Consider the following 124,112-nt stretch of genomic DNA (forward strand, 5'->3'; position numbering starts at 1 on the left):
CCAATGAGCTCCTGTCCTGTCCTGGCTGCACTGACACACTTTAAATACAAATTGTCCATACAATAAATTGGCCTTTTTTCCCCAAAGAGCTCCGTGTGTGTTGCTGTCCCTGCTCTCTCTCTGCAGCTCAGTGACCACACCTCCTCCCCCATTTCGGTGCTCAGTGCCCACCTTTCCTGGCTCGGGGCTGTGATTGCAGCCAGGTAAGACCCAGCCCCCTCACCCTGCACAGTTATCAGCTGGCATGAGAGAAATGCCCAGCCCTGGTTCTCACCTGGTCACACGAGCCCAGCTGCCTCCGTGCTGGGCTGAGTCAAGCTCAGAGCTCAGTGGGAATTGTGTTTAACAAACCTATCCAATACATTTTATTAAATAAGTGTTATTAAGCAAATTTTATTCAATAAATTTTCTTAAGAAAATTCTTTTCTACACCTGCTTGCAGGCTCCAAAACACACTTTATCCTATTTGTAAGTGAAGAGCATAAATTCCAGGTCTTCCCCCAAAAGAGAGGATTCTCTTTTCCTGAAGCATTGCTGGCAGCCTACACAAGCATTCATCAGGCTTGTTGTCCAAGGCTGCTCTTTCCTCTCTCTCCACTACTGAAAAAAAGATATATTATTAAGAGATTTCATTTTTTCTTAGTATTTAACGTGATCAGTTTCTGTGTCTGGATGGTTTGAAATATGTTCTCCATTGGACAGATAAGTCTTGGGCAAATGACTGACCTTTTGAAATAATATTTATAATTTTAGAAATGTAAAACTTAACATTCTTTAGTAATCCAATATTAAAATACATTTAAGTTGATCTATTAAATGCTACGATTCAAACTTTAAAAAAAATGTGCAATAGAAAAACATTAACAACATGTGTGGTTTGGAAAAATTCATTTATACAGCAGTTTGCAATGTCATGATGTATTTTAAATAAAAGAGCTACAGACAAAGGTATTGATTTTAGAGACTTAACTAAATAAACAGTATGTAAATTCTGTCTTTTTCTATAAAATTGGATCAGGACGCACATATTACAGTGTCTTTTTCTGAGGGAATGACAGCGATTGAATTTGGCAGACATTGGAATTTGGTTAAAGAGTTAAAGACCTTTGCTCTTTGGTTTGCAGCGCAGGGAAAGGACAGCGGCGTGGGGGGCACGGCCACGGCTGGGGGGCACGGCCACGGGAGGTGTCACTGTCACTGCCACTGCCACTGCCACTGCTGGGGTCCCCAACAGCCCGGCCCGGCCGTGCTCACCGCCCTGGGGTCACCTCGGGGGTCACACCCAGCACAGGAGCCACCCCAGGGACCCTTCCTGGCCCTTCCTGCTGCTCTGGGGGTCCCAGGCAGGACCTGCTCGGGGTCATTCTGGGGAAAAGTCTCCCAATAGAAAAGTCAGCTTTGGGCTGGGTTGGTGTCCAAGCCTCACGTGGAGCACCCAGAGGGTCCTGCTCCCTCCCCAGCCCCAGTCCAAAACTTACAGACCACCATGCTCTTAAAAAAAAAAAAAAAAAAAGAAGAGGAAGATTTATTGATAACCTTTCTAACAAAGGGAAGATCATTCCCCAAGTTCCTTATTAATTTATGCTCCTCTATAATTATCACTTAGAGCAACCACTGGAGCGCTAATAAATATATAATGAAAGCAAAAACACAGCACGCTGCGGTGCTTAATCTGAGATTACATATTGATAACAACAAAATACGCAATTCAAGCCTAGTTCAGGGCTCTCTATCCCTGCCCACCCTCTCTGAGGGCCGGTTTTTTCTTTTCCCCCCCCTTCTTTGTTATGTCATTCTGCAGACAGATCCCAGGCTGTTCCCTGTCACCCACCGGAGCAAGCGGCTCAACAGCAGCACAGTTGGACAGCCCTTAATTAGTGCAGCTCGGGATGGTGAGGATGAGAGCGGTGTCAGCATCTCACTCACATCCCATCCCATCCCATCCCATCCCGGGGGTGCCCTGGGTGCTGCCAGAGCCCTGGGCAGGGTGGGCTCAGCTCCAGCCCTGGGCAGGGAGCACCCAGAGCCAGGTGAAACTGGAAAAGGAGGACACTGGGTCACAGGAACACAGAGCTGGGGGGATGGCACGGCGAGGAGAAAGAGGAAATCATGTACTTTTAATTAAGTGGCCTCAAATTATTCTATCCCATTACACAAAGTATTTATTTCTTTAAGATTGAACCATGCAGGGTCATGGGCTCTGCCAAAACGGTGCCACAGAGGTAAGAACAAACAGACAAATACCAAAGTCACTCTTCAGAGCCTGAAAAACTCAGCATGGAAATCCAAATGCCGCTATTCAGATATTTGGATATAAAATCCTGATTTCTTATTCAAAAAGAACGAAGAGTGATATTAAAATTTTACGTTTTTATGGGGATTAACAGCAGACTGCTCCATAGGATAGAACCCATTCTTTGCATTGCCTTGCACCTAGAGATATCCCCATGGAACCGTGTGAAGGCATCCCAAATCTCACAGTTTGATTTTTTCCATTTGAACAATTGGCCTTTCACTTTGAATCAGGTGGGAATGTCAGCTGGTTGTCCAGATCATGTCATACCCAAAGCATCATTCCCCTGTTCCTGCCCCAAGAAATTGTGTTTTCATTTGATTCTGATCAACACTAGACACAAAGTGGGGGTGACAGCATTTTCCAGTGCAAATTTGTCATTGTTTATGAAAGATTCATAAACTGAGTGTGGCATCAGCTAATGTCTCCATAATCAGTGAGGGAACCTGGGCAGTGCAGAGCATTTTCAGCTCAGCATCTCTTCAGGATGATTTTGCTCTGAAGGTTCAGTGCTCAGACATGAGCAGCAGTCACCTGAGTCTGTTCTGCTCCCAAATTGGAGGGATCCACTTTTTAAAGGGGAGCAGCTCCGGATGCCTGAGGGGGTGGTGCAGAATTCACATTTTGGGGGTGAAACTGGGGGTAAAGTGACGAGACCCACGAGCACCTCTCAGATCTCCACCCTGGAACAATTAAGGCCATGATCCAGAGAGAACAAACGAAAACAAATGGGGGCTCGGTGTGTGTGTCATCCTTCTCTCTAATGCTCCAGCAGCCCCGCTCAGAGTTCAGGCAGTAAACAGGATGATTGATGGTCTTCCATGCACAAGTAGGAAAAACTGGAGATTCAGCTCCTTCTCCTGCTCCATTTTTCTTTTGCTGCTGCACCATTAGAGCTGGATGCCATCAATTTAAGCAGGTACAGGATCATACCCTAAAAATAACTCTCCTGATCTCTCCATTTCTTGCTGGAGGGGCCGGGGGCCCGCTGTGAGGGGCCCCTTGCCCATCCCTATCTATTGCCAGCACCAGCAGCTCTGGGAACTCCTTGTGCACCAAGCACCGATGTCACAGGGCACGACACGAGTTTAGCGGGCACAGAGCTGCCCTGATCCAGCAGGGATCGCCCCCATTCCCACAGGAACCGTCCCCATTCCTACAGGAATTGTACCCAATGCCACAAGAACCTCCCCAATCCCACAAGAATCATCCCAATCCCACAGGAATCATACCAATCCCACAGAAATCCCCCTCAATCCCACAGAAATCCCCCCCATTCCCACAGAAATCCCCCCATTCCCACAGAAATCCCCCCCATTCCCACAGAAATCCCCCCCAATCCCACAGAAATCCCCCCCATTCCCACAGAAATCCCCCCATTCCCACAGAAATCCCCCCCATTCCCACAGAAATCCCCCCATTCCCACAGAAATCCCCCCCATTCCCACAGAAATCCCCCCCATTCCCACAGAAATCCCCCCCAATCCCACAGAAATCCCCCCCATTCCCACAGCAATCCCCCCATTCCCACAGAAATCCCCCCCATTCCCACAGAAATCCCCCCCAATCCCACAGAAATCCCCCCCATTCCCACAGAAATCCCCCCATTCCCACAGAAATCCCCCCCATTCCCACAGAAATCCCCCCCATTCCCACAGAATTCCCCCCATTCCCGCAGGAGCCGCCCCCGTTGCCGTTGCCGGGCCCGGGCGCGTTGCCGGCTCCGCGGGCCGCGGGCAGCCCAGGCCGCTTTATGAGGATGAATGAAGATGAAACGCAAGACAAATAGAAGTGAATGAGGCGCTGCCGGCCGTGATTCATGGGAGGCTGCAGCCAGCCCGTTAGCCTGAGCCCGGCTCCCTTCGCCGGGAATAATGGATGGTTACAGTGCGCATGGTGACACTGTCAAACCATCAGGAATTGCTGATTACGGTGCTAAATATTGATCTCTGCTTCACATGTGTCAAAATTCTTTCTTCCCTTAATTAGAACTTCCCTAAGCACCCTCCAAGAACAAACCGAATAGATCAGATCTCCGTGAAAGGGAGTGTGATACCGGAATATAATTGTGACCTCTTGTCTTCCTCCTCTCTCTGGAGTTTTGAGATGACTTCAGCTGTCTATCCTGCCCTTCCCAGCACATGTGATAATCATACTCATTTTTCCCAATCTAACCATAGGAAGATTTTTTCCAAGGCTGTGCTTTTCATCATTTCAACCCACCGGGGCTGCAGTCAGATGGCAGCGAAACTTAAAGTGCCAGAAGGTGCCTTTTTCTATTTGTTTGTTTCATAGTACACTGCACCAGGCAATGACCTGTGGCAGGAGTGTCACACAACACGGAGACAGGTTCACCCAATCAAAGGGAGCCTGAAAATTAACACAGATCCCTTCATTTCTTCATGCGGGATCGGGGAAGGGCAATTTAATGGATGTCAGAGTCCTCTGATTATCACCCCGCAATCACGGGCGATAAAAAATTAACTTTTGTTATCATGATTACTCCGCATTATTTGTATTAAAAGCACATTTCCTCATCAAGGGAGTCATGACAATTAGTACTAATTTTGTATTACTGTTCAATCATCTTTCCTACTCTTTACAGTATTTATAATATAAAATAATGAAAGCCTGTGATGTATGGTTTCAATTTACTCCACAAACTGAGCACTTAAGTCATTTATCTTAGTTTATCTGTAATATACTGGGGCTCGGGGTTTTTTGTATTGTTTTTCTTAAACATGACACGGTGGTACATTTACCTTTAGTTTGATGTGCTTGATAAAAATCAATACTTCATTAAAAGATTCCCCCAAAATTGTTCAGAGCAATTTCAGCAGAGGAGAGGGAATGAGGAAGGGGCTCATCTGTAACCCACTAACATTTATATAAGCACGCAGGGCTGTGCTGCCCAGGGCCAGCTTCTGCAGGAGCAGGGATAAAGACGTGCAATTTGTGGGATTGTGAGCAGGGCAAAAGGAGGAGAAGGGGCCCCCTTCTCTCCCCGCTCCCTGGGAAGCCAAAGAAATAACCACAAATGACAGAAGAACGGGAGGCACCCCCCAGGACGGGACTTCAGGGGCAGTGCTGCGACAAGTGCTCGCTGTCACCCCTTCCCCTTCCTCCCCACGCCAGGGCACAGCAGCCAAAAATGACCAATACGTTTAATTTTCAGTGGCTCTCTCTGAACCTGCCTGATGGAGGCTCCCTGTGCAGCCCAGCACCACCCTGTGCTGAGTGGAACATGAATCTTGCCCAGCAGAGTGGCAACAAGCACAGAACCGGGGAATTGGGAAGGTTGGAAAAGCCCTTTAAGATCACCAAGTGCAACCACCAACCCTGTGTTCACCAGCAGCCCCTGCCCTCACATTCCCAGCTTTGGAGCACTTCCAGAGATGGTGACTCCCCCACTGCCCTGGGATCCTGGTCCCAGTCTGAGAGCCCTTTCCATTAAAAACATTTCCTAACATCCCATCTCGAGCTGCCCTGGCTCTGCTTGGAGCACTTTCCTCCCAGCACTGGTGTGACACGGGCAGGGCTGCTGCTCTGTGCCGAGCAGGGCAGGCACAAAGAGCCTCCCTGGTCCAGGGCAGGCAGGAATTCCCTGCCAGGAGTCACATCTGGAGGGTCCCAGCTCCTCCTCCTGCTCCGGCCAGCAGCCTGTGCTGAGCCATAGGACAAGCCCAGGGGGACCCTGAAGCCACAGCGCAGCCCAGAGCCAGCCCTGCCCCAGGAGCCCTCCCGAGCCCAAGGAGCTGTCACCAAGGTGCACCCGGAGCCTGCGGTGTCCTCAGGAAAGGATCATGGAAACATCTGTCACCCACCAGCTGCTGAGCACCCAGCGAGGCTGGGAGTTAACTCACATTCATCCTTAGCAATTGTCATTCCTGCAGAATGCCTTCTGGCCATCAGCAGTGACCCCAGGCTGGGTCTGCTCTGCCCTGGTCCCAGCTCTGTGGGACACTGACTGGGACAGTGACACAGAGCTCTGCCAGGTCCCAGTGCTGTGGGACAGTGACACAGAGCTCTGCCCTGGTCCCAATCCTGTGGGACACTGACTGGGACAGTGACACAGAGCTCTGCCAGGTCCCAGTGCTGTGAGACAGTGACTGAGACACTGACACAGAGCTCTGCCAGGTCCCAGTGCTGTGGGACACTGACACAGCTCTGCCCATCCCCTGCCCCACTGGGATCCCCTGCCACCCACAGGATCTCCACAAAGGGGATCTCACACTCCTGAGGTGTCAAAACAGAAATATGTAAAAGCTTTATGGAGTCATGCTCGCTGTGTGATTTGAGCTCATTCTGAGAGGCAGTGACGCTTCCAAAGCAGCAGAAATCACTTTGAGCAGGGAGCTGGTGTCAGAGCTTTGCTCACCTAAAGATCACTGACCTGGCTCCGGGGCCAAGGGCCCCTCCAGCCCAGGAGGGGAACTCTGCTGATGAGGCAGAACCACGCACAGGGCTTAAGCTTTTAAAAATATTGCACCTGCAGATCAGCAGGAGCGGGAGGAAAACACATCATTGCTTTATCCACGGCGTGGATTTCCGGTAATTCAGGGGAGGCAAACACGGAGCGATCAATAAAGCAGCTCCGTGCCTTCCACACTCACGGCCTCCTCATGAATCTTAACCAAGAGAAATAATAATAAGTGACAGAGAAGGTTTCTGGTACTTTAAATAAGCAAGTGAGCCTTCTAAAGCTACGAGCAACATTCTCTGGATATCAAAAATAATAACTGGTTGTGCAGCAGTGCAGCATGGAAACACAAGGGTATAAGATATACTGTACTTTAAGCTCTGTTTGATGAATCTGAGCACAGTTCCTGGGGGATAGATTACTTTAAACCATGCTCTTTTACTTTCTAATCCTGACTTGATTTGATTTGTACTTTAATACAGCTGCCTGGCAATTCAACAGCAAATAGAGACTATTTATGTAATCATATTGTAAGTAGTGGGACAAGAAGAAACTCTCTAGAACCTTTTTGGAAAATAGTTTGTTGTACTTTTTTATTTATTGAACAGCAGGGCTTCAGGCTTTTCAGTGCTCATTATAATTGGTTTTCTGCTTGAACTTTCAAAAACTGTCATGTCAATACTCAAACAGAATTTTTTTGCTTACTATATGGCTGTGGGCTCTATTTTCTCATGTGCTACTTGGCAAAGTTCTTGTAATATCTTAGAGGCAAGTTCTAGACTTGGAGCTGCTATTTCAGGGACTGGAAGGCAGGGTTATTTTATCTCCCCCATTGTTCTTATTCGCCTTCCCAGCATTCTGCAGAGCATTTGCTGGGGTTCAGTGCGCCGGGGAGGAGGCTGCTCCAGGCTCAGATCTGCTCAGGAAGCTCTGCTGGGCTGGCACCTGCTCCTAAAATTGGGTGTGGGGCTCCCCTCTGACCCTGCCGCTGTGAGGAACAAACATTCCCAGTGCCAGCAGGGACAGAATTCAGTAAATGACACAAACAAAATCCACAGGGCAGCGATTTCACCCACTGGCTGATTTCAGGCATCTCCTCGTGCCCAGGTTCTGGGCTGGAGTTCTGCCCAGTTCCCTGCACCAGCATGGGGCTGGATCCCAGTGCAGGTGTTGGTTCTGTCCAGTCATCCAGGACTGGAGCTCTTCCACTCCTCAGCACCCATCCCTGTCCCTCAGCATCAAATCTTAAACATTAGCATCAATTCTTAACCCTCAGAATTAATTCTTTACCCTCAGCACTCATCTCTGCTTCTCAGCACCAATTTTTAACCCTCAACATCAATTCCTAATGCTCAGCACCAATTTTTAACCCTCAGCACCCATCTCTGCTCCTCAGCATCAATTTTGAACCCCCAGCACCCATCTCTGCTCCTCAGCACCCAACCCTAACCCATCCCTGTCCCAAAACACTTCCCACAAACACAAAGATTTCTGTTCCTGAAGAACTTTCCCTCAGCTACTCAGTTTGTTCCTTTGCAAACACCCTGTAAAATTGCTGTCATCATTTTCTATCGTGTTATGAACACCGGAGAATAAAAAATAATAATAATAATTTTTTTTAAAAAATCAAATTAAGAGTTCAGTGCCTTGTACAAAAAAAAACCCCAGTTTGCCTGCAGTGGGGAAGGGTGTTCTCTGCTGTGCTTTACTGGGAAAATAAAACTGGTCTAAGTGGGAAATATAACCAGTCTATTTTAGTACTTAAAGAAAAAATACCTCTCTAATTGTGATTACTTACTGGATTAAAAAAAATAATAATTAAAAAAAAAACTTGGTCCAGCTACTGTATACAAAATTAAATTAAAATAGAAACCCAGCCCAAAAGCCCTGCTTCTTTTGGTACAGATCTGGCAAACTAAGCAGCAGGGAAAGGAGGTGGGATCTGTCACTTGAGACCCTGCCAGTGGCCAAGGCTCACTGCAGGATGTGGATTTTAGGTGCTGGAAGGTGAATGTCAGATCATTGCCACTGCCAAGGTGTGGCAGGGATGAAAGGACGTGAGCCTGGCTTAGCTGAGCTGGACTGCACAGGACTGAAAATCTGCTGCTGCACCGGCACTGGGGCTCAGTAAAAAATAAAACACTGCAGGCAGAACTTTGCCTTTAACTTCCCCCGGTACAAGAGGGAAAATTCTGATTTTTGTTCTAAATTCAGATTAGATTACAAATGAATGATAAATTCTCTGCTTAGAATGCCAGGATTTTTTTCCCGGTGTTTACCAGTGCTGACAGAAGAAAGCAGGCAATGAACTATTTTAAGTACATGTCGCTAATTCCAAGGAAATTCAGCGAGTGGAGGGGGGGAAAAAAGCCTCATCTAACAGCAAATGCTCTTTGAAACAATAATGCAACATGCAGCACTTATTAAAATCTATTTTTTCTGTCAAATATTGAGCCAGCAGGGGTGTGCACACACAGGCACAGGGGTGGCTGTGTGTTAACTGGGGTTGAACCTGGCACACTGTGCTGGGCTCTGCAAGCACCAGGGGAAAATTCCACACAGCAGAATTTCAGCGGCCCAAAATTCACACAGAATTAATATTTCAACTTAAAGCAAACATGCACGGGAATGCTGGTAATAACAGGCTCAAAGCTTCCTCCTTCAAAAAATTATTGTGCATTTCATATTAAAATACATTCAATGGAGGGTTCTCACTACTGAATTTTTATTTGCTTTTTCATTCTCTTATTAACTCCTGTATTTTCTGCGCTTGACTTATGAAATACTAACACTGCAACTATTTTTTTTTTTTTATCCCTTAAAAACAAAAAAAAAGCTGTAGAGTTGATTTTAAAAATATCTAAAAAACCAATTTGTCATTTTCCAGAGACAATGGAGGGTCAATAGTTGGGCAGGATCAGGACAGGGGAAGGTTTATCCAGCGGGGAAGGGAAAGCAGAGACGAAATTGCAGGTTTGCTTCCTAAAACTATATCAAGGCTACTCTTTTAGTCAACTTGGAAATTTATATACTATACACTAACCCTCCTTTAATATCCTCTCTCTCTTTCCTCTGGGCATTTATTGCTGTTCTTTCTAGTTCAGTAACCAGTGAGCAGAAGGTTCATTAAAACTAATTGAATTGGAAACTTGTCTGCCCTGGGAAATGTTAACTCTTTGTTGTTATCTCTGGGAAATTCCTTTTGTTATTTCCCTTTGAATGATGTGGTTAACAGCAAACAGCACCTGGGGAAGGTTGGGAAGGTTTTCCTTCTGCAGCCTGGCTGGGCAGCACCTCTGGGATGGTTTTGTCCCCCTGGGGTCCCTGGGGCTCCCCCAGCCAGGGAAGGGATGCCAGGGTCACCAGGCTCCATCCCAAGGGGTGTCAGGGTCACCAGGCTCCTTCCCAAGGGCTCCAGGGAGCACCAGGCTCCATCCCAAGAGATGCCAGGAGCACCAGGCTCCTTCCCAAGGGCTCCAGGGAGCACCAGGCTCCATCCCAAGGGATGCCAGGGTCACCAGGGTCCATCCCAAGGGCTCCAGGGTCACCAGGCTCCTTCCCAAAGCCCCAGCACAGCTCCAGCCTCGGGCACCCGGCTGAGGGTGGCACAGAGACCCCGGGAGGACACGGGGTGACATCCCAGGGATTAAATGTCACAGGGAGATGCCCAGGGGGAGAATTTTAGCTCCCCTCTGTTAACCCTTTGGGAGCAGCACTCAGGAAAGCTCAGGAAAGGGGCTCAGGACAGGGGCTGGTCCAGCTCCTCACAGCTCCAAAATATCGATGAAATAAAACACTTGATAATAGTCACAGTGGTGGATTTCTGACAGCTTTAAAAATCAATTGAAAATAACAGGCTACCCACTGTTGCTAATAAAAGTAAATATTTATGACTGATTTGACTGAGCTTCAATACCAGTCAATCACTTTCCAAAGGATCTTTGCAATTCATTAACCTCTTTTTACTGGTCTTGTCCCTGTTGGTATTAGCCATTAAAAGGGAATAAGGGAGGGGGGCTTGATTTTTCTCTTCTCATCATTCATAGCTTATTTGTTCATTCCCTCCATTCCCATACGTTGCTGTTAAATTGATTGTCTGTTTAGTCATATGAATGATAAAGTAGCTCTGCCAGGAAGAATGAAAGCCTCCATTAATTCCTGAGGAGGGTGGGCTGCTCTGGTTCAGCCTCAGCCTAAACCCAAACTACTCCCATAGTTTCCTGCCACATCAGTAACTAAATTTAGCCCTTAACATATTGCTGATAATAAGAGCCATAATTCTCCTCACAAACTTTTCCACGTCAAAACTTCAGGGAAAATTATGTTTATGAATATCTCTTAAAGACTGTTGTTATCAGCCTGGTGTCCCTAACCCAGAACGTGATGCAGCAGGAATGGAGACAGCTGTCTTCATTGCAGAATTCAAACGGCACTTCTGAAAAATAATGGTGCCATGCCACAGGGGAAGAAGAATTACATCAGCAGGAATTTCCCTGTGGAGAGGGGGGTCTGGGGTGGGAAGTGCCCAGGGAGGTTTGGAGCTCCCTTGGAGGTGTCCAAGGAATTCCTGGTGGTGGCACTCAGAGCTCTGGGCTGGGGATGAGGGGGGGATCAGTCCCAGCTTGGACTCCATGGGCTGGGAGGGCTTTTCCAGCCTCAGTGATCCTGGGATTCTTTAAAAATAGACACAATCACTCCTTTAAATAATCAAGGTTAGGAAGGCAGGTGTGACTTTTCAACCTATATAAATCCCTGTATTTGAAAGTGATGAGCTAAAGCACTGTCTAAACACAGCATTAAACCAAAATCTGCATCCAGAACCTTGTCCCTCTAAAATACCCCAGAGGGACATGGGAGATATCTTCAAGTGATGGCCTCGGTGGTGCAGCCAAAGCACAACGAGGACCACGAGCTCATTGACACAGTTTGCTTCACTGCAGGAACCTCTGCAAACACAATCTGTGGGACCTAAATTGGAGCAGGACCTCTACGACCTAAATTAAAGGTGGCAACATTGCGTTTTACATCCCCTCCAAGAAACGCTTCCTGGTTGTCTCAGAGCCCCTAATGAGGGTGTGAGGAGGAAGGAAGCCTGTCCCCCCCTGGCGATTCCCAGCACATCGCATTTCTGCACCTGCAGACCCCCCCAGGGTCCCCTGGTGCTGCACACCCCAGCTGAGCCGTGCTAAAGCCACACCTGGGAGGCCACTGATGCCAGGGCCAGCTTTAAAGCCAGGCTCAGCACGGGGCTGGGGCAGGGAAGGTCCTCGCAGGGGTCCCTGGTGCTGCTGTCACCTCGGGATGGCACTGGCCAGGCAGGGGAGTGTTCGAAGGCAGCAGCTGGGGACAGCACATCTTCATAGCACAGTAATCCCTCCCTCGGCACCGGGAGCAGCTCAGGGCTGCTCGGAGGAACAGATGAATTCTTTGCAGTGGAAGTTTCTTTGATAAACACCGAGTCCCTTTTCCGTGTGTGAGTCACCCCCACACAAACTTCTGTTGATGCTAATTTAGCACTTTCATTTGTGAGTTCCTCTGATCTATTCAGCAGCTCATTTCCAATAGCAGGGATAACCACAGATTGCCCACGGACTGTTCTCGAGTCTGTTGGCTCCAGCATTTATTTTTCTGTCTGATTAGTCACTTCAGCCCCACGCTGCTGTCTCTGGTCCTTGTAGCCACCCCACAACTCCAAGTCTCGTGTCCCCAGCCGAGGGAACTCAGCCCAGATGTAAATGCTTTCAAACTGTGGCAGGGAATTCTCAATTAAAGGACTTCACGTCTGTATTTTTTTTTTTTTTTTTGCCTTGACAGTCCAGCCCAGGCTGAGTTTCAGACTGAGGCACAGCTTCATGTCTGAGAGTTTTCAGACAGTGCAGAGCTGAGAATCTGCTTTCAGCTGCTCATTAAGGTTCTCTCTTAATGAGAGAAATCCTCACCTCTCTTGGTGAGGATTTCATTGTTTCAGGTCACTCTCCCCTTCACTCCAAGACTCACCCCAGGTTCTGCTAAGAAGGGCAAGGTTTGTGAACAGCAAAACAACGGCTGCTTGTTAAACTGCCACGGAAAATGTTCAGCTTAGTTTAAACTAAACCTTACAAGACAAGTTCTTCAGCTCTCCCTCTGGGATGTCACACCTGCACCCTGTGGGGCTGAGTCCAGTGCCACAGCAGGAGCCCCGAGCAGCTCCCTGCACCCCCGAGCAGCTCCCTGCACCCCTGGCACCCTGGGGTCACACCTGCAGGGCCCTGAGCAGGTCCCTGCACCCCTGGCACCCTGGGGTCACACCTGCAGGGCCCTGAGCAGGTTCCTGCACCCCTGGCACCCTGGGGTCACACCTGCAGGGCCCTGGGTTGAGGGAGCAGCTCCAAAGCCACCAGCCCAGCTCCTCTGCAGAGTTCACAGGGAAAGACAGGACCTAAGTGGGGTTAGGCAATGTAAATTCTATTTAGATGGCAACTCAGACAATGAGATAAAGCTCATAAACTCCGTTTTATCATCCTCTTTCTTTGAGGATGAGTGAAATCCTCTTTCCTTGTTTGCAGAGCGTGAGAAAGCCGTCGGGGAGTGAGGCAGAGTGCACACAGCCGGGATGGGAGGGCTCAGCCCCGCAGACCTGCCCTGCTCACTTCATCCCGCCTCTGCTCAGCTCCAGCAGGCACAAAGGAACCCAGGAACGGGCAGGGGCAGCGCACAGGGGGCTCCGAGGGGCACAATCCCACCCCCCCCAGTGCCCCAGGCTCTGCCACCACCCAGCCCTGGCGCATCCCTAAATCCAGCATCCTCATCCTCATCCTCATCTCCCTGCAAAACTGCGTTTGCAACTCCCCTCGGTGACACCAGTGCCTGGGGGGGCGCGTTGAAAATAGCCCTAATAGTGACTCAGATTGGTTCCTAAATTAACAATCCGTCTGTTTAACCTATTCCAGGACAGCCCTGGCCGAGGCAGAGCCAGGCAGCCCGAGCCCCCTTCCCTCCACTGGAAGTTCTGCAGCCTGCAAGGGGCTCCGAGCTCGAGTTCTTGTAGATAAATACAGAACATGCTTACAGCTGCCAATGACAGATGTTCAGTGTAAATATTATTCCAGCAGATTTTTTAATCAGATGGTGTAATGCATGATAGTGTCATTTAAAAGAAAAAAAAATGGGTGAATACAGTGAAAAAATTACCATTTGAAAGGCAGAACTATTTTTGGCAGAATTCGTAATGAACTAATTTTTCTCGTCAGCAAAATGATGCTGAAAGAGACACAAAACTTATTTCTTAGTTGTAAGAGAGCGAATAATTAAAAATTATATACATGTTCACCTTTATGTTCAGGTGCAGAGGAGTCCCACACACCATGACCTGTATTTGTTCAGCACCATGGAAACCATTTCACTCCATTATCCAAACATTATTTACATAAAACCGAGGGGGAAAAGGTAAGAGAAAATAAAAGTGGCACAGGCAGAAATAATGACAGCGATCGGATTCATGGTGGAGAAGTGGGCAGGGAACCAGGAGGGCTTTAATGAGATTTACATTCGCCGGGAGGAGCGGGCTCCGAGCAGCTGATTGCATCCAAACGGGAGGAAAAGGCAAAGCCGAGCTGAGCGGGGCCGGGCTGCTCCTGCATGGCACGGATAAACCCCGCCTAAAGCCAGCCTGAGAGCGGGGACAGGGACAGGGACAGCAGGGACAGGGACGGGGACAGCAGGGACAGGGATGGGGACAGGGACAGCAGGGACAGGGACGGAAACAGGGACAGCAACGGGTATGGGAAGAGGGACAGGGATGGGAACAGGGATGGGTATGGGAATCGGGACAGGGATGGGGACAGGGACAAGGATGGGGACAGGGACGGGAACAAGTAATGGGAACAGAGACAGGGATGGAAACAATTATGGGAACAGGGACGGGAACAGGGACAGGTATGGGAACACGGGTGGGAACAGGGACAGGAACAGGTACAGGTATGGGAACAAGGTCAGGAACAGGGACAGGAACGGGAACACGGGTGGGAACAGGAGCTCAGTCCCACGCTGTGTTTGGGAAGGACAGTGCACACCAGCCCAGGTGTGTCACTCTGCAGGGAGGGACCCTTTCCCACAGCAGCTCCTGAGCAGGGCTGCCCACGGGGTTTTAATGTCCCTGCCCCAAACCTGCCCCTGGCATTCCCCAAATGCTGCTGGCAGTGACAGCCCTGGCACTAGGCACCCCAAACACCCCACACTCGTTAAAATGCATCTCCTTCACCCCCTGCTGAAGTTTTCCAAACGTTGTTCCCTCTCTGCCTGGATAAAACATCCCTGGGACAATCAGCAAACCCAGGGGATACCAGAAAAGCTGAGTTTGGAGCAGACACTTCCCTGCCTGCACAGAGCAGGAACTCCAGGACCCATCCCTGGGCAGGGGAGCAGCTCCGGGACCCATCCCTGGGCATGGGAGCAGCTCCAGAACCCATCCCTGGGCAGAGCAGCTCCAGGACCCATCCCTGGGCAGGGGATTGGCTCAGGGACCCATCCCTGGGCAGGGGAGCAGCTCCAGAACCCATCCCTGGGCAGGGAATGAGCTCAGGGACCCATCCCTGGGCAGAGCAGCAGCAGCTCCCCAGCCAAGGGCTTCCAAAACAATTTACAGCTGAGTGCTGCAGCATGGAATGCTTATTGTCACTTAATTAAAAGAATTTCATTTTAATGTCTTTTGCCCATTTAGAGCCAATTAATGCAAGGTGCTAAGTACTCTTAAATCACATTGCAGCCAAGGCGAGCTAAGGCTGATCAGCCATTCACAAGAAGAACCTTTTCTGATTTGATTCTCAGCTGAGATCTTGAAGTGCCCTTCCAAGTGCCTTCTTTGGGATGGGAAGTTGGAGAGAAGCAGAATTGGAGCCTTCCTGTGTCAACAGCACCTGCAGAACGTGGCAGTGCAGCTGCTGCTACCCCAAAACACAGGAGAAAACCTTCAGTGCCACAGGCAGGGACCCCTCCCACTGTCCCAGGTGCTCCAGCCCCAGTGTCCAGCCTGGCCTTGGGCACTGCCAGGGATCCAGGGGCAGCCACAGCTTCCATGGGCACCCTGTGCCAGGGGCTCACCTCCCTCACAGGGAACAATTCCTTCCTGAGGAATTTCTTCCTAATCTCTGAATAGTACAACCAGGGTTTTCAACAGCAAAGGTGAACCCAAAACACCTGATCAGCTTCAGAATTCCACCACTGGAAGGTGTTTAAATTATTTTCAACCAAATGCCAGGGTTGGTGGTCTGGAGGCCACTGGACATTAAAGAAGGCAGAGTGAAGGACAGGAGTCATCAAATAACTGCAAAAACTGGAAGTTAGAATTCACCAGCAGCTGCCTGAACGCTGGAAAGGAGACCAAACACATCACAAACTGCTTATCACTGAATATACAGAAGCACAGCAGGATTTTTCAAGTCCTAGAACTCGATATTTTATCATGAAGAACCCTTCCTAATTGCAGAAGGATGCAGAGAGCACGAAGGAAGTGAGCAGTTATTGAAATGCTCCCAAGGCCAGTGTGTCCCTGCCCTGGGCTGCCCCAGCTCTCCCAGGGAGTGCTCTGGCTGAGTCCCTGCAGGTGCCACGGCCCAGCTGAGCTCTGATCTGCTGCAATATTTCCTTTGTGGCTGCTGCAGCATCGTCCCCTTCCTTTGGAGCAGCTCTGCCTTTGATCTCTCCTCCACAGCTTTGCTTTTCATGTGCCAGTTGGTACGAGGAGTTTGTGTCCCACCAGGAAAAGCTCCCCACACGTCCCAGAACTGCAGGCATCCTAAATGGCCTGATGATCACCACCTTGAGCTACAAGAACTGGGCTGACCAAACCACACTGCTGCCTGCAATAATGGATAACCATAAACTAAAACACACCATAAAGCTGGGGGTTCCACGTTTTGTAGCTTCGATTTAATTTTTATTTTAAAAGAGATGTTTGCCTTGACAAGGCTTTTTTTTTTTTTTTTTTTTTAAATTCCCTTTCTCAGTCTTAAGTTGAGGTGCAAGGCTGGTGTTTTCAGCAAGACTCTACCTGGCTGGTTATTTGCCTTTTAGGAGTGAAAAAGGGAAGTTCAGGGTGGGCACAGGTCTCTAAAAGTGGGGTTTCAGGGGCAGGGTAGCAGAGCAGGGCCTTTCACTGCCCACAGGGGTGGAGCTCCGTGTGTCCCCAGGGGGATCTGAGCAAACTCTGCCCCTGCAGCTGCTCCTGTTCCAGGTCCCAGGGAAAGCTCCCACATCCCTCTGAGTCCCAATCAATGCACACAATGAGGCTCACTTGGTAAACACGGCGATCACATCAATTGCTATTGTATTTGTAATTACGTTCATTTATCAAATGTGCTGCTGGGCTGATCATAATCATCTCAACATATCCATAAAAAGCATGCAGGCAGCGTTGTCCCGAGGTGTGCACACGGGAATTCACCACCAGGAATCCACCTCACAACTTCCAGGCAAGGACCCGAGGAGCACAAACTGCTCTTGGAGATATTCACACACCTGATTTTCACAAAATGTCATCTTCCCATGCTCGTTAGGCCTCCATAAAAAATCATCTCAGGCAAAACCTTTGAAACTCTCCAACCTGTGCTACCAATGGGTAAAGGAGAAAAAAAAATGATGGAAGGAAAAATTAGTCAAACCCCTTAGTTTTGCCTTTGTAAGTGCAGATTTTATTCCTGAAACCTTGGTTCCACTGACCAGAGAGTAGAGAACAGAGTAGAGCAATTAAACACACCTCAAAAACATCCCGGAATCCCAGGATCCCTGAGGCTGGGAAATCCCTCCAGGATCATCCAATCCCAGCCGTGCCCAAATCCCACCCTGTCCCCAGAGCTCTGGGTGTCACCTCCAGGAATTCCTGGGACACTCCAGGGATGGGGATCCAAACCCCCCTGGGCACTTCCAATCCCTGAGCCCCCTTTCCATGGGGAAATTCCTGCTCTGCCCACCCTGAGCTCCCCTGGCCCAGCCCGAGGCTGATTTGGTCTCCCACCCAAATTGTACCTGGAGCCACACGAAGCTGTGGCACACAGACATTAACAGCACATTACACAAACATTTTAGGTGCTAATTGATAGCAATCCACTAAGGAAGGATTGGCAGTATAATCTGAGCTGTTAGGATCGATTTGTGAGTTAAAACTGGGATCAATTCCCCTCCAGACAAGCGGGTGCTGCAGCCTGGGGGTGCATTCCAGCACTGCTGGGAGCTCTGCCCCTCTTTGCTTACAAACCACCTCACACAGAGGCATCAACACACCTGAGGCAGGTAAACAGAACAGGAATACAGAATATGAACCACTCCTATAAAATGTGTTTAATTACAAGATGTGCCTGGGGATGGATTGGCTGCACAGAAAGAATTGCAGCCCCTGGGCTCTGTAGGAGCAGCTCTGAAGGACGAGCCCTGTGCCATGGAGAAGGTTCTGAGGGAGAAATCAGCTCTGGAGGGGGTCAGGGCAGCACAGAGCCCAGGCTGTGACCAAGACTTCTCTGTTTTCCCTGTCCAGAGCCCCTCTGCTGCTCTCTTCAATTCTCTGTTTGGGTTAAAAGAGTTTTTCAGTAATTCCAATTACCTGGTCTCTTCTCCTCATGGATGAGTCCCCTCAAGGGGACAATGCACAACTGCTCTGCAGCTCCACTGCTGAGCTCCTGAGACCAGGGAGAGCCAAACAAACATCCCACAGCACCAGGCTGCTCCAAGCCCCAGTGTCCAACCTGGCCTGGGGCACTGCCAGGGATCCAGGGACAGCAACAGCTTCTCTGGGAACTCCAGCCCAGCCAGGAATTCCCAATATCCCATCCATCCCTGCCCTCTGGCACTGGGAGCCATTCCCTGTGTCCTGTCCCTCCATCCCTTGTCCCCAGTCTCTCTCCAGCTCTCCTGGAGCCCCTTCAGGCCCTGGAATGTGCTGGAAGCTCTCCCTGGATCCTTCCCTTCTCCAGGGGAACATTCCCAGCTCTCCCAGCCTGGTTCCAGCCCTGCTCTCCTCTGGACTTGCTCCATGGTCCCACATCCTCCCTGTGCTCAGGGAATGACCTGGGCAAGGTCACCCAGTCCCCTCTGCTGCCCATTCCCTGCACCCCAGCTCTGCAGGGGCAGTTTGGGGAGGATCATTCCCATCCCTACTCCATCCCCATCCCCATCGGGACCTGCCGGGCACAGGGACCCCGGGCACGACCCTGCCCCAGCCTGGCCAGCACCCATTGGGGAACCCCCGAACCCCCCTGAGGGAGGGCACAAACTGCCCAGGAGCCCTCGGGCACAGTGGGGCTCACCCCAGGCAGAATTCAGGTCCAAGCCCATGGTTAGTGCCCTTTGGGGGTCAATTTTCACTGCCATTGCACTGCAAGAAGATGCTTCCCCCAGTGCTGCCGGGCAGAGCTGCCCCCTCCTCTATGGGAGGGTTTTGGGGAGCTGGAGCAGCAGAGAGGCTGCTGCAGAGGACGAATAAATGGAAAAATAAATGTATAGACAAATAAATAGAAATATAAGTGGATAAACAAATAAATAAACGAACAAATAAATAAACGAACTCTTCCCGGGAGGGGCAGCGGCGGCGCAGTCCCGGCAGTGTCCGGCAGAGGGCGGCAGAGAGCGGGGACGGGAGCCGGGACCCCCGGGATGGGACCGGGACTGGGGAACCCCCGGGATTGGGGGAAACCCCCCGGGATTGGGGGAAACCCCCCGGGATTGGGGGAAACCCCCCGGGATTGGGGGAAACCCCCCGGGATTGGGGGAAACCCCCCGGGATTGGGGGAAAAACCCACCAGGGATTGGGATCTGGGAACTCCCCGGGACTGGGGAACCCCCCGGGATGGGATCTGGGAACCCCCCCGGTCTCCAGGGAGAGCTCAGAGCTCCTGGCAGGACCTGAAGGGGCTCCAGGAGAGCTGGAGAGGGACTGGGGACAAGGGATGGAGGGACAGGACACAGGGAATGGCTCCCAGTGCCAGAGGGCAGGGATGGATGGGATATTGGGAATTGGGAATTCCCAGATTTGCTGTGGCTGCCGCTGGATCCCTGGCAGTGCCCAAGGCCAGGCTGGATGGGGTTGGAGCACCCTGGGACAGTGGGATGTGTCCCTTTTAAGTTCCTTCCAACCCAAACCATTTTCTGATTCCATGACCTTACAAACACGAGCACCACCACACACCAACCTGCTCCTCTGCCAACCCCACCTGAGCTCACCTGCCTGGCCAGAGCATCCCAGTGCCCCCCTCCATCCCTCATCACTGCACACCTTCGCCTTTAAATAAGGAAATCAAGCCCAAGCCCACGCACACCCACGAAATTCAGACACTCCAGGCTCAAGATTTATGGCTAAACACCTGTAAATTCTCCTGAAACAACACAAGTAGTTGTTCCCCAGAGAGCCTGATCGTCTCCTCATAGACGAGCACGTTGTTTGCCACTTCAAGAACACTCAATGACTTCACAAAGACTCCAGAGTGAAGTTTGGAATAGATGCAGATTGTGAGACAGAGGGATAGCAATAATGAAATATCTGTCGTGTCCATCTGCCTTAAACCTGACACAAACCCCCCAGCCCTGTGGCACAGCTCAGTCAGATATGGCCGGGGTTTAAAACCCTCTGAATTCTTTGATAACCCTCGCAGGAAACAGCGCCTTGCCAGGGAACACAGCTCATCGAATATCCACGGGAGGGGAGCTCCAAGGAGCAATGCCAGGCTCACCAACACAGGTACAGGTGCTCCCATCCAAGAGAAAAGGAAAGAAAAAAATCATAATTTGAATATACCTATTTTTTTTGCTGTGAGATAGGATTAGGAGTAAAAGGAAGGCAGGCCTAAAACTTAAAGGGTGTAAAGAAAAATTTCATTAACAACATAAAGGAATAATAAATCTAGAATAAAACTTTCAGACTACATTTCTTCTTTTCTTTCACACCTTTTTTTTAACAACATACAGGAACACTTCAGTCAGTAATTAACTTAAATAATTTTTTTAAAATTACTTTAGGGAGAGGAGGTTTTTTGTATCTGCTTATAAGGATTTTTTCTACAAGAAGAAAAAAAGCCTTCAATGGGTCCCATCAACCCACAGAGGAAGTTCTTAAGGAGAAACTTCCGTGGCTGTTTTTTAAAATGCCAATTAATGCAAAAGCAGCACAATCCCATTCTCGGGGATCCCTGGAGCTCCTTTTCCCTGGGCACAGCTCCTGAGCAGGGCGTTTAAAAACAAGGGCAAATCAAAACATCCAGGTCCTGCAGCTCAGAGATCATCTCTGAATTCTCTGCCTCCAAATCCCTCCCTGAGCCCTGGGGATGGGGACAGCCCTGGGAGGGATGGGGACAGCCCTGGGAGGGATGGGGACAGCCCTGGGAGGGATGGGGACAGACACCTGCAGAGCTGCTGACCCCACAGAGGTGGCTCCCAGATCCCAAATTGTCAGAGGGAATTGTCCCTCTCACACGGTCCTGGTTGTTCTCAGGAATTTTAGTCAGCTGAAGGAAATCCAGCAAGGGAACTTTCACTGCAGGAAAATAAAGCCTGGATTGCTCCAAAATCAATCCTGGAGCCACCAGGTTTAGGGACTCACCCCCATCCTGTAATTGTGCCTCTCATACCCCCTGCTTCCAGCTGGTTTTTTTCCTTAATTGATTACAATCAAATTTCTTCCATTGATCCCCCATCCCTCAAAGTCTGCTGGCCTAAAGACTAATCCTTCTGAGCTGCTACCTTTCACACAAACCTCGGGTGGGTTTCCAATCTGATCTGATTACCAGACCCTTGATATTCACCAGTTCCCATCATATTTATCATACTTGCTTCATTTCCTAGGAGAAAGGGTCTGATTCATTAAAAATTATATGCTCCATTTAAGCAGGTTTTCTGCATACTTTACCCGGGAAAAAATGCTGAATGCATTTCTTTTTTTCCACATAAAAGTATGTCCTTTTTTTTTTTTTTTTTTTTGTGATTTATCAACCTTTTATGCCCTGCCTATCAACAGCTGCCTCCCAGCCAGGGACCCCAGTGGTACAGAACTCCTGGAAAGGGGGATAACAGGCATTTCCAGCTCCCAGCTCAGGAACCACGAGGATTTCACACAGAACAAATGCCACGTGCTCTCCCCCTTTATGATATTTTTGTGGTTTTTATTCAAGCACCGCCATCCACGGCTCGAATTCCCTGGAATGGTTTAATTCACACCCAACTCCAGCTCAGTTTTGAGGGAGTGTTTGTGGGTCAGGTGCAATGCAAATATAATGGGGGCTGGTGTGGGTTTTTCTGCAGGAGCAGAGATTTCCACATTACTGTAATTCCTCTCTCTTTATTACTTTGGAGATTTAAGCCATCATTTGCTGGGAGCCATGCCACAGTTAAGGATGGGAACTTTTAATAACATCCAGGATGGAATTCACTCCTGGGCACCGAGCTCAAACAAGGCTCAGCTCCACCTGAAGCCCTCAGGATGGAGTTTACATAGTCAGGCACCTTTTCACAACCTCTCCATAATTTGACAAATTTCAGAGCTGAGAGGAAAAAAAAGCTTTTTGAGCACTCACCTGCTGGAAAGGCCTCTTCCTTTTGGCTCCCTGTCCATGTGGGGGGAGGTTATGAAGGGGAGTTAGGAAGGGGTAAAAGAAGGAGCAGGAGGTTGATGATCACAAGGAAAAAGCAAAGGCTGGTCTCTTTTCCCAGGATTATTTTGGTTGGAAAAGCCCTCCCAGCCCATGGAGTCCCAGCTGTGCCCAATCCCCACCCTGTCCCCAGCCCAGAGCTCCAGGAATTCCCTGGACACCTCTGGGGATGGACACTCCAAACCTCCCTGGGCAGAGAGGCTCACCTGGAGGTCACACCAGAAATGTCCAGGATGTCCCCAGAACTCTGGAGCACTGCCTGTCACGTGTTTGAAAGGAAAAGAAAAGAAATTCCATGGGAAAGGAATTCCTGCTAATGGAATTGCAGGAGGATGAGGCACAGAGAACAAAGGACAGTTTTAGCATCGCTCTCCACACAAATCCCAGCAGATATTCCTCATTCCTGGGCTGCTGGAGGTGTCCTTGCCCATGGCAGGGGCTGGAACTAAAGGAGGTTTAAGGTCCCTCCAACCCAGGCCAGGCTGGGATTCTGCTCCTGTGACATTTAGACAGGGCTTCAAACCAGGGCAGCTAAACCAAACCTTTCCTTCGTCATTACCCAGCACAGGAGTGTGCCTCGAGCTCCTTTAAAGAGAAAAATTGTCCTTTGGCTGCAATTTCAAGCCAGCTTCCAGCAGCAAAGCCCACCAGGACCAGGCTGTTTGCCGGGGGCAGCCATTCCAGCACCCCTCTTGTGCTCCCTCCATGTGTCACCCCAAGAACCCTGGCAGGGGACAGGGGGGATCCCAGGGGATCCCGGGGAGCAGCAGGCAGCGCCCAGGGGGGCTCAGAGCAGGGAAATGTCTCCGGGGAGCAGAGGAGGAATTGTCAGGAGCGCGCCGGGGCCGCCGAACGCGGACTGAACACCAGGGCAGGGGCTCGAGCTGTTCTTGAGCTCTCAGCTCCCGAGCTCTCAACTGGGCAATTACACAGCACGAGGAGCTGGCAGCTCACACGCAGAACAGACTTAGCTGCTGACAAAACGCCACTCTTCACCCAAAAAACGCCGCTGTTCACCCCAAAAAACGCCACTCTTCACCCCAAAAAACGCCACTCTTCACCCCAAAAAACGCCACTCTTCACCCCAAAAAACGCCACTCTTCACCCCAAAAAACGCCACTCTTCACCCCAAAAAACGCCACTCTTCACCCCAAAAAACGCCACTCTTCACCCCAAAAAACGCCACTCTTCACCCAAAAAAGCGCCACTGTTCACCCAAAAACACGCCACTGCTGTTCACCAAAGTTCAGCAGTCAGAGCTGCAGTCATCCTCCAGGGCACAGCACAGCCCAGGGAGGGGCCGTGGGGAATGGGGTACAGGGATGGGATACAGGGATGATGGGATGGGATACAGGGATAATGGGATACTGGGATGGGATGCAGGGATAATGGGATGGGATACAGGGATAATGGGATACAGGGATGGGATCCATGGGACCAATGGAATGGAATCCATGGAGTGGGATACTGGGATAATGGGATTGGATGCAGGGATGGGATCAATGAGATCCATGGCATGGAATCCATGAGATCAATGGAATGGAATGGAATTCATGGGATCAATGAGATCCATAGGATGGAATGGGTTCCATGGCATTGATGGGATGGGATAGGATGGATCCATGGGTTGAGATCCTTGAGATCCATGGGAATGGGATGGGACACAGGGATGTCCCTTCCAACCCTAAACATGCTGGGATTCTGCTCCTCAGGGCAGGGAAGCACAGCACAGCCACGACAAACGATGTGAAACTTTCCCCTCTACCAAACAGAGCTGTAAAAATGACCAATTCCAATTCTCTGTGGAATAAACAGGGAAAACCCACACTGCAGCCCAGGATGGACTCACCTGTGATCAGTCTGCCCCTAAATCAGAGCTAGAGCAAAGCTATAGATAAACACACAGAAATATTTTCCCTGTTTTGCTAAAACTCACAGCTTCACCTCAAAATGCCTTTTGATACCGACTACACAGTTCCTCCTAATTATTTATTGTTTGTTATTTATTATCTGACTCACTCTGGGTTTGGGAGGCCACACTTCTGACCCCACATACTCACAGAATCCCAGAGTGGGTCAGAGCCCATCCATCCCACCCCTGCCATGGCAGGGACATTTCCCCTGTCCCAGCGACCCTGCCAGGACAATTCCCAGGGCTGGACACAGCAAGCCCTGGTGTTGCAGCCTCGGCCTGAAATCCATGAAACAGTTCCAGCAATGCCAGCACAGACACCAACACCTCACCTGGGAGCATTTAACAGGTTCTTCCTCATTTTGTGAAAAGTTGCATTTTGTTAAAACTACAAATTCAACTTGCAGAGTTTCCCTCCCCTCAACTTCAAACGCCCCCTTTGTGGATGTTTTCCCCTTATTTTGCTCTCCAGAGCATTAACATCCCCACAGGAGCAGTTCAGGACTTTGTAAGGGTTCCCAGTGTCCCTACAATTCCATTTGACCCATTTTGCCAAGGACCTCACTCTGGGAAACCTCTTCATGCTGACACCATTTCAGGCACATTTGCTCCTGGTCCGTGCTGCTCTGCACACCCAGCTTGGTGCTTTCAGACATTTGGTGTAAAACCATTGATAGAGAACATTTGGATATCCTTAAATGAGAGAAAGAAGCCCCTGCAATATTCCCTGTGGGTTCCCCTGGTGCAGGGCAGCACCCCTCCCATGGAAGCAGCATTAAATTATCCAGTGTTTTCTGGGAGAAGTGCCTCCAAGAAGGAATAGAGCTCTGGGTGGGAGCAACACGAGGAGATTCAGAGATTAGGAGGCCTAATGGAGTTTGGAGGGGCTGCATTCTGAATCTATCAAACCCTGACATTTGAGGGAGCTTTATATTTTCCTTTAAGAGTAGTGCAGACCCCAGTGAATTATATAATGGAATATGTCTCCCCAATGTAATCAAAGTTGACCTAACAGATTTGTCTTCCTGGTGATACAATCCACTGAAAATCTTTAAGGAAATCAGAACTGGATTCGAACAACAAAGAGGGGGGAAAAAAAAAATCACTTTTTAAATATAAAACAGGCCTAGAGAAAGCAGCTCCCACCAATTAGAAATAGTGCAATGGTGGAATGGTTGGGGTTGGAATGCACTGCTCAGGAGCCCCCAATAATCCTTGGGATGGGACACCCAAGGGCAGCCAGCAGCACTCTTGGAAAACAGCAGCACTGGCCTGAATTTCCAGGGGAGGCTGAAGAAATCCAGTTTAAAACACAAAAATTGTGTTGATCAGGATTGAGGAGAGGACTCCTTTCTCATCCAGAGGAACAAAAGCCAAGGATTTCGGGCTTGCCTCATAAATGCATTTCAAGAAACATTTTCCCACATCTATGCCTAAAGAAACTGCTCTGAATTGGCACAATGTTAAATTGATTTTAGTAAATCCCTCGATATAAAAACATGCAAATGATTCTCCTCTAAATCACACCCAAAGTCAAATTCACCTGTAGCAAAAGATCTCCATTTTAGGATTGCTGTTAACTGAGGAATGTAATGCTGATTTCTATAAAGTCAAGAGCAAAATTCTAAAAATCCAAATTTCTCTTGCCAAGCGTCTGAGCAGAGGACCCCGAGTCAGAAGGCAGAGCCACTGCTGCTCTCTGAACACACACAATAAAACCAGTCAGATTCCATTTGTTAAAACATGTGATTCAATTAATTTTGCCATCTTTACTGAATAATTCACTTGATGAATCAATTCTTCTGGTAAATAAGCACTTCTACATCCCATTGACCTCTGTGTGGGCAAAACTGATTTTCCTCTTGGCATTGATGATCTTTGGGGCCAGGAGGAGGTGGCTGGGTCAGGAGGGAAGCCCAGGGGAGCCACTGCAGAGCCCCTGGCACTGCTGCACCCACCCCTGCCCGGGGGGAAGGGGACAGGAGAAGGCTCGGGCCAAGCCCAGCAGGTGAAGATTTCCAGGGAATAACCCCTGGGAGCTCAGCAAGCCCCAGGAATAACCCCAGGAATAAACTCCACACCACTCCAGTGAGGGGGGATGGAGCATTTGGAGACTTTTCCCCTCCTTTGGTCACCTCCAGAGAGCCCCTTGGCCACGAAACAGGACATGGGAACTCCTAAGGACAATTTTTAATTTAGCTGGTTCCATGACTAGTGAAAAATGCTATAACATTTTTAAAAGCCAGGCTTTCCAGTAAGCACCTCCAATTTCCTTAAAACGTTTGCCATGGAACCTTTATCTCGGAGAAAAGCTAAACATAAGGACACAGAGACAGAGAGGAGATATTCCTGCATCTATTTGAAGAAATCTCATCCATAGAGAACCAAATTGCCATGGTAATTATCACTGCCTTGCTTGCAATGGTAGCAATAACCGTGCATGGGTTATACATATGGGCCATGTGTGTTAATTCTCCCTGCAAAGAAATGATCTTTTATGGAGCAGAAGTATTAAATGTGTGCTGGCACTGCTCCTGGGCCACTGCAGGGAGGCTTCACCCCACACCAAACCCCGAGGAGCCCCAATTCCACATTCCCAGCCAGCCTGGGGATCCCCTGGGAATGATCCCCTGGTTATGATCCCATGGGTGGGATCCCCTGGGAATGATCCCCTGGGTATGATCCCATGGGTGGGATCCCCTGGGAATGATCCCCTGGGTATGATCCCATGGGTGGGATCCCATGGGTGGGATCCCCTGGGAGTGCCCCAGCACAGCCCTGGCACACACACAGGCAGAACCTGCCCTGGGGCACTGCCAGGTCCCACCAGGCTTCCTCCCAAATCCCCCAAGCAAGCAGGGGCTGCCCCGTGGGCACCAGGAGTTGTTTCAGTGCCCAGGGCTGTGGAGTTGGGTCCAGCTGGGCCAGAGCACCACGGAAATCCAAGCCCCAGATTTGCATCCCAAAGCCGGGCATGCATTAATACTGAGCTCCTCCATCCCTGCAGAGAACCTGCTCTGAAAGGCCAAGGAGCTGGAGCACTCCTAATCCTGCTCCTATTAGCCACTGGGAATAAATCACCAGATCCTGCTCAGCAGTGGCCAGGGACCTTTTGGGAATAACAACTCTCTGCCCACCCACCTGGATTTCACACCCAGCAGGAAAAACACAAGAGCAGAGCTCCAGGATGGCCCTGGCAGTGCCCAGGCCAGGCTGGACAGGGCTTGGAGCACCCTGGGATAGTGGAAGGTGGCCCTGCCCATAAAAACCAGCAAAAAATAAATTAAAAAAATTCAAATAGCCTCATTTTTAAATTATTTCTGTCCTTTTCCGCTGAGATTGAGGAGCTGGCCAGGCCATACCTTTGTTGGCCCAAGCAGTGCAGGAATATTTCAACTCACTGCTCCCACCACTGAAATGTTCCACAGGAACCTCCCTCCTCCCCAAACCCCATCCCTGGCTGTGCAGGGAGCCTTTCCTGCCTCCTCAGCCCCAAAATTCAACTCCTCACAAGAGTTTGCTGTGATTTGCATTTAACTGGTTTGGACTCTGGGATGTTTCCAGCAATTGCCCTTTGGAAAGCTGGAACTGGAATCTCTCATTAGTCAGATTTTCTGTGCCTTCTGCAGGGAGCAGCAACTGCTGCTGTGAAATTGTTTATGAACAGTGAAAAAGAGACAGGGATTTCACATATGGCATCATAAAAAAAAAAAAAAAGGAGGATTTTTATCACGAGGACAGCAAATAAATGCAGGGTTGGGGAGCAGTGCTGCACCTGCAGCAGGAGTGTGCTGGGGGTTTTTTTGGCCAGCCCTGAGTGCTCTCCATGTGCAAGGAACAGAGGAATTGGAGACATCCTACGCTGTGCACCCATCCTGCCTTTTACTCCCAGTGCTTGGACATGTGTGACGACAACACAAACTTTTTTTTTAGAAGTTTTTTTTCCTCGGATTTTTGGCCTCAAGTTTACATTTTTTATAAAAAAGTTAAAAAAAAAAAAGAGCCCCTATTCCTATTAATAAACGCAATTAAACTGCAAGCTAGAAAGTTAATTCTGGCTCTAAGTGCTTCCTAATTTGGTTTTTTTTTTCCCCCTCCAGGATGAAGCTCTGTCCTTTTGGAGCAGGGGTCTTAAATCCCACAGGTTCCAGCAGAAATGTCCTTTATCCCCACAGCCCCTGAGAGCATCACACACATCCCTGGGTGCTGCCACTCCCCAGGGCCCAACAGGAAAATTATCACAGAACCGGGAAAAAAAATAATCACAGAACCGGGGGAAAAAAAAATAAAAATCACAGAATCGGGAAAATCATGGAATCTGGAAAAAAAAAAAACACGGAACCCGAAAAATCACAGAACCACAGGGTTGGAAGAGACCTCCAAGATCATCGAGTCCAACCCATCCCAACACCTCAGCGAACCCATGGCACATCCAGGTTTATTTTAAACACACCCAGGGATGGTGACTCCACCTCCCCAGGCAAAGCATTCCAATATTTTATTATTCTTCCCGTGAAAAACTTCTCCCTAATATCCAACCTGTGTCTCCCTTGGCAGTAACAGCTCGTTAACAGAGAGCCCTAATTGCGGTTCGGGTGTGATTTATGCGGGAGGGAAGCAGGCAAAGGGGAGGGACCCATTCCCGGTGCCCTCCTGGGACACAAATCCCTTTTCCCGGCCGTGCTCAGGAGCTGCCCGGGCCCCGCACTCCTCGGGGCACGTTTCAGAAATTGTTTTCAGAGCTCCTCGGAGCCCGGGGAGGCGGCTCAGATCCGATGTGCTGTGACAGGTAAAGGGCACCGAGAGCTCCCTGCGACGGGGGGGAATGTGGAGCACCCTTTGTGTGCCGGGCACAGCCCTCCCGAGCAGGGAAAACACCCTCGGTGGGGGGAAAACTGCTCTTTATGGGGTGGGTAAAGCTCCCCCGTTGTGGGGTCGGATAAAGCATCGCCTTTATGGGGTAAAGCTCCCCCCTTTGTGGGGTCCGGGTAAAACTCCCCTTCCCCTTTCTGGGCTTTCTTCCAAGTCAGGAATGGCAAACCAGGGAACAGGGGCAGGGCAGCACCACAGATTTCCTTTAGTAGGGGAAATAATGCACTTTAAAAACAAACCCCTCTGTATAAAAATCCGAGCACTTCACAGCAGCTACAGCAAAGCTTAAATTGTGTGGACACTTTAAAAAAAAAAAAAAAAAAAAAAAAAAAAAAAAACGTCTGTTTTTTCATTGATCCTGCCAGGAGGAAAAGTTTACATTTTCACAATCCACAAGCATCATTATGCACGAGACTTCAGAGTGCCTCAATGGCAGAGGGCTCCGTGTGCCACGGAAAGGTTTGGGTGGGACCATAAAGCTGCTCCTCTGCTCCCAAAACCTCCCCCAGAGCAGGGACATCCCCTCCTGGAACCCAGGCACCCACACCTCTGCTCGCCTCTGAAAGAAAAGGTTTCATCAGCTCGCTTTAAAAGTTGCATTTTGATCTCTCTAGCGGGCTTTGTATTTAATATAAAACTCCCAGACCACTCCACGAGGCTGCTCCCCAGCAGACAATGGCCCGGGGCTCAGCAGGGCTCCCGCAGTCACAAACGCTGTAAATAGGGCGTTACAGGCGTCTATTTCGAGATGCATGAGGTTGGAAAGTACAAAAAAACTCCTGCAGCAATGATTTCTCCTTCTCCCATTCCATCTAGAAATCTCAGAGCTCTCTGCTCGGCCTTTGCAAGGCTCCTGTTTGTGTTCCAATTTTTCCCACATATTTGATGACGACTGTTTTCGCCAGCAGAGCGGCCAGACTCCCTCACAGAGCACTTACACAAGGAATTAATTATAGGAGAAGCAGATGAGAGCAGCACTGAAAATAGCTCAGGGTCAGATTTATGCCGTGTACCAACTTTATGTAACCAAACTGGGTTCGGGGTGAGCTGTACCCCGAAAAGAACCTTCAAGGGGACCCAGCCCTTCCTCCAGTGTCCCCTGGCAGGGCAGGACAGGTTTTGCTCACAATTCTGCCACTGCAGAATTTGAAGGAGCAGAGGAAGTTTTTCAGCCCTGAAGAATTGCACTTTGTCCTGGGGGAAACCTTCTCCAGCTTTTAATTACAGCACACCGGGTCCACAAAACCTATCCCCCCCCTTTAATTGCAGCCTTTTAAATCCCTTCCTGCTCCCGTTTTCCCAAATATTTCCCAAGCTGTGGGATGGATGCTCTGCTGTCCCGGTGCTGTGCAGAGTTCTGACAGAGCAGCCCCACGCTGGGTTTTACATCAGTCCATGGACACAGCAGACGCAAAAACCTTTCATCCACCCCTCTCGAACTCCTCAAACAGCCACAGCTGGCAGGTCCAGCCCCAGCTCAGGTGTCCCTCCCACCTCCAGCCTCCTCCAAACCCCCCAGCACCCACGGAAAGGCAGGGAAGGGCTGATGGGCACAGCAGGAGTGGGGCAGGGCAGGGCCACCTGCACAGGAGCCCTGCTGGTCCCTCCCCACAGCCACGTCAAAGTTCAATTAAAAATCGGAAATTGGCCCTGCTGGAGTGAGACCAGAGGAGCCACGGAGCTGCTCCAGGGCTGGGAGAGCTGGGAATGTTCCCCTGGAGAAGGGAAGGATCCAGGGAGAGCTGGGAATGTTCCCCTGGAGAAGGGAAGGATCCAGGGAGAGCTGGGAATGTTCCCCTGGAGAAGGGAAGGATCCAGGGAGAGCTGGGAATGTTCCCCTGGAGAAGGGAAGGATCCAGGGAGAGCTTCCAGCACATTCCAGGGCCTGAAGGGGCTCCAGGAGAGCTGGAGAGGGACTGGGGACAAGGGATGGAGGGACAGGACACAGGGAATGGCTCCCAGTGCCAGAGGGCAGGGATGGATGGGATTTTGGGAATTGGGAATTCCCAGATTTGCTGTGGCTGCCGCTGGATCCCTGGCAGTGTCCAAGGCCAGTCATTAAGGATGGGCTCTGCATTTTTTGGGATTTTGTTGGGGTTTTTTATTTTTTTTTTTTTAGTCTCCTTTACCATTTTGAGTTCACTCCTGCCCAAATCCAGAGGCCTTTGGAGCTCAGCTCAACCCCAAAGCCAGAGCAGCTGGGATTCACAAACATTTGCTGCAGACACTTATGTTGATGAGGATTTTCTCCCTCTACAGTTTTATTTTCCCTAAAAAATTGATATAATTTGCACTGCTCTAACTCAGGAAAATTTAAGGGCTTTTTTAGAGATATTTGGCAGATTTTATTTCCCCCCCCCCCCCCCCCCAGCACTCTCTGGTGGGAATCTCCAATTTTCCCTTTGGAAATCAGGCACATCTATAGGCAAGGCAGGGAAATGGCACATGGTAACCTGGAACACAGGTGTGCTCTCCCAACACCCGGAATTAAGCCATTGTTATTGCACCATTCAGGACTCCAATGACTCCTAACCATCATTTAGCCAAGATCAAGTGTAAAATCTGTTTAATAATACCCGAAACATCCTCTCTCCTGGAGATTATATCCTGCGTTTGCAGGGCATTGACTCCATAATCTAACAGGTCTTTTCCATCTCTGACTTCTATTAGCCTATGAATTATAACAAAAGGACCATTAGACAAACCATAATTGTGGAAACAGCCTCTGACACGTGAGATAACTCAGGGAAAACTAAAATTAAAACACAGACAACTGAAGGGAAAGCATTCCCTTTATCCAAGTGTGAACTCACTCGATTAAAATCAGGAAACAAAACTCAGTCACAGAAAAGGGTTCGGGTTTTTTTCCTCCTCATGTCTTTAGAGAAAACACTTTGTTTGAGCAGCACAGCAGGTGCTGGTTTGTCCCTGCAGGAGGGCTGGGACTGGGGGTTTATTTGGGATATTTTCCTTTTCTGCCGCCTCTGCCCAACCCAACTCATCCTGCGCCCCGGAGCCACTTCTGCCAAGAAAAGTCACATCTTCCAAGGAGCTGCACCTGGGGAAGCAAAAAACAACAAAGCAGCCCGGGAGGCTGAGGGGAGGAGGAGGAGAGCATCCAGCCGAGGCTGCCCGGGCAGGGCTGGGGAGCTGCAGCAGCCCTGGCTGGCACACGCTCCTGCAAAGGTCAGCGGCTCTGCAAACACCTCCGAGGGAGAGCAGAGTCACACAGCCGGCACACGCACAGCAAGGCGGAGTGCAGAGCCCAGCCGGGCCAGCCCCCCCTGCCCCCTGCCCGGGCCAGGGCTCCCCCAGCCCCCCCTGCCTGCCCTGGCACTGCCCAGCCCGGGGACAGCAGGACGGGACAGCAGGACGGGACATTGCTGCCCGGCATCCTCATCATCCTCATCGTCACCACCACCAAGAGCCCGGCATCCTCATCATCCTCATCCTCACCACCACCCAGAGAGCCCGGCATCCTCATCATCCTCATCCTCACCACCACCCAGAGAGCCCGGCATCCTCATCACCCTCAGCACAGCCATGGCACCTGCCGGGCACAGCAGGGACCACAGTGGTGGTGGCCAGCGAGCGCTGAGCAGAGGCCCGGGGCTGTGAAGGGCTGCAGGAATTGCAGCCCCGAGCACCTGAGCCTGGAGCCCCGGGCAGCTGTGCTGCTCCCCAGGTAAGGCCAGGGGTACCTGTGAGGTCACCTGGGTGCCATCCCAGCAGGATGTCACTGATCCCCGAGCTCAGAGCAGGGGCTGGAGGAGCACCCCTGGCTCTGGAGTGAGCCATTCCCAACAAAATCCCGGCTCCCAGCACTCCCTAACCTTCCTCCAGCTTAATTAAGAAACACTTTTCACATGACCAACTGCTCCTTTTCCCCATTACTTCCAACACAACTGTTCATGCAAAGCACACTCATTAGAGACACTTCTGCAGCCTCATCTCCTCGCAGGGGCTGATCCCTTACTTTGCACTCCCTGCTGCTCTCCAGGAGCGGGGCTGGATCCAGCCCGTGGATCCATGGGCTGCAGAGCTCTCCCAGCTCTGCTCTGCTCCACCGAGCAGCTCCCAGCACATCTGCTCGCCCTGGCAGCCCTGCTGCCAGCCCTGCCTCGCCAGTTGTGCCAGAGCGGGGGGCAGAGAGGGCTGATGGTGATTTATGGACAGAGGGGTATCCAGCAGGGATCAGGAGGGCTCTCAGGATCACTTCTGTTCACAACTTGAGGGGGTTTGAAAAGGGGTCATTTCGAACAGCAGCGAGTGAAATGTCTGTGCCACAACGTGCCTGGAGCCACGTTAACACTTTCATTTAAATATCGGCGTTACAGGGGGCTCAGGAGCTGGCAGCAAGTGCTACCCATGAGCTGCAAGCGGCCACACCTGAATTGTTTTTCTCGTTAGAATCAGATCCTGAGGAACCTCCACGGGAAGAGCCTGTTGGCCAAACAGGATCCATGGAAAAGCCGAGGCCACTGGGGTTCAGCAGGGCAGTGTCACCCCTGCCAGCTGTGACATCCTCACTGCCAAAACCGCTGCACTTCAGAGCCCCTGGAGGGGGCAGACGGGCAGGGAACGATCCCGAACACCAGGAGTGACACCAGGAGTGAGCATTGCCCCTCTCCCAAACACCCAGAACTGCCCAGCCTCACCTCAGAGCACATCCCCACTCCTCATCTCACACAGCCAGGGAGGCTGCAAAGACTCTGGGATTTGGAAGAGCACCCCCAGCCTGACTCCTCTCAGCTCTTCTTTCCCACAGGATTTGGTGGGACACTGCCTCGGAATTTCCAGCTGCATTCCAGCCTGGAGCAGGGGGTGCCATGCACCAGAAGAAACAACTCCTGATTTATTTTTCCTTTTCCCACAGTATTAATCCCTATTAAATATTAAATTCCTATTAAACATTATTAATAAACTCGGGAAGGAGCTGGGGCCAGATGCACAAAGCCAGGATTCCTTCCTGGAAGCACAGACTCCAGCACAAAGACGAGGGAATGTTCCCGTGGCTTCCTCAGCCTCTGATCCCCACAGAAAAGAAACCTGCTCCAGTTTTCCACGGCTCAGGCATTCCTGGGATTGCAACACCAAGGGTTTCTCTTCAGCCCCTGGTTTACTGAACCTGCAGCTTTCTGCCCCAAGATGTGTCCAAAGGCAGAGAGCAGAGGGTTGGAATTCACTTGAGCACCACCTCACTAAGAGCAGGGACTTCTTCCTGGTAACTTGGTCATTAAATCATCTTTTGTTTGCAAATCTGTTAAAAATACAGCTCTAAATGTGTTTTATGGAACATGCATTTCTCACCGTGGCCCTGCTGCTCGCTTAGAGATGAGGAAAGCACTGAGAACACGTGAAATGTATTTGTTTGTGTCAGGAAATGCAATGGAATAAAAGTGCAACAATTATTTCAGCTCTATACATTTCATCCTCAGGAGTTAGCACAAGGAATCATTCTTACAGATGTTTTCAAGAGCAAAGACATCAGGATGTGACTTGAAATTAATTTGTAATAGGCCCAAGTGTGTTTTACTGTCCTTCTTTGTGCTCTGTTACACAGGAGATGATTCATGACATAAAATATGAATATATGAATTTGGGGTGCTCTTCTTCAGGACCCTCAATCACTAACATTTTATAAATATTTCTATAAAATACTGGGATGCTGTACTGACCAGCCCTCAGTTTCAGCAGTTTGGTGATGCCATGGGCTCCCATGCCTAAGGTTGTAAAATTCATGATCAGATACTGGAAGTCACATCACTCAAAAATCACGTCCATTCTCTTCAGACACATCCAGGGAAATACACAATTTAACAGGAAAAACCATCCAATGAGAGTCACTTAATGGCAGCTTTAGGAAATGCTGTGTTCTGAAAATACAAGAGTCCTGAACCTTCACTAAGTAACTGCAGAGACAAACCCAGAAACGCCCCGAGGGCAGGAGCAGCCAGTCCTGATTCCACGGACCCAGCAGATTGCTGCTCTTCCACTCCTGCCTTTGCCATTTCTAACAACAGCCGAGTCAAATTGTCACAGCCAAGGAGCCCAAACTCCTTAAATGGCTCTGAAAGACAATTACCCAGCCCTGGAACAGCAGCACAGCCCCACAGAAAGGATTTCCAGCACCGCGGCATCACAAAATCCCAGAGTGGTTTGGGTTGGAAGGGACCTCACCCCATCCCAGATGGCTCCGAGCCGTGCCCAGCCTGGCCTGGAGCCCCTCCAGGGCTGGGGCAGCCACAGCCTCTGTGCAGAGCGGCAGGGAGGGAGGGAGGGGAAACGGGAGCAGCTTTTGGGAGCTGCCAGGACGGTCAGGAGAGAGCGAGGCTCAGAGCAATCCTGCTGGAATGGTGTGGGAGGAGCAGGCACCAAACCCCTGCCCAGCCCTGACCAGAGGAGTGTCCCTGCTCAGGTGCAGCACAGGGAGCCACACTGGCCAGGCCAGACCCTTCCTGGGGTGCAGCCCCCCTGCCCTGGCTCCCCCAGAGCTGTCACTGCCCTGCTCTGCCCAGCCAGAGTGAGCACGGCCAGGTGGGCGCTCAGGTGAGCTCTGGGTGTGAGCAGTGAGCAGCACACCCAGGTGAGCTCTGGGTGTGAGCAGTGAGCAGCACACCCAGGTGAGCAGCACACCCATCCCCATGAGCCTCTGGCCGTGCTCCCCTGGCTGACCTGAGCCCATCCCTGGCTGCCAGGGACGTTTCCTCCTCAGAGCAGGAACATTTCCAGAGGGGCTGGCGGCCAACGCTGCTCCCTGAGCTCAGCTCCCCTGCCTTGGCCTTTCCAGCTCAGCTCCAGAGCTTGTCTCTTCCCTTTACTTCTCTGTGAGGCAGCTGCAGGGGCTGGGGCTCAGGCTGAGCCTGTCCCCCCCAAACCCACAGAGGGTCACCAACAGCACCCAGGGCCAGCACAGCACAGGCTGCTCTGGAGGATGGGAACACACAGAAAAGACATTTTGCTGTTGGTTTTATCCCTGTGTCACAGCTCTGTGTCATTGCCATTCTGGCTGGGGTGCTGCAGCTCACCGAGTCATTTGTATGGAACATTGAAATCAAGTAATAATTAAAAATTTTAGAATTTTCTTTGTAGCAAACCGAATGAGTCAAGAAAAATGAGCTAAGTCATGTCATTTAGTGTTTATTAACACATGCAGGTCTCTGTGCTTTCAGTAAGACACCCAAGAAGCTTTCAAAGCTGGCTTTGCCAGTGCTGTAGAACAGAGCCATTAATTCAGGCAGATCATCAGCCCAGCACACACAGCAGCAACCAGGGCCTGCCAAAAACCCCCCAATGCCCTCCACAGCTGGGCAGGGGCACCAGGCTCCAACCCCCACGGGGGTTACACAAAACCTGATCCAACATCAACAGAAACATTCATCTGAATTCAACTCTTCCACCACACAGAAGCAGCTCAGTTGTAAAGGAGGAAAAGCTGAAGTGACCAAAGCACCTGAGAAATCCCCATCTTAATGATGGTCCCCAAGTTACAAATGAGATTTGTTATCTTACAGAGAATTATAAAGATTGGAATAAATATTAGCAATCGCCTGACTAGATAAGGAGCCTGTTCGATGCAATGTGCTGTTCACACCGGTCCAAAAAGCAGATTTCTCCCGAGCCCCCCAGCCTGGAACCTTCCCCGAGGTGCAGCAAACAGCAGGAGGGAGCTGGAGCCAGCCCAAACCTCCTCCCGTTCCACCAAACCAAAATCCCTGCTGCACCTGCAGGAAGCTCCAGCCGTGCAGGCATCCCTCGGATCCTCAGGGATCTGCAGGATGGACAGGCTGCTTTGGAAGGAGAGCACAAATCACCTGGTTTGTCTAAAGGAGCTCTCCTGGCCATCCCTGCACTCCGTTAAACGCAATAACCCCATGAAAACCCAGTAATGCCGCTATTCTGATAGACACGTGCTATGAAATAAGATAAATTTAACAAACAAACCCACGAAGCTCGAGTTTCCTACATCGTGCCTCCAGCCCACAATGCTGGAGAAGGAAACTCTTCACTGCTAAACCAGGGGAGCAGAGAGAGGAGGAAATCAGGAAAAACAGAGAAAGCACACCATATAGGAAATGTCAAATATGTCAAAACATTCATGAATACCAACATCTCCCTCTGCACCATCCCCAGCTGCAGAGGTTACTCAGGGCTAACGCTTCAGCAAGTGCAGATTATGCAGCGCGGGGTTTACTTATACATAAAAAATCAGCTACAGGTGCATCCAAGGTGCTTTTTGCATGCAGCCAGTCCGGGGATTTCTCCCACTCAAGAGAAACCAGGAGGGTAAAAATCACATAAAACATGAATTTGCCAGCTCTGACCACCCGAGCCGTGAATTCCTGCTGGCTGCTCGCGGTGACACACGCCATGAGGATAATTAGGACAAGCACCCAAAGCAACCGGTGCCGATTGCGTTCCCAAAGCTGCAAAGGTTCGCAATCCCACACGGGGCTCCTGCCCGAGGCAATTCATCTGCAGGAAAAACACAAAAGCGCGGCACCTCCTGGTCCCCGAGGCACCGGCGTTTGGTGGCACTCGGGGCTCAACACAGCCAGGACAGCATCACACCGCCCAGACCTTTCCAAAAACACAGCTGGAATTCAATGTCACCACGGGCAGGGGAAGCAGCAAACACCCGGCCTGAATCCACCCTCGGGCTGGAAATCTTGGCCTGTTTGGGGAAATTGTGCCTTGGTGTAACCTCCCCATCCACCCACGCCGGAGGAGGAGGAAGGCGCCCAGCTCTGAGAGGAGCAGAGACCCTGCCCTGCTTCCCTGGGAACACCAGGGTGACTTCCAGACAAAGCACACACACTCCATGCCCACACCTCGGTGCAGCACAGGAGTAACTCCACGGAAAACAGCGCAATTGCATGAGCAAAACAAAAAGTTGGGTTCAAATCAGCCCAGCGGGTTGGTAAGGAACTACAAAACCTGAAATTGCCAGGGAACAAACCAGGATGGGTCTGGCTGCTCCTCACATGAGCCCAGCAGAACGAGCAGTAACAAATTCCAGCAGCAGCACACAGCTAAAATAATTAAGATAGCTATTGATCTGGAATATTGCAAGCCTGGAGAAGTGAAATCTTTTAATAAATCCTCCCATTGATACCACCAGTTAAAAATTATTCCTTCAGCTCCACATTCTGCCTTGAGCTCCCACTCTGAACATTTTTCTCAATGTCTCTATAGAGAGCTCAGCATTTCCTCCCCGCTCCCTCGCTCTCCTGCCTTGCTGGAGCGCGCAGAACGCGGCCAGCAGGAGCCCGGGGAGCGCAGAGGCTCCGGCAGCGCTGCCCTCAGAGCCAGCCCCGAGCCCTGGCAGCGATCCCCGGCCGTGCCCACCTGGGTGCCCGTGTCTGTGTCCGGCCGGGCAGCTCCTCCAGCCTCGGCTCCAGCCTTGGCTCCGGGCTCGGCTCCTGCGCGCACCCGCCCAGCGAGCCCCAACCGGGGCAAGAGCGCGCCCGGGGCCGCGGAGTTGGGGGGGAACTGCGGGAACAGGAGGTGAGGGGAGAGGGAAAAACCGAGGCAGGTGTGGAATGGCCGCCTGGGAAGGATAAATTGTGCTTTCCCCAGGTGCAGAGGGTTAAACCTGTTAGAAAAGTTACTGCGAAAGACGCTGATGGAAGTGGTGGAAGCAGCTGTTCCTGCGAGGAACTGGGAGCAGCTGGGGATAGTTAGAGGGGATCGAGTTGTTAAATTCTTTCTATAAACAACTTTTTGTCTTTCTTTTGCATTTTAAACCCCTTCTATAGCACAGACATTTACATTTCCATATTTGCTGGTGCATATTTAGGGAATGTCTGTGTCCCTGTACATTTAGGAGGTATCTGTATTCCATGTGCACTGTTAAGGGTAAAGCCACAACTGCTCCAGCCCCGTGCCCGTGGCAATCCCAAGCTCCAGAGCCCGCTCAGGATGAATTAGGCAGCACCGCCTCTGCCCCAGCCCCGTTCTTTGCCCCCCACGGCACCCGCCTGACACCGCACCGACTTTTATTCCCTCTTGCAACTCTTTATTTCAGGAATTTTTCGCCTGACCGAGCCTCAAAGCTCCTTCCCCGGCAAACCGGCTGCTCGGGGCTCGCAGAGCCGCGGATCGCAGAGCCCCGGGACCCCGGGCTGGGGATGGGGTAATGGGAAGAGGATGCGGTACCGGGACAGGGATGCGGTACCGGGGAGAGGCTGCCCCTCACCCGTGTCCGCGGAGTTTTGGGCACCGCGGGACGTGTAGCACAGAGGAGCAAAACCGATCCCGGCCGTGACCTCCCGCACTCTCCCACGGTCGAATCAGCGGAGCTCGGGTTCCTCCTCCCTCTCCACGCGCGGATCCCGGGGAGCGCATCCCGGTCCCGGGAGCCGCGGGGCTCCGAGCGCGGCGGTGCCGGTCCCGATTCCCCGAGCGTGGTCCCGATACCCCGAACCCAGTCTCGGTGCCAGTCCCGGTCCCTCGAGCCCGGTGCCGGTGCCCGGAGGCTCCCGGAGGAGCTCCTGACCTGACGCCTGGCAGGACACCCGGGTTTGGTGACAGCGCTCCCCGCTGTGCTCCGCGCTGCCCCCCGAGCCCTCCGCCGCCGCGGGGGCAGCTTTGGGAATTCAATTCCTCCATCCAAGATGTTTTTCTGAGGAATTAACCCCCCCCCGAGCAAGGGATGCGCTTGAGCAAACGCCGGCGCGGGGGAAGGGAGGGAGAGAGGGATGGATGGAGCGGGACGCGGGGTCCTGCTGCGGGCTCTGGATGCGGCGGGGACCGAGCGTGGTAAAAGCCGGGAAGGGACCAACCTCGGAGCCGCGGCTTTTCCTCCTCTTCCTCCCGCGGAGCCGGCGGCACCGAACGGGAGCGGCCCCGGGATCGGCGCTCCGGGATCGCCGCACGGGCAGAGGCTTTTGTCCCCTGGGTGCGGCGGGGGCTGGCGGAGGAGCTTCGCACTTCGGCAGAAAGGAGACGAAATTCGATTCGTTTACATGTTTTATTGTTGTAAACATTAAAATTGTCTTTCTCAAAGAAAGAGTTCTCGGGAGAAAAAATAATAATAATAATTATAATAATTATAATAATAATAATCCGCGTTTCTAACTGTCGTACACCATATTAAAAAAAGGCAGCGACATTCCCGTGTGCCAAACCGGGGTATACAAAGAAAAATACTACAGAATATGGCAATATTAAAAATATTACTCGAACATAAAATAATATATTAACCGACAATTTTTAGACGTAAAAAAAAAAAGCAAACGGAACAAAACAAACCAAAAATTCAAAGTGCTCAGTAATTTCCAGGGAGTTATGTATAGTATAAGCACTCTGGAAACAGTCAAAAGCTGCTGCATGCAAGATCTGTTTAGCTTTAGACAACAAAATAATCAAGATATAAACTTCTTCTTTAATCAACATCAACAGTACATACAACACTTACAAACAAGGGGTGTCGGGCGGTGTTTACAAACACTATGTGTCCCTTTGGGGGGGAATTCCGGGGGGTAACACTTGTGCCCACCTATTTTACAATTGAGAAAATGTTCGAAGCTTAGATAACTACCAGTCTTTATAAAAGCTACCAGACTACATAGTGTCTGAAATACTATTTATAGAATATAGACATTACTGAAATAGCAAGTGCCTATAACATTGTCACCCTGGAATCGTCATGCTTCCCTGGTATGGACAGATTGGGTTTTCTTTTTTTTTTTTTTAATTCTCTCTTTTTTTTAATTATTCTTTTTTTTTTTTCCAAACACATTTAGCTTTTCTTTTTGATTTTTTTTTTTTAGAATTGTTTTCCACGTTTCATCATAAATAGGCACAGAAGAATTTTTTTATTTTATTTTTTTTTTAAAAGCCAAACCACATCTGATAAATTTACAAGCCTTCGCCTTCATTAATGCCACGCCACCCACGCAACGTTTGGGGTTTGGGTATATTACAGCTTTCTTTTACAGCAGAAAACTTTAGTCTTTAGGAGGGTGAGACTTGTGGGTCACCTCAAGGCTCGGGTTTGTCACCGCGGGGGTCTGAGCTGCCAGCCTGGCTTGTCTTTCGCACCAGAAGTCCTTAATAATAAACTCATTTAGAAGCCGATAATAAAAAGTTGATACCATGGTATTTGTGTAGTGGTCCATGAGCTGCATCCGTGATGCCCCAGAGCCAAAATGCCCATCGCGTTCTGCCTGCAGGAGTTTGCAACGCTGGCTGGGTGGGAGCTGGCACCCAGGGGTGCTGCTCGGGGCCCAGCTCCCCTTCAGGCAGGTGGAGCTTCTCCTCGGGTCAGTGGAAGCGCACGGGAAGAGTCTTAAAAAGGTAAAGTGTCCAGAAAAAGTTTGTCAATTATTGCTGGCGGTGGCACCAAGTCTTCCAGTTTCAGGTAGAAAATGCGCTGCAGCCCCTGTGTGCAAAGCGTGCGGAGTTCGGGGAGCTTCCCCAAGAGTTTGGACAAATAGTTGGGGCGATTCAGCCCCCCGTTATTGAAAGTCACATGGTCTTTGAGACAATTTACAATCTTGTTCTGAAGCTCTTCCACCCTCTTGGGTTCCTTAAGCCCGTGCCTCTCTGCAAAGAGAAGGGTGCGGGAGGTTACGGCTCTGCCACGGAGACAGGCGGGCGGGGGAGCAGGAGCGGGGACACACTGACCTGTCACCATGGCCAGGGCAGCGATGCAAGAGAAGGCAGAGATGTCAATGTTCATGTTTTGCAAGTTGGAGGAAAATTCCACGATGGAATCGATCCACTCCCCAAAGCCACGGATGCACTGCAACCGGTGCAGGACCACCCCGTTGCAGAAGATCAGCTTCCCCTCCACGGGGTTGGACCTGGAAGGAAGGGGACAACCCCAGAATGAACTGATGGATGGATGAGAGAGGGAGGAAAATTAGATAGAAAGAGAAAACAGAGGAAAAGAGAGAGAAAGACCAAAGAGAAAAGAGAGAATGAGTGAAAGGAAGAAAGCGAGAAAGACAAGGAGGGAGAGAAAGATAAATAGAGAAGAGGGAATGAAAGAGAAAAAAAGAACAAGAGAACAGGAAAGAAATAAAAAAAATAATAAGAAAGGAGATGATGGGGGAGAAAATCTAAACAACTAATTACTTGAGGAGCAATAAATGAAGGATTTAAGAGGCAGCTAATTACCGAGGAGTTAATAAAATGCAGAGCAGTGGACCTTGAAGGGGTCTGATTCGCTGCCCCGACCCCGCTCACCTGTACGCCAGCCGCAGCACGAACAGCTCCAGGAAGGCGGACTCGAAGAGCAGGTCCTGGTCGGTTTTGGGGAGGTCAGTGAAGCCGGGGATTTTTTCCGCCCACCCTCGGATGATCTCCATGGAGCCGGTCAGGAGATCGTAGAACTGCTGGATGTGCTGGGTGTCGTCACCGCTCAGCTGGTAGTCGGGGTTAGCCTGGAACTGGAAATTCATTTTAAAAAGCACTTAATGAGGTTCTCTAAAGTCTATAACCCGTGAAATTGCTCACCCCGTCCCTGGCCGGGGAGCGGGCTGGGATAACAATTAAAGCTCTCTCTGACCGGTGAGGAAATTAGATGTTCCGGGGCAATTAATTCGATTAGGAACGGCGCTGTCCGTGCGCGGGGGGCCCGATCCCGGGGCGGCGCCGGCGGGGCCGAGCCGAGCCGAGCCCCCCGGTACCGGGCAGGGCTGGGCAGGGCCGGGCCGAGCCCCCGGTGCCGGGCAGGGCTGGGCAGGGCTGGGCCGAGCCCCCGGCCCCGGCCTCGCCTCTCCCCCCGCAGCGGCCGCGGGGACCCTCCGCGAGCTCGGTGCCGCTTACCCGGGAATAGTCCAGGCTGGTCATAGCCGGGTTGGAGTCGACATGGGCTCTCACCAGCGCACTGATCAGACTCACCGGGGGAGAGGGGGGAGAGGGCTCCTGGGGGCTCTTCGGTTTGGACGGCAAGCGGCCCCGCCGGCCTTTTAGGCTGTCTGTGCGCACCACTGCAAGAGAGAGCCGTCAGCCCGGCGCCGCGGGACACGCGGACGGGCAGACACACAGACAGACACACAGACAGACACAGAGACACGCGGACGGGCAGACAGACAGACACGCGGACGGACAGACAGACACGCGACGGACACACACACACACAGCACTCACCCTCCTTGACCATGCCGACGGCCAGGCACTTCTGGAAGCGGCAGTACTGGCAGCGGTTGCGGCGGCGTTTGTCCACGGGGCAGTTCTTGTTGGCCAGGCACACGTACTTGGCGTTCTTCTGCACCGTGCGCTGCGGGCCGGCCGCGGAGTCAGCACCGCACCCGCACCGCCGCTCCCCGCGCCCGCCCGCATCTCCTTCTACCTCCTTTCCCCTGGATTTTCCTTTGCCTTTCCCCCCCTTTATCTTCTTCACCGTTTTTCCGCCTTGTTTTCTTCCCTTTCCCCTTCGTTTTCTGTTCCCGCTTTCATTTTTCCCCCTCTATTTTCTTCTCCCTTTTTTATCTTTACTTCTCTATTTTACCTTTATATCCCTTCCCCTTTTTTCCCTTTAATCTCTTCTCCCTTTTAAATTTTCTTTTCTATTACTTCCTTTTTCTTCTTCTACCTTTAAAGATTTATTTTCTTTTCCTGTATTGCTTTTACCCTTTTCCCTCTTTATTTCCTTTTTCCCTTAATTTAGTTCCCCTTTTATTTCCTTTTCCTTCCCCCCCTTTCCTTTTTTTTTTTTTTTTTTCCCAGGGCATTTAACAGGAGAAAATTGACAGCGTTAACATCCAAGCTAACCTCGCAGCTCCTAGCCGTGTTTTATATGCCAAGAGGAGGGAAAGAGACGCTCGGTAAATACAAATCCGTGGGCATTCATATTATTTACATTCCTTGGAGACCTTCTCTATTTAAAATGATAAGATTATTCAATCAGGATGGTGAAATAAAGAGATCACTTAATTTTACCACAGGGAATTCTGTTCCACACGGTTAGCTCAGACGCGGTTCTCTGTCCTAACCGATTTCCATCTGCGGGCTCGGCGCCCCGCAGGGTCCCCCCCGCTGCCCTCCTGCCCCCTCTGCCCGCTGCCCCCCCGGGCCCCGCTCACCTTGAAGAAGCCCTTGCAGCCCTCGCAGGTGCGCACGCCGTAGTGCTGGCAGGCCGCGTTGTCCCCGCACACGGCGCACAGCCCCTCGTTGGACGGGGAGCCGCGGGACGGCGGCGATGGCACCTGGCTGTCCAGCAGCTGCGGAGCGTGGCCCAGCTGCAGCCCGGGGAAGGCCATGGACGGCTGCTTGCGGATGGGGTTGGGCACGGCGAAGGGCTGCCCGTCCACGCCGTGGTGCGGCCCGGCGGGCTCGGGGTTCATGGGGACGTGCAGGGGGCCGTCGAAGCGCATCTGGCAGCTGGACACGGGCGTGCCGGGGGGAGACTGCTTGAAGGAGAACAGGGACAGGCGGGACACGGGCGTTTTGCGCTGCTCGATCATGTGCGTGGTGGCCACGTAGTTGGGGTGGAAGTTGTGCAGGGAGCCGGGGTCGTCCCACACGGGGCCGTGCTGCACCTGGAAGCCGGGCGTGGAGGGGGTCGGGGGCGACGAGGGCTTGTAGTAGACGGAGCCCGAGTGGGACATCATCTCCTCGGACTGGGGGGGCAGGTGGCCGTGCTGCTGGTAGCCGTGCATCTGAATGTCTTCCACCTTAATGGAGGACTGCTGTCCGGACAGGGGCATTTGGTACAAGCAGGGGGGCTTCACGTCGTAGCTCGTGTTGTAGTTGTCCATAAAGGTACTGAAGCTGGGGAGAGAAGTGGTGGCGGTGATTTCGGTGTTGGTGAGGTCCATGCTAAACTTGACGAACTCCGGAGTTAGGAAATCGGAGCTGTATTCTCCCGAGGAGTGGTAGCTGTAGCTCTGGGAGGCCGGGCTGGCTCCTTGAGGCGAGGACCCATACTGAGCCTGAACGCAGGGCATGGCTGCAAACGAAACAGCGTCAGGTAGACTCGGCCCGCGCCCCCCGCACCGCCCCGCGCCGGGCACCGGCGGCTGCGGGGCCGAGCGCCGGGACCCCCCTGCCCCGCCGGGGCTGCCGAGCCGCGGGGACGGAGCGCACCAACCTTCAGCCGAGGGAGCGGCGTTTTCGGGGCAGCCGAGGGCGGACAGCGTCGGAGCGCGGCGGCGAGCGAGGGGTCCGCGGGTTCAGAGCGCGGCGGCGGCTCCAGCTCCAGCCTGCCCGGCGCGACGGCTGCGGGAGACACGCGGAGCCGCCGGTGAGCGGACGGACAGGCGGACACACGGACCCGCCGATCGGGGAGCGGACGGACACACGGACCCGCCGATCGGGGAGCGGACGGACACACGGACACGCGGAGCCGGACCCGCCGGTGAGCGGACAGACAGACCGACCCGCCGACACACGGACCCGGACACAAGAACACACGGACCTGCCGATCGGGGAGCGAACGGACGGACACACTGACAGACGGACCCGGACACAGCGACACACGGACCCTTCGGGGAGCGGACGGACACAGCGACACGCGGACTCGCTGATCGGGGAGCGGACGGACACACGGACACAGCGACACGCGGACCCGCCGATCGGGCAGCAGGGGCGGAGGGCTGACACACAACCCCACTGATGCGGGGACAGACACACGGACCCGCGGCGGGGAACAGACACACGGACCCGCCGGTCAGGCAGCCCAGGCGGGGACCTGACACACGGACGCGGCGGTGCGGGGACAGACACACGGAGCCAGCGGTGCGGGGACACACAGACGGACGGACGCGCTGGTGGAGGGACAGACACACGGAGCCGGCGGCGCGGTGCCCGGTTCTGGGGGAGCCCCGCCTGCGGACCGCACGGGCTGCGGGAGCGGTGCCGGGGCAGGGCCACCCGCGCCCGTCGAGGAGCAGGTTTGGGTTCGGTTCGGGTTATTTCCTCGGTAACGGGCGGGCTGTCACCGGCACCGCCTGCCACGTTCCCTTCTCCGTGCCCTTCGGGAAGCGGCGGCGCGTCCCCCGGGAGAGCGGGAGAGGCGCGGGGCTCCCGGCGCGGCGGTGCCGGTACCGGTGCCGGTACCGGAGCGCGGCGCGGGTGACAGCCAGCCCGGACGGACCCGGCTCAGCGGGCGACACTGACCCTCAGACAGCGCGACCCGTCCCGTCCGGGGATCCCGAGCGGGACCCGCCAGCAGGTGAGGTGGGACGGGACGGGACGGGACGGGGGGCGCACCCCGCGCCTCGCGCGCGGGACCCCGCGTCGGGAGGGGGCCGCGGGAGGCGGGACCGGCCGGGCACTCACCGGGGAGCGGAGCGCGGGGCGCGCATCCAGGAGCGGGCGGAGCGGCGGCGGCGGCGGCGGCGCGGGCGGCCGGACTGTGCCCGCCCGCAATGTGCCTTTGTTTATGTGGCCGCGGCCGCCGCCGACCAACGTGCGCCGCGAGCCCCCGCGCGTCACCGCGCGTCAGCGCCGCCGGCCAATCAGCGCCGCCGCGGGCCCGCCCCGGACACGCCCCCTCCCCGCGCGCCCTTTCGGTAAGTTTCCGAGCGCTGACGTCACGCGAGGGGGGTGGGGGGCGGGGTCTCATTTGCATAGAGGGCGGTGCCGCCCCCGCCCCCCCGCGCGCGTCACCGTGACGTGAAACCCGGAATAGCGCGCGCGGCCGCGACCCCGGCGGGGACTGAGCCGGGACTGGGACTGAGCTGGGATTAACTAGAGACAGAACTGGGACTGGGACAGAGCCGGGACTGGGACAGGGCTGGGATTAACTAGAGACAGAGCCGGGACTGGGACAGAGCCGGGACTGGGACAGAGCCGGGACTGGGACAGAGCCGGGACTAGGGCAGAGCTGGGTTTAGAACAGAGCCGGGCCTGACAGGGCCGGGTCTGGGACAGAGCTGGGTCTGGGGTTAGAGCCGGGTCTAGGATGGAGCTGGGCCCCGCTTCCACTGCCCATTCGGAATTTAACTGGATTTTAGTATATTTTATTTTATAAATATTTCATTTTATAGTATATAATTTTATTTTATTAATTTTGATTTTATTATTAACTTTATATGTTGTATTGATTCTACTTTTATTTTTGATTGATTTATTGCAATATTTTTAATTTGAGTTATTTCTGCTTATTTTTTTATTTCTCATTAATTTTATTATTTCCTATTTTTTTTTACTTTGTTTATTTCATTGCTTAATTTAATTCATTATTTTGGGGGCTTTTTAAAAATTTTATTTAGCTTTTTTTGTTTCGTTTATTCAATTTTCTTATTTTTATGTATTTCAGATTTATTTATTTAAAATTCCTTTATTTACTTATTTAGATGGCTGACGTTTATTTATTTAAATGCACATTGGGGGTTGGGATTTTTTTATTATTTTATTTAATTTTATCAGTCCCCAGAGCCCCCCTCCCAGTTTCCATCATTCCCAGGTCGGTGTGACTGGGAAGGGACGCAGAGCGGAGCTGGGGCAGTGCAATTAAAGGCGCTGTGTTAATTAAAATCCGGATCTCGGCTCCCAGCTGCGTCCGGCCGTGATGGAGATGAGGATGAGGAAGAGGAGGGAGGGGAGGGGACACGGCCACAGCCTTGGTGGGGTGGCCACGTCCCCCTCAGCCCGGGGACAGCTCGGGGACAGCTCCAGGAATCTCCTGGGACTTCTGTGGGATGGAGCTCCCAGCCCGGGATTAAAGCCCTGAGCCTCCCTAAACCCGGCCTCCCAAAGCCCAGCCCCGCTGGGATTACAGACATTTCCTGGGAAATCGATGGTTGCTCCTCTCCCCGGGGTCACCATCGCTCCCACCCCTCAAACACCTCCCAAACTGATCCCACCCATAAACACCTCCCAAACTGATCCCACCCCTCAAACACCTCCCAAACTGATCCCGCCCCCCAGAGCAGCCCCACACTGAGCCCCCCTGATCCTACAGAGCTGCTCCTGGCCTTACCCAGCAGCGTGAGACATAAAGGAGAGCCCCAAGACTGTGACACCACTGAGGGATGCCCAGGATGGAATTTCTGGGGTTTTGGGATGTCCAGGATGGAATTTCTGGGGTTGTCCCCATGGTCCTGCCTGGAAAGACTGACCTGGAACAGACGCTAGACAGAGCAAAAGGAATAAAATAGGAATTTATTGAAAGGATAAAATAGGAATTTATTGAAAGGATAAAATAGGAATTTATTGAAAGGATTCACCTTGGGCAGTGCAAGAGCCCGGCCAGGGCTGCACCCAAATCAAATCCCAGATGGATCCTGGTCACGAGTTTTACACTTTTATAAGTTTTGGTTCGTATTTCGGTTCATTATCCAAGCACAGCCCCAGGCTATGAAGTCTCAGCCCCCTTTTCCCTCGCTGTTGTTTCTGATTTTGGGTCCCAGTTGTCCTTGATTCTCTATCTAGGAAGGAATTGTTTTGTCCACCCACCCTGTGGAGAAACCTTACTAACACCTAACTAACACCTTACTAACACCTGACATGAAGTTCCAGAGTTACACACGAAGCAGCAGAGATTCTGACAAATATAAAATAGAAAAGCTAAAACCCAAGGCACCAGTGGGGTTCACCCAAAGGAGGAGCTCGCCCAGCTGCCCTCAGCATCAGCCACATCCCAACAGCCCAACCACACCAACATCCAGCCCAGGCCCTTCTAGGGCTAAGTGAAACATCTAATTACCATATCCTTAGAATAGATGTAATATAAATTTCATTACTCACTTAAAAGTTCTAAAGTTAACAGCATAAACTTGAAGTTGAGTAATTAAGTAATCCTTATATAGACACTTATTAAAGTATTTATACATATTATCTTAAATCTACATCTATCATTTTGCCAATTAAAATTAGGACTTTAATTGCAATTAAGTAATTTAATTGCCAATTGAACAGCAAAATTGCTAAGTGACTAATTTTAATGCCTATTTTAATTACCAATCATGACTGGGGAGGGAGCTAATCAAGCAGTATCAGAGTAATGATGTGAAAAAAAGCGGAGAACAAACATTCCAGACTCCATGCTTTTTAAAAAGAACTCCAAATTAAATAACTGCAAACACAATTCCAGACATGGGGAAATGCTGGGTTTGGGTGAGTGCACACAGGAGCACAAAGAGCACGATGTTTAATTGCAGACACCCAGGCTCTTCCCCCAGTGCTGATCGTGGGGGGCTCTGTGTCCCCGTGCTGTCCCCTGGGAGCGGGCTGGGACCCGGGACAGCGCCTCGCTCCCAGGAGGGGCTCCTGCAGGAACCCTGAAAGCGCAATTCTGGGAATTAATGATGCTCCAAACTGCGGGCAATGGGGCAGGTGGGCAGGGGCACAAGCCCTGCTGGGTTTGCACTGCCCGTAGGGGAAGCCCGTCCCCACACACCCGTTCCCAAAAGTGCAATCCCATCATCCTGGCAGCCTCCAGGTGCCACGAGGGACATTTTCCAGCCCACGGCTCCTGCGGGGTCAGGCCAGCCCAGCTGGTCCCACAGGCCATGCTCTGCAACCCAGCCGTGAGTGCAACTGCATCTGCTGCTCCCATTGCCAAAAAAAACCCAAATCCGTGTCAGTCCTGCCTGCTGCTGACATTTCCGATAAAAACCCCAAAATCCGTGTTAGTCCTGGCTGCTGCTGACACTTCCCATAAAAGCCCCAAAATCCGTGTCAGTCCCGGCTGTGGTTCCCGAGGAAGGGAAGCCGGTTCTTGTTCAGGATGAGGAAGCCCCAGAGCTCCTGAGCGGCTGCTGGGGCTGTTCCTCTCTCCTCTGTAGGAAGAGCAATGGGATCACAGCCCCATGGGGAGGATTTCATCCTCACAGCCCCAGGGCGGCTCAGGGGGGGCTGCACTGGGCATGGGGCAGCTCTTGGGGTGCACCGTGAGAACTGGGGGAGCTCTGTGAGCACTTGGGGTGCACCGTGAGAACTGGGGGAGCACTGCCAGCTCTTGGGGAGCTCTGGGAGCTCTGCCAGCTCTTGGGATGCACTGTGAGGGCTTGGAGTGCACTGTGAGGGCTTGGGGTGCACTGTGAGCTCTGTGAGCACTGGGAGTGCACTATTAGAACTGGGGAAGCACTGGCAGCTCTTGGGGTCCACTGTGAGCACGGGGGGAGCTCTGTGAGCACTGTGAGCACTTGGGGAGCACTTCCAGCTCTTGGGGTACACTGTGAGCACTTGGGGTGCACTGTGAGCACTGGGCGAGCTCTGTGAGCACTGGGGGAGCACTGGCAGCTCTTGGGGTGCACTGTGAGCACTGCCAGCATTCGGGGGCACTGTGAGCACTCGGGGGCACTGGCAGCACTCGGGGGCACTGGCAGCAGGGTGGCCCGGCCGAGGGCAGCAGCCAGCCTGGCCAGGCACGGTCAGTGCTGTGCCCGTGGCCATCAGCTCCCTCCAACACCCCCTGGCAGGGCTGTGGTTGTGGGGTGTCACACAGGGTCCTGCAGCACCGGGGCAGCTTCTGGCCCAGCACGGACACACTCCCACTGCTCACATCCCCTGCCCGGCTCACCGTGCTCACGAGAGACTTTTGGGAGGGCAGAGATTTGTTGCCTCTTCATCGGACCAGAAGTTTCAGAGTGACAAAGGTGCAGATATGAAAAGTCACGCTGTGGATCGGTGGCTGCTCCCCCGGCCTGGGCTGGGGGTGAAGGGGGCAGTGCCGGGCCCGGGAGAGCCCCCACCCATCCCCACTGCAGGGACACCCCCACACTGATGCCATCCCCCAGATCCAGAGCAGCGAGGTCGCTCCAGAGGGGAGGAGGGCTGGAGTGTCCTCCTGTCCAACCCCACACGGGGTGCACTGTCCCCAAAGGGCGAGCGAGGCAGCTGCACATCGGGAACACACCTGGAACAGGTGCCTGAGCCCTGGGCAGTGCCTGGCACCGGGCAGCGGGGGTGTCCTCGGCAGCTGCACCCAGCAAACATGCAGCCACACGGGCAGCTCCAACCGGGGCACTCACACCTGTCCCATAGCACACACACCTGTCCCAGACAAACACACCTGTCCCAGAGCACACACACACACCTGTCCCAGGGCACTCACACCTGTCCCAGGGCACTCACACCTGTCCCAGGGCACTCACACGTGTTCCATGAGACCCCCAGGCCTCCCGTGGCACACGAGCCGCTCTGCCAGGCGCTGTGGCTGCGTGTCCATGTGTGTGCCCACGTGGAGGAGGATGTCCTGGAGTCAGAGCGTGGGGGTCTCACTGCCAGTCCCGGGTGTGAATGGACCATCTCACAGGCACTCCATTATTCCCCTTAGGTTTCCCTAAAACTTCAAATGGAGTTTTATTCTCCCTTTTCTCCTGCTCTCAGTCCTCTCCTGTAGCTCGGTCCGGCAGGTAGTGACGGCTGACACGCGGTATTCACACAGCAATGCCTGTTCCCCGGAGTCTCTTGTCACACGTGATAGTTCCATGAAGCCACGAAGCCACCTTGTCCCTGTGTCACTGCGGGCCAGCACCACGGGGCACACACAGCGCCTGCCAGGGCCCTGGACGCAGAGATGCTCTCGGTGTTTTGTTTGATGTCCGGCTCCGCTGGCCGCGTCCTGCATCCCACAGCCACGAGGTTGGGGACCGCTCGGAGCAGCGGGTGCGTGTGATTGATATCCCCGGGGTGAAAGGCTAAGCGGGCCATATGGCGCTCGCTGCCGCCCATCTGCTCCCTGCCCAGCCAGAAACATCTGCCCGCCCGCATCCAGCTGTGCGGGCACCTCTGGCTGAGCCACCCCCAGTCCCGCCTGGCTGCGGGGGCCGAGTCCCGGGACTCCCCGCATCCCAACCCCATCCCATCCTATCCCATCCCCATCCCCATCCCCATCCCCATCCCATCCCATCCCATCCCATCCCATCCCCATCCCATCCCATCCCATCCCATCCCATCCCATCCCATCCCATCCCATCCCATCCCATCCCATCCCATCCCATCCCATCCCATATTCCCATCCCATCCCCATCCCCATCCCATATTCCCATCCCATCCCCATCCCCATCCCATCCCATCCCATCCCATCCCATCCCATCCCATCCCATCCCATCCCACCCCCATGCCCATCCCATCCAATCCCGTCCGCTCCCACCTCGGCGGGCGCGGAGCGGGCGGAGCCGAACCTGGAGCCGGTACCGGAGCCAGGACCCGATCCCGGTGCCGGTGCCGGGGCCGCCGCTCCCCCTCGCAGCCGCCGCTCCTCAGAGCCCGTCACGGCCCGTCAGCCACGGCCCGTCAGCGGCGGCGGTGACGGCAGCGCCGGGGGAGCGGCCCGGGGCCGGGGCTGGGGCTGGGGCCGGGGCCGGGGCTGGGACCGGGGCTGGGGCCGGGGGAGGAGGGGGCTGGCAGCGGCCAGGGTCGGCCCCGGGCTGACCCGCACCCCGCTCGGGCTGCCCCGCTCCCCCTCTGTGCTGTCCCGTCCATCCCGGGCTGTCCCTTTGTCCCCTCCCGGGCTATCCCGCTCCTCTCGGGCTGTCCCTCTGTCCCCTCCCGGGCTGTCCCTCTGTCCCCTCCGTGCTGCCCCGCTCATCCCGGGGCTCTCCCGCTGCCATCTCCGGGCTGCCCCGCTACCCCCGCACACTGCCCCGTTCTCCCCCCGGGGCTGTCACTCTGTCCCCTCTGTGCTGTCCCGTTCATCCCTGTCTGTCCCTCTGTCCCCCCCGTCTGTCCCTCTGCCCCCTCCGGGCTCCCCCCGCTGCCCCCTCAGCGCTCCCGCACAGGCGAGGGTTGGGGAGTGTTTTGTGTTTAGGTTTGAGCGGGTTTGTATTCGTTTGTTGTTGTTGTTGTTGTTTGGGTGGTTTGGGGTTAGTTTGGTGTTTCCCACCCACCACGCACTCCCGGTGTTCCAGCACCGCGCTGGTTCAGGGGTTCTCCCTGCTGGAAGTGTTGCACCGGCTCTGGGGGCTCAGCCTGGAGAAAAGGAGGCTCAGGGGGAACTTCTGGCTCTGCCTGACAGGAGGGGACAGCCGGGGGGGTCGGGCTTTGGGAACAGGGGCAGGAGGAGAGGGAACGGCCTCAGGCTCTGCCTGAACAAATTCCCTTTGGATATTGTGGAAAATTCCTTCCCTGAAAGCGTTGTCCAGCCCTGGCACAGCTGCCCATCCTTGTCCCCATCCTTGAATGGATTTAAAATCTGTGTGGATGTGGCACCTGGGGACACGGGGCAGTGGTGACCTTGGCAGTGCTTGGGGAATGGCTGGACTCGGTGGTCTCAGAGAGCTTTTCCAACCCAAACAATTCTGTGATTCTGTGATTTTAGGATCAAGCAGGTCCAGCCCTGTTCGGGTGCAGCTTCTCCCCTGTGTGACGAGCAGCACATCGTGGGGTTTGATGTCAGACACGCGTCCTCTGGATGCAACTGATCGCAGCAAACAGATTATTTTGAGTGCCTGCTGAAGTTTTCTTACATAAAACACATCTCCAGCCTCACCCCCACGCACACACGCTCCAGCACAGGCGTCGGTTGGGTTCTTAACTTGGCAGCGTTTTCCTAAAAGGCTTGGAAATGCCAGAAGTAGTAACTACGCTGCAGAGTCTGCTACAGCGTTTGCTACTCAGTTCTGAACTCGTGCTCTCTGACAAGGTGCCAGCCAGGCTGCAGGAACAGGAAAACAACCCCAAAAGTGTCCCAGGAACGGCACAGACCCCTTTGCCGCGGGAGGGGCTGGGGAAGGAGCAGGGACAGGCTGGCAGAGCTGCTCCATTCCCACTCCTCCCTGACAATGGATTTGTAGAACTCTCCTACAATTCCGTGTAGGGCCACGGAGCTGCCCGTGCATGTCCTTGTGCAGAATCCTTTGAGCCCCACAGCACCAGGAGGGGGGTCCTGGGTCAGCTCTGGCCACGGTGCTGGGGGAGGTGTCCAGGGTCTGCACTGGCCATCCTGCTTCTTTGGGAGTTGTCTCAGCCCCAGGCTGTTCTGCAGCTCAGGAAACCCCCAAAACACAACACTCGAGTGAAGTACTTTTGCCACAAACAGTAAAAATAGCATAATTGCACATTGTTTGCCCTGTATTTTGGGAATTACCGACACAAGACACAGAAATCTGGTTCAATTAACTGCTTTTGTTAAGCGAAATGTATTTTGTTGTTTTAAGTGAAATATTTTCTTGGTTTGGAAGGGATTTTGCTCGACATATCTGGGATCCTACCCCTCAGAAACACATTCCCTGGAAGGCACTGCCGGGAAATCAAGTATCAAGCAGGAAAAGATGTACCCACAGAAGTTGAGAGAAGGGGTGGGTACGCAGGGAGGAGTTGCTGGCCCCATCTCCAGACGGACGAGGCTGCCCAGAGGTCCTTGCACACACAGAGGGGTCAATGTCGAGCTCCAGGAGTGCCCCTGGGTGTGCTCGGAGGGAAGGCAGGAGGCAGCTGGACACAAAACCCGGTGTTTTTCCCCCAAAGTATTCCTCAATACATTCCTCACTGCAGGGCCCTCGCCACAGCAGCGTGGGGTCCCTGGGGCTCACATCAGGAGCCACATCCCTGGTGCCAGAGCTGCCAGTGCCCAGAGGGGGTTCTGGGGACAGCAGGGCAGTGTCACTGCCCGTGCCAGGCACTCCATGCAGCCTCACACTTGTGGGGCAATGCCCGAGGAACATCTGCTCCCACCGAGCCCCCCAGGCTGCCGCTGTCAGCCCAGCCCCAAAGCGTTTGTTGGAGCCCTCTCGAACCATTTTCTGTGGGATGCCCCGGTGTCTCACCTGGTGGCACAGCCCTGCAGAGCCTGGCCCTGACCCCTCACCGTGGAGCAGGAACACCCAAAGGCTCTGTGGTGGAACAGTGCCCAGGGCATCAGCAGTGAGAGCCTTGCCCGCCCTGCCTGGGGCTGGAGGGGCCCTGTCCTTCCCCTTCTCCCACAGCTCAGCAGGATGGTTTTCCATGGAGGCTGTGAGCCCGGAGGCTCCCGAAGCAGAGCTATTTTGAGCCTTTTCCTCAGCATCTCTGAACGCTGCTGTGCTCATGAGCAGTGAGTGGGAGATCAGTGCACGCACATCTCAGAGTGTGCCAGCCCAGCCCCTGGTGCCAGCCTCCTCCTCCTCCTCCTCCTCCTCCCTGGGCTGGGATCGTGGCACAAGCAGTGGCACAGGCTGTGCTGGGCTGTCCCTGACCAGTGCTGGCTGCCCTGGGCACCCAGTGTCACAGGACACGAGCCATGTCCCCTCCCCAGGACAAGGGGCTGCTCCCAGGGATGGAGTTTCCCTCTCTCTGCTCTCTCAGACAGCCCCAGGGACAGCCTGGTTTGTAAAATACGAGGTTAACTTCTAGAGGGGGCTGTGTTTTGAATTCATATTTTGAAGTAAGGCCCTGCAAGTGTCCAAGGCCAGGCTGGACAGGGCTTGGAGCAGGCTGGGACAGTGGAAATGTCCCTGCCCATGGCATGGGTGGAACACAATGAGCTTTAAGGTCCCTTCTGTGGAGAGAGCAGAAATCACAGAAGAAAGTTTCCCTGCATCCTCAGAACAAGCTCCTTGGAAAAACAGAGCTCAGAGATAAGAAATGGCTGTGAAATAACGAATACAAAAGGAATTTAGCTTCCCCCCTTGGTAGACCATCTTATTTATCTTCAGTATTAGTGGTTCATTCTCTTTTGGTATCCATAGGCCAGCTTTGAATGTAAAATCCCTCAGGGATTGGTCAGAAAGTAGAATTCCCTTGGTATTTGGTGCAAAATGTAAAACCCTCAAAAGATATAAAAACCCCTGTAAAACAATAGCCGTGGGTATATGTAGATAGGATGCCTGAATAGAATAAACCATGGATTTGTGCCTCTCTGCATATTCCAGTCTCTTTACATCGCTGCTCTGAGAGCTCCCCACGAGCCACAATTCTATCTGGGCAAGGCTGGGGAATTTGCTCCATCACTGAGGGCTGCAGAAGCAATCCCAGGGATCCCAAAGGGACCCCAAAACCCCAACCAGTGACACCCTTCCAGCCCAAACCATGTGTGATTCTGTGATGCTGAGCCCAGGTTATAAAATCCAATTATAAAGTACAGTCTCCTTTGGGCAGGGGGCTGCTGGGACTCTCCTTCCCTGCTGAAGGTCCCCATGCTGATGGACAGGGTGCAGCAGCCACCAGCTGAAGCTCTGAGACCCCCCAGGCCCTGTCAGGATTGCAGATTCCTGCCCCACGAGCAGGGAATGGCTGCTGCCTCCTTTGAGGGATGTGGTTTAGTGGGGGGCTTGGCAGTGAGGGGTTAATGCTTGGTCTGGGAGGGCTTTTCCATCCCAAACCCCCCTGTGGTTCTCTGCCAGGCGCCAGGATTGGGGTTCAGCATCCTGTGTTTGTGCAGCCACCCGTGGGACAATGCCATCCTGCTGAAAGGCTCACACCTGCTGCAGGCTCAGAAAAGAGAGCTGAAAGCAAGAGAAAGTTCCTGAGAGTCGGGGATTTGCAGAACTCTCCATGTCTGTGGTGGCTGCTGTCATTAGAGGGAAATGGCAGGGAGAACAAAGCCATTAATGCAGCTGTAAATTGAAAACAGGACTGTGTGGAGAATGGGGTTTGTAATTACGAGAATAGTTGTTAAAATATCATTTTTGCTTTTTAAAATGCCTGATTTCAGCACAGAGTATGGAGGAGTTATGTTGTAAAAAGTTAATTATTTCCAGTGCTTCAGAGAGGCCTAAGCCGAAAATTATTTACCAAAATTGTTAGGACAGTTTTTTTTAATTATTGATTTTACAACACTGTGGTAGAGTGTGGGGATAGGATGGGATAATGGGATGGGATGGGATGGGATGGGATGGGATGGGATGGGATGGGATGGGATATAGGGATGGATCAATGGGATGGGATGGGCTCTGAGGTCCCTTCCAGCCCAACCCATTTTGGGATCCCCTGATCCTACAGCCATGAGGGTCTCCAAGCTTTAACTCCTCTTTCCTTCTCTCAGAACTTTTTTGCTTCCAGCAAAGCTCAGCTGGAATTCAGCACAAGTGTAGGATGGACACACATCCAGTGGTACAAAAATACACACTCACCCTTTCCTGACAGTGGAATAATCATGGAGAAACAGGCAGTTAATCATGCACAATAAATAATTTAGTCTTTCTTGCAACACTTGAAGCACAGCAGTAAAAAACACTGATTTGAGAAGAGTGGTATTAAACAAAACTACACAGAATTCAGCTCAGCCTGCACACCAAATGGAGGAAAAACTGGGTTTTATTCAATTTTAATTAAATGGGATCTGGTTCTTCAATAAGGAAAAACTAGATTAAAACTGAGGCAAAAATTGAATCCCATTAATATTAGCAGTAAATAAAAATACATTATTTTTTGGTTGAGGGAACTTTAATAATAAGAGGCATCATAAAGAGAGAAATCAAAACCGGATTGTACATTCACCAGATTGTTCAATAGAAAAGCCAACAAAATTAGGCCATATTGATGTGACAAGCAAGAAGAAATATATTAGTTTCCAGCTCACAACATTCTGCTACAAGATATCATTGGCAAACCAAGTCAATTTTGATATCAGTCGGATCCCCATTAAACGAGGCCACACTTGCAGCAGGAATGCCACAGCCCCAGAGATGGAAATGGATTTTCTGCAGCCCCTGCTCTGCTCTGCTCTGCGTGGGCAAGTGATGCCAGGCTCGGGGTGGCCACCACAGCCACTGCCACGTCTGGGGGCAGGAGAGCCAGGAAAGGTATTTTTAAAATGTCTGCAGTGATATTGAGGTGTTAATGTTTGAAATGATGCTGTGGGTCAGCCTGGATAATGAGTGTGCTGGGCATGGAAGGTGATGTGTTCCAGGGATATAAATACGTATTTCCAAAGTTGTTCCGGGAAAAAAACAAAAAACATTGGGTCCAGCAGAGAGCTCCTAACACCCATACCTTAAAAATGTGATACTAAGCAAACAAAGTGAAAAACAAATATTTCTTTCCTCAAGTGTTTCTCCTCACTGGGGACAGAGCAAGAGCTGCAAATGGAGAATGAGGTTCAGGGAAAAAGTCAACACTGAAGGGAATATGATAATCCCATTAACAATAAGAGTAATAATAATAATAATAATATTAATAATAATAATAGTATAGTAGTGTACCTTTTAAGGGTTAGGGTGAAATATTTGAATCATACATTCTCTAAGCAAACCTGATCTGCCCAGGCTCCACGTGGGTTTCCACAGCAGCTCCTGCCTTGGTTCCCAGGAAGGGCAGTGAATGAAGGCCGTGGGCAGGCAGGAGTTTTATTCCCCCCTAGCTGGGTAATTGTGCTGCAGCCTGGCCTCCCGAGCCTGGCACCGGCCTCCTATCTGCCTCCAATCCTGAAATGTTAATTTTCATCTCTGATTAAGCTGCAGACCAGTCGAGGCTCCTTTTATTAAGTCAGGCAGACTCCTACCTGCTTCCCGAGGGCTGAATTTGGCTGGGAAAGCCATTGGAATATTGTGTAATTAATTTGCCAGTCAAATAATTTCTGCAGGGCTCTAATTTACTTATCTGTCTGCAACACTAATGAATCTCCCAGTTCAGTACTTTAATCATGCTTTCTGCCTTTTTATCTCCTTTTTTAGCTCCAACTTTCCTAGTTGTTTACTATGGGTTCATCTGTAACCTGTATTTTGGGGATGTCTTTGTTCTCACAATAAAACCCAGCCGAGCACGTGGACTCTGTGGTTCTCCTTCATGACTGGGAGCTGCTGAAAGCTTTATTCTTCAATTCCACCAAGCAAGAGGGCTGAATCAATAAAAATCCAAGATGCAAAAATCCAGGAGAGAAAGCCATTTGTATTTGGAGGACTTCAGGTGGTAACTTCATTGCAGCTCGCTGTAAGCTGTGTGCAGAACTTCCAAAGGACACTCACTCCATTCCCTGGTTAGTGGCAGGGGGTAAAAATGTTTCAAAAAACGTGGAGATGACACCTGAGGACAGCAGGGGATGGGGGCCAGGGTGGTGCTGGGTTGATGGTTGGACTCCATTTTCTGAAAGCTCTTTTCCAACCTCAACGGTTCTTTGATTCTTTGAAATGTAACATTGACAGGTTTTTAATTGTTGAACTTCACAAATCACAAGTCCGTGGTCACTTTTGTTTTTCTGATACATTTATTACATAAAATGCTGCTGTAACAGGCACATTTCTGTAGTGTTAAGTACTTAGGTGTTGTTCCAACACACTGACTCTGATATTTGTCACTTCACAGTTTTCCTAATCTCTAACAGGAATGTTTTTTGAAGGAGGACAGGAATGCTCAATAAAAGATAAATAATCATACAGAATCACAGAATCCCTGAAGTTTGAAAAATCCCTCCCAGCCCATGGAGTCCAAGCTGTGCCCAATCCCCACCCTGTCCCCAGAGCACTCAGTGCCACCTCCAGGAATTCCTGGGACACTCCAGGGATGGGGATCCAAAACTCCCTGGGCACTTCCAATCCCTGCCCACCCTTTCCTTGGGGAAATTCCTGCTCTGCCCACCCTGCCCTCCCCTGGCCCAGCCTGAGGCCGTTCCCTCTCCTCCTGTCCCTGTTCCCAGATCCCAAATCCCCCCGGCTGTCCCCTCCTGTCAGGGAGTTGTGCAGAGCCACAAGGGCCCCCCTGAGCCTCCTTTTCTCCAGGCTAAGAGGCTGGAATTCAGGCTGGAATTCTGCACCTTCATTTGGACACCTCAAATAAATGGACGATATGGGCATGTGATGGAAGGAAAAGGATTTGATGTATTGAAGTGTAAATGGCTGGCCGCTGCCGTGGGCTCAGGTGTTCATGTCAGACACACCTGGGAGCCCAGACCTGCAGCTCTGGCCTTGCTCCAGGGCTGGATCCACCACACGAATCCTCTTCATCTGTTTGTTTTACACCACTGGGCTTTGCTGCTGCGTTCTGCTGAACCGGAGCGTTGGTTTTGAGAAGGAAGTTTGAGTGTAAACATTTAATGCTGGGAACAAGGGCCGCGGTAGGAAGCTGTGCTAGAAGGAAACACGGACTGTCCCATGTGTGTCCTCAGAGCCCTGCTGTGATCCCTGCTCCCATCCAGCCAGGGAACTTTGGGACAGAGCTCCTGACAGCCTGGAGAGGAGTTGCTGTGGAAAACAGCGAGTGAGTTCGAGGGAGTTTACGTGTGCATCTGACGAGAACTGAGGAAAAACGCAAAAACTCGAGTAGATCAAAGCAAAGCCCATCCCCAGGGCCAGGGGAGGAGTCCCCGCAAGGCTGAGCTTCCCGAGGGACCAGAACGAGTTAATCCCACCAAGGAATGCGGAGGAGCCGCCAGATAACAGTGACATTGTTTTTCCCTGATGTCAGCACAGAAAGGCGAACACAAAGAGGTGAATGTAGTCCTCGGAGGCAGCTGAATGTGGAGCTTGTGCCGGCATCCAGCAGCATTGAAACAAGATGACAAAGTGTTTCCTGGAAGCAGGCGCTGGCTCCGGCCAGCCGGGCCGTGCTGGGAGGATCGGGGATGTGTCCTGCTGGGAAGGGTCGGGATGTGAGTCCCATCCTGCTCCCTCCTGGTCAGGCTGGGGCTTCCACCCCGTAATTCACATCCTTCCACGGGCATTTTATTTTCCTTTACAGGCACTTTAAGGCATCTTGTTTTCTCCTGTAGCATCCTCGTGTTGTGTCTTGCCTGGATAATTCTCCTTATTCTGTGGCTGGTAGGCGATGAGGTTTAGAGGATATTTAGACCGAGCTGGAAGAGAAGCCTTGTTTCACTTCAGTATAGGCGGCACTTGCATTGCTTCCACAGGGACAGTAATTAAACACTTGCTGATAGGCTTTGGATGTGGAGGGCTCTTCTCAGCAGCCAGAATGTGCTCTGCCTCCATCCACCTCCCAAGTGGGAAGTGTCCATCACAGCTGGGAAATCCATAACAGCATGGTAATATCTGTATTATTCATTTTCGGCTATTCTGAACTCTACAGGAAGGTAAACAAAAGGAGAAAAAGCTGAAGAGAAGGTTTTAAATTGCTTTGTGTTTTTATTGTGAGGTTGGTATTAGCCTTCCCAGCACCCTTGGCTCAGCCTGATGAGGATCCATGACTACTCTGCACCTCAGCCTACACACAAACCAGAGTTCGGGCATTGATTGGGAAAACCAGATCCAGCAACTCCCAGAAAGCAGCTTCTTAAAATCTGGCTGGAAGAAAGTCAAGCTGTAGGTGCTGTTTTCTGACAGGATGGAAAAACCTGAGTGGCCAAGGTTATGGATGTCAGAATGGGAATGGCTGGGTGGAGAAGGGCCCTGGGAGATCCACGGCTGCTTGTGGGACAATAAATTAAATATATTCTCTAGTATCCAGTGTTCTTCCCTGGCACGGTGGGCAGGCCCTGGCACAGGTGCCCAGCCCTGGATCCCTGGCAGTGCCCAAGGCCAGGCTGGACAGTGGGGCTGGAGCAGCCTGGGATAGTGGGAGGTGTCCCTGCCATGGCAGGGGTGGGATAATGGGATGAGAAGAGGGGATGGGATGGGATACAGGGATGGGATTTAAGGTTTTAACCATTCCCAGACTCTGTGGGGCTGTGGGGTAGCTCAGCCGCGCACCGAGGGCACCGGCGCTGCCCTGGAGATGATGCTCGGCTCTGAAACAGCGGCACCGGGCAGCTCCTGTGGCCGCTGCTGGTTCAGCTGGGAATCCGCCACGGGAAGAACCCACGGTGTGTTTGGGCTCCTCTCCGTGAGATCGGGGCTCCGAACCCGCCGGGTGCTGACCCCGGCCGGGGACCCCCGGGGGATCGGCACCGGGAGCTGCTCCGGGCCCCGGGGCTTTCCCTGCTGCTCCCGCACACGGACGGGCCGGGGCCGGGGCCGGGGCTCTGTGCCCGTGTCCCAATCCATGCCCGTGTCCCAATCCATGCCCATGTCCCAATCCATGCCCGTGTCCCGGGGCTCCGTGCCCGTGTCCCAGCACTCTGTGCCCGTGTCCCGGTGCTCGGTGCCCGTGTCCCGGTGCCGGCAGAGGGAGTTGTGAGGCCCGGGCCGGGCCGGGCCGGTGGCGGGACAGGCCGGGGCCCGCTCTCCATTTGGGGGCGCCCGGCGAGAGGCGCTCTCAGCCGGGGATGTAGCTCAGTGGTAGAGCGCGCGCTTCGCATGTGTGAGGTCCCGGGTTCAATCCCCGGCATCTCCAGGCGCTTTCTTTTTATTTTTCTTTTTTTCCGTTTTCATTTCCTTTTTTTTTTTTTTTTTTTTCCCGTGTCCCCGCGCGGCCGCTGCGCTCGTTCCGCCGGGCCAGGCCAGCACCGCGCGGCCGCACGACCCGGCTCGGCCCGGTCTGGACTGGCTCGGCCCGGCCCGGCTCGCTGCCGCTTCCTCCCGCCCGGGAGCCCCGCGGGGAAAATCAAAGCCCGGCGACCACAAAAGTCAGCGGCTCCTCCGCCGGCAAAAAGGAGATGCATTGGCCGGGAATCGAACCCGGGCCTCCCGCGTGGCAGGCGAGAATTCTACCACTGAACCACCAATGCGAGCTCGGAAACCTTCCCCCGCCCCTGGCTGAACTGGCCCACGGGATGTCACCGATGTCATCAATGTTAACAATGTCACCGATATCATCTATGTCATCGGTGTCACTGAATTCACCGATGTCATCAATGTCAACAATGTCACCGATATCATCTATGTCATCCATGTCACTGAATTCACCGATGTCATCAATGTCAACAATGTCACCGATGTTCTCTAACATTACCCATGTCACCCATGTCACCCACGTCACTGATGTTAACAATGTCACTCATGTCACTCATGTCACCAATGTCACTGATATCACCTATGTCACCAATGTTCACTGATGTCACCTATATCACCAGCCACCCATGTCACCCATGTGACTGATATCACTGATGTCAGCGATGTCACCCATATCACCCATGTCACCAATGTCACCCATGTCACCAATGTCACCGATGTCACCCATGTCACCCATGCCACCAATGTCACCAATGTCACCAATGTCACCGATGTCACCCATGTCACCCATATCACCCATGTCACCAATGTCACCCATGTCACCAATGTCACCGATGTCACCCATGTCACCGATGCCACCAATGTCACCAATGTCACCAATGTCACCGATGTCACCCATGTCACCCATGTCACCGATGTCACCCATGTCACCGTACCCACCTGCTTCACTCTGTTCCTCAGCCCCATGTGCTCACTCAGCACTTTTCAGCCATCATTTCCAGGGAAAAAAGTTCTTTCAAAGTCAGCACCAGCCATTGTACACTTTTCCTCTAAAGGATTTTAAAAACCCTGGGAAGGTGAAAATGCACCCATCATACACCCCACAGTCTGGCCTGGCTGTTGGTTTTGGTCTTGCTCATCTCTCACAGATGCAAGATGTCATTAATCATTATTTCAGTAATCATTTTAAAAACTTTTTCTTTTTCTCAGCATGTTCTTTGTTCTTTTGTTTCTAAGCATTCTGTTGTATCAGGGATGAACTAATATTATTCCCTGAACAAGCAAGGAACGATTTAATGGAAGAACTTCAGGAGATTACAGGTGAACGTTTCCAAGATTCTTTACACCTAGCACTATGGTGGGAGTCGATCTTAAAGGTCTTCTCCAGCCTAAATGGTTCTATGATCATTCTTTACATTTAACAGCTTTCAGAACAAGTCACAAATGTGTATTTTTGTTCCTTTTCCATCCTGGAAGGACATTGCCAGGGGAGGCCAAGGGTTAAAGGCTCAGAGTCTCAGCTGATCCACAAGGGAATCATCAGAGAGTGCTCACGATGGTCTCTGTGCCCTGCCAGGTGATGACATTTCAGCACACTGTGCCTGTGTGTGGGGATGTCAACAGTGAGTGTGTGCTGTGCCGTGATGTGGCCGTGCTGTGTCCCAAAATAAACGATGCACACTCCTGACACTCAGTGTGCCTTGGACACGCTCCCACAAACACCACACGTGAGCCAGAGTCCAAGGAAAAGCTGCAGTGAGTGCTTCACGTCAGGGGAACACCAAGGTTTATGCACAGAAGCGCTGGAGAACACCCCAGGGCAGGAGGAACAGCTACCTGTGAATACTCACCTGTGCACAGGTAGGAAGCAGGCGTTTTCTGGTTCAGCCCTCTGGCACTGCAGGTCATGTCCCAATGTGCTGTGTTTGGATGTGCATGAACAGCACAAGGTCACAGCCCAGCACAGTTCCCTTTCCTTCTCAGTGTCACTGGCAGAAGGGGACATAATAAAAACTGGAATTGTTATTATTTAGGCTGTTACTTACAGTTGGATTAGTCAGCCCAGAAAAGCTGTTTGCTCAGACAAGCCCAGGACCAAAAACCCCCCAAGCACTAAGGCAAAAGATATTCCTACTGAGAAGCCCCTAGTTCCCCATCTTACTGTGTCTGGGAGTCAGCCCGAGGAGGTTTCCCCTACTTTGTTTTCCCACCTCCCCTCATTCCTGGTGAGCTGAGGCTCTGCCAGGCAGGCACATCTGGCAACATCTGTGCACTGCCACAACATGCTGTGCATGACAGCAGCATGACCTCAGAGAGGAAATGGGATCAAAGAGCAGTGGGCTGGCTGAGCTTGGAAAAGCCCTCTGAGATCACTGGGTCCAACGTGGGCGCTGCCAAGGCCACCTCTGACCCCTGTCCCCAAGTGCCCCTCTGTTCTCTGGGGCAGGCAGAGCAGAACGTGCTGCTTGTGCCACTCCTTGGAGAATTATTGTGCTGAGGGTCACCACAGTGACAGAGCAGAAATGAAACCTGTCCTTGCACTCATGCTTAGGAACTCAGAGAACAGTTCCTCGTGTCCATTGGGCTGTTTTGCATCTGCTCAGAACATCTGGGAGTGCTGGCTGACATCCTGCAGGGAGTTCTGTCAACCGGGAGGAGTTTGGCAGCTCCCAGGCCTCCCTGGGGCCCAAATGTCACTCCAGAACATGCTCTGGGAAGCTGCTCCCAAGCTGTGTGACCCAGGCTCACACTTGGCTTCCCTCAGAGCTGACTGTGAGTAGAGAGTGCTGAACAGGGCAGAAATCGAGACCTGCAGTATTAGAAATGGTGCCCCAGAGCCTCAGAACTCAGCTCAGCTGAGTAGGAATCAGAGTCCTGAGTAGGAATCAGAATCCTGCTCCAACAAAACCAGGAATTCTAAGGGGTTCCTTGTCTTAGTCATCACAATGGCTGGGAGAACATTCCCTGCCAGCCTTCAGAGCAGATGAATCTGTGCCTGTCCCCACAATGGACACCACACTGCTGCAGAGAGCCCAGAGGAGGTGACAAAGTTGGTGAGGGGACTGGAGCATCTCCCCTGTGAGCCTGAGAAAGCAGAGCCTGTTCAGCCTGGAGAGAAGGCTCTGGGGAGACCTCACAGCCCCTTCCAGGATCTGAAGGGGTGTACAGAGAAGCCAGAGACTCTTCACCAGGAGCTGTAGGGAGAGGACAAGGGGGAATGGCTTCACACGGACAGAGGGGAAATTGAGGTTGGGTATGTGGAAGAAATCCTTCCCTGTGAGGGTGGGCAGGCCCTGGCACAGGGTGCCCAGAGAAGCTGTGGCTGCCCCTGGATCCCTGGCAGTGTCCCAGGCCAGGCTGGACACTGGGGCTGGGAACAGCCCGGGACAGCAGAAGGTGTCCCTGCTTCTGGCTGAGACCTGAGCAGAGCCCAGGAGCTTCAGGTGTTTCTGCTGAGCCTGCTGCACCCCTCTGAGGAGGATGCTGCAGCTCAGGGCAGCCTCCCTCCCCAAGTTCAGCTGGTGCACTGTGACAGGAACAAGGTCAGGTTGATAGGCAGTGGTAAATCAGCTCAAATCAAGCTTAAAAGTGCAGGTGTGGCTTACCTGGGGTGTGGTCAGTGGCTGTCATTCCTTGCCTCCTGCCTGCTGGCATGGACATGTGTTCCCTTGTCACATGGAGGGATTGTGACTCTGCAGTCACCCCATATAAAATGGGTGTTGCATCAATCCTTGTCCTGGCACACAAAAATGGGGAAGTGGGACGGCACAGCTGTGCCTGTCCTGCTGGCTCTGATCCACCTCCTCAGCTGGAGCTGTAGTAAACCATGTAGGTCCTAAAGGAGCAGCTGAGGGAAATGGGAAGGGGCTGGAGAATTCCTGAGGGAAATGGGAAGGGGCTCAGCCTGCAGCAAAGGAGGATCCAGAGGGATCTTTTCCCTCTCTGGAATTCTCTGACAGGAGGGGACAGCCGGGGGGATTTGGGATCTTATCCCAGGGAACAGGGACAGGAGGAGAGGGAACGGCCTCAGGCTGGGCCAGGGGAGGGCAGAGTGGAGGGCAGCAGCAGGAATTTCCCCGTGGAAAGGAGACTCAGGGATTGGAAGTGCCCAGGGAGGTTGGAGTGGCCACCCCTGGAGGTGTCCAAGGAATTCCTGGAGGTGGCACTCAGAGCTCTGGGGACAAGGTGGGGATTGGGCACAGCTTGGACTTGATGGTCTTGGAGGCTTTTTCCAACTTCAGTGATCCTGTGATTCTGTAAATGGAAATCTCAGAAATAAAGCCTAATGAGTAAATCAGAGCACCAGAAAGACAGCAAACATCTGTGTGAGAACCAACTGGTGTTTCACTAACACGTGCACAACCCTTTGTATCACCAGGCAAGTCCAGCCAAGGCTTGCAAAGCACTGAAGGTAACGAGAGGCCTTTCAAAATGGCTTCTCAAAGGCTTCCCAAGCGTGTTCCTGTCTGTTCTCCCAGAGTGCAGAGAAATTTCTCCATCCCCGGCGAGTTCTCCGCTGAGTGGAGCACACACACATCAACTCGATTTTAACAGGTCACGGAATGAGCCGGGCATTTAAAAATATCCACCTAGCCAAAAGGACAAATGAACCCGTATGGTGGAGCCTTCAGCAAAGATGGTTGGAACAAAACAAACAAAACAATCGTGGTAATCTTTTAGGCAAGACTTATAATGTAGAACAACTTGTCAGAGCGGGTTAAAGTTTTAAGGCCTAGCAATTTTGACAGCGTCCCTCTGAGCACAGCGAGCGCGCGGGGACGAGCAGGACAGCAAAAGGTCACTTGGTCACACATATCTGCTGCCTCTCTGAAGTTTAGCTCAAGACCCACTAGGCACGTCCCAATTAATTATTTAAATCTGCAGGGAGAAATATTTCAGTGGATGAAAAGGCATAATGTGAAATTCCGGGGAAGGTACAGGATGGCTGGCCTGGTTAAAACGGTGCTGAGGGAAGATGGGGTGAGGTATCCCGACACAGAGAGGAGCCACTCACACCCAGGAATGCTGATTGTGCCAGGTACCAGCCTCTCAGGGATTTTCCAATAGCCTTTCTTTTTCAATGGAATGGTTCTGGATCACAAAAGGTCACTGAGACCAAATTGACAATGATGTATGTGGTTATTTAAAATAACTTTTCCCAGCACAATTATTGATGATGTTGCTGGCAATCTGTAAGTTCCTTATAAATGCATGGACACCCTGAAACCGTTCATCCCAGTGTCCCAAAAGAAAGCCATCAGGCAGGCAATGCCAGGGAAATGGGCATGGAAAGCAAACAGGAGACACAAATTCTGGACTTATTCATTATGGGATACCAGGCTGGGAATTTTAAAGTCCTTGTATACATCTTTGAACAGATTTTCTAAGCTGTTCCTAATCCATTCAATGGAAAAAATACCTGGATAAACAGCAGGCATGTACAGTCACCAGGGCTGGTTTTCATCTGTCATTGTCTGAGAGAAAAAAATAATACAGCACAAATTCTGAAGAGCCTTTTGCCTTGCTTTTGCTGAATACAGTCTCTCACTCCAGCACATGTAGAGCAAATAAATTTAACAGGGGTTTTTTTTCATAGTTCCTTCCACAACAAAACTCCTTAAATGTTTAAAGGGAAAATAACTACTCTTGACTAGTCCAAGCAGTCCTGCTTTCTAAAAGATACTGTCCCTCTTCTTTTCTTTGCCGACAGAATTCACATTGTCCATCAGACCTAGCTCAGCTGTTTGCCCCAGGAAAACAAGGATGCTCCACATCCCTTCCTTCCATTCCTTCCTGTGCTGCCATTGCAGGGAGAGGCCAATTAATTATGGTGTTTGTTCTGCTACAAATAACGTGACCCGTGACCTTATTCTTTTAGAACTGCAATTTTTGCATTTGTTTCCCTGATGTGGGATCTCGACGGGACAGCAAACAATCAGACATAATTACGACGATAGCACATCCTCCCAGAAAAATCAGCCACTTTCTCTCCCTCACACACACGGGCACGGTGGATGGATTTTTTATCTGCTGCAGTGTAGGGGAAACACCTGAGCGCCAGCAACACATCGTGGTGAACTGAGCATCCATGGGAAGGCACAGGGCTGTGCTTGGAGCGATACCTGACACCCACAGCCCGAGATGGGAACGATTTAAATGCCCAATCACAGCCACCACTAAGCACTTGGATTTTCCAGCGGGAGGAACCTACCATGGATCCTGCTGGGAAAAGCCCAGCAGAGAAATTCTGCATCTGCTTCTGTCCCTTTGTCTCAGCTCTCCTGCCACTGTCGCCACCCTTGCTCCTCACAAAGACACTTCCCTGAAGACTGATCAGGAGAAAACATATTTGTGAATGTATGAACAGATTTTCTTCTTATGATACATAACTCTGGCACGCAGTCAGGAAACGATGATGATCTTTTTCCCCATCTTCCCTTGCTAATGAAGAGAAACTGCCTCTGGGGTTGAGGACAAAAGGTGAACTCTCCCTGCACACAATTTACACCTGCTGAGCACATGATTTCGGGCATCTGAAATTCCTGTCTTGGCAGGTGTCCCGGGGACCAAGCCACACGCACGGAGACTTTGGAGGTAATATTTTCATCCAGGCATTAAATAAAAAACGAACTTGAGAGGGATGAATTTTGCAATACTTTCAGGCATCTCATTTTTTTACTTAACCTTGTAAAACTCTTTCACTCTTCAAACTTACGAAGCCCAATCTTAAATAATCAGTAACTAAGATAAAAAGACTGTAGTAGCTGAACAGAAGCCTAAAGTAGGGGAAAGAACAGCCCATCCCTGTTTATCGCTGCATTTTGAAGGCGAGGAGAACCTCCCTTGAAAAGTGAGATTGCTTGGGAAATGTGATCCTTAGGAAGTTTTCGCTTTCCCTTCATGAGGAGAGTAGTATAATGTTCTCATTTTCTACCTCCTTCAAGATTTTGCAGGTTGGAAAAAGCTGATAAGACACAGCAGTGCTGGGGTGCAGAAAATGTTCACTTGGAAACCAGCTATAGATACATTTTTCAGTTATAAACTGCCTTGTATCAATCAAAATTTGTCATACATTAATACTGACAGTGCAGCTACACCTGGGTAGACAACCACTTTGAGGGGTGGAAGACTGGATTCTGCTAGCTCTAATATTTGCTAGAGACAGATGAAACAACATCATCTACTGCCATGTTAGAACACATACATGGGGTAGGGATTCACATCCAGAACTTGTGTGTGTTGGACCACACTGAAATGATTTACCACAAACTGCATTTAAATCCTTTCTTTTTTTCCCTATTCCAATGATTCTTCTTCCGTTCTCATGTGCTCCAAGAAACACAAACCCTAAAACCATATCCTTAGAAAACAATTGTGATAATTGCACAATGAATCATTTCCTGGTCTTTCCATTTTATTTTTAATTCCTTCTCTTCAGCTGACAGTTTCTAAGCCGGAGTGTATACTAATTCCAGGTGACACTTGAGACCTTAACCCCTTTTAAGAGACTAATGTTCCTGGGATAAACACTGCTCCCATCACCAGTGACTGAATATCACTGACTTTGCAGAACTCATGAAATCCAACCCTTGCAGTTGTTTACCGACTGAAATGACACCCAGACAGCTGAAGACCACGATCAGCTGCCCGGTCGGTGGAGCCGAGCCCCACGCGTGGGCCGGAGGCCTCCGGTACCACCTCGGGTACCGCCACCGGCGCGGCCCCGGGGAGGGGCCGCCATGGGCGGCGACCCCCGTCACGCAAGCCCGGGGATGAGGAGGCCGCAGCGGGCCCCTCCCCGCGGGCCCAGGCCGCACCGGCGGGGCTCCCGCGGCCTTCGGCGGGGCAGCCGCGGCCCGGGGCGGGCAGCAGGGCGGGGAGGTGCCGGCGGTGTTCGAGGCGGAGCTCGGGGGAGCCTGGCTGGCTGCTGCAGGCGGAGGGCGGGCGGGGAGAGCCGCCCTCCCCTCTTCTCCTCCCGCCGGCCGGCGAGCAGCCCGCAGAGGTTGGCGGGCTCGGCGGGCTCCCCCGGCTCCCGCAGTAAGTGCCTTTGGGGTTTCTGTGGGGACGGGGGGCTCGGAGCCGCGGGCGGGATGGAGGGAGCGGGGCCGGCCCGGACACGCGGCTGGAGCCGCGCGTTCAGCACCGGAGCTGCCTTTTATTATAAACGTGTATCAAACGCATCCTGCCTGCCTCGCCTCCACGTCTTACCCAGAGAAGCTGCCCCATCCCTGGCAGCGTTGCAGGCCAGGCTGGACAGGGCTCGGAGCAGCCTGGTCCGGTGGAAGATGTCCCTGCGCTTGGCCGGGGTGGGACTGGAGCATCTCTCCGGTCTCTTCCCACCCGAACCATTCTGGGATTTTATCATTCCGTATGAAAGGCTCAGGAACAGCACGGGTAGATGGGATACTGGGAGGAAATCCTTCCCTGGCAGGGTGGGCAGGCCCTGGCACAGGGTGCCCATGGAAGCTGTGGCTGCCCCTGGATTCCTGGCAGTGCCCAAGGCCAGGCTGGACACTGGGGCTGGAGCACCTGGGACAGTGGAAAGTGTCCCTGCCATGGCAGGGTGGGATGGGATGAGCTCGGAGATCCCTTCCAACCCAAGCCATTCCATGATTCTATGATCTTATACAGCAGATTTCAATATGAAGTGCTCTCAGCCTTCTCCTCCTGTTCTGTTAAAGCTTTTGGCTGGGAAAAAATAAAAGACCGGAAAAAAAGGAGAGTGTGGCAGTTTTATGGAAGTGGAGCAGAACCCCTGGCAGCTGTCCCATGCTCCCTGAGAATGTCCCACAAGGAGAGGTCCGGCCCTGGTGTCTCCCTGTCCAGGACAGCTGCTGTGTGCCTGTAGGGATCTACGGATCATAAACAAGGGGGTTGCAGAGCTCATTAACTATATTTTTTTTCTTGGATGAAGCTGATAGAAATGATATCTCCCTTTATCAAAAAACCCCCTGAATTCTTGGTAAAAAATAGTTCGGCTGTAGTTACATGAACTTTGTAAAATGAAAATAAAATGAAACTTTGTGAAATGAAACTTCCACTGAACGTACTCGTGGGACCATTGCTCAGTGTCCTAAACTTCTGTGAGTTCTTACCTCCGTTAAGCAGTCAGTAAATGTTTGTAAGCCTGATTCTACAGAAGAGTTGTAAATGTGTGTGTGGAGAGCTTGGGTTCAAAACCAGCTGGATTTGCTCCTCCTTGGCTTCCTGTGTGTTACTGTGAACAGGTAGTACAGGTGTGCTGGAAGCAGCTCCCTTCACCTGCTGCTGGGAAGCAGGGGCTCTCCTCCCTCTAAAGGAGTTGCATTTTCTTCTCTTCCCTGCTCCTTTCCACTCTTCTCTTTTCGTCATTTATTCATGGTTACAGTTCTTCAGGAATTTTCACTGATGGGCAGTGACTGATGAGCCAGTAAAGACTTGCTCTGATAGTTCAGGATCTTTCTATATTAATATGCAAAGCAAAGTCCAGTATTGTCCCTTCAATAGCAATAACCAGAATATTATTAATTTTAACATTAGGCAATTAGCAGTTTACTTAGTCTGAAGTTGGATGGAAGTTTTGAATAGCACAAGAGTGCATAAAAAATGATTCACACCCCTTGTATCTAATTTGGAGCGTTACTTTGGTTGTATATATATGGATTTACACTTTGTTTTGCTTAATTATGTGTGTGCACGGGAGCACAGTAATAATAACAACTTTGTGAACTGGACCTAGGTGCATAACGTAGTATTTTATCCAGAGATCCATTTCTACCTGCTGAGTGTCGCTGGCAGGAATTTGGGAAGCTGGCAGGATGTGGTCAGTGCAGAGGCTGTTCATGCACAGCAGTTTTCCAAAGGACAGCTCCTACAGGTTCCTTGCTGCTGCCTGCTTTGTCTCCACACAAGTCTCTGCAAGCTTCAGCACATATTTGAAAGAAATGTGCGTTTTCTGCTGTCAGTTTGCAGTTGTGTCTTTCATCTTCCACTCGGAGTCGATGGTTTCAAAACAGGGCTTGGCATTTCCAAGCAGCTCAGTTAGGCAACCTCTTCCTTGTGCTGGTGCTTGTTTGTGTGCTGGCAAGTGGGACCTGGGGAGTTATTCTGCTTTTTCATAGGCTCTGTACCCTCGAGAGCTCTGCCAGCCTGGTTGTACAGATTAACTAAGCCCCACTGGATGTTCTTGGCCTCGTGGTTGTAGAAAAACCCGAGTTTTTCCAGGGATCAGCTGTGTCATGGTGAGTGTGCTCCTGCAGATGATGGGGGTGCAGGATGGGAGCACGGGGGTGCTGATCCCTGTCCCTGCCACCCACCTGGGACACCACAGCCAAGGAGGGGAACGGGAACAGGGTGGGCTCTGCTCCAGGGAACAGGAACAGGGTGGGCTCTGCTCCAGGGAACAGGAACAGGGTGGGATCTGCTCCAGGGAACAGGGACAGGAGAGGGAACGGCCTCAGGCTGACCCAGGGGAGGGCAGGGTGGACAGAGCAGGAATTTCCCCATGGAAAGGGGGCTCAGGGATTGGAAGTGCCCAGGGAGGTTTGGATCCCCATCCCTGGAGTGTCCCAGGAATTCCTGGAGGTGCCACCCAGAGCTCTGGGCTGGAGACAAGATGGGGAGTGGGCACAGGTGGGACTCCATGATCTTGGAGGGCTTTTCCAACCTCAGGGATTCTGTGAAATAAAAATTAAAGGGTGGAAAAAGAAAGCTGGAGCAAGTGGGGCAGAAGTGGAAGATGAGCCTTTAAGGAAGGAAGGATTCCTGCACTTGCACTGCTCCATGGGTGTTTGTGGCTCAGATTGGAGCCACTTGGGGTGAACAGTACAGAGCTCAGAGACCACAGAGCTGTTTGCAGCAGCAGCTGCTGGGCTCCAGGGCTCCAGCAATTAGCTCTTGGTAATGGAGATGCAGCCTATTCCTTCCAACAAGCTTCACTTTAGGAAACAGCTTTTATTACGTAAGGAACAGACAGTTTGTAATCAGACCTCTTCCACAACATGACAGTATTGATTTTGGAAACATTCCATATCCTTAAATGGCTCTCTCTGAGCCAGGTTCCTGAGCCAGTGTGTAGCTCTGTCTCCAGGGGTTTCCAGGTGAACTCACCCTGAATCACAACCGGATCCTGTGGATGGAGTCCAAAGTCTTGGACTGGGTTGATTTATTTGCTTTGCAAAGCTTCTCAAATGAAGCATTGATTCTGATTTCAGAGTGATTCTGAGCGCAGGCTCCTCCTCCAGGATTAGATTTGCATGTGCTATCAGGTCTCAATCTGTATCCCAGGATATAAAACTAGGCTACTTCCTTGCCACACCTCAGTATTCACCTAATTTGTAGCTGTTTTTTGAGCAGGTTCCTGTTTGTGTGTGCACGTATATGTCCAGTCTTGTAAAAAGCAGAACACCTTGTTTTCTAATCCCTGCTCCTTGAGTCTTTGACAAGGAGTGGAAGGAAAAGCATGGATAAAGTGCCAGCATTGGGATCAAGCTGAACTGGCAGACTGGCTATTCAAATATCTGCATTAAAAATGAGGGGAATGAGGAATACCACAAAAATGGGTAACAGCTATAAATTAACAGTATCTGACAAGAGCGTTTGTTTCCAGTGACAGTAATTGGTTTATAGTCATTGTTTTGTGTATGTGGTTGATGGCTGATATTAACCCTCACCAACAGTGAAAGCAAGAGTGACTTTTGGAAAAGTTTTAGCTTAAAACAACCTTGGCACAAGAACACAGAAGTATGGAAATCATCCTGCACGCATTAGTCAGTGATCAGGCTGCAGACCAGGCTTCCCACTCCTTCCAGCAGGACAGGAGGGAATTAAAACACTTTCATCTAGAACTTGATAAATATATTGTGATGTTTGTATGCTAGGAAGGCTCAATATACCTCTTGACATTGGTGTTTCTTTGTATTCCTGAGAGTCCTGAGATAAATTCTTGATATTACAGCCATCCCTGTCTGCAGGGTTGCCTCATTCCCAGAAACGTGCTACTGTCTCTGGCAAGACTATTGCTCTTGAAATTCCAAGAGGGGTTTACACACTGAACTTTTCCCCTCATCCTCTATAAGTGGGAGGGTAATAAAGCAGAAGAAAAGGAAGTGGCTGGGCTGCAATGCAGGCACTCCAAAGAGGAGCCAAAGAAGTTTGTTCCTTGTGGGACAGAGTTTACAGCAGTTGTTCTGTCATCTAAAGCGGGGTGGGAGTGTCTTGGTGTCTGAGTACACAAGGCAGATGGAGTAGCTGGAAGCAGTAGGACTGAGCGGAGGAATGAGGATAGGATACCTATTTCCTGCTTTGTTTCTCCTTTATGTTTGTGCCTGACAAGTGCTACAGCCACGTTTGGCCATGAGAGCCCAGCTGGTTGCCCTGCCTGGAGCGTGGGAAGGACTTTCCCATATGGAAAATTGCTGCTTGGCTTCCACTTACCGGCACAGGGTGGCCCGGGGGCATTGGGAGTTTAAATCCTGTGAGTCCATTGAGTTTAAATGCTGTGTGCAGGATGTGACACATCCGGGGGTGACCCTGTGAGCTGTCTGGTATCTCAGGTTACGTTCCTGTGCTCGGCTGGACAGGTGCTCTTGGATAGTGACTCTAACTGCAATGCCCTAAGTTGTGTTTGAGAGCCCAGAGTGGCCATGGGAGGCTCCAGGAGAGGCTCTGGATGTGTCCCTGCTGTGTTGGACCCTCTGGAACCCTTCCCTGGGGTGTGCTGTTCCTCACCACAGATCTGCCTTGAAGGGGAAGCATCTCCAGCTTGGGTTGGTTCAAGTTTTAATCAGTTCCTTTCCAGCCACTTCAGTTATTCTGGCTGACATCCTGTGTGACATTAGCCACGCCCTGCTTCTCAAAGGCACACTCAAACAGAGACAGCTTGCTAGATGACCTGGTTAACAGGCTGCTAATTGGGCTATTTGCTGGTTACATCCCCTTTGTCTTGTTAGCTGCCCGCTTCCTGCATTGACACACCCTGAAACTGCCGGTGACAGGGCAGTGCAGCTTTAAAGGCTGAAAGTGGCCCCAGTCAGAGCTGCACCGTGGCCACCTTACAAGCAGTCCTGTGAGAGGGATGAGAGCTGGATTGGAGGGAGCTGACGAGCTCTGGATGGGAGTCTGGATTAGACTGCAGCTCTTTGGAGAGGCAGGAGCAGTGCAGGATCCAGCTCAGCCCGGAGGGACATCAGTCTGCACCTCTCAGCATCCCAAATTCACCTGAGGAGCTTTGGGGAGGAAGGGATTAGACAATGCTCCTGCACCAATGGCAGGTTATGCAGACTGTAGTGGAGGTGATGATCACTTTTCTATTTTTGAGCCTTGCACTGAGTGACTCACTGTATTAGATGTGTTCGTTTGCGATGGAATGTGAAGCGCCCGGATTCCATGGTAATGGCCTGGGGAGGCACACACACGGATACACTCCACAGCAGATTGGCTTTCTCCTCCCAGTTTCCCGGGTTCTGCGTCTCTGAGCCGTGTGTGATGGCAGCTCTGCAGCCTGCATCCATCTGTGCCTCCACTTCTGCTGCAGCACTCACCCTGCGTCTCTGCAGCTCTGGGGCTGAGCTCCCCGGCATCCCCTTCCTCGTTCCTTTCATTCTTTCCCCCAGCTTTGGCCGTGGGTTGCTCAGATCCAGCCCCATGTCTTTGTAATTAGAAAGTACCTGAGTAGAGAAATGATGGTGGTTAGTTTTTTTCTTCTGCCTTCGCTCAGAGTCAGGATTGAACAAACGAGAGATGGATTTTTTGTTCGGACTCGGTTGTTTATTAAATCTTATCTAAAGTACAGAGAGTTCTGCAACCCTTCTCACCAATAAGTTAGAAGCAAGAAAATGCTGGTGTATCTTGCTAGTTACAAGGTCTTTTCAAGTCTAGATATCCAATTAAAAACTAACATCTATATTATTTGTACTTTTGACCCACTAACCAAACACCTGTGTCCTGCACTGTGGGATTTTCTATCCAACCAAAAATTACTACCTGAAATCATGAACAAGGAACAAGAAGGAAGAAAGACACAACGACCAAGAACCTCCATCTTGTCCCATACCCATTACTATATTCTAAAACAAGAGTTAGAGTTATTCTAACTCTTATCATTCAAATTTGGAAGCTTCTCCAAGGCCTCAGGTCAGAAGCAGTGTTCTCCTGGGGGTCAGTGCCAGAAAGCACAGAAAGCTCAAAACTCCCAGGGTTCCAACAGAGAAACGGTGGTGATTGTGGCACTTCCCTCTCAGCCACCTGCTGCCTCAGGTGGGAGTGGGTGGCACGACTCCCAGGAACATCCAGACAATATTCTGGCAGCTGCTTGGGCTGGGCATTACGGGAAGAAGGAAGGAAAGTCACCCCCAGGAGCTGTGCCAGCCTCCTGAGGCTGCGGGTGGCACAGGTTTGTCATGTGCTGTGCAGAAGCATCTGCTGAGGATGGTGTTGAAATCCCTTCTCTAAAAACCAGGGTGTGAGTGGTGCCTTGTAGGGCTTTGGGTTTGAAACACGGGGTTGAAGGCAAAGCAGTGTAAGGAGTGCATTAATTGCTGAAGTGGAGCCTTCACTGTGACACAGCAGGTGCAGGCTGTGGTACCTGGGGAGGCTCACCTGGCCCCCAGCCTGGCTCTGGGAGGTGCAGGCTGTCATACCTGGGGAGGCTCACCTGGCCCCCAGCCTGGCTCTGGGAGGTGCAGGTTGTCATACCTGGGGAGGCTCACCTGGCCCCCAGCCTGGCTCTGGGAGGTGCAGGCTGTCATACCTGGGGAGGCTCACCTGGCCCCCAGCCTGGCTCTGGACTGGGACACTCCTCTGGAAGTGACTGTTGTAGTCCAGCTGAGTGTGACTGAGCTGCTGGTTAAGGAATGCACCGAGGAGTTCCTGCTGTGACTGGGGTTTATATTAACTTTTGGAAACTGAAAGCAGGAACTTGTGCTGATAAATCTTTTGTGTAGTTTCCATTTTGTGCACACTGCTGTCCCCGCCCCTGTGTGTCCTTTCAAGTTTAAAGCCTATTTCTTCTTACCATGAATCCTTTAGTAGCAGTTTGAGCTAATGTCCCTCTGAATCTTCACCAGTGCTCAGCTGTTCTGGGAACTGTTCCCTGGGGTTATTGAACTCCTTGGACACATCACTCCATGCAGTAGCTGCTCCTCATGACAAGCTCCTGGCTCTTCCCACGCCAGCCAAGGGCTCCTGCTCCTGCCACAGCTCGTTCTACAGCCTGCCAGGGACCTCAGCCCACCCTCCAGGTGAGGCCATGGGTCCAAAGGTGCCATTTATGGCTTCTATTGAAATCAAGGGTAAGGCTTAATATGCAGATTTACTGTGTCAGATGGCACTGACAGCACTAAAACACTCTGAGCCGCTTTTAAAGGTGATTCAGAATATTTGTGTGATGGAAAGATGACATACTTCTGACTGCAGTGCTTCTCATGCTGGTTGCTATTATAATTTTCATGAAAATAAAATCCCATTTCTGTCACAAGCTGTTGATCTCAGGAAGGGAGGCAGGTTTCAGTACCTGCTCACAGAAGAGGAGGGGTTTGTGAGCGTGGGCTCTTCCCTGGTGCAGCCATGGTGGGAGCCACATGGACTGCATTCCTTCCCCTTCCTTCTGCATTTGGGTGTATCCTGCTCAGAGCTGGCAGCAGCTGTCTGGGACAGAGCAGGGGGAAAAACCCACGAGTGTCTGTTCAAGCCTCTCCTTTCCCTGTGGCTCTGTGGTCACTGAGGCAGCGTTCAGGCCGTCCTCCTTTCCAGAGGAGACCTTGTGTGCCGTTTCCTGCCTGCTGTGCCCTTCCTTTTGGGAAGAACCAGGGATGTGCCGTGTCCTGGCAGAGCCTGGGGCAGCCTGGCACGGGCTCTGCCCACCTGCAATGCCCTGAGCTGGCCCAGCCTCATCCAAGCTCCAAACACGTCTACTCACACCTCACAAATGCAGGCTTCGGGATAATTTTGGGATAAATTTCACCTTAAAATTCACCCAAAATTCACCAATTCACCTCAAAGGGCTCTCAGTTCCCGGGATGCAATTGAGCTGTTCCAGGTGTAAAAGCACCAGCTGGCTGGAATGCCTGTCTGGCTTTGTGCTAGACTGGCTTATGCTAAGCCCTATTTTCCTTTCTCTCCTGAATAAGCTTCTCTTAGGGATGGTGAGCAAGATTGATGTGGCAATTTGAGCAGCGCTCTCCTGGGAGAGTTCCTTTCTGGGAGAACTGCCTGTAATGGGCTCTGAGCTCTGAGCAGAGATAATGGAACACGCCCCGGGGCCAGCAATCCTCCTGCACAGGGCACAGAGTCCATTGCTGGGTGTTAGAGATGCTCCCTGTGTGATCAGAGTGGGAAAGCTGTGCCCTGTGGCACATCCATCAGCGTGGCTGGGGCAGCTGTATCCACAGGGAGCCTGGGCTCTGGTCACAGGCTGGTGTAGGTGACAGTCCCTGAGCCTCTCAGTCGGTGGTTTGTGCACCCTGTGCTCCAGTTCCATGGCAGGGAATGGTGCAACTCTGGCAGCTGTGTCCAGAGTGAAGTCTCAGGAGAGGTCCCAGCCAGGGGACAAGAAGCAGGGATGAGTGTTGTTTGTGCCTGCAGGAACCCTGGTTCTGAGCAGGGATTGTGCTTCAGCCATCACCCTTCCTCCTGAGCTCACACAGCATGCAAAGGGCACGCTTGCCTTTGTTTTCCTGCAAGCCAGCATCTCTGCAGACGTGTGAGACAGCTCCGTGGAAGATCTCATTTGTTCCTTTTCAGCTCCCTGGGTTGTTGTGTTCCAACACTTGGAGGGTTCCAGGCTCTCAGAGCCACTCCTTTGCTGCTGCTGAGGGGTGTGAAACTGCTCTGGTTCTGCCACCAGCCTTGCCTGGAGAGCAGAGCTGCCATTCCCTGAGCCTTGGGTGCAGCTGTGTGTCCCCACACTGGCAGTGTGGCGTGGCTGCAGATGGGACAGGAGTGATGCCAAATGTCTGAGCTCCCTTAGGGAATGTTCATTCCTTAGGGAATGTTCCAGCTGCTCCTCCAGTTCCTCTCCTGGGTTCCACCTTGTGGTGCAGCCGTGTGGTTCTCCGTGCTGTTCCTCCCTGTTTTCACAGAGGAGCTGTCGTGTTTGAGGCCAGACCTCCACAGTAGCTTCCCTCCCAGGAGCTCCCTTTGCTGGGGTTTGTCACCTTTCCCTGTCACTCCTCTGTCACCTTTCCAGTCACTCCTCCCTGTCACAGCACCAGGGAAGGATGAAGCTCATCTTTTATTGCAACCACAGTGAGAAACAAATGGAAAATGGACAAGAAAGGCAGTCATGGTGGGAGTCTCCAAGAGCACAAATGCCCCTCTTGGGAAAAACTTGTGGGAAGCTGCAAGTCTTGGCCTTCTGTACATGATCCCCTGCACAGTTTGTGCCCACAGCAGCTCTGAGTGGAATGCCTGCACCAGGAATTGTGTGGGGGATCTTCCCCACGCTGAGTGTGCATTGGGAGGAACTTCAAAACTCATCTCATTGCATGGCAGGGACAGGTTCCACTGTCCCAGGTGCTCCCAGCCCTGTCCAGCCTGGCCTTGGGCACTGCCAGGGATCCAGGGGCAGCCACAGCTTCCATGGGCACCCTGTGCCAGCCCTGCCCACCGTGCCAGGGAGGAATTCCTTCCTGTGAGGCATTCCAGCCCGGAGCATGTTTCAGTGTACAGCCCATGCAGGTACACCAGCAGGTCAGTGCAGTGCCCTGGCTGTGTGTTTGTGTCCCCTCAAAGCCCCAGGGGGGCTGCCAGGGCCATTCCTGCCCAGCCTGGCATGGGGAGCTGGCTCCCCTTGCAGCCCAGGGCTGCTCCATGCCCGGGGAGTGCTGTGGTGTTGGCACAGGGCTGCACACTTGTGTGCCTCTGCTTTAACCTTCACTGGTGCTCCAGCAGCTCTGTGGGCACTGCTGGGAGGGTGTGGGCTGGCCAGGGGTGCTGCTGGCATCCCCAGATGGGATGGATGTTGTCCCCAACACAGCTCCAGCCCCCGAGGGCCGGGCAGGACAGAGTGGGCTGTGCCTGCTTAGCATTCAGGTCAGTCCCGTGCAAATTTGTCATTCAGGATCCGAACACTGGGCCTATTAAGAATTTGCCTGACCCACATAGGGCTGGTTTCAAACCCTCTGGAGCTGGGTGCTGCAGTGCCACCCTGCCCCTGAGCCTCTCAGTGCTGTCCTGTGTGTGCTGCTGCTGCTGCTGCTGCTGCAGGGCATTGCTCTGCCACCACCCCGGGTAGGACAGGCTGGGCTGCAGGGCAGGGACTGGCATTGCAGCAGGGCTTGCATGGGACACAGGGAGCTGTTGGGAGCTGATCAGATGTGCTGTGGTGTTGGGGTGAGGGTTTGGTGGCCCTGTGGCTGGGGACAGGCTCTTCCTGCTCTGCCTTTGCCGTGGGGTTGGCAGTACCCATCACACACCCAGGTCACTGTGGGGTGTGTAAATCTACTCTGATCTAAATACTCTTTCCTCCTTTCTCAGCAAACACCAGAGCACTCTGCCTTCCCTCTGTCTAGACTTTGTTTAGAAGTTATTAATATTGCAGTGAAAATCTCTAATTAAGACATTGCTACCCTAAATTTCAACTTGTCACAACATTGTCATTAGTTTCTTCCAATGGTCTATTCTGTGTGTACCAGATCCTTGACATGGTGAAACTGCCAATTAATTTTTATCTTCTTTTCTTCCAGTAAAAAATGGCATTTCAGAAGGCAGTGAAAGGAACTGCTCTCATTGGAGGAGGTGCCATAGCAACAGTTTTTGGCCTCTCTCAATTTTCTCAGTATAGAAACAAACACGTAAGTATTAATTACGATTTTTGATAAAATAGGAAACTTAAAATCTGTCAGAACATATGTCAGGCTTGTACAAATAGTTTTTAAAAATGACCTTTGGGTGCAACTGGGGGCTTTACTTATTTGCAGGAGGAGTGGAAAGACCTGATTGAAGTAAAAGCACTGTCTGGACAGTGTTTCCAAGCTTAGAAGCTGGGAGTGGAACCACCAGCACTAGCTCTGAACATCCCAGCTCCAGCACAGCTCCTGTTGGGTTCCTGGGGACAGGATCTGTGCCAAGGGACAGGATCTGTGCCAAGGCACAGGGCAGGCTCCTGATGGCTCTGGTGGGCACAGCCCAGCCCCAGTCCCTGCAGGGCTGTGCTCCAGGTGAGGCTGGCAGGGGCAGGGGTGATGCTGCAGCCGTGTCCCAGTGGAGCAGCAGCAGCAGCAGAGATCAAGGAGCAGCACATCCCCGTGCCAGCCTGGGCCAGCTGCTCCTCCCTGCAGCCTTGGGCTGGCCCTGCTCCTGAGCTGCCTTCTCATCATTGCATCATGGACTTGGTAGGGTTGGGAAATTCCTCCAAGACTCCAAGCCCAGCCATTCCCTCAGCACTGCCAAGGCCACCGTGGCCTGTGTCCCCAAGTGCCACATCCACAACGCTCTTTAGATCCCTTTGCTGGCTCTTTCTGTGGGGAGGAGGAGGAGGAGCAGCTGGGAATGAGATGAGTCATTTCTGGGGAGCCAGGCTGGGAAGTGGATAAGGCAGGATTCTTATGGCTTCAGATACTGTTGCAGAAAATAAACCCCAGCATTTGAAGTGAGCTCCCCATCGGGCTCCTGCCTTGCTCCAAGCTGGGAATGCTCTCTCCAGAGTCTTTATCCCAGGGTTTTGCAGCTTGGCTTCATTACTGTCAAAAATGGCAGCTGCAGCTTTTGGGACTGTTAAATAAGAGGAGTTGGAAGGGAAAAGTCACCTGGAGAGCTCACTTGTTGCACGTTGTCTGCAGCATTCCAGAATTTAGGGAATTCCCATTATTCTGGGGGAGGTGGCCACTGTGAACTTGCAGAGACAAATTAAACCCCAGGGTTTTACAGAATGTGATCGTGGTGTCAAAATGACAGAACCACCCGTGCTTTTATCCCAGCTGATTTTTCTGTGCTGGCATTTTGGGTCACGTTTATGCAATTGGAATTGGATCACTGAATCCCAGAGCAGTGTGGATTGGAAGGAGCCTTGAAGCTCACATCATTCCACCCCTGCCCCATCCCTGGAAGTGTCACTGGACAGGGTTTGGAGCAGCCTGGGACAGTGGAGAGTGTCCCTGGCCATGGCAGGGTGAGCTCCAGGGTCCCTTCCAACCCAAGCCATGCTGGAATTCTGGGATTTGGCCTCAAGCACAGACCCCTGCAGGGCCCGGGTGGCACAGTGAGCCTTTGCTGGCTGTGTCACCAGCACTCCAGCACTGATGGGCACACACAATTGGAATCCTGAGTGAATTGCTGCATTCTGGTTTCCTGGGCCTGCCTTTAATGCATCAGCCTGAGCAGGCTGGGCCAGGTGTGAGATGGGGATGCCAGCTTGAACTGGACACCACTGGTGGCTTTTCCTTCCCTCTCCCCTCGTGATCACTAAGGGGAAGGGCAGTGCTGTGCTTTGGAGTTTAAGATGCTGCTGTCCTTTCCCAATGCTGCCCTTGCTGGGGTGTGAGTGCATTGTTGGTCAGTAGAAATTGCTCAGCAAGGTGAATCCAGTAGTGTGATAATATGATAATGCATCAGGGTCTGCTTTGGGGACTTTTAATTAGTGTATTTTTTTTGTTTAAATGAATAAGGATGATGAATTTGACTCTGCAAACCCACCTGGAGATTTACAGTAGCAAATTAACGAGAGCACTGGCTTATGGATTACTAGATCACTTTATAACTTGATGATTAAATTCAAACTGCCAAACTAAATTCCTCTCACTAAGAGTGTAATCAAAACCATTCAGGGAACTCTTGCCTGAGAAATTGTAGATATAAACAGCAATTGCTTATTTCAGTAAACACACTTGTTCACTGCCAAACTAATCACGTTACTGCAGATGGAATCCCTGTGTGCAGCTTTTCTTCACTCCCCCATTTAATTGACAGCAAGATGCATCATATCTATATCAATTCCTGGTACTAATCACTCTGCTTATATTCCAGGGCTAATCTCCACTCTCTGCCTATACCAGGGGCTGCATGCTGGGGACTCTGCTCTGGGCTCTGCTAGGAGCCATTTGTTGTAAATAATGGGTTTAAAAACAAACCAAAACATGGAGTCAAACCCACCTGATGCCAGTATTTCCTGAACTCCAAATCTGTCTTTTCTGGTGTTCTATTCTTTTCCTGAAGTTAAGTAGTATGCTAGGAAATTTCTCTGGAAATGTAGTGCAAAGTAAATTTGGAGGTGGGGATTTTTCCTTCTCTAGAGCTCGTGGAAGTTGGATACATGTGGCTGAGCCCAAACACGTGTAAGGGTGTTTGTAGTGTCCCCAATTCCCTGCTTCTCACTGCTGGCTGGGAGTGGCTGGATGCCCTTTCAACTCAAACCATTCTGGGATTCTATTATAAGTTTTTATTGTATTTTGGGGATATAAAAGTTTTATGACAGTGCTGGAGCCGAGATGGCCAGTGAGAAAGCAGGGCAAGGGGCAGGAGGACGTGGGAATGGACAGAATTCCACAGCCAGAAGATCCATGTGGGTGCTGGATTTGTTTAAATCACCCAAACTTTGTCCTTCCTGGGGTGACCTGTGCCAGCAGCCACACTGGAGTTCATGTGTCAACAGTGGGGCTCATCAGGACTCACCTCTGCCTGCAGCTCCCTGTGTGCCTCGGGAGCTGAGGGCTGCCTTTGGGAGATGTGTGTGTTTGGGAGATGTGTGTGTGTTTGGGAGATGTGTTTGGGAGATGTGTGTGTGTTTGGGAGATGTGTTTGAGGGCTAGGTGTGTTTCAGGGCTCTGTTTGAGGGCTCTGTTTCAGGGCTGTCATCACCAGGTCATGAGCAGAGCTTTGCTGCATCCAGGGCTGGGCTGGCACAGCTCCCTGCAGCTCCCACATGGGTGTCCCCCAAGGGCTGATCTCACAGGGAAAGCCCCAGTGGGCAGGCCAGGATTTGTTCTGAATCTTAATTCTTCTTTCTTGTCCCCAGTGCCTCTCCAGCTCTCCTGAGCCCCTTTAGCCATGGAATGGTTTGGGATGGAATGGACATTAAAGCTCATCCCATTCCAGCCCTGCCGTGGCAGGGACACCTCCCAGTGTCCCAGGTGCTCCAAGTCCCATCCAGCCTGGCCTGGGACACCCCCAGGGATCCAGGGGCAGCCACAGCAAATCTGGGAATTCCCAGTTCCCAATATCCCATCCATCCCTGCCCTCTGGCACTGGGAGCCATTCCCTGTGTCCTGTCCCTCCATCCCTTGTCCCCAGTCCTTCTCCAGGGGAACATTCCCAGCTCTCCCTGGATCCTTCCCCTTCTCCAGGGGAACATTCCCAGCTCTCCCTGGATCCTTCCCCTTCTCCAGGGGAACATTCCCAGCTCTCCCAGCTCCAGAGGGGCTCAGCCCTGGAGCAGCTCCAGGACCAGTTTAGCTCCTCAGTGTGAAGTGCAGGACTCTGTCTCCAGCCCGAGTTTCCCCATGGATTGAGTTGTACCCACGTGCAGTGACAGTGGTTGCTGCTGTCCAAAGTGATTTTCCCGAGCTCCTTGTGTTACAGTCACAGCCCGATTGCAGGATGAGCCTGGTCATTAATTATCTTTGGAATATGCACTTCCTTTAGTCATGGCTGCTCGTTACTAGATTTTATTTTCAGCCCTACAGTAGAGAGAGGGACACAGAACTAATGCATTTAAATCATGATACTGCTGAGGAAGGAGCAAATAATTCTGAACAAAAATATTTAGGCTGCATGCACCATATAATCTGAACTGAGGCTTTTTGTGCTTGGCTGGAAAGGAGTTTCTGTGGTTTGTCACTTGAATTTTTATTAGTCTGCTCTTTCCTGTCTGGGAGATCTGGACAGAAGCTATTCTGCATAGTTAAGTCTGCCATTTGGCCTGGAGACTGGGCTTAAATTAGGTCTTAAATTAGGGTTAAACAGGTTTTTCTGGTGTTCAAAGTGGTTATAATTTTCAAGAAAGTCTGGAAATGTTTAGAATTCAGCTTTAGTCAATGTTAACAGCAGAGAGCCTTCAGAGACTGCTCAAATGGTCCCTGGTAGGTGACAGAGCATCAGCCCTTCACTCCACAGTCACTGCACAGACAGCAGCACTGGCTGCAGGAATATCAGCCCAAACAGATTCCCAGGGCCATTCCAGGAAAATGGGAACTTGTCTGGAAACTGCCACGTTGTTTTGTCACTTTAAAGTTGTGTTTTAAGGTGCTGCAGGACATAAACTGCATTGCTGGGAAGTTTCTCAAAAAGGAGGTGGAATCAGAGTTGCTTTGATGTTTGAGGGCACTACAATCACATCACTCCTGAACCTCATCAAAGCTGAGCTTGGATTAATGAGTGCCACTGTGTGAGGTGTAAAATCTCATACAGCACTCAGCTCTGCACCCTTTGCTGTGGTGAATTTTTTGGTAGAGAGTGGAGAGCCCAACCGTGTGTGTGTTTATTAAAATGCTGCCTTTGTAATGTTTATTAAAATAATAACAGCATCCTGTAACGTGTGAGTGTTCCTAGAGTTAATACAGGTAGTAACACTTGAGTACAGTGTTACCTTGAGGTGAAGTAAAGGTGTGGTAGCACTCCATGGTTTTGGTGCTGTTTGCTCCTCAGTGTTTAATGGGATGTGAGTGTTAAATGTGGGGAATCAATGAATTTACCTTTCTGTATTTTTGGGGGTGTCTGTCCCCCGCTGTGTGTGTGTGTGCAGAGCAAAGGCTGACCTGACAGGCTGTGTTCCACCTTTGCAGGGTGCCTTGGTGCAGGTGCAGGCTGCAGAAGGGGCTCCGGTGAGGAAGGAGCATCTCCCCAGCAGGGAGCAGCAGATCCAGGCCCTGCAGAGCAGCGGCGAGTTCGATGTGCTGGTCATCGGCGGGGGAGCCACGGGCTGTGGCTGTGCCCTGGATGCAGCCACCAGAGGTAAAGGCTCAGCTGCACCTTCCTCTTGGGCTGGTGACAAACTTCTAAACCTGGCTTTCCTGGGCTGCTGGGAGCCAGAGCATTGGTTATCCTGCTTAGGAAACCTCTGCTCTCAGAATGAAAAGGGATATCCTGAAGGTCACCCAGCAAACCTGTGCTCTGAAAATGAGTTAACTGCACCACCTAATTCATGGCTTGTCTTCATTTTCTTCTGTCTTCGCTCAGAGTCAGGCTTAAAACACAAAGGAGATGAATTTCTCTTGTTCAGACTTGATTGTTTATTAAATCTTATCTGAAGTACAGACAGTTCTGTAACACTTCCAGCCACCAGCTAAAAGTGAGCAAAGTGGAGCTGGATCCAGCTGGGTACAAGGTCTCTAAAGCTGAACAGTGCAATAGAGAACTAACACCTCTATTATTGATACTTTTGACCCAATAACCAAACCCCTGTGACCCTCAGTGCAGCACTGACTGTCCAACCAAAAACTGCTGCCTGAAACCGTGGAGAAGAAGGAAGAAGTCAGAACACCCAAAAAGTTCCATCTTGTCCCACACCCATTGCTATATTCTAAAACCCCAAATTCCAAACCCTTCACCGTGTGCAATCACACACTTCTATTTAATTACACACCCGTGATTTTAACTCCATCACTCAAATTTGGAAGCTTCTCCAAGGCCTCAGGTCAGAAGCAGTGTTCTCCTGCCTTCTGACATTGCCTCAGAAACACAGACAAACCCTGAGCCCAGGAGTGCCTTTCAGTCTGAGCTGGAAGGTTTGCTAATAGGAAATGGATAAAGCAGGAGGGTCTGACCATGGAGAGACAAGTCCAGACTCCAGCCTGGATTTATTTAATGCCACAGGACAAAGATCTCTTCACTTCCACCTGTGCTGGGCTTTGGCAGAAAATGCAGATGTAAAGCAGACAGAAGTTATTAGAGTTAATCTCTGTTTATCCTTCTCTTGGATATACTGGTTATATCAGCAGGTTTCTGAGGTGTGAAATATTCACAGGCATTTGGTTAATGAGTTGTGTCTCCTTGCTGTTCATTCATGGAACTTGCTCTTTTATCGTGTTTGCTTCGCTTAACAACAAATTTTGCTTTTCGTGTGTTTGATAAATCTTCACCAAATTATTTCTGATTGTGTCCATTAATCTGCAGTCACATCGGACAAAAATAAATTGCTCTGATCTTTGTAAGTTACCAGTAATAATTAGATTTTTTTTAAGGCCATACAAGTTTTGGGAGAGCAGTAGATGTTAAAATCTCAGTGTTGGCACTGCTGAGTCCCCTCAAGGCTGTGTCCAGTTCTGCTCCCTCGTGGCCAAGGGACACTGAGGGGCTGGAGCACGGTGGGACTCGGGGCTCCTGCAGGGGTTTCCCAGCCCCAGGGATGCAGTGATTAAGGCTGATCAGACTTTGTCCTGCCACTTGTGTCCCTCTCTCACTTAAATTGTTAATGGAGAGGTTTAGAGCTCTGCTGCAAAGGGTTAAAAGTGTCCGTGGAACCCCTGTGTTCCTGCCCTGCATCCAAGCTCTCATTTCCTTTGGGATTGTGGCCCCCTTAATGTGCACTAATGCCATTCCATTGTGAAATATCCAGCTTTTAATGTGCTGCTGTTTAAGTTCTGCTTTGACTTTTCCCTCAGGAAGAAGGCTAAAATTTTTCATTACAATATAGACAGTGCACTACACTTTGAATACAAATTTATCCATGTACAGAGTAATTTTTCTTGTGATTGTCTCTACCCTAGAGAAGTGTCTTTAATGAATTACATACAAATTGTGTAATTTAAGAAGTTAATTTGGTTTTCTGGTAACACAGGACTAAAAACAGCCCTTCTAGAAAGAGATGATTTCTCATCAGGGACCAGCAGCAGGAGCACTAAATTGATCCATGGTGGAGTGAGGTATCTCCAGAAGGCCATCATGAAGTTGGATTTCGAGCAGGTAATTTTTTGTGCTGGTTGTTCAGCAGGAATTGCTGGTGGCCACTTCCCTGTCCCAGGTAGAGCTGAGTCTCCTTTTGGGCTTTTCAGTGCTGGGTTCCACAGCCCCTGTGCATGGAAGGGTCTCCTCTGGGGGAGCTTTGATGGGCAGTGGCATTGCCTTGCAGGCTGTGGGTTTTGGGAGAGGTAGGCAGAGACAGGGCTGATCTGAGAATAGAATAAAAAATAAAATAAAATAAAATAAAATAAAATAAAATAAAATAAAATAAAATAAAATAAAATAAAATAAAATAAAATAAAATAAAATAAAATAAAATAAAATAAAATAAGAAATTAATTGAGGGGAATGAGTGGCTGTCCTGTTCTGGAATGGGGAGAGAAAAGCTGGTAAATGACTGATGTAATTTGGAATGGGGGAAAAATACTGTAAATGAACGACTTGTTTTGGAATAAGGGAAAAAAGATGGTAAATGAGTGATTTATTTTGGCATGGGGAAAGAAAATATGGTAAATGAGTGATAGTGTATAAATGCTTTTGTGCATTCTTGTGTGGGTGGAAGGCTGATATTCCTGTTTTGAGGAATCATGTTGTCTTCCCATTGGAACCTCTCAAAGTGTGTTTTAGTGGTTGTAATGCTGCTGCAAGAATGGGGATTTTTCAGGGGAAATATCCAAACCCTGCATTATCCACCTATGGAAAGCCACCTGTTCTGCCAAAGAGCAGCTCCACGTTGATGCCCAGTGGTTGGACTGGAGATGAAATGAACCCTTCAGCATTTGCAGCTTGGAGATGGATGGGGCTGGGCAGTGGGATTGAGCACTGGGATTGAGCAGTGGGATTGAGCACTGGGATTGAGCACTGGGATTGAGCTGTGGGATTGAGCTGTGGGAATTGCCATGGGGCTGAGCTGTGGGATGGATGAGTCCCAGCCCTCCTGAAGTGCCTCCTGCCCCTCCTTAGGGCAACGTGGCTCACTGAGCTTTATGTTCAAATGAAAAATTATGTAACTGTGCTGCCAAGACACCAAGATGAAGCCACTGAAACTTTATTTTATTGGGGATCCGTTTCCTAAACCTTTGGATTTCTCAGCAGAAAAGCCCAGTAACAATGGTGGGAGGTGTTGATACTTGGATAAAATTTATTTAAAGTTATTGAACATCCCCTTGTGCTGAGAGTGGGTGCTGTGGCACTGACTGGCAGTGCCCATGGGTGCTGTTTGGCAGTACAGGATGGTGAGGGAGGGCTGGAGGAGGGTGGCACTGACTGGCAGTGCTGTGGCTGATGCTTGGCTGCTGTTTTGCAGTACAGGATGGTGAAGGAGGCCCTGGAGGAGAGAGCACACCTGCTGCAGAGTGCACCCCACCTCTCAGCCCCGCTGCCCATCATGCTCCCCATCTACAAGTAAGCTCTGCTGTGCCTTCTCTCCTTTCCCTTGTTTCCTCACAGCAAAGCCTGGCCTGGGAGAGGTTCCTCACGGCTGTCCCAGGGCTGGGCTGGGCTGCAGGAGCACAGAATTCTCTGTTCCCCAGGCAGCAATGGCTGCTTTGGGGGGCACATCCTGGGGTGCAGCTCCTCAGGGCCCTTGCAGCAGCCCAGCAGGGACAGCAGGACAGAGCTCTCATGCCCAGGGGGTATTTGCTGTTCCTCCAGTGCCCCCCTGCCCTCAACACCCCCTGCCAGTGTCCCAGCGAGGGGCCCTTCAGCCCATGTGAGCACAGGGCAGCTGGGTATGCACAGAGCAGCTTCCTCCTCCTCTGAGGCACACACTCAGTGCTTTGGGTTAGGTTTTCAGGCTGTAGGAGCAATTACTCACTGCAGCAGGCTACTGAGAGCAGAGAGGGTTTGCTGAAGGAACTTAATCTTGTTAAGACCATTCCTGTTTTTATTATTCCTGTCTCAGGGTGAGGGCCTGTAAGAGCTGGAGCTTGTGCAGGCTGGTGGTTTGGCTGCATTTCTTGTGGTGCTGTTTGTGCAGACCTTAGGCTGTGCCTTGGGGGAACCCTCTCAGCTTGCACACACAGCTCCAGCATCTCACAGGAGACACAACAACCTGATTTTAGAGCCAAGACATCCTTGAGTGTGCTCTGCTCTGATGCCTTGAGGAGCTGGAGCAGAGGCTGCACACAGAGTTAAGGGGAATAAAATGGGTATTTATTGAGAGGCCCATAAAGCCACAGCCCAGCAGTATCAGTGCCACAGTGGTGGCCCCTGCCTGGATGGCTCCAGGATGGAAGGAAAGGAGGGGTTGGTCACAAAATCTCACACTTTTATAGGTTCTGGTTCATTTGCATGAACCCACCCTCCACCTTTCCACGGAGTTTGTGCTTAGGGCCTGAAGTTTGGAGAAACTGTCCTTGAGTTCTTAACTGGAATAGGACTGGTTTGTCTTCAGCACCCCAGCACATTGGAGAAGCACACCCAAGGGGAAAGGAAAACTTAAAACTAAAGGCATCAGCTCACTGCTGGGAGTAGCTCAGTTGACAGCAGTGGCAAACAACACCTAAGTCTGGAGAATTTGCCTTGTCCTGTCACCATGAGCTGGCCATGCAGCACAAGGTGGAACTGCTGTCAGAGCAGTGTGTGTTAGTCTGTACTGCAGCAGCACACACACACACACACACACACACACACTTCTGAATGCCTCCTTTGGGGTTTTTTTATTCACTTCGTGGTGCTTTTCTCCCCTCAGGTGGTGGCAGCTGCCCTATTACTGGGTTGGCATAAAGCTGTACGACCTGGTGGCTGGCAGCCAGTGCCTGAAGAGCAGCTACGTGCTGACCAAGGCCCGTGCCCTGGAGCTGTTCCCCATGCTGCGCAGGGACAGGCTGGTGGGAGCCATTGTCTACTACGATGGTGGGTGCCCTGTGTGCCTGCCCTGGGCTCCTGGGCTGGGGCTGGCAGGCTCTGGGGGTTTTCTTTTAAAGGAACCGAGCAGTTCTTGGTTTTCTAAAGTTGTTTGTTGTAAAGGCACGTGGGTCTCGAAAGGTAAGGAGACACAAGTGTTAAAGTCCATGCTGAAGGATTTTGGTGTGGGGTTCTAAATAGAAATCCTCATTAGAAGGAGAAGCTGCTCCTGTTGAGGTCCCAGCAGGGCTGATGTTGCTGCTGCAGTTTTTGTCTTTTTCTGAGCAAGGCTGATAGGGGTGAGGGGAAAGAAGAAAGAGAGAGCAAGAGCAAATCTCTCCCCAGTGCACAGATTCTTCTACACAAATTACCCAAGAAGTTAAAAACACAAACCTGAACCATTTCTTCTTAACCCATTACAATTCTAGTTTTTAGCACACCAGTTTATGTATAAACTACACATATGGTCTATCTTGTTCTAGCTAAAAAATGTAAGCAATATTCTTACTCTAGTTTTATTGTGTCTAAAGCTCTGTTCTTGGAGCTTCCACAGAAACTTGTTTTCAACACTAGTATCTAGGATTATGTTTTTCAACTTCCACTAGAGCTGGCTGATCTCTCACTGAGGAGCTCAGAAAGCTCTGACTCCAGCAGGGGTAAAAACACAAATGTGAGCCTGCAGAAGGATTCCTCTTGCCTCTCAGTGGTTAATTTGGGAGCTAAGTTGTGTTTTCACAACAGCAGCTTAGTGGGTGTGGAAAATGCAATTTTTTCTTGGGGGTGTGGAGTGGTGTGAAAGTGCTCTGGTGATGTGCTTTGTGACCTTGTGGCAGCAGAAAGGTCTTCACACGAGGTGGATTATAAAGGGAATTCTTTTCCCTTTGTAGACCTGCACTGAGGACAATTCATAGCTCATCAGAGGGGTTCTGGACTGGGAGGGGCTCTGGAAACACCTGGACTCCAGTGGGGTTTATCAGGCTTCTGGATAAAGCTTGTGTTGGTAATTGCAGGTGTCTCAGACAGAGCCCCAGAAGCCTGGAAAAACAATTAAAAATTCATATATATGTGTGGGAATATGTATGTGCAGATTCTTGTTTGGGAGGAGGGTCAGATTTAAAGGATGGACTTGGTGTTTCCTTGATTTTACTACTGAAGGAAACTGCATTTTATCTTATTTTTAAGGTATGGAGGAAATAAGAGCAAAATTTGCAAATTTAGCAATATTTGTTGTGGGATTGTGCCTGTTACCAGGACCTGCCATGGACAGCACACAGAGAAGGAATTGAGATTTATTTTTTCTGTATCCTGAGCTATTCCTTAGCTCGTTTTAAGGGATCCCAGGAGCCTGCCAGAAGAACCAAGTGGTTCTCTTAACTGTAATTACACTTCTCATAAGAGCACTATAGCTTGAAATCTATTTATAATCTAGTGAAGTTTTTTCTGATTAAATAAATAATTTGGCTGTTTCATGGCTATTTGCTACTCCAGCATTCCAAAGACCCATCTTTCAAGGATAGCCTTAAGATTGGTCTTCATGTTTCTTGGATGAATAATTCTTTTAAACAGTGCTGCAGATGTAAAGGTTCAGAATGCCACGTGGGCTTTGATGGCAAACACGGGCAGGGCAGGGCTCTGAGTGACTGAGAGATGTCTCTGGAGGTTTTGGGGCCATCCCAACAGAGGGAAACAAACCACACTCAGTATTGGAGAGGAAGAGTAAAATAGAAAAAAAAAAAAGGGAAAAAAATCTGTCTTGCTTTATTTTGCTTTCTTTATAAGATACAGCTCAGTTATGCTCAGTTTTAGGCAGAATGTAAAGAAATGCTGTTTAGAATTAAAATTTAGAAAGCTCTCCAAGCTCCACCAAACCTCAGTTTCCCTGCAGAGTAGAATGTGTTTGAAGGGCTCAGGGGTGAGATCTGAGTTGATAGTGCACATCTGAGTGTTGGGAGGCTGCAGCTAATGCAGAATAAAGTGTCCAGCTCGACTTAACTCAGTTCTGGGCTGGCCAGTGTGGGGTGGCCCGTGGGGCAGGGGGCTCCCGTGGGGCTGGGGCACATGAACTGCTTTGTCCTGATCTATTTACCTGTGTCCTGGCCACGGGAAATGGGCTTTGAGTCACAGCACCTTCAGCTCTCGGAAATTATTGTCCTTGAATTTTAATGATGTACTGTCACACCCTGGACCCAGAGCGATGGAGCACAAAGGGAAAGGGAATGGAACTGAGGGTAGAGGAGGGGGTGGTGAAATTGAACTTGTTTTCGTCCTTTCAGAAGGATTAGTCATAAAGCAGAGTATGAAATAATGGCAAAGCAAAATACAAGTCTTGAAGCAGGTGATACCTTTCTGTTCTCTCTCCATCCCTTCTCTCTCCCCTGAAGAACGAATCAATAAATTGGCCTTCTGAGGATGGAGTTTGTTAACTCTAAGTGCAGTTAAAAGCAGTTTTATCCTGTTCCCCTCTTTCCTTTATTCCCTGTAAGTGCTGAAGGCAGAGCTGTTCATGATCAGCTGCGGATCCCCAGCACCAAAGGGAGGAGGTGCAAGCGTTCCATGCCCGAGTTCATTTTCTGTGTGCTGGAGCCCGTGCCCAGGGCTGTCCCCACGGTGTCCCTGTCCCCTGGCAGCTCAGGGCTGCTGCCACCTCCAGCCATCTATAATTCATGGGGACTTTGTGTTCCCAACCGCGCCGGGGTCGTCTTCATTACATCCTTTAAATTGTTTATACAGGCACAAAAAAAAAAAAAAAAACCGCTACATTATAAATGTTGGGAGTACCAGCAAGAGCAAATCTCAGCCTTGTCCAGGGGCTATTCTTGCTCTGCCTGAGCACGGGGAAGCCAAAGCATATGTTGGATGTTAGCCGGGGTGTACACAACGTGTCCTATTTATTCAAGGTTTGCTTTGAAGCCACAACTTACAAGTTTGTTTCTTAGGGGGGACATGTCAGACTGCATTTAGCATTTGTTGGTATTAGGATACTCCTGAATAGCAAAAAGGCAACATTTTGGGGGGAGAAGGCAGCTGCTATCTGAGCAGGGATCTGTCAGATCCACTTAGGGGCTGCGGGAGAGCTGCAGAGGAGGCACAGGGAGGGGCTGGGCCGGGCTCAGCATCTCGGGCAGGATTGTTCCAGAGCACTTTACATGGAAGAATTCATCTCCATTTAAATTGTGTGCAGTTCATTATGATAAGAACCAGGAAAGCCATTAGAGCAGGGATCCAGCTGGCCAGAGTGTGTCAATGTAAAGTGCTCAGCAATTCCAAGTGGCACGGTTCTCTTTATGATACGTTATTTTTCTGTCTCGAGGTGCTTGCAGGCTTCTTTAACAGATTTTTGCCTTGCAAGATGAGCCCTTGAGTGTGTAAGGAAAATTCGTGTTCTGGAATCAATTCTGAATTTAGGATTCTAGGGCTCTGCTGCCCCTGCTTTCTGAATTTGCTGTTTTTTCCTGAAAGAAGAAATGAACATAGGCTGTGCCTGGGACCCTCTTGCCACATCGAGGTATTGGATTGTTTAATGTCTTCTTCTACAAATCTCCAGTATGTTTACTGGCATGTAAGTAGCTGGATTTTTTGCTTTTTGCCTTCTCAGTAGTTTTGCATACATTCTCTGCTGAAATATTTTAATCTGGAGGTTGTTTAAAAGTAGAAAAAGCCTTGGCAGAGGATTTCGCTTTCCCTGTTTACAGCAAACCCCCTGAGAAATCCTTCCCAGGCACACGTGCACACACAGACACACACACGAAAATCAATGCAAAAGAGTAGGGCATTCATTAAGCTGTCAAAAATGGAATAAATGCTTTTTTTTATTTGGGCTCTTGTAGCTATTTTTCCTAGGATTTGAGTGTGTCCTGAATTATGAAATGTTATAGCTTTATAATTCATGTTTGACAAATGGATATTTGGAGATGTTGAGCTGTAATAGGGATATTACAGACAACTCTGTGGCTGTTTTTCCTTCCCTGGATATAAAAACTCTGACAGTTTGTCACTGAACAGACTTTCCATAGGTGAATTTAAATACACAGCTCCTCACATTTCTTGGTGTTTCCAGCCAGAGGCTGGGTGGCTGAGAGAAGCCCTGCAGGCACTCCAGCCATGGGTATAGCTGGGAAATATTCTGTGTGTGCTCCAGACCTTGATGTTTTACAGGGTGTTCTGTCTGTGTTCTGTATCACAGGGCTGCCCATGGTGAAATCCTGCAGGATTCAGGGGTTTGGGACAGGGAATGGTGGCTGGGATACAGGTACAGTGACCCCAGGACAGCACAGGGACAGGTACAGTGACCCCAGGACAGCACAGGGACAGTCCCTGGGCACAGGCACAGACTTTGGGATGTGCTGCAGCCAGGGCTGCCCCATTCCCAGCACACTCCGTGGCTCCAGCCTCTCTGCTCTTTGCCCATCAGGGCCCTTTTATCATTTTCAGAAGGGATAAAATCAATGGCCTGAACCAGCTGCATCTTTAACCCAGTTTTGCCTCTGTCAGAGGTGCCTCGTCGCTGCAGGAGGAGCCCTTTGCTCCCACAGGAGGGACAGAAAGGCTGTGCTGCCTGCCTGCTGCCCCAGGCACCTTCCCAAAAGCACTGGATGATAACTGCATCTCCTGCTGTACCTGTAACAATTTAATCGTGTGAGTCAGCCCAGTCAAGCATCCCCAGCTCATGACTGGGAGACATGAAATTCATTGTCATTATTGTCCCTGTCATTTTGGATCATTATATCCTGCTGCAGAATTTTCCTCACTCCAGTGCTTTCTTACCTCCAGGAAGCAGGGATTATGGCTGAGGTTGGGGTGGGGGCAGGACTGTGAACTACATTTACCTCAGGGGAGCCACAGATTAAATTGGCTTTGCTTTCTGACTTGCTGGATTCGTCTGTTTGTACGCTCTGGGTTTAAGGTTGGAAATGATGAATATTCCAGTGAATTCGGGGCCTCTCTCTTTTCTTTTTTTAATGCTTGTATAAGCAAAGGATGGGGTTTGTGTCCCTTAAGAAGTGAACAGGGAATAATTCTTCAGATCATGTTACCAAAAAGATTTAAGATGATTCCTGAACAAAACGATGTTACTGGTTCATCGTGGCACAAACATCTGCGTGGTCCCCAGTGTGTCGTGGCTTTCAGGGATGGAGGGAAGGATGGGCTGGAGCTCTGCTGTGAGCCAGGGCTGTGTTTTATGGGAGCTGCAGAGGGTCACAGTGCCCTGCTCCCTGTGGGATGTGTCCCTGCACTTCTCCCTGCAAGGGCGCTCAGGCGTGGTGATAAAGGTGTCTGTGGAGGTGGTGGAGCCACCATCCCTGGCAGTGTTCAAGAGGGACCTGCATGTGGCACTTGGGACAGGGCTGTGGGGAGAGGATGGTGCTGGGTTGGCACTTGGGCTGGGTGATCTGGAGGGGCTCTTCCAGCCTTGGAGCTGTGGGTTCTGCCATCTCTGCACTCTGGCATGGCCCTGCATCCCCCTGGCCAGGTGTGGTTCCAGGTGTGGCTCTCCTGGCATGGCTCTCTGTCCCTCCAGTCCCTCCATCCCCTGGCCAGGTGTGGTTCCAGGTGTGGCTCTCCTGGATGGCACAGCAGCAGCAGGAGCCCAAGCTGAGCACTCGGTGCCTGATCCATCACTGCTCTGTTGGGAGTCAAACCCAGCACGGGCTGGCTGCTGTGGGAGTTCACCCTGCTGGGATTTTTCCCCCTGGAAGGCATTGGTGGCACTGGGGACACTGCAAGCTGTGGTGACATCAGCCTGGCAGGGTGGCACGGCCACAGCAGCCGTGCCGTGATGTGACGGGCGCTCAGGGTGACATTTTAGCACTGTTGCCATAAACTGACAGTGACAATGTTTAGTTTCATTTTAACACGGTGCTTTTCCTGCCACTGACACGGCAGTCACAGTGTAGTGACAACTTGAAGGCTGATACAAAAGAAGTGGGAAACAACGTAATTATAAAGCAGTCACACAGAGCCAGAATTCCAAATTTTGTCTGTCACTGGATGTGGTGGATATTGTGGCTTATTTTTGCTTTCTGGGATCGTAGTTTCAGTAGGAGTTTTAGCTCCTGTGCTGTAACTTGGCAGCAGACTCAATCAGACAGACATTTGAAGGATATTGGGATTTCTTCTGTGAAAAATATTTGATGGGTTTTCTGCCTCTTGCTGGTGACACTGCTTTGTTTATAACTACAGAATTTGGAACAAATCATAGTAGAACATTGGCTTGAAACGGACAGAGGGCAGGGGTAGGTGGGAGATCAGGGAGAAATCCTGCCCTGGCAGGGTGGGCAGGGCTGGCACAGGGTGCCCAGAGCAGCTCTGGCTGCCCCTGGATCCCTGGAATTGTCCAAGGCCAGGCTGGCTGGGATAGTGGAAATGGTCCCTGGCAGGGGGTGGAATGGGATGAGCTTTAAGCTCCCTTCCAACCCAAACCATTCTGTGATTCCAAGAATAGGGAGGTTCAGTTCTTGTGATCTGATCTGAGCTGGTGCTAAATGGAAGAGGTCAGAAATTAAGATGATTATTTATTTAAATTATTTAAACTGGATGTGTGAAATCTGAGTTTGAATTGTTGGAATCAATTTACCTGTGAGAAGGCTGGAGGCTTCCCTTTCCCTGAGAAGCTGACACCTTAGGGCGGATAGAGCTGAAATGTGGGGTGTGGTTATTTCCAGTGATATTTAATTGTCCCTCATCCTTCCCACTTGCTCGGGCCTTAGTGCAGCAGCAGGGGTGGCCCAGGGCACAGGGACAGCCGGGAGGGCTGGGGGGATGGAGCTGGTGGAGTCAGAACTCATCCCCCTGCAGCAGGACAGGAGCAAGGACATGAGAGCTGCGTGTCCTAGAAAGTCAGAGAGTTTGCAGCAAGTTCCACTGCAGTTCCGTGTGATTCAGAGAGCTGCAGAGTTGGGGTCTGGGGGCATTGTCCTGACTTGTGACTCACGAGTCAAAGGGGACATTCCCCCTGAACTCACTCTGCTCGTGTCTGGGGAGGGGAGCTTGCTGAGCTCTTGCTCAGAGAAGTCTGGAACAATTTTGAGTCACTGCAGCTGATTCATCGTGCCTAACTGGGATGTAACCCTTCCCATCTGCACAACAGCTCCTGGGCTCCTGCTTAATGATTGTAATAAAACTGCTCGTGCAATTAAGCACTTCCTTAAAATTAGAGGAGAGGGGCAGCCTTGGTGACTTGGTGTAGTTGTATATACATCTAATACACGTGTGTCATTGTGTCCTCACTCACCAGCCCTGAATGTGGGGAGCTTTGGGTAAGGTTTGGATGTACCCAATGAGAAAACTTTGGACATGAAAGGATTTGGTTTGCTGTGGTGCTTTGTTGCCTGCCTGCAGTTACCTGGTGCAGGGCTGCAGTAAGGAATGCACCTGTGGGTGGGTGAGCTTTCAGGTGCCTCTCATGCCAGGCCCTTCTGGGCTCTGTGAATTGTCAGAGTGACACAGGACAGAGCTGCCAGAGTGCCTCATTAACGCTCTGCTTTTCACACAACTCTCCTGAATCAGCCCCAAACAAATCTCTCTGCTCTGTGGGCTTTGTTATCACTCCCTGCTGGCTGGGGCTCAGCTCTGGTAAAAATAAAATTGAATGTACACTGTGTGCACTCTGGGGGAGGATCCTGCGAGTGCCAACGGAAACATTGTCTGTTGGGATGTGCAGAAATGCAGCATTTGCTACTAAGGAGTGAAAATAGAATTTTCCCAAATTACACGAAAAGGAGAAATTATAAACCAAATGGCATCACTGTTGGGCTCAGCGTGGTGTGGGATAGACTTCCTCAAACTGTCTTTGCACACTGAATGTCCTCAGCAGTGTGGCTTCTAGGACTGAGGGGTTTTTAGAAGATTCAGTGTTAATTTGGTGAAAGCACTTAGGCCAGTGTTTTGGGAAAAGCTGGGTTGGCTGCCCTCAGTAAAAATGAAAGTATCTCTTCATTGTCACCGTATTAAAGCAGGTGGAAACAACAAATAAGGGCAGGGATGATTCTTTCAGTTTTCCTTGCTATTTTCAAGAGGCTCCACACGAGGAGCTGCAAGGAGAGCTCAGCTTGTTCCATCAGTTGGCTCGGGGAGCTTCTCCCAAGGTGCTGAGCTGGGACTGCCCCCTGTGGGGACACCACAGCTGGCATCATGCAAGGGACAAGGGTGGGAAATAGAGTTCATCAAAGGCAGCCCCGGAGCAGCAGAGTCCTCTCCAGGCAGGGTGTCTGCTCTTGGGGAATGTCACACTTGCCATTTCACTGTGTTGCCTACCCTTAGCAGATTTAGGGGATCTTCAGGAGCACACTCACCTCTGGAGAAGGATGCCAGATTAATTTGGCTTAGCCACTCTGTTGTTAGAAAAGAACTTTTTGGCTGAAGTACTTGTAAAAGCTCAAAGGATCACGGAGGGGTCACCTATGGTGGCAAGGGGGGGGTCATTGTTCTGTTTGGTGTTGGAGCCCCAGTGGCTGCTGTGCAGGGCAAGGATGGCTGCACCAACCAAGGATGTACCCAAGGATGGCCCTGGCTAATCCTGGGCCTCCCTGGAAGCTCAGGGTTCTCTTGGCATTGATCCCACACCTCGGGTTTCACAGGGTGGAATCACTGTGGGAATCTTGGGAAGGTGCAGTGGTGCTTGTGTCAAGAGAGTTTTTCGTGTCTGGGCTGGAGGAGCTGAAGATTGGAGCTGCTTTTCTCTGTGTTCAGGGGACCTCTGTGCCTGGGGAGAATGGCATTTGATTGCAAGGTCAGAAAGGCTGAGATGCAAAACCTTTGCTTTGCTTTGTCCTTCCCTTTCTCTCCAGAGTGTTGAAGATCCTCATTGTGGTCTGGAGCTCCCTCCCGAGGGGCAGCTCCCATCTCTGCTCTCTGTGCCCAGGGACAGGACCTGAGGGAAGGGCTGGAGCTGTGTCAGGAGGGGTTTAGGTTGGAAATCAGGAAAAGGTGCCTCCCCTTTGGGTGAAGGGTGCTGGGCACTGCCCAGGCTCCCCAGGGAATGGTCACAGGCTGCCAAGGCTGCCAGAGCTCCAGGAGTGTTTGGACAATGCTCTCAGGGACAGGGTGGGATTGTTGGGGGGTCTTGCAGGGCCAGGGTTGGACTGGGTGATCCCTGTGCCTCCCTCCCAGTTCAGGATATTCTGATTCTCTGTTCAAGTGCAGGATTTTAATGTCATTGCCTAGGGGAGAATACACACATGCCAGTTGGCAGGCCTTTAAAAAAAAAGGCAAAACCCCAGCTGTTCCTGAGTATAAAACCACTATCCTGTGACCCCATCTCTCCTAAACTGTTGCACTGTTGTTCTCCACAGATGATAAATTCCCAAGGTGGGAAGTCACTCTTTACTCCATTCAAATCCAGACCTCTCCAGATCTCTGCTGTTTATGCCATGAAATGCTCAAGGACTCCACGCTGTAGGTCACATCAATCTGAAGCCAGTGTGTTTCTCTGCCACTGTAGTTAATCAGGAACTGGTTATTTCCCAGTCCTCTGCCTGCAAATGCATTCCATGGGCACTCAGCTGCTTTTGGACAGCCGAGGAGTGAGTAATAGCATGGGGGTTCTTGCGTCAGAATAATGATGAGGGGAAAATGGATGAGAGCTTCAGAGAAAGCAGGAAAATGTTGTTTTGAGCACAGTGGTCCAAATCCTGGAATGTGCTGAGAGTGTCCTGAGCTCACTCTGATTTCAGGAGTGTTGGGAGGCCGAGCAGCCTTTGGATTTGGGGCTTGCTGAACAATTGTTACTTGGCAGTGTGGTTTTACAGAAGCTGCCCGTTTCCACATTATTTATTCTGCTGATTGGCTTCTCCGGATTGCTTTTGCTCTGGACAAATAAGTGACAAATCTGGGAAGAGGCAAACTCACCAAATTTAAACAGTCAGGGTTGCACAGACCAAAGCTAATATTGGCTGAGGTGGGGTGGTGTGATGAATCCCCCCAGCAGGGCAGCCACAGGAGAGTGGGGCTTGTGTCACTGTCACCTGGGCCACTGCTGGCAGGAGCAGGCTGGAGGGCTCTGAACCCCCCTGGCCCCGGGGTCCTGCTGCAAGGAGGGAACAAATGCCCCTCGTGGGATTTGGGGTTTGGTGGCCCTGTGTGAGGGGTGCTGCTGTGTGGCCCAGGACAGCCAGGTCCTGCAGTGCCCCAGGTCACAGCAGATAAAGGATCCCCCTTTATCTCCAGAGCAATGAGCTCCTGAGAGCCCTGGCTTCAGGCTGGAGCAGCCTTCCCTGGATTTCAGAGTCGCTGAAGCATTTATGTTGGAAAAGCCCTCGGAGAGCGTGGATTGCAAGCTGTGACCTCACCTCAGCCAGCCCAGAGCACTGAGTGCCACATCCAGTGGCTTCCTTTGGAATCCCCGCTGCTGGGTGGAAGCAGCTGCTGTGCCACAGCTGGGCGCTGTCCTTTGTCCCTTTGTCACCCAGTGCTCCCTCTGTACCTTCTCTCAGCCGTGCCTGGCACTGGGCAGGGTTGAGGTGAACCTCCCGAGTCACTGATTTATCCCTGCCTGCCACGGCAGCAGCGCAGTGCCCCTGCAGTCACTGAATGCTTGGCTGCCAGCTCTGACCGATGGTTCTTCCCTCTCGTGCATCCCGTGTGATGGAGCATCCCCAACTTTTCCTGACATCTTGCTCAGTTGTTTTGCTGTTCTTCTGTTGTTGCAGCTGATTCTGGGCATTGTGTGCTGAGTGGGGCTGGAGTTACTGTTTGTTTCTTCATCGGTGCTTTATCATGCTGCTGTTCCTGTACACTCCGTGTAACTTTTTTTCTCCCAGCTGAAGACGGATTGCAGTGCCCAGCCTGGGCTGGGCTGGAGTGAGGGGTTTGGGGAGGGGAGGTGGTGCTTGCGAGGCCATTGATCCCATCTTTATAACTTTGCCCTTTTAGCTGGGAACAGATGATTTGCACGGGGGTTGGAGATTTGTGCAGGCAGAATCCGAAGGACCAAACTTTACATAAACCATTTATACTAAATGCTGGGGATGCTGGCAACATAAATCACCTACAGTATCTATTCCAAATTTATCACTTTATCAGCATCGTCCCTGATAGGAGTGGTCCAAACAGGTGGGGAGCTGAGCTGTACCTCAGGAAGTTCAGCCTGCTCAGAAATTAATTATTCAGGACACACAGAGCCTGGCCCCTTCAATGTATAGTAATTCTTTCCAGCCAGCACCCAGGCCTCCAACTTCAGAGCAATAATAAATAGGAAAAGTCTCAGGTGAAGCCAGTATTCCAGAGTAATTAATCATCTTCCCCTCACAGCCCCTCCACCTCTCTCTTGGTTTTCTTTAACGAGGGAATTTCAGTAATAAATCTTTAATGATATATGTTAAGAATCCTTCATTAATTCTTGTCCACTTACTTCTCTTCTTTGGGTGCTTTTATGTTGTGTGTTGGGAGGTTCAAAGGAATATACAAAAAACACACGGGCAGCGAGCGGCCGTGAGCGCCACGGGGTGTGACAGGGACAGCTGTGACAGATCAGGGCTGTGACAGATCAGGGCTGTGACAGGGACAGCTGTGACAGGGACAGCTGTGACAGATCGGGCTGTGACAGATCAGGGCTGTGACAGGGACAGCTGTGACAGGGACAGCTGTGACAGATCGGGGCTGTGACAGATCAGGGCTGTGATAGGGACAGCTGTGACAGATCGGGGCTGTGACAGGGACAGCTGTGACAGATCGGGGCTGTGACAGATCGGGGCTGTGACAGATCAGGGCTGACACCACTGCGGGTGACACTGCCACGGTTACAGTGCTGCAGGTGACAGACACTGCTGCGGGTGACACTGCCAGGGGTGACACCGCTGCGGGTGACACCGCTGTGGGTGACACTGCCGCGGGTGACACCGCTGTGGGTGACACAGTGACACTGCTGCGGGTGACACAGTGACACCGCTGCAGGTGACACCGGCGCGGGTGACAGCTGTGCTGTCCTTCCCTCCCCGCAGGACAGCACAATGACGCCCGTATGAACCTGGCCATCGCCCTGACCGCCGCCCGCTACGGCGCCGCCACCGCCAACTACACCGAGGTGCGGCAGCTGCTGAAGGCGGCGGGCACGGACGGGCGGCAGCGCGTCTGCGGGGTGCGCTGCAGGGATGTACTCACCGGTGAGTCTGTGGGGTCTGTGTGGGGTGTGTATGGGGTGTATGGGGTCTGTGTGGGGTGTATGGGGTCTGTGTGGGGTTTGTATGGGGTGTATGGGGTCTGTGGGGCGGGCACTGCAGGGACAGTGACACCCTGGGCTAACACGGGAGGGAGGAGTGGGGTCACTGCCATCTGCAAACAGCCCTGACCCTGCACAGGAGCCATCTTCCTGGGCCGTGCCATTAGTGTCACTCAGCTTCCACTTGTGTCACATTTCTCACTCAAACCCCAGTGTTCTGGCAGGCCAGAGCGAGCTTTGCACCCCAGCCCTCGTGTCAAGCAGAGATGACATTGTGAAAGGCTCTGTGCTGTACAGTAGTGATCCCATTTACCCACTCTGCAGGCTGACACTGAAATCTCTCTTCTTGAGAGGCACATTTCAGCTGAGCAACTTCCCTGCCTGCCTCTCTTCTACCCTTTCAGATAAGCTGGAATTCCCCTCTAAAACATTTTCTCTCACATCTGGTTAATTTGGGTGAACTCTCGGTTAATTTCTAGAAGCCATCCCAGCTGTTGTTAGACACGCAGGGTACATTTTACAGCAGGTTGAGGTCATAGAGAGATGAATACCAAAGAGCACCAGCGAGCAGGAAACACGCAGTGCCTGTGATTGATGCTGTTTCCTTTCCCAGGGAAGGAGTTCGATGTGAGAGCCAAGTGTGTTATCAATGCCACGGGACCTTTCACAGACTCAGTGCGCAAAATGGATGATGAGGAGGTGCCCAACATCTGCCAGCCCAGTGCAGGCGTGCACATCGTCATGCCTGGCTATTACAGGTGAGCCAGGGGAGCTGCTGGCCCTGCAATTCCATCTGTGATCTCTGCTGCTGCTGCATCATCAGCTGAGACACACCAGTGCTTCACAGCAGCTGGGAGTGCACTGTTGGATTCTGATTTTTATTTGTGTTTCTTAAAGAGGATCCTGGCGCTGTGCTGGCGAGAGGAACAATTTCATCTATTCAGAACACACTGAAGCTGTGCAGTTTGTACTTAGAGCTCCCCAAGGCAGGAGTCCTGCTGAAGCAGAAGGCATTTAGGCAGCACAACCCCAGGCTTGTGAAAGCTCCTGTTTCAATGATGCCTTTGAGCTGAGTGTGCTGCTGCCTGGTCACCCCCTCAGGAAAACAAGGAGCATGTAAAACCTTCCAGAGAGGCTGCACCTTCATACAGAATCCCTGTCCTGTTAAATCATGGAATCACAGAGAGGTCTGGCTTTGGAAGGGACTTTAAAGATCATCTTGTTCACTGCCTGCCTTTCCATGTGAAGCTCCCTGTGCAGTGACTCTGAGCTCTGCTCAGAGAAAACAGGAGCACAGAACAAGTGATAGAATGGGCAGTGTCATCAGAAATATTAATTACTACACGGGCAATGGAAGGAGCTCAGAGTAACACAACCACATTTGCTGTGGCCCCAGGCCCACCCACCCACCCGTGGGGGTTTTGGTGGGCAGGATGTGCCCTCCCTGTTGCAGGAGAGGTTCCAGTGGCACTCTGCTCCCTGCAGTCTCCTGCTGCTCTCCCTGTTTGCTGTGCAAAGCCAAATCCCCTTCTCCCAGCCAGCCTTGTCAGTCAGAACTCAAATATTACCTTTGGTTCCTGAAGTCATTAGCATCCTAATGGAAATTCCCCTTTATGGACTTAGCCCAGTTGTGTTGATACAGTGCCCTTGCAGTAATGCCTTCCACAGCCCTGCTCAGAATGGGAATTCAGCCTTCCAGTGCACCCTGGGGTGTGTCTGTCCCAACAGGACACCACCACACACTGTAAAATTGAGGCATTTTTGGCCTGGTGTAAAATCACCCCTGCATTCTCTTCTGGTTTGGGTTTTTTTTTTTTCATTTTTGTATCTTTCTCCATGAAAAATGGTCAAATGACCTGATAGCTGCTTTAAAGTACTAAAAATGTGGAGAAATGGGCTGTAATCCCAGTTTCCTGATATGCCAGGAGAGGGATGTCTGTGATTAGCTTTATGGCCCTGCACAAAAACATGGAAAGCTTTAAAACCTGGACTCACTTGGTAAATTCAAAGTCGAAGATGGCTGGGTATGCTTGAGAGCTCTGATTTATTTATTCTGTAATAACCCAATAATTTTAATTGGAAATGTGGAGAATTCTTGTTCTCCATGTTCCCCAGTGTATGTCAGCATGTGGGCATTACTTTCCTTGGAAAATAGTATCTGCCCACATACTGCCTCCACAGCACAGCTGATAAGATAAAACTGCACTGAATTTCCTTGGAGTGGGATAGCTGAAAACAGGGAACTGTCTGCTAAATAGAAAACACTCGTGGGATTTAATCTTGGTTGTATCAGGCCTTCCTTCCTTCTCCTGGTGCCAAGGAACACTGCTCAGCACAGGCAGCTTGGCATTTCACCATGTCCACGTGTGCCCTGGCAATGTGGTACAGGATTTTGGCCCACAGTCACACAAATGAAATTCTTTTTTTTTTTTTTTTTTAACATCTTGAGGGTTTTAGTTATAAATATAGTCAAGATTTTGTAAAACTAATGTTAACCTAATGCATTCACTCCCCATGGGTTTCTTACTCATTGATGTCCTTCATTAATAGTCCCAGAATTCCTCCCCTCATTAATTAGGCTTCCTGCCTGGATTGTGTCTGTGAAGGCAAAGCTTTTTCCTCTTCCTTCTGTGCAATTTCAGATGTTTCTGTCTTTCTGGAATTTTCCTCTCTGCTCTGCATTCCACATTCCAGGTAAACTTGCCTGTTGCACTTTGCTTCTTCCCTGTGGAAATTCACTTTTTATCCTTCTGTAACTGCGTTTATGGTGTTCTGGTGAAATGCTTCTTCAGCTGGAGATCTTCCATGGATCCACGACCTTCCATGGATCTCCCAGACCTTTTACCTCTACATTGCTCTGTAAAGGCTTTGATTTTTGCTTCATGCTGGGGTTTCCAATCCTGAATTTGCCCATTTTAGCCATCTTTAAAGATAAATCTCAACATTTTACAAGGCTCTTGCCTCCTTCTCTCAGCCATGGTGGAATCGTAGGAATTCTGCCTCTTAAAACCATGTTGTTTCAGAGATATTCCTGGTGTGCAGCAGCATGACTCCTGAGGCCTCAGGAAGGCCAGTATTTGGGTGTTAAGATGCTTCTTTCTGATGCAAAACACCTTATTTTGCATTTGTTTGGGTGGCTCTTTAGTTATTTAAATAAGCTGGAAGAAGCGTGGCAAAGGGCAGGGAGACAGAGCTTCCCAGGATAGCTGGTATCAGGGATTCAGTAAATAATTGGCACATGGAAAACTCTTTTCCCAGCACTTGCTGTGCAATCTAAACCACTTCAGTCCAGAGGTGCTGTGGGGAAATTTAGTTTGGAGTCTTTACTTGTTCCTTTTCCTTGTTTTTAACGGTTTTTATGAAATCACAGCAAAAAAATTTCATACTTTGAAGAAAATGTCTATAAAGTTTCTGAATTCTGATACTGTATATTAAACCCCTGATTTCCTCTGTCTCTAAATCAACAGCTTTTTCATTTTAAAAAGTAATCATTTGTCTGAGGTGATTTACCTTTCCCAAACCTGTGTTGACTTCCCCTATTAGATTGTACCTCTGCCACCGTGTGCCTAAGCTGTCTATAAATATCAGCTAAAATGGGTCTAATATACATGCTAGCTATGAAATTCTCAGCCTCTCTCCCAGCCTTGCCACCAGATATTGCCAACTTCCCTTCAGTGATCACTTCAGACTTCCTAAAAATGCAATATTCAGCCATTCAGCTTGGATAGGTAAATCCCACCCAAGCAGGTCTTTGCCTTCAGACATTCCCTTAGGATTTGAATCCATGGAATAATTCCCCTCTGAAGTCCCTAACTGCCTCCCAAATCTGCATGTCCTGCCCTCCTTCCTGTGCTCCCTGCATCTCAGGGGCACAGCCTGAGGAGCCCTGACCTGTCTGCACATGTTTAAATGAAAGTCAGCATCAGTCCTTGAAATAAAAATGATGGGAAAAAAAGGGGCACTTCAGTGTTTTCCTGCATAAAAGCTGTTTACTCTGAAGTGCTTATAAAAGCCTTTTGTTTTCTGAAATACAAGCAGAGCTTTTTAATGAGCCATGAGGAGGAGGCAGTGGGTCTGTACTTGTGGATACCTTTCTTACATTACACCAGAAAAACCTAATGCATTCATGAAAATCTCCAATCCAGAGCACTACAGTTTTTCATCCTTGTACTGAACCATTCTGTTGCAGCACTGGCAGAAATCATGAAAAATGCCTGAGTGGCAGCATCCACCCGGGGTCTTTTGCCTTTTTTTCCTCAAAGCACAGTTGCCCATCCAGGGCCACAGAGCTGGAGGCACTCAGAGCACGTTCCCTGCTCCAGATCCCTGGGGAGTCTGTGGGTGTTCCTTCCTGCTGAAGTGGCAGGTGGTGACAAACTCAGGCTTAGTGTCACTGCAAGGATATTCCTTAAATGTCCTCATTTCTCTTCTTTGTGCTCCTTCTCCTCTCAGTCACCACCCCTCACCCCTCCTGCTCCACCTTTGTTGTGGAGACAGATTGGAGGAATCGTCACGATTTTATGGCATAAAAACATCCACAGGCCTTGATTCCCCAGACTTCTGGGATATCTGTGTTTAAAGCCATGGCTTGGTGTCCTGGTTTCAAAGACAGGAGTTTGTAAAGAAAGGCAGGAACCTCTCTTGAAATGGACAATGTAAACCCCCTCCCTCCAAATTATTGTAATTTTGAAATTAAGGGGCTCTCAGGCAGAGATATAGGAATAGGAATAACAGTTTACTAGGAAAATTAAAATAAAAGTACAGTAATAAAAACCAAAAAACAAACAAATCACTGGCAGAGTGAGAATCCCAGCTGCCCCCGTCAGTCAGTCAGGGTTGGTGCAGTCCCATTCCATGGTGGCTGCATCCTCCTGCAGTGACAGATGTGGTTCTGCTGGAGCAGGGCTCCTGCACAAGGTGCAGTTTTCCTCCAAAGCTGCAGGGATGATGTGCAAGGCTCTGGTTTTCCTCTGGGATGCAGTGGGAAAAGGCTGCTCTGCTGTTCCAAATCTCCCCTTTGATCTGGGTAGGAAATGCTCGGCTCCTGCCCTGGCTGGAGCATCTCCCAATGGGATGATGGAATTTGATCAGCCCTGCCCTGGGACTGCATGGCCATGGACAGGAGAGATCTCCTGGAGGGAGGATGGGCTGTGGGCAAGAGAAAGATCCAAAGCCCAGCTGGTTTAACAGCTGAGCCATGAACAGGAGAGATCCCTTTGGAGAGAAAGATCCAAAGCCCAGCTGGTTTAACAGCTGAGCCATGAACAGGAGAGATCCCTTTGGAGATAAAGATCCAAAGCCCAGCTGGTTTAACAGCTGGGACAGAGCACACACTGCTGGCCACAGCCTGATTGGCAACCCAAGACACTTGGCCATTGAAATCCATTATTTGTTCATTTATTAACTCCTTTACCTGAGGACAGGTGTGGTGTCCCAGTCCTTACCTGGGCACTGGGGGTGCAGGACAGACCCCAGGTGCCACCACCCCGTTCCTGAGCCAGGCCCCTCCTCTCTTCCAGCCCTGACAACATGGGGCTGCTGGACCCGGCCACCAGCGATGGCAGAGTGATCTTCTTCCTGCCCTGGGAGAAGATGACGATTGCAGGGACCACGGACAGCCCCACGGATGTCACCTCCCACCCCATCCCCACGGAGGAGGACATCAACTTCATCCTGAGCGAAGTGCGCAACTACCTGGGCGCAGACGTGGAAGGTAAGGCTGGGGATCCGACCTGGGGAGAGCAGGGATCCAGCCTGGGGAGAGCAGGGATCCGACCTGGGGAGAGCAGGGATCCAACCTGGAGAGTGATCCCTTCCCTGGGGAGAGCAGGGATCCAACCTGGGGAGAGCAGGGATCCGACCTGGGGAGAGCAGGGATCCAGCCTGGAGAGAGCAGGGATCCAGCCTGGGGAGAGCAGGGATCCAACCTGGAGAGTGATCCCTTCCCTGGGGAGTGATCCCTTCCCTGGGGAGTGATCCCTTCCCTGGGGAGTGATCCTTCCCTGGGGAGTGATCCCTTCCCTGGGGAGTGATCCCTTCCCTGGGGAGTGCAGCCATCCAGCCTGGGCAGTGCTGCTGCCCTGCCTGCAGTGTTTGTGTGACTGGCAGCTGTGCTCTGCTGTCTGAACCAGTGCCTTTAAATGGCTCAGGTGTCAGCATGAGCCGTGCAGTGATGCTGTTCCACATCACCAGTCCAGCCAGCACCACTGTCACCACGAGCACATGTCCTCCAGGGCCACCTCCACTTGTTCTTTGGGCACCTCCAGGGAGGGTGACTGCCCTGAGCAGCCATGTTCCCTCCAGAGTGAGGGTTTGCTGTATTTAAATTGTTCTGTGAAAGCGTTTGTACTGCTGCATTTATTAAAATAAATCTGAAAAGTGCTCGGGCAGGAACATTGTAACATATTTAGGTTTAAACCCAATGTCTGGGGATGGGAAATGCTCAATTCCTTGTTTTCTGAAGTGGAGAATTGATGTCTCAATGTTGTATGAAGTTCTGAAAGTGTCCAGGGAAGCTCCTGTTGAGTGTCTGGAGCAGCACTTGGTATTGGAAGCACAGGAGAGCAGGGAGGGAGATGGGAATGTGACTAGGACAGAAATCAGATGGGATATTGGGAAGAAATTCTCAGCTGTGAGGGAGGTGAGACCCTGGCACAGGGTGCCCAGAGCAACTGTGGCTGCCCCTGGATCCCTGGAGGTGCCCAGGACCAGGTTGGACAGGACTTGGAACACTCTGGACTAGTGGAAGGTGTCCCTGCCATGGCAGGGGTGGGATGGGATGGGATGGGATGGGATGGGATGGGATGGGATGGGATGGGATGGGATGGGCTGAGCTGTCAGTCTGTCCCAAGCCAGGCCATTCCATGTTTCCCACATATTTTCCAGCAGCACCTTCAGAAGAGTTCAGTCCCACAGCTGGGCCTGTGCTGGTTTTCCTGGGCAATTACTGTTTATAGATGGCTGGAGCTGAAATACAGCAGCACTGCCCATATCAAGCCTGGACAGCCCTGGCTGTGCTGGCAGAGCCAGTGCCAGGGTTATCAACTTCCACAGGCCTGGACACCTTCCAGCTGCTTAATTACAGTGTCACACGTGCTGCTTTCTGGAGTTTCATTAGTTTAGAAACCTAATACAGGATCTTGTGTCTGTGATTAACACTTCATTTTGGCAGGTTGAACACGTTGGCAGAGCACCATTGATTTTGGAAATCTATTCTTTGGGGGATGTTTTTTACACCCTTTTAGTGATTTTTCAATTATTGGTAATTTGAAAGTTGTATTAAAAACATGTTCCAAAGATTTCAGTATAAGGCAAATTGGTAACTGCACTTAGGGTGAGGGCTGTGGATAAAGATGACTTGTCAAGAGGAAATCTTGTGATAATAACCTTCAAGCTAGAGGGAAAGCTTGGAAGATCTGAAAGGAAACGTTACACTCGTGTAACAAACTTCATTGTGGTTTATAAAATGTAATGTAAGGACTGTTCAGGCTCATTGGGAAGAATTTTCATGGAAAGGAGGCTCAGGCTGGAGCTGCCCAGGGAGGTTTGGAGTGCCCATCCCTGAAGCTGTCCAGGGAACACCTGGAGGTGGCACTGAGTGCTCTGGGCTGGTGACAAGGTGGGCATAGGTACAGGTGGGACTCCACGGCCTGGGAGGGCTTTTCCAGCATCAGTGACTCTGGGGTTCCATAGCCCAGCTCATGCCCGGCTCTGGGGGCCGCTCAGGGCCCAGCAGGGCGTGCAGCAGCCCCTGGCAGTGCCCAGCAGCCCAGTGGGAGCTCTGGGCACCCCGGGCTCAGTGTGGCTCTGCACAGTGAGAAGAGGAGACGTGCTGGCAGCCTGGAGTGGCATCCGGCCCCTGGTCACCAACCCCGACTCCAAGGACACGCAGTCCCTGTCCCGCAACCACGTGGTGACCGTCAGTGCCAGCGGCCTCATCACCATTGCAGGTACGGCCCCTTCTTCTGCCCCAGCTCGCTGGGCTTCCCCGGGCTACTTCATACACCAGTCTTGGTCTGAGGTGATTCTTGTACCCAGAAACTGCTCTGTCAGTGGCAGCAGGACTGGCTGGAGCAAGCCTGGCACCAGTGATGTGATACATGAAATACAGAGGGATGTCTGTAGTGTGTCACAGCTTGACCTGGTAAAGGCCTTGATGCCTTGGGTTTTAGCTTTTATATTTTATATTTATATTTATATCTCTGCTGCTTAGTGTGTAACTCTGAAACTTCATATTAGGTGTTAGTAATGTCTCTTGGCAGAGTGGTTGGACAAAACAATTCCTTTCTAGATAGAGAATCAAGGACAACTCATACCCAAAAAGCAGAAACAACAGCAAGGGATAGGGGGCAAGGCAGGGGCTGAGACTTCATAACCTGGAGCTGTGCTTGGACAATTAACCCCAAGATGAACCAAAACTTATAAAAGTGTAAAACTCGTGACCAGGATCCATCTGGGATTTGATTTGGGTGCAGCCCTGGCCGGGCTCTTGCACTGCCCATGGTGAATCCTTTCAATAAATTCCTATTTTATCCTTTCAATAAATTCCTATTATATTCCTTTTGCTCTGCCTAGTGTCTGTTGCAGGCCAGCCTTTCCAGGCAGCAGTTCCCTCCCTGCTTTGCCCAAATAACGAGGTGTGTGTGTGATCCCCAGGAGGGAAGTGGACCACGTACCGTGCCATGGCCCGGGACACCATCGATGCAGCCATCAGGGAGCACAACCTGCAGGCAGGCTCCTGCCAGACCATGGGGCTGCAGCTGGAGGGGGCTCAGGACTGGAGCCCCACGCTCTACATCAGGCTGGTCCAGGACTATGGGCTGGAAAGTGAGGTGAGTCCTGGCTTGGAGGGGTTTGGTCTTCCCCTAAATCCAACACCAGCATGGCTTGGGCAAAGGTGAGCCCCATCAGAGACAGCTCCAACAGAAATAAAGGTACTGATTGTTCATCATCATCTTCCCCTTTTCCTTCCTCCTAATCTTGGCTGTTTCACTGACTTGCTGCAGTCTGGAAACCCCACAAGCTGTGCAGCAGCCGTGGTCAGGCTGATACACTCGGGCACAGTCAGACAGAGTCTGACATTCACACACACCCAGACACACCCGGGCACACCTGGGCACACTCAGAGACACCCGGGCACACTCAGGCACACCCAGGCACACTCAGACACACCCGGGCACACTCAGGCACACCCAGGCACACCCGGCCACACTCAGACACACCCAGGCACACCCAGTCACCCCCAGGCACACCCAGGCAGACTCAGATGCACTTGGGCACACCTGGCACACTCAGGCTCAGGAGAGTTGGGCTCTCAGTCCTGCTGGCACAGACACTGCAGGGCTCTGCTGATCCAGCCTCCCTCAGCTCTGAGCTTCCTCCCACACTGTGACACTCCAGTACCCCTGGCTGCCTGTTTGTTATGGGGGATGAGAGAATGGGCACGGAAAATGTGTCTTTCATGTGCCTTCAAAGCATGCTGGGTTTGTTTTCCTCTCCACAGGTGGCTCAGCACCTGGCTTCCACCTACGGGGACAAGGCTTTTGAGGTGGCCAAAATAGCCCAGGTGACAGGGAAGAGGTGGCCTATTGTTGGGAAACGTCTGGTGTCTGAATTCCCTTACATTGAAGCTGAGGTATGTGGGAAAACCATGTCACCTTCTGTGCTTGTGTCCTTGGGATGAGCAGGTGGCTCTGTGGAACACCCCTTGAGCCCTTTCCTTTGGGGAGACCAAGATTTTCTCTGTGCCTGTTCCTGGGGCACCCTTTATGTTTATGTATCAATATATACACATGTATTTATGCAGAATTAAATAATCATATAGCACCTATTTTTTTACTTCATATACAAACATTTGATCCCAGGTGGATTCTATAAAATGTTCCAAGGAGCAGGGAGCTTTCCCAGCCCTGCTCTGGGGGTCTGAGCCATGAACAGGAGATAAAGATCCAAACCCCAGCTGGTTTAACAGCTGGGATGGAACACACACTGCTGGGCTTACATTGTAACCTAGGACAGCCTCAAATCATGAGGCTGTCATCATCATCATCATCATCATCATCATCCTCGTTTGCTTGCTTGCCCACCCTCCTCTTTCCACGTTTTTCATGCTTAGGGCCAGAAGTTTGAAGAGATTGTCCTTGAGTCTCCAGCTGGAATTTTTGTCTTCACCACCCTGTGAAAAGATCCTAGTAATTCTTAATATAAAACTAAAAGCTGCACACCCAAGCAGAGCACAAAACCTTCAAGCTCAAGGTGATGCCTCTGGCCAGTCCTAGCCTGGCTGTCAGGGTCAGTGGCTTCACTGAACTCGGTGATTTTATGCAGAAAGAAAATCTGACCCGATTGTTTGGGAACTAAAAAATTTTAATACTTGAAAATAACGAACTGCCATACAGTTTGTACTGAATGAACTGGGAAAGATGGTCCAGGGAGGCTTGGTCCATGCACGAGGGCAATGGTGAAAAGTGTTAGGGCATGGCAGGGTATTTATAAACTTGGGGGAGGAATTAGGGTGGAGTTTAGGGAGGGGATCCGATAGGGAAGGGAGATTAGGAATATTAAAATTATTGCAGCAAAAAGGAACCAGTGACAACAAGGGAAGCAGAGAACTTTCTGGCAATGGTCACTGTTATAAATGAGAGACAAAAGTCTCGATATTCAGCAGAATTTAGATTGTTTTATTTGATATAGAAAGAGCAAGCAGTGCTGGGGAACGTGAGGGGTCCCCGCCCACTCCATGCTCCACCCAACCTTGGTTTGCAGCCTCTACTTATACTGTGGGTTCTCGGTGTAGTCAACAATTTTTTGGATTTTTGTTGTCATAAGCAGTGGTGTTTGAATAAACATCCTTACACAAATTCACAAAGCCTTTGGCTGATAATCAGTCACAGCCATCTGGGCCTTGTAGATAACCACCAGAGAAGTTCTGGGAGTCTGGTTTTTGGGATAGGCAGCATTGATCAGACAAAGGCAGGAAGGGCTATTGGAAAATCATTGATCAGCATTGATCAGACAAAGGCAGGAAGGGCTTTTTGGGAAGTCTGATTTTGCAAGCTGGTAGCTGATACAACTCATTTGGAAAACATAACATAGTGTAACATAATACAACATAATATAACATAACAAGGTGATTTTAACCAGAATGATTTTATCATATAATTTCCATTATCCAGTGTCCATGCTTCACTTCAGAGCTCAGTATTCTGATTTATACAAACCCCGACGCTTTCGTGATTAATCTTTTATCAATTATCACAATCACCGTACCAGAACAGGAAGATTTTGGGGGGTGATTTTTTTTTTTTTTTTTTTCACTCTCCCCTACTGCCAAGGCTTTTCCCACAGCCTTGAGGCGTGGTGATGAGCAGGTTGAGGGCAGGAATGGCAGCACTGAGGTGTCCCCGTGCCATAGGTGGTGTACGGGGTGAAGGAATACGCGCGCACCGCCGTGGACGTCATCTCCCGCCGCACGCGCCTGGCCTTCCTCAACGTGCAGGCTGCCGAGGAGGCCCTGCCCAGGATCGTGGACATCATGGCCAGGGAGCTGCACTGGTGTGAGCAGAAGAAGAAGGTACAGAGAGCACAGGGCCCTTCCCAGCCCTGGAGCCCATTGGTTTTCTTTGAGGGGTTTTGGCGTTAACGACTTGTCCGGGTTTAGGGCAAATTTGGGAGAAAATCTCCCCCAAGAGGCAAACCCAACCAATTTCTTAATTTGTTTGGGAAGAAATTTTTTTAGAGAGAAGTGAATAAATCTGTGTATTCAGCAGACAAAACCCTTCCCAGCCCTGGAGCCAATCGGTTTTCTTTGAGGGGTTTCAGTGTTACCATCTGTCCTGGTTTAGGGCAACTTTAGGAGAAAATCTCCCCCAAGAGGCAAACTCAAGCAGTTTATTTCTTAATCGGTTTGGGAAGAAATTTTTTTAGAGAGAAGTGAATAAACCTGTTTATTCAACAGGCAAAACCCTTTCCAGCCCTGGAGCTGCTTGGTTTTCTTCGAGGGGTTTCGGTGTTAATGACTTGTCCTGGTTTAAAGCAAATTTGGGAGAAAATCTCCCCCAAGAAGCAAACTCAAGTGTTTTTTTTTTTTCTTGATCGGTTTGGGAAGAAATTTTTTTAGAGAGAAGTGGAATAAGCCTATGTATTCAACAGGGAAAACCCTTTCCAGCCCTGGAGCTGCTTTGTTTTGTTTGAGGGGTTTTGGTGTTAACGACCTGTCCTGGTTTAAAGCAAATTTGGGAGAAAATCTCCAAAAGCCCCTTTGCTTCCCCCAGGAAGCAAACCCAAGCAGTTTTTTTTCTTAATTGGTTTGGGAAGAAATTTTTTTAGAGAGAAGTGGGAAAAACCCTGTTTATTCAACAGGCAAAGCACTGCTCAGCACACACAAAAAAAATGAATAATATCAAGCAACAAAACTTCTCACTGCTTGGAAGAGATGACAAATTCAGAAAGTCTCTGTGCTGTGGGTGGTAGCTTGGCTTAGTTTGCTGTCAGTCCCTTTGGTGCTGGAAAATGTTGTTGTTCAGGCCAGGCCCCAGTGAGTTACAGGTGCAAGCTCTTGGTGCTCCCTCTGGGTTTCCAGTCTAAAATAATATTTAGGAAAAAGAGAAAAAAAAACCAACTTTCTGGGCAACTTGGTTGAATAGAAAACTACAAGTGATGTTTTATTCTTGGGAGGATGAGCCACTTGGTGCATTTCACTCTAAAGACTTTATCAAATGGCTCTGGAATGGGTGGGATGGGGAAGATCTGTATCCTGTTGCTCCCCAGCCTTAGGAATGAAAGCAGGCTTGGCATTGCTGTCCTATTCCTGTCAGTTATTTTGCATTTCTGACACTTTCCAACAGATCTGCCTCAGCAAAGGATGCTCCTGTAACCTGCCTGGTGTTGAGCTCCCTGATTATTTTTTCTGATTTTGGACAGCTGGGTGAATCCTCACACTAAGATACCAATTGGGAGAGAAATGACATATTGTAGGCCTGGCCTAAAAAGGCCATTTCTTCCTGAAAGGGGCAGACAGAATGTGTGTGACTGAAAGTGTGGATGGTCCTAGAGGCATTTACACAGAAATTAGTCTTTACTAGCCTGGATACCTTTTCCCAAGAGTAAAAAGTGCCTAAGTTTAACTTTTTGATGCTTTTCAGCTGACATCTGCTTAGTTTTGGGACCTTAGAAAAGCACTGGTGAAGTGGAAGTACCCAATAATAAAGTATAAAAAAATAAATACTTGTGTAAGAGCTTGCTGCTGCTCAGATACCCAGCTTTGATGTTTCCATTGCAGGAACAGCTTGAAGCTGCTAAAAGGTTTCTGTACTACGAGATGGGCTACAAAGTGAAAACAGATCAGTTAACAGACAGCTCTGAGATCAGCCTGGCCCCTGCAGATATTGAGAGGTGAGTGGGGCAGGAGAGCTCCTGTGCTGCTGTCCCTGCAGCCTTTACTGCAGCCCCTGCAGCCTTTATTGCAGCCCTCAGTGCAGCCCCTCCCGTGCAGGTACAAGAAGAGGTTCCACATGTTCGACAAGGACAAGAAGGGCTTCATAACCATCCTGGACGTGCAGAGGGTGCTGCAGGTGAGCTGCCCCGTGCTCGGGGTGCCTGTGGGAGCAGCCCGGGGGAGCCCCAGGGTGCTGAGCCCCTGTGCTGTGTTGTTGTGTGCAGAGCATCAGCGTGCAGATGGACGAGAACAACCTGCACGAGATCCTCAACGAGGTGGATCTCAACAAGAACGGGCAGGTGGAGCTCAACGAGTTCCTGCAGGTACGTGCTGCCCTGCTGCAGGACAGGCTGCTCTTGGAAACTGCAGACACAGCTCGGGGAATTCCTGCCCCTGCTCATGCCCTGGACACCAGGGCAGGGTCACCTGTGCTGTTGGTACAAGGGGTCAGCCTCAAGCAGCTTGAAAATTCAGGTTTGTTTTTTTTTTTTCCCCAGTCAGACTCAAAGAACAGGTCCAATTTACACAGTGTGCCCCAGTCCAGACCTGAATTTGGCTTTTTAAGCCCAGAAATGCTGTTTGAATGCATTTGAAATGATACAGGTGTCCACTGGAAGGTGCATGGCACAGAGTGCATACTGACTTTACCCACAGCTGTTAAGAGTTGTTATAAAAATGGGTAAACTCAGAACCTGAATAATAAGCAACTAGATAACCAAATATTTATAATAATAAATAGCAATATAAGCATAATAATAATAAACTAAATGACTAAATAATAGACAGAATATTATAAAGAATGAGCTTGTAGTTAGAGCCCATCCAGGCCCTATAACCCATTTTAACTCCTGGATTGGCTAAATTGTCCCAGTCTCACTGAAAAAAATGACATGCCTCTGCTTTTTGGGGGGGTTTCAAGCAGACCCAAGGGTGCTCCCTTTGCACATGCAGTTTGTCAGCTGGGATGGTGTTTGAGGAGTCTTTTTTGGGGTGGTATTTCAGACCTGCTGTGTCTCCCCTGCCCAGTGGCAATGATGAATGCCAAACAGGAGAGAAATTAATGCTGGGGATTTTGGTCAATGTCAGCCCTTTCTTCACTGTGTCAAGTTAAACAAACAAGATCAAGGCAAAGGAAATGGTAATTGTCTCTCTGGAGATGAGCTGGGGATAAGAGCAGCATTGTTGAATCTAAATGCAGAAAATTTTCACAGGTTGTGTCCAGCATTAGCAAAAAGGAGTATTTATTTGCCTAAAATGCAGCAATTGAGCTGAGGAGCTGCAGTGAGCTTGGGGGAAGGGGAAAAACCAAACCAAACAAACCAGGGGAGAAGGAGGACCCTGAGTGGCTTTGGGAGTTTTTGCTGGTCAGTTCAAGTGGCAGAGAGAGCCCAGCTGGGCTCAGGCTCTGGGAAGGGCCACCCCTGTAGCTGCACTGGAAACCTTCCCCTTCCCCTGGGGCAGCCTCTCTGCAGGGCTGACCTTCCTGGATTTGGTCAGGCTGGTGCATTGGCTGAGGAGCTGAAACCACCAGTAATTGTTGTTCTCTGGGCTTTGGGGGCGTTGTGGGGTTTTCTTGCCAGGCTGGCCAGTGTCACCAGGGATTGGCAGCCCCACAGCATCCCTGTGCACTGCCAGGGCCAGGCAGTGCTGAGGAGGATTTCACCGTGGCTTGGGCAGAGCTGTGGCACTCTGTGGCTGCTGAGCCCCCTCCTGTGCCCTGCACTGCTCCAGGGAAGCACTCAGGGCTCAGCAGGAAGGGTGACACTGAAAGGAGCTGGGGTTGCCATGGAAGGAGCAAAATACATTAAATGTTTGTTGAATTTTTTAATGGATCTGTTAAGTCAGGGCCCAACACTTGGGTGTTTGCTTTCTGAAAACTTTCAAGTAATTGCGTTTGAGCGCAGAACTTGTGCGAGCCCTGGGCAAATATTTGTGGAGGTTTGTGCTGGAAAATCGAGCAGGGTGTACCTGGGGGCTGGCTGGCTCTAAGCTGGGAGCAGAGCAGGGCTGGCCTGGGCCACCTGCACGGTGCTGGGGGAGCCCAGTGGGCTGGCACTGAGTGGCCCTGGTGCTGCCAGTGCCCCTGGGGTGATGTAAAGGCAACAAGCCCTCGTTAAATCGGGAGGAGGCACGGAATGCCAGAATGGTTTGGGTGGGAAGGGACCTCCAAGCCCATCCCGTTCCTCCTTGGCACATGGCCCCAAGACTCTGGCAGGCTGGTGGCCCAGGAGGGTGACTGAGCCACAGTGCCAGTGCCAGGCAGATCCCTGTCTGTGCCTGGCCTTCTCTGTGGCTCTGGCTTTGGGAGGAGGCCACAGCACATCTGCACAGCTCCAGCTGCAGGTGTAATGAGCAGCTTTTCCTGTGGGGAAGGATCCCTGCAGTCAGTGGGAGTAAGAAATTGCATTTGGCAAGTGCAGACTGCTTCCCCAGGGCTCTCTGCAGAGCTGGCTGCAGGTAATTTCAGCTCTAATGCTGGCTTTATCCGTGGGATAAAAGAGAATTAACTAAAATCTTAGCACTAGTGTGCTTTCACTGGGAGGGAGCAGAGTCCAGCTTCCAGGACTTAAAGGCAAATTAGTTTTAAAAGTCTATAGAGGAATTTGGATTTGAAAGAATTGTGGGAGTCAAGTACAGTGTCTCTCCAGAGAAAGGTGTGGGTGGAAAAGGGCAGGTCTGGGATCAGTGGTGGATCAGGAATCATGAAATCCCTGCATGATGTGGGTTGGGAGGGACCTTAAAGCTCATTTTCAAGCCAGGGCCAGGGACACCTTCCACTGGATCAGGTTATTCCAGCCTGGCCTGGGGCATTTCCAGGGATCCAGGGGCAGCCACAGCTTCTCTGGGCACCCTGTGCCAGGGGCTCCCCATCCTCACAGGGCACAATTTCCTCCTAAATAGAAAAAAAAAAATCCTGAATCTTCTGTGAGCTGCATCCTTCAGATACCACAAATAACCAAAGAAAGCCTGTGCTGCTGCTGGGTTATCACAAATAACCAAAGAAAGCCTGTGCTGCTGCTGGGTTATCACAAATAACCAAAGAAAGCCTGTGCTGCTGCTGGGTTATCCCACATCCTGAAATGTCGTGGGAGGAAGCCCAGTGATGCTGCACTGGTGGTGCCTGCACTGGTGGTGCCTGCACTGGTGGTGCCTGCACTGGTGGTGCCTGCACTGCTTCCCAGTGGATCATATTTGGCTCTTCCTGCCAGCCAGGCCTGTCCAGAGCAGTGTCTGGTTTTGCTGGGCAGTGTGAAGAGCCTGGGCCAGGGCTCTGGGGGCAGGTGGGGTTTGCAGTTTGGGGGTTCGGGGGGTGTGCGTGTGCTCAGCGCTGTGGCTCTGTGCCCAGCAGCAGGGCTGGCAGCCCTGGGTGACGCCGTGCCCCTGTCCCCGTGTCCCCAGCTGATGAGTGCCATCCAGAAGGGCCGTGTGTCTGGCAGCAGGCTGGCCGTGCTGATGAAGAGTGCCGAGGAGAACCTGCGGCGCCAGGCCATCCCCGTGGACCGCAGCGGAGGGGGGCTCTGAGCCAGGGCGGAGCCACGACCGCCCGGGGCTCCTCATCCCCCTGGGCTGGGCCTCCCGAAAGACTTCGGTGCGTTCGTCATTGTCTCCTTCATTAATGATCTCCTTACTGCTCCGGGACGTGGCCGTGGGGTGGGTGGGGTCCTGCAGTGCCAGCTGTGCTGCCAGCTGTGCTGCCAGGGGTTCAGTAGGGCCCTGCAGTGCCAGATGTGCTGCAGTGCCAGGGGTTCAGCAGTGCCAGCTGTGCTGCCAGGTTTTCAGCAGGGTCCTGCAGTGCCAGATGTGCAGCAGTGCCAGGGGTTCAGCAGTGCCAGCTGTGCTGCCAGGGGTTCAGCAGGGTCCTGCAGTGCCAGATGTGCAGCAGTGCAGGGTCCTGCAGTGCCAGATGTGCAGCAGTGCCAGATGTGCAGCAGTGCCAGATGTGCTCCAGTGCCAGGTGTGCTGCCAGGGGTCCTGCAGGGATTTGGGTGCTGGCTCAGCAGGGCCCTGCAGGGATTTGGGTGCTCCCTCAGGCACGTCCTGCCTTGCCCCATTAACGTTTGTTTCACCTTCACCTTGAGAGCACGAGGTGCTCAGAGTGAATCCTCCCCTCAAACACGCTGAGTTCTGCACATGCAAAATCTCGAAGCTGCTTCTGCCTCTTCAGCAAGGAGCACGGGAGGGAAAGCTGTGCTCTGGGGTGGAGATCCCATTCCAGAGCAACAAACCCAGCCCTTCCTGGCTGCTGGGGGCTGGTCCAGACCTGTCCTGAGCCTCCTGTGGGTGACAGGTTTGCCCTGGTGCCCCAGTGGTGCCAGCACTCAGAAACTGCAGCTGGAAAACGAGACACCTGCATTACTCACCCGGGGTCATAATGTAGCTGAAAGCTGGGAGCAGCTTCCCTTCTCCCCTGTTAACACAAATAAACTGCCTCTAACAAATGGCATTGGCTGCAGGTGGTGCTTTGTGCAATGAAATAAAGGCAAAAGGTGTTTTGTGCTAAAAAAGTGCTTCAAGTTTGGGGCAAACCTTGATGATGGGGCAGGTTTTGGTAGCACAACAGTCTTAAATGTTAATTTAAAAATGCTCAAACACAGCGAAAAAAGTCAAAGTGTGTGTCTTGCATCCTGCTAACTTTTCTAGGATTTTTCCTAGCTGTTTTTCAGCAGGTTAAAGAAAAAACCAAAGCACGGAGCCCTCACTGGAGCTGTTTGCAGCACTGCTGTTCCTGCCTGTTGTCCTCCTGCTGCTGGGCTGGGCTGAGATCAGCTGGGAGGTTCCTGCCTGATGCAGAACAAGGCAGGGAAATCTGGTTTGCTGCTGGATTTGGCATCTGCTGGATTCCCTGAGCAGAGCAATTTCCACCTCAAACCAAGCCTCACTTCCCGGGGGTCAGAATCCCTGCTGAAGTAAAATGTGATGTATTTAACTGGTATCACCACGTGCACTGATGGAAAATAACAGGGCAGGAGTGAGCAGCAAGGATTCCTTGGATATTTTACCAGGGAAGATGGTTCCAGACCCCAGTGCAGATGTGAGCAGTGGTGGGATGTGGCTCAGTGAGTGTTTGGCTGCAGAAACAGAGCCCTTCAAAAAAAATATTAAACTGTGCAGATGGTTTTTGCATGTCCAGTTTGGTTTTTTGATGTTGTTCAGGTTGGAGCAGGGGCTGAGGAAGGGGGAGTTGGCACATCTGACACCTCGAGGATGTTTGAATGAACAGAGGGCTTTGTTCCTTCTGAGCTGTGCCCCACAATGCTGGGGTGAAGGATGGAATGTTCGTGTTTCCAAAGGCACAGATTTCGCCCGTCCTGCAGAATGGAGGGAAATGAACGTGTAACACACAGTCATTTTGGCTCAGTGGGTGAGGGAAAGGCTTCAGGATTCTACTATTAACAAAAGTTTAAGGGAAAGAAACAACAAGGTAAAAGTCACAAGACCTTTTCCAGGTTATGGGAAGAAAAAAGACTTCCATTATTGAACAGGTTTTTTGTAAAGAAAAAATATTTTCACTACTGAACAGCTTTTGTACAGTTTAAAGATAAATTCTCCACTGCTCTCCAACTGGCATTGTTAAAATAATAACCTGAATTTACCTGGAAAGCAGGAATTCTGTGTTGTACCCAAAGTATGCTCTTTGTTCTCTTGTTTTTCTACTCTTGCATCTGGAATGTGACCCCGGGGTTCTCCTGGCCCTGTGTGTGTCCCTGGGCATGGATTTGCTTTGTGCCACCTCCTGCTCCCCTGCAGTGACAGGGACAAGTGCATGTGCTCCCCCAGCAGCTGAACCTGCCCGTGCAAAACTCCCGGCTGTTCATTTATCCCCCTGTTCTGTCTGCAGGAATGTTGCCTTTGCTTTTTGGGGTGTTCTTTGTCAATGTGGGAAGAGTTGTGTGATGTCACTGTCGTGCTGTGCTGATCTGAGAGGGAAAAGCAAGAATGGGATGATTTTCTTCTTCTTTTTTTTTTTTTTTTTTTTTTTTTTTTTTAGGGGGGGTGAAATGAAAGATTTCTGGCTTTTCTGTGTTTTTTTGTATTTTAAACGACCTGTCCCTGTGGGGAGGGGGCCATGCAGTGTCTGGGTGTGTATAATGTGTGTACAGACACTGCAGGGTTACACGTGGCACTGGGGGCTGTTAGCAGGTTCCTGTTGCAGCCTGGGCTGTTCAGGGCTGTGTTTGAAGCTGGGTTGTCACTTTTGTCACTGTCCTGGTGTTTTCCTGCCGTTATTTATTACCTTTGATATCTGGAATGAGCCGCATGCGTTTATTGAGCAATAAGAGGATGTATTTAATGTGCCTTGTTTTTAACTGAGTCAGGACTGAAAGCATGAATCAATAAAACTGGTTAAAAACTCTCCTCTCACTGCCAGCCTGTTGTGGCAGGTGCACAAACACCTCGGGGTGGCCCTGGAGAAATTTCTTTGGGAAGGAGCACAGGGGGATGGGATACTGGGATGGGATGGGATGGGATGGGATGGGATACAGGGATGGGATACAGGGATGGGATACAGGGATGGGATACAGGGATGGGATACAGGGATGGGGCACAGGGATGGGATACAGGGATGGGATACAGGGATGGGATACAGGGATGGGGCACAGGGATGGGATACAGGGATGGGATACAGGGATGGGATACAGGGATGGGATACAGGGATGGGATACAGGGATGGGGCACAGGGATGGGATACAGGGATGGGATACAGGGATGGGATACAGGGATGGGATACAGGGATGGGATACAGGGATGGGATGGGATACAGGGATGGGGCACAGGGATGGGATGGATGTGTTTGGTGAAGAGGTTTCCCCTCTCAGCTCAGAACTGAGTGCTGGGCAGTGCCAGAGTGGGAGTGCAGTCCTTGGCAGGTGCCAGGTGAGGAATCCTGCACTGGATCTCAGGGAGGTGCCAGGTGAGGAATCCTGCACTGCCCTCTCTGGCTGCCTGGGGGGATTTGGCCGATATTCCCATTTTCCACCTGGATTTTGGCTGCGGGCTGGGAGCAGTCCCCACACACAATTGTCCCAGTCAATACCAGAGAACAGGAGAGGTTTCCCAATCCTTCGTGATCGTGTTCCATGCCAGGGGAGCCCCGTGCTGACGAATGTTCTGACAGAACAGATCCATTCTCCCTGTCAGGGAATCAGCAGCACTGGGAGCACAACCTTTCTAATCTGCAGATTATTTCGGGGGTTAATTTGCGTTGTAGCAGCGATCTTGCAGGGCTGTGCTGCTGCAGGGCTGAGCTCAGGCAGCTCCTCCACGTGGGACTGAGCCAGACCCGAGGGGAGCTGCGGGGACCGTGGGTTTCCCCTGACCCCCGCAGTGTAGGTGATCGGGCAAAGGGCGTTTGCTGTGATCAGCTCCATCCCACGTGCTCGGCAGCGCTGGAAATGCCTCGTGTGGAGCTCCAGGCTGTGCTGCTGGAAGGCACAGGAGCTTCGGGGCTGCTCCCCTCCTCCGGCATCATCTCAGAATGGGCACAAATTCAGATTTATCGCCCCTGCTGTGGCTGCTGCAGGAATAGAAATACCATGGGGAATATCAAAGCAGCGTCAATATTAGCATTAATATTATTAATACTATTAATGTTATTAATAGTATTATTAATATTATTAATATTTCAGCATCGGGGCCCAAGCCAGGTGTCCCCACAGTGTCCCCATTGTCCCCCCAGTGCCCTGCAGTGTCCCCCTAGTGTCCCTCAGTGTCCCTCAGTG

General features: G+C 51.1%; 3 protein-coding genes and 2 non-coding genes across 13 annotated transcripts; 2 read left to right on the top strand and 3 right to left on the bottom strand.

Moving 5' to 3' along the window:
* Positions 1–40,060: 40,060 nt before the first annotated feature.
* On the bottom strand, positions 40,061–46,401 carry NR4A2 (nuclear receptor subfamily 4 group A member 2). Of its 7 annotated transcripts, none has more exons than XM_088168457.1 (7): positions 45,145–45,265; positions 44,594–45,003; positions 44,138–44,461; positions 43,203–43,332; positions 42,879–43,042; positions 42,297–42,499; positions 40,061–41,911 (listed from the first exon to the last, which is right to left on the bottom strand). In XM_088168457.1, exons 2-7 carry the CDS (start codon positions 44,999–45,001, stop codon positions 41,395–41,397), a joined length of 1,746 nt encoding a protein of 581 aa, XP_088024583.1. In that variant the 5' UTR covers positions 45,002–45,003; positions 45,145–45,265; the 3' UTR covers positions 40,061–41,394. The 7 variants fall into 7 exon arrangements, with proteins under 7 accessions (XP_088024583.1, XP_088024584.1, XP_088024582.1 ...); XM_088168458.1 differs by having other exon boundaries at positions 40,061–41,651; positions 41,733–41,911; positions 42,954–43,042; positions 44,138–45,003; XM_088168456.1 differs by having other exon boundaries at positions 40,061–41,651; positions 41,733–41,941; positions 42,954–43,042; positions 44,138–45,003.
* A 13,595-nt stretch (positions 46,402–59,996) lies between these two features.
* LOC148223252 (uncharacterized) lies at positions 59,997–69,828 on the bottom strand. Of its 2 annotated transcripts, XR_015804935.1 has the most exons (3): positions 65,752–69,828; positions 63,997–64,134; positions 59,997–60,878 (listed from the first exon to the last, which is right to left on the bottom strand). XR_015804935.1 is itself a non-coding variant. In XM_088168459.1 (2 exons), exon 2 carries the CDS (start codon positions 63,069–63,071, stop codon positions 62,760–62,762), a length of 312 nt encoding a protein of 103 aa, XP_088024585.1. In that variant the 5' UTR covers positions 63,072–64,134; positions 65,752–69,828; the 3' UTR covers positions 62,254–62,759. The 2 variants fall into 2 exon arrangements, 1 of the variants encoding a protein (XP_088024585.1); XM_088168459.1 differs by lacking the exon at positions 59,997–60,878 and having other exon boundaries at positions 62,254–64,134.
* On the top strand, positions 62,016–62,087 carry TRNAA-CGC (transfer RNA alanine (anticodon CGC)). The gene has a single exon. It is a non-coding gene; the product is annotated as a tRNA-Ala (tRNA).
* On the bottom strand, positions 62,351–62,421 carry TRNAG-GCC (transfer RNA glycine (anticodon GCC)). The gene has a single exon. It is a non-coding gene; the product is annotated as a tRNA-Gly (tRNA).
* A 230-nt stretch (positions 69,829–70,058) lies between the features above and the next one.
* Positions 70,059–120,830, top strand: GPD2 (glycerol-3-phosphate dehydrogenase 2). Of its 2 annotated transcripts, none has more exons than XM_014890656.2 (17): positions 70,059–70,183; positions 80,809–80,916; positions 85,840–86,008; positions 87,834–87,958; positions 89,262–89,359; positions 90,648–90,811; positions 102,739–102,900; positions 103,570–103,714; positions 108,476–108,669; positions 110,771–110,905; positions 111,612–111,787; positions 112,459–112,590; positions 114,370–114,528; positions 116,236–116,348; positions 116,449–116,527; positions 116,616–116,714; positions 119,791–120,830. In XM_014890656.2, exons 2-17 carry the CDS (start codon positions 80,815–80,817, stop codon positions 119,911–119,913), a joined length of 2,175 nt encoding a protein of 724 aa, XP_014746142.2. In that variant the 5' UTR covers positions 70,059–70,183; positions 80,809–80,814; the 3' UTR covers positions 119,914–120,830. The 2 variants fall into 2 exon arrangements, with proteins under 2 accessions (XP_014746142.2, XP_088024586.1); XM_088168460.1 differs by lacking the exon at positions 70,059–70,183 and adding an exon at positions 80,221–80,353.
* Positions 120,831–124,112: the final 3,282 nt, after the last annotated feature.

This window comes from Sturnus vulgaris, chromosome 7, assembly GCF_052056855.1.
Source record: "Sturnus vulgaris isolate bStuVul1 chromosome 7, bStuVul1.hap1, whole genome shotgun sequence".
Classification (NCBI taxonomy): domain Eukaryota; kingdom Metazoa; phylum Chordata; class Aves; order Passeriformes; family Sturnidae; genus Sturnus; species Sturnus vulgaris.

Coding starts and splice junctions, on each gene's coding strand:
- NR4A2 (XM_088168454.1), bottom strand. CDS start 45,001: ATGCCCTGCGTTCAGGCTCAGTATGGGTCCTCGCCTCAAGGAGCCAGC. Junction 43,333..44,137: donor GCTGCAAGGGCTTCTTCAAG/GTGAGCGGGGCC, acceptor GCCGGCCCGCAG/CGCACGGTGCAGAAGAACGC. Junction 41,912..42,296: donor GTGCTGCGGCTGGCGTACAG/GTGAGCGGGGTC, acceptor CCTTCCTTCCAG/GTCCAACCCCGTGGAGGGGA.
- GPD2 (XM_014890656.2), top strand. CDS start 80,815: ATGGCATTTCAGAAGGCAGTGAAAGGAACTGCTCTCATTGGAGGAGGT. Junction 103,715..108,475: donor GTCATGCCTGGCTATTACAG/GTGAGCCAGGGG, acceptor CCTCTCTTCCAG/CCCTGACAACATGGGGCTGC. Junction 116,349..116,448: donor GCCCCTGCAGATATTGAGAG/GTGAGTGGGGCA, acceptor CCTCCCGTGCAG/GTACAAGAAGAGGTTCCACA.
- LOC148223252 (XM_088168459.1), bottom strand. CDS start 63,071: ATGGGTGACATCGGTGACATGGGTGACATGGGTGACATCGGTGACATT.